Source organism: Microtus oregoni, unplaced genomic scaffold (assembly GCF_018167655.1).
Source record: "Microtus oregoni isolate MIOR12 unplaced genomic scaffold, Mior012 000007F_ref0000211, whole genome shotgun sequence".
In the NCBI taxonomy this organism is placed as follows: domain Eukaryota; kingdom Metazoa; phylum Chordata; class Mammalia; order Rodentia; family Cricetidae; genus Microtus; species Microtus oregoni.
Genome location: NW_024543066.1, coordinates 10,937,041 through 11,078,128, shown reverse-complemented (window position 1 = coordinate 11,078,128; position 141,088 = coordinate 10,937,041). Strand labels below are relative to the sequence as shown.

The 141,088-nt window shown below is 46.8% G+C and overlaps 5 protein-coding genes across 9 annotated transcripts in view; 4 read left to right on the top strand and 1 right to left on the bottom strand.

Annotated features, from left to right (window-relative positions):
- Ppa1 (inorganic pyrophosphatase 1) overlaps positions 1–26,305 on the top strand; it is a 28,874-nt gene extending 2,569 nt beyond the window's left edge. The window contains exons 2-11 of the mRNA XM_041656008.1: positions 1,058–1,116; positions 8,368–8,421; positions 9,076–9,195; positions 12,619–12,705; positions 14,176–14,302; positions 18,437–18,564; positions 18,937–19,022; positions 21,986–22,055; positions 24,407–24,449; positions 25,980–26,305. Of these exons, the coding sequence (XP_041511942.1) occupies positions 1,058–1,116; positions 8,368–8,421; positions 9,076–9,195; positions 12,619–12,705; positions 14,176–14,302; positions 18,437–18,564; positions 18,937–19,022; positions 21,986–22,055; positions 24,407–24,449; positions 25,980–26,011 (806 nt within the window). The 3' untranslated portion in view covers positions 26,012–26,305. The remainder of the gene's footprint in view (positions 1–1,057; positions 1,117–8,367; positions 8,422–9,075; positions 9,196–12,618; positions 12,706–14,175; positions 14,303–18,436; positions 18,565–18,936; positions 19,023–21,985; positions 22,056–24,406; positions 24,450–25,979) is intronic.
- Positions 26,306–29,403: 3,098 nt separating this feature from the next.
- On the top strand, positions 29,404–45,355 carry Sar1a (secretion associated Ras related GTPase 1A). Of its 2 annotated transcripts, none has more exons than XM_041656368.1 (7): positions 29,404–29,530; positions 33,347–33,420; positions 33,529–33,648; positions 34,063–34,128; positions 37,487–37,590; positions 40,456–40,587; positions 43,262–45,355. In XM_041656368.1, the coding sequence occupies exons 2-7, from the start codon at positions 33,363–33,365 to the stop codon at positions 43,376–43,378; spliced, it is 597 nt and encodes a 198-aa protein (XP_041512302.1). In that variant the 5' UTR covers positions 29,404–29,530; positions 33,347–33,362; the 3' UTR covers positions 43,379–45,355. The 2 variants fall into 2 exon arrangements, with proteins under 2 accessions (XP_041512302.1, XP_041512303.1); XM_041656369.1 differs by lacking the exon at positions 29,404–29,530 and adding an exon at positions 30,205–30,262.
- A 2,322-nt stretch (positions 45,356–47,677) lies between these two features.
- On the top strand, positions 47,678–56,607 carry Tysnd1 (trypsin like peroxisomal matrix peptidase 1). The gene is made up of 4 exons (XM_041656619.1): positions 47,678–48,986; positions 50,481–50,611; positions 51,700–51,885; positions 55,832–56,607. The coding sequence occupies exons 1-4, from the start codon at positions 47,818–47,820 to the stop codon at positions 56,047–56,049; spliced, it is 1,704 nt and encodes a 567-aa protein (XP_041512553.1). The 5' UTR covers positions 47,678–47,817; the 3' UTR covers positions 56,050–56,607.
- Positions 56,608–63,900: 7,293 nt separating this feature from the next.
- Positions 63,901–82,951, top strand: Aifm2 (apoptosis inducing factor mitochondria associated 2). 4 transcript variants are annotated; one of them, XM_041655930.1, is made up of 9 exons: positions 63,901–64,057; positions 70,680–70,878; positions 71,219–71,334; positions 72,433–72,552; positions 72,956–73,048; positions 76,568–76,676; positions 78,335–78,487; positions 79,499–79,702; positions 80,710–81,060. In XM_041655930.1, exons 1-9 carry the CDS (start codon positions 63,959–63,961, stop codon positions 80,859–80,861), a joined length of 1,245 nt encoding a protein of 414 aa, XP_041511864.1. In that variant the 5' UTR covers positions 63,901–63,958; the 3' UTR covers positions 80,862–81,060. The 4 variants fall into 4 exon arrangements, with proteins under 4 accessions (XP_041511864.1, XP_041511863.1, XP_041511865.1 ...); XM_041655929.1 differs by lacking the exon at positions 63,901–64,057 and adding an exon at positions 69,421–69,582; XM_041655931.1 differs by lacking the exons at positions 63,901–64,057; positions 80,710–81,060 and adding an exon at positions 82,815–82,951 and having other exon boundaries at positions 79,502–79,702.
- A 132-nt stretch (positions 82,952–83,083) lies between these two features.
- On the bottom strand, positions 83,084–119,338 carry LOC121451104 (core histone macro-H2A.2). Its single transcript, XM_041656613.1, has 9 exons — positions 118,883–119,338; positions 99,896–100,126; positions 96,716–96,822; positions 95,156–95,353; positions 93,871–93,981; positions 92,217–92,316; positions 88,280–88,369; positions 85,909–86,083; positions 83,084–83,897 (listed from the first exon to the last, which is right to left on the bottom strand). Exons 2-9 carry the CDS (start codon positions 100,065–100,067, stop codon positions 83,732–83,734), a joined length of 1,119 nt encoding a protein of 372 aa, XP_041512547.1. The 5' UTR covers positions 100,068–100,126; positions 118,883–119,338; the 3' UTR covers positions 83,084–83,731.
- Positions 119,339–141,088: the final 21,750 nt, after the last annotated feature.

Below are 141,088 nucleotides of genomic sequence, written 5' to 3'. Positions count from 1 at the left end.
GTTATAGGAATTAACACCCACTCTAAGCGGAAAGAACACATAGGGTGAAAACCCGGTCCTGGGGAGGAATTGGAGAATATAAAATATGCACTAGATGTTTGTTTTTAACAGGATCTCTTTTTCTCTCTAGCCCTGGCTGGTATAGAACTGATAAATGTAGACCAAGCTGGCTTCAAACTCCACAGAGCTCCTCCTCTGTCTCCTGAATGCTGTCTTTTTGTTTTGTTTTGTGTTTTGGTATTTTTGAGACAGGGTCTCAGGTAGCTTGGCCTAGGTTGACTACAGTCTTTCTCCGTGGACAAGCATGACCTTGACCTCCTCATCTTCCCAATTTCTGGGCTGGAACGTGGTTTCCTAGTTTTTGTTTTTCCCCTCCAATATGAGGACTGAGCTGCAGGACTTGGCGCATGCTGGGCGATTGTTTTACTGATGAGTTCAGGAATAAAATCTTGGTGCTTTTTGTTTGTTTTTCGAGACAGGGTTTCTCTGTAGCTTTGGAGCCTGTCCTGGAACTAGCTCTTGTAGAGCAGGCTGGTCTTGAACTCACAGAGATCTGTCTGCCTCCCGAGTGCTGGGATTAAAGGCGTATGCCACCACCGCGTGTCAAAATCCTGGTGTTAAGAGGCCCAGCGGTAGTGGCGCACGCCTTTAATCCCAGCACTCGGGAGGCAGAGGCAGGCGGATCTCTGTGAGTTCAAGACCAGCCTGGTCTACAAGAGCTAGTTCTAGGACAGGCTCCAAAACCACAGAGAAACCCTGTCTTGAAAAAGAAAAAAAAAATCCTGGTGTTAAAAAGTGCTTTATAGGGGCTGGAGAGATGGCTCAGCGGTTAAGAGCATTGCCTGCTCTTCCAAAGGTCCTGAGTTCAATTCCCGGCAACCACATGGTGGCTCACAACCATCTGGAATGAGGTCTGGTGCCCTCTTCTGGCCTGCAGGCATACAGGCAGACAGAACACTGTATACATAACAAGTAAATAAATAAATATTAAAAAAAAAAGTGCTTTATAACAGTTTATATTATAGCCGTTCCTAACAGTTTTTTTTTTATTTTTCAGAAAATGAGAAAGGACAGTATATTTCTCCATTTCATGATGTTCCGATTTATGCAGAAAAGGTAAGAATCCATGTCATTTGAATGTGGTCCTTTTTCCTTCCTTCCTTCTTTCCTCCCAACTTTTTTTTTTTTTTAATTTGGTTTTTTGAGACAGGGTTTCTCTGGCTTTGGAGCCTGTCCTGGAACTAGCTCTGTAGACCAGGCTGGTCTCGAACTCACAGAGATCCGCCTGCCTCTGCCTCCCGAGTGCTGGGATTAAAGGCTTGCGCCACCACTGCCCGTCCTTCCAACTTTTTACATATTCTTGGATATCCTAGAACTCACTCTGTAGACTAGGCTGTCAATGAACTCAGAGATCCACCTCCCTCCATCATGGGATTGAACTCCTGTACCACCATGTCTGGCAAACATGGGCTTTTGAATTAGATCCCGAGTTGTACATAATGAGTTTGCTTACATCTCAATAAACACTTGAAATACTTCTGCTGTCTTCCAAAGGTATGTGGAATAAATGAGAAGGCAGTATTAAACCATGCATGTCATTGATTTAAAGAAGCAGCCAGAAACTGATGGAAGAATAGAAGTTAACTGCCTGTTTGTGTGTATGTAAGTGTGTGTGTGTGTGTGTGTGGTCACAGTATGTGTGTTTGGAACTGAAGCTTTCCTACTATATTAAGGGTTTCAGATAAACCAGGTAGCACAGAATCTTGATTGTGGAATGTTTATTAAACAGTAGAAATTCAGTGAGGACAAGAAAACTTAGTATTTGTTTAGTAGGTATTAATTTGCAAATCGCGTTAAGAAAGGTATGTACACAGATCTGAAAAGAAGCGTCTGTTCTTGTACACCAGTCAACTACAGGAATCTGACTTTAGCACAGATTGGTAGGTTTACCACACGTTAGTAAGAATCTTTAACATCCTTCTCTCCAGCCCAGGCTTTTATGTTTATATTACAGCCGGAGAACTTTTTACTGTGCAGGAACTTGACACATGGGAGCTCTGTTTTGCTTTTCCACTTTCCTTTAGAAAGTATGGTTTGCATCAAAGACAAAGCTTTTTGAGTTGTAAAAGTTTCCCTCACTGTTGAACTTAATTAATTTTATTTATTTATTGGGGGGCAGCAGTGTGTGTGTGTGTGTGTGTGTGTGTGTGTGTGTGTGAAGACGACATGCAGGAGTTGATTCTCCTACCATAGGTTCTGGAAATCAAACCCAGGTTGTCAGACTTGGCGACATAGGTGTTTATCTGCAGGGTCTTCTCATGGGCCCTCATTGGCCTTTAGCTCAGTGTTAATACATGATCCATGTAGACTCCATAGCACATGTAGGATAATCTTGTCAGGGTAAAATCTTCACCTCGTGCTCAAAGCACTGCTGTTCTCTTAGATGGGAATAGACCTATAGGGCTGGTGAGATGGGTTGGGGTAAAGAATACTTGCCCTGGAGGAAGATAACCGACTTCTGACCTGTTACATATGTCTTGTGTGCATACACGTACACACAGATAAACATATACACGCAATAACTTTTTTAAAGTTGAAAAGAGTGAACTGGATGTATACATTGAGTTATTATACTTCTACTAGGAAGTGTGCTGACACTGGGACACACTGGCAAGAAATCCAATTTGTAGGTAGCTTCAGAGGATCCTGTCTGACCTAGGCCCCCCTCCCCTTTGGAGGCAGTGGAGCAAACAGGCCAATTATGTGGTGCAGTTACCGCAGGGACCTCTAATTGGATGCCTTCCCCTAGGGGAGCCTCATAGTTGCGTCTACTCAGGTTCTCTGACTTGTTCCTTATGATTTCCTGAAAGTTGATATGAGTTGCTGGATCCTCCTCATCCAACTGTCTTGTTTGGTTAGCGTGGAGTATCTGTGTATGGTCTCGTAGTATGCATGCCATACTGTATCGCAATAATCCCTCGGGCCCTCCTGAGTTACGAAGACTAGGAAACAGGGAGTCTGGGTTGATTGCTGGTGCCGTTCATGGCACATGGGTGTGCTGAGAAGGGAAGTATCTTGTTAAAGAGCTGGTTTTCCACGTTCACAAGTGGCTGGACAGTGTTCTAGCCAACAATCACCGTAGTGTGGCTCCATAGCAGTTTTAAGACACTCCAAAATAGGAAATGGAGATGGCATTTTGGTGTCCTGCAGAACATCACTTCTCAGAGGCGGTGAGGTCTTGTACACCTGTTGTCTGTGGTGTCATTATCTAATCTTTTTCATAAGAGTACAAGACTCCTGTGACAGTGGTCAGACCATAAGGGCCTTCCAGTTTCTTTTCACTGCCCAAGAAGCCGGAAAAGGTTCTTTTGTTTTTTAAGGAAGTTATTTAATTGAAATATAAATAAGGGTGTGGGTGACAGATGTTATTTTAGATTACAACAAAAAAGCGACCTGACCTATTACAGAAGAGTGACAGTGTAATTTTATCTTATTTTTTTAACTTAAAAAATATACAGTCTGTGCGTGTGTGTGTGTAGGAAGGCACAAATGCCGTGTGTGTGTGTGTGTGTGTGTGTGTGTGTGTGTGTGAAGGCACAGATGCCACAGTGCACATGTGACAGTCGGGAAACAACTTGGTGGAGTCAGTTCTCTCCATCTTGTATGGGTTCCAGGGATCCTACTCAGGTTGCTAGCTTGTACAGCAAGTCCCCTTACCTCGTGAGGCATCTCCCTGCCTCTTCCTGACCCACAGAGTCTAATGTAAGTGTCCATGAGTAGTTTTTGTATGTAGTTGTAGGTTGTGAGGGTATATGCCTCTTAATAAGTGATGGTATACTTTTTAGCAACTAAGCTCCTTGACAGAAAATGCCCAAAGACTTAGAGCTTTTATCCCACCTCAGGACTTTGAGGACATGGGGTTTGCTTTGACCTTAGGCAGCAAAGCCAGCGAGATCAGGAAATTCTTGTAAATCAGGTGTCCTGCTGGGTTCTGTCCAAACTCAATGTGCCGGCAGTAAGGGGAAGGCAGGGACTTTACTTGATTTTGTTTGTCTTGTTAATTGTAGAAATGTCCTTTGTGTGGGAGTCTGTTTCAGTTTCAAATTTAAAAGCAGTTGTCACTGAGAATGTCTTCTCAGACAGCATCAGAGATTAATGGAAAGCAAACCCAGAACAATGTAAAAGTCAGCCTGCTGTGAACAGTACGGGACACTGGGTAGACAAAGATCAGTTTGGTTCTGGTTTTGGATTCTATTTCCTCTTCTTACTGAGGGCTGCTCACTAGGGTGTTACACTGTGCTGGGCACACACTCCACACTGAGCTGTAGTCTTAGCCCTCTTCATTTTCGAGACAGGATCTTAGTATGTAGTGTAGCTCATTCTGTGTCCCAGGCAGGGTTTGATCTCACCATCTTTCTGTCTCAGCCTCCTCAGGAGCTGGGATTAGAGACAATTTGATCAGGCCCATTCTGTACAATGAAAGTTGACCTCAAACTACTGATAGCCCTGGCTCAGGTTCCTGAGTTTCCATTTACTCCCACCAGGATTACAGGCTTACATTACCACACCCAACCAAGATCCACACTTTAATGCTCAACTCTCATGACTTGCTACCATAATTTTAGAAGTTTGGTGTTTCTTTGGGCTGTCTTTAAGTGCTCATGTTGAATACTAGTACTGATGGTGGACTTCTGTTTCCCAGGCTCCTGGTGGGCCTGTATAAATATGAAGCTGTCTCTTTTCTTCCACTGCAAAAATAAATAAATAAAGCCAAGCTTTTAATTAGATAAACTGAATGCTTAAATACTTAGTCATTACAAACCAGGCAGATTTGACAGCTGAGAACACAAAATCTTCCTTGATTTGTAAAGAAGAGAAAATAAAAGGTATGGTTAGAGTATCTAAGCAAATTTCAATCATTCTGTAGTAGTTGTGAAGAGCAAACAGGGCCTTGGTCTTAGTTCACATGGCAGATGAAGTTGTTTCTTTACACAGGGGCCTAAGGCCATTTGTGTTTCTGACTACAGGAGTGAGTTTGACCAGCCTATAACCACAGGACAAGGGAGCTCCGTTCCAGCCCCCTCAGCTGGACACTCGGATTTCCGGGCAGTTTGAGTTACTAGATCAGATGTGTTCACCCAGTAAAGCCTGTGCAAGTCTATCAAAGCCTGAGAACCTCAGAAATATGAAACATTTATGGTTCCCACCGTCTTTACAATCGTTTATGAGAGCATATATGTGTAGGCGTGTCCCTGCCGTGGTACAGGTCAGAGGACACTTTTTAGAATCGTTCTCTTCTACCACATGGGTTCCAGGAATTGCACTCAAGTTGCCGTGCTTGCTGGAAAGCACCTTTGTCCCATGAGCCAGCTCACCAACCCTGCGCCAAACATTTTGCTACCAGAAATTTGGTATGCGTATTTTGTTTTTGTTGTGTGTTGTTGTTTTTACTCTAATAGGCTTACTCTCTTGAATCCTAACAGTTTGTTGAGCAGTAGTCTTCTGGTCTGTATAGATCACATTTTCTTTGGTTGATTTTCCTTTTATTCGGCATGGCAGTCACAGAGGAGTCACCTGCTCGAGGTTACAACAGTGTCAGCTTCGGTCATTATTTTTCTCAAGTGGTCTCTCACCTTTCAACAAGATAATTCAGAAATTTATCTACTTTTTTATTTATGTGTATGAGTGTTTGCTTGCATGTATGTCTGTGTTCCGTCTGTGCACCATATGTGCCCATCTAGAGGCCAGAAGATCCCCCAGGACTGGAGTTACCGATGGTTGTGAGCCATCATGTGGGTGGATACTAGGAATCTAACCAAGGTCCTTTGAAAGAGCAGCCCATCTTGACAGTCTTTTATTTACCTTAACTACTTAGAACACGTCCTTCTATAATGTAATCTTAAGAGGCTGAAGATTAAGGGTTAACTTTCTTGTCACTCAATGAGCAATGAGCGAGGGAAACTTTCCAGAGATGGTGAAGCCTGGTACCTTTGTGAGAGCGCCACCATCAGGATGAGTGTGGTGGTGCACTCCTGTAATCCCAGCAGTTGGGAGGCTGAGGTTGAGTTTAAAGCCAGCTGGGACTACATAGCAAAACCCAGTCTGAAATCAAGACCAAGTACGGCTATTGGGCAGGAGCATTTCCTTATAGATATAGTGTGAGCGGGCAGTATTAATTTTAGAGGCAGGGTCTCATGCAGTCCCTGCTGCCCCTGTATTTGTATGTAGCAGAGGACTCTGTCAGCTGCCCCTGCTTCCCAACTGTTGGTTACAGGTGTGCAACACCACCCCTGGGTGATGAACTAAGAGTCCATCCCAGTCCCTTTATTCACACTAGGCAAGCACACTACCAACTTGAACACATAAGTTGCCCTCATTTTGTTTCTGAGACTGGGTCTCATGTAGCCCAGGCTCCTTCCAACCGACGACCAAGGACAACCTTCAACTCCTCATTCCCCTTCCCATCTCCAAAGTTCAGGGATGATAGGCATGTGCCCTCAGGTTTGGCTGATCTGGTGCTGGGGACGGAACCCGGGTTTCCATGCATGTTCAGTAAGTTCTTTAGCAACTGAGCCACATCATAGCTTTTAAAAATTTGTTTAGCTTTTGAGTAGAATTCTTTTCTGACTATTTTTTGAGGATTTTTTCCTTATGATTTTTTTCCTTTATGTTTTTATAGTCTGTAATAGTAGGCAATTTTAGCGTCTGTGTGTATTTGACATTTAATTTCATTAACGTGTTCAATGTCGTTCCCAGCCTCAGGTCAGTGATTCAGCTCTCCCTGGTCATGCTCTGCTTTGTTGCCCTGCAACCCCCATCTCCAGTCACAGGCTCACACCGCTCTGCCAGGCACTGCTTTTTTTTTCTTTTTTTAGGAGTGAATTCTTTCCATGCTATTTTTGTTTTTTGAGATAGGGTCTCATGCAGCTCAGACTAACCTTGAACTTGGTGTGTAGCAGAGACTGGTCTTCTGCACCTACTTCCACGTCCTACCAGGCATTATATGCCATTCCTTAGGGGGTGGGGGAGGACAAAAAGAAGAAAAATTTACAGCCAAGTTTTTTAGGCTCTCATTTAATCTTTCATGCTGCAACAGCGCCACCTTGTGAGCCTTTGGGATATTGCTGCTGGAACGTAAACCCTGGGGTTTTGTTTTTATTTCGTTCTTTTCTATTTTGAAACTCTTGTCTTTTTTTGGGGGGGGGGGGGGTGGAGACAGGGTTTCTTTGTAGCTTTGGAGCCTGTCCTGGAACCAGCTCTTGTAGACCAAGCTGGCCCTGAACTCACAGATATCCTCTTGCCTCTGCCTCCCGAGTGCTGGGATTAAAGGCATGCACTACCACTGCCCCGTGAAACTCTTGTCTTTTTTGTGGTCCAGGATAGGATAGCTTCAAACTCATGATTCTCCTGTCCTGCTGCCCTTGTTCTGGGGTCACGAATGGGTGCCATACCTGTCTGAAAGGTTTTACTTAAAAGCAATTGCAGATGGATCACGGGTACCCTCGTGAAGGCTGAAGACGGAAATACTTCAGTTCACAGTGAACTCACAGGTCAGACAGCTCAGCGCTCAGTTCCAGCTAAAGAGCCTTTGTCAGATCTGTATCTGACTTGATATGTGCATTTCCACGCTGCTGGCATCTAGGGATTTTCGCTTTTGAATGTATCATTAACCGAAATATATTATACCATATGAGCTGTAATTATACTAGACCCCCTACCAGCTAAAATTTCAGAGTGCACTCCAATCGTTAATGTCGTAAGCGGCTAGTTCTGTTTGGAAGGCCTTCAGAAAGCAGCCCAGTTTGGAGAATCACGTCAGTAATCCAGCCGATTGATGTCGACATTGATGCTGAAGCAGGCCCAGGTCTGGGCCGGTTCGGGGTTTGTCTTTTTGTTTTGTTTTGGTTTGGTTTTTGGTTTTTTGAGACAGGGTAGCTTTGGGGCCTGTCCTGGAATTAGTTCTTATAGACCAGGCTGGCCTCAAACTCACAGAGATCCTCCTGCCTCTGCCTCCCGAGTGCTGGGATTAAAGGCGTGCACCACACTGCCCAGCCCAGGTTTGTCTTCCAGAGCTCCTCTCAAGAACTCCCACACCTCCTCTGAGGAATTAGAGAACAGAGACTCCCAAATACTTTCTTATGAAAAATTTCAAGCACAGGAAAGTTGAGAGAATTACTTAGAGTGACGCAGCACCTGCCACCTGATTCTCCTCTCTGGGCTCCTGTGTTTGCTGTCTTCATCTACCGCTCTCTCCTACCTTTTGTCGATGCCTTTAACTTCAGTTGTCAGATGGAAGAAAGAGTGGAGACACTGAAATAACTGAAATAACGGCAGGGTCTGCTTTTCTCACCGCCTCTGTCTTTCCAGGATGTTTTCCACATGGTGGTTGAGGTCCCACGCTGGTCAAATGCTAAAATGGAGGTAAGAGATCATCAGGCGTGGTGTATTAGCTAAGTATGGATGTGTATGAGTGTGTGCCATGTTGTATGTTGAGGTCCCTGTGGAGGCCAGACAAGGGTGTAGGATCTGCTGTAACCCAAGGTACAGTCAGTTGTGAGCTGCCCAGCATAGGTGTTGGAACTGAACTGGATTCTTCAAGAACAGCAAGCTGTCTTAGTGCTGAGCTGTCTACCCAGCCCCCGTCTTTATTTGTTTTTGATAATTTAAACACTTGTATATGTGTGTAGAGGCTTCTATGCTGGCACACCTGTGGAGGACAGAGAACAACGTGTAGGTGTGGTCCTGGGGATCGAATCCAGGTAGTCAGGCTTGGTGGCGCGTCTTTCCCTGCTGAGCCGTCCTCCAGCACAGTGCTTTTTCTCTTTAATCCTGGAATTGATCCCAGCCCATATTACTTCTTTCTTTCTGGAATCAGTAAATATTCTTTTTCTCTTCTTGAGTGTTGTGATACGCAAGTATATTTTCTGTAATAGTTACTGTGGAGCCATTAGTTCGGTTACCAATGGGTTAGGGATGAAACAAGTAATTAAGGTGGAATTCAGGGACATAGATAAGTCATTGTTTCCTCTGATCCTATTCAAGTAGTGTCTCACAACCATCTGACCTTTGTTTCAGATTGCTACAAAGGATCCCTTAAATCCAATTAAGCAAGACGTGAAGAAAGGAAAGCTCCGCTATGTTACTAACCTGTTCCCTTACAAAGGCTACATCTGGAACTACGGGGCCATCCCTCAGGTATGTCTCCAAGGTTCACTAAAGGTGTACTTATTTAGCTTAGTAAAAATTAACTTGCTTTTTTGTTTTGTTTTGTTTTGTTCTTTTGTTTTTGAAGGCAGGGTTTCGTTATGTAGTGGTAGCCGTGGCTGTCCTGGAACTCTCTCTGTCGACCAAGCTGACTTTAAACTCTGCCTCTGCCTCATGAGTGCTGGGATTAAAGGTGTACTCCACCACCATCTGATCACAATTAACTTACTTTTGTTCAAAAGTTTAAATGCAGAAAATGTTTGCTATCATAGAGCAGAAAAGCATTGGGTAGAATTATTTTAAAAATTTTAATGCTCCATTGAACAACTTATTTCCAAGGTTAGCTAAAAGGAATATGTTTCTGTTTAAATTCTGACTTTCTGAACTGTTTCTTTCTCTGTGGACTGTAGACTACAATCTTTATAAATCTAGTAGCATGTGTGGTGAGTCAAGAGAGGATGGGTTAGCAGTTAAAGCCTTGCTTTCTAGCCAGGCGTGGTGGCACACACCTGGGATCCTAGTGGGATAGCCATCAGTTCGAGGAGACCATGGTCTAGATAGCCAGTTCTAGAATAGCCACAGCTCCATGGTGAGACCTTGTCTCTGCAAACACAGCTAGAGCCAGTGAGATGACCTGGCAGTTGACACCTACCACAAGTGTGGCAGCCTGAGTCTGATCCCATGTCCCATGGTGGAAGGAGAGAACTGATTGCTACACTTGTCCTCCGACCTTCACGTGTTAGCCACGGCACATATCCCCACACAGAATCACACACACAAAATACATAGAGTTTAAACTGGAATTACACAGCAACAGCCTGGATTTCTAGTCAGATACCACATGCATGCAATCTCAGCATTCCAGAGGCTGAAGCAAGACCAAGAGTGTGAAGCCCAGCCTGAGGGCTGGAGAGGTGGCTCAGAGGTTAAGAGCACTGGCTGCTCTTCCAGAGGTCCTGAGTTCAATTTCCAGCAACTACGTGTTGGCTTAGAACCATCTGTAATGAGATCTGGTGCCCTCTTCTGTTGTGCAGATGAACAGGAAGATAGAACACTCAAATAAGTCTCTCTCTTTTTTTTTTAAACCCGCCTGAACTTTAGCAACTTTCTTGTCACACACACACTATTGGGTCCACGGGGGTCACACAAAGATGGGGACAGACCACCAAGTCTAATAAACCATAAGCAAACTTTATTCCAGGAAGGAAAAAAAAAAACCCACCACAGGGCACAAAAAGCTTATAGCTGAGACCACAGTCAGAAATGAGTTTGTAAGGCTGTGGCAAAGGCCGGTTTCTGAACCCACCTTCTTATAGTAAGGGGCACCAAGCATTAGCTCTGAACAAAGGAGTTTTTAAAATCTCGAGGTAAAACTCAGATACAGATTGCCTTTCCTAACAATCTTCATTATGCATAACCCAGAGGTCGCGTATATACCCACCTCCTAAAACTTAACTCAGCTTCTGTCCGTCCTTAATCACGGATGGCTGGGGTGTCTTAGGCTAATTCTCAGTTTGTGAGAGGTGCTTTTGCCTTGCAAACAGAGCTATGGTCTGTAAAGCGGAATAACCCACTGTTAACAGTTAATCTTTAAGCTGCCGAGAAAACTGCTGACAGCCTGCTCTCATTCTCCTAGGCTTAAACTTGATATTTCTTTATTTCTACATTCCTATTTCTTCAACACAAAACTACACCAGATTTTGGTGCCAGACACACTAGTCTCCCGTAGTCCCTCAGAGTCATAAATCAGATATAACCTGTACAGCTATTTCAGAGGACAGAGCCTTAGTATCTGCCCATGTGCGTTCTTACTGCCGTGTAAGCTTCTGACTTCTCTTGAGATCAGATTCTTGGTGGCAAAATAATGATGAGCTCCTGTGTTCTTAAACAGGCAGCCTTGTTTGTCAATCTATCCCCAGCACATAGTAGGTTCTTTCTTAGTGTTTGGATAAAGAGTCATTAGACTTCTATCCCTGGCCAGGTGGTGGTGGCTGTGCACACTGTCAATCCCAGCACTTGGAGACAGGCAGACAGGTCTCCAGGTTCAAAAACAGCTAGGGCTACACAGAAATGCTGTCTCTCTTTTTTTTAAAAAAAAAAAAAAAGGCTGTATCTGTTATTAGAGTAAGGGCATACGTTTGATCCTGTGACAGTTAGCACATGTTCAATTAGTTTTTTTCTGTGAGTAATGGTTTATTCATCATTAGGTAGAATTATTAAGTGGAAACCTTGTGAAACTCCATAAGTTATTCAGATATAGGTCAAACTCATCTAGTTTGTTGGGTAATCACAAAGTCATTTGTCTGCCCCAATTACAGCACTTTATTCTCCAGGTCAATTGCTTTGGTGTTTAGCTTTGAAGTGTGGCCCCTGTGGGGAAGCAGTGCAGAAGAGCTTCTTCCAGGGGCTGGCTTTTTTGCCTTCCCGTGCTGGAAGCAGCCTTCCTTTATCTCCGTTCCCTTTGTTCTTTTTCCTGCAGCTTAATGGGGAAGCCAATCCAAGTCATGAATGTGTTCTGCTTAGGAATAAAAGACGCTAACTAAACAGCTGCATTTCCACCTCACACCTGGCAGCGCACATCCGCTCTTTGTGAGATGCTCTGCTGTGCCTCTGGCCCGCAATTTAGCAAAGAAAGAGAGCCAGTAATTTAAGCTTTTTAGCCTTTGGCTCCCAGCCAGCAGCTTTCAACATCAGAGTGTATCGTTTCCATCTGAGGTCTGCTGCCTCCTCATCTGTGTTGGAGAAATTTATTATGAAGAGAATCCAGCTGATAGCAGATAGAGTAAATGCCTAGAACAGTTAATCAACATGTTTTTTTTTTTTTTTTTATTTTCAGTGCTTGGGCTCAAATCCGAGGCCCTGCGCATGCTAGGCAAGTGCTTTCCCACGGAATTACATGTCCCAGCCCGTAATGTTTTTGACACAGGGTATTGCTAGGGAAGAACTCTGTGGCCTAGAAAGTGGGATCCTCCTGCCTCAACTCCAGATGCTGGCATTGCAGGCATGCACCATCATACCTTGACGTGTTTGCACTTATGTAGGATCATCTTCTGGGTTTGGTTTTGGGGCTTTGGGGTTTTTGAGATGGTATCTCACTATGTAGCCTTGCCTAGCCTGGAACTCGGGGATCCACCTGCCTGCCTCTGTCTCCTGGGATCAAAGGCATCTCTTGACACACCCAGCTTCATTCTCTGTTTTGAAGCTTAGATCTGGTTTAGCATTGCATGCATAATAGCTCCAGTATTTAATTAAAATTCTTCTGTATAGTTAAAGTTCTTGAATGGAAATTGTAAAAGTTTTAAAAACAGCTGAAGTTTATATTTTGCATCAAGACTCCTGTTGCTGGTTAGTGTCAAGCCTCCTTGGTCAGCGCGGGTATCTGAATAGTATGCTTTTATCCTCACTTTGTTTCAGACATGGGAAGACCCAGGACACAGTGACAAACACACTGGCTGTTGTGGTGACAATGACCCAATTGATGTTTGTGAAATTGGAAGCAAGGTAATGAAATCAAATTTTTTTCTGTGATATTAAAGTGAAATTAATAAATCATACCAAAGTTTATACTTTGAAAATTATTGTGAGTAAAATATGAAATATGAGCATTAGTGAAATAGTCAGGTTTCCTGGAGTATTTGGGATGATCAGTGACTGAGTCCAGCCAAATAGCCCTTGATGCTAGAGGTACTGGTGGAAGGCTTCTGTCTGATGGGCTGCTATTCTAAAATTCAAGATCACAAGCTCAGCAAAGTAGTTAACAACCCAAACCAATATGTTACGTTTTTAATTTCTATCTGTGTTTAATTGTTGTCCTGGGGATTAAGTTCAGAGCCTCAGCAAGTGAGACGTATGGCTGACTTAATTCAGTGGCTCCTATGAAAGACAAAACGTATTAAAGGGTGTGTCTAAAGCAAATCATAGAGGCCTTATTTAGCACAAAGAGGCTGTAAGAAGCACCCCTGAGTTGAGTTTCCATAACCTACGTGGCAGCTCACACCTGTATGTAATGTAACTTCAGTTCTAGTGGAGCTGACAACCTCTTCTGGCCTTTGCAGCACAAGGCACACACGTAGTACATATACATACCTGTAGTCAAAATACACCATAAAAATAAATATATCTTAATTTATTTTTCTTTTTAAAGTATACAGAGCAGAGTGTAGTGGTGCACGCCTTTAATCTCAGCACTCGGGAGGCAGAAGCAGGTAGACCTCTTGAGTTTGAGGCCAGCCTGGGCTATAGAGTGAGTTCCCAGACAGCCAGGACTATGTAGAGAGAAGGTGTCTCAAACAAACAAAAAGAACACCAGTCCTGTATATACTGTTTTCAACCTAAGTAGGACTATTTATGTGGCTGGCTTTAAACTCCCAAGAGCTGGGCATAATGACACAGATGGTGACCTAGCACCCAGAAGGCTGAAGCAGGCTGATTGCAAGTTTGAAGCCAGCCTGGGATAGCAAATTCTAAGCTATCCTGAATACACAGGGAAGCTGTGTCTCACAGACAGTGCTGGTGAGATGACTTGGTGGGTAAAGGTGCTTGCTATGGAAACCTGCTGCCCTGAGTTTGAGCCCCACAGCCCATGTGAAAACGGAAGGAAAGAATCGATTCTAACACAGTTGTCCTCTGACCTCCACGTGTGCAATGCAGTGGCTCATGGATAACCCCCTGCCTCCATCACACAGAAATAATAGTTTTCTGAGACAGGATCTCACTGTGTAGTCCTGGCTAGCTGGCCTTGAATGAAAAAAAAAAAAATCTATCTACTTCTGCCTACTAAATGCTAGGATTAAAGGTGTGTGTCATCATGGTTGGCAATAAAAGTACTTAAAAAAAAAAAGACAAAAAAGAAAACAGATCAAGGAAGTGCAGAAAAAATTGACATCTTTCCTATTTATTATTATCACCAAAATAAAAGCTCCAGTTTCCCCCCTGTAGTGTGGTTTTGTTCTGACTCTGGTTATCTCGCAGGTGTGTACAAGAGGGGAGATAATCAAGGTGAAAGTTCTGGGCATACTGGCTATGATTGATGAAGGCGAAACCGACTGGAAAGTCATCGCCATTAACGTGGACGATCCGGATGCGGCTAATTACAACGGTAGGGAAATCTGAAGAGTGTAGGGGGGGGGGGGGGACCCTTCTAATCCTTTGTTGTTCTTGTCGTCTTTCTGTGTGGCCTTTTTTGTCCTTGAACTTGCTACACAGACCAACTGTAGAGGTCTATTGCCTCTGCCTCCCACCTGCTGGGTGAAGGTGTTCTGGAATTAAATTACCATTCCTGGCACATTTAACCTGTGATAATGGAATTGTAAGGTCACGCCTTCAAGCTGTTAGGCAGGAGGAGTGACACATTCAACCATTGACGTTTTCCGACTACAGAACGGTTGGAGTTTAGCACTCCATCATAGTGGTTTTTATTTTTTATTTTTTTCAGTGTTTGAGATACTATAAAACTTGCTATTTTGAAGCATGTAGTTTTGGGGGGCGTAGGAGGCGCTTGTGCATGTGGAAGCCATAGATCAACCTCGGGTGTCATTCTTTAGGGGCTCTCCTTGTCTTTTGAGACAGGCTCTCTCTTGTCTCAGATACAGAGCTCTCCAGTTAGGCTAGGCCGGCTGACAAGTTCCAGTGGTCTGCCCAGCTCTCTTTGCTGGACCATCTTCCCTAAGAGCTGGGAATAGAACTCAATCTTCATGTCTGTTTGTGAAACTATCTACAGAGCCTCTCAGCCTCTCTTGTTTTGTTTTTGGAGAGTCTAAACCAGGTTGGCTTTAAACTCTCTACCTGCCTTTGAGAGTCTTTTGTCTGCCTGTGTCTGTTATTCAAATGTAGATAACTCTAGGTGTGCTGCTGCTCCTGTGGTTAGAATTTGGGGGGCAGAGCCAGGAGGATCAGTAGGAGTTCAGGGTCCTTTGTAACTGTAGAGAATGATCAAGTTGAGGTCAGAGTGGGCTACACAAGTGGAACCGGATGTCGTTACACACACACACACACACACGCACACACACGCACACACATGCGCGCGCGCGCACCTCCTACAAAGGGTTGTTATATGTATTCCTAGCCAGGCCAGCAAAAGATTGTCTCAAGTTCACCCAGGTGCTGGGATTGTAGGTATGTATTGGGACCCACACATCTGGTCAGTCAAGGGGTTTGGAAGGCCCTCTCAATAGAGATATCATCCCCGGGCATCCAAATCTGGGGTTCTTGCAACATTTACAGAGAGAAAGAAATCAAGGCTCCCTGGAGAAATGGTTGATTCCAATCTGGACGGACCAGTAGAACCAGTCATGACATGCTTTTAAAACACAGTAAATGATGCAGCCATCAAAGAGGCACGCTGAAATTTTGGATTGTAACCCAGAACAGATAACTAACCCATGAGACCACATAAATTAGTGAACAAATAAGCAACTGAGGAAGATAAATCTCTAATGCAAAATTCCAAGTAGTTTATATAGCTATGTTCCTTGAGGGGCGGAGCCTAATTCCTCTCTCATTGTAGGTTGTGAGAGCTAAGTGTACTGTGTGGGGGAATCGCTTTCCATCAGAGAAATACCTCCTCAGCCAGTGATTAAGGCCATCAGCAGGGGAAGGCTTCGTGAGCCTGGGCCCTGGAAATGATGTGCTTTTTATTTTAGTATGCCTATGATCTCATGGACGCTGGGACATGCAGTGATAAACGGGTTAGCTGTCTGCTAGAGGGGCCGTGTTTGAACTTGGTACGGTAGTATATTCAGGCCATTTGTTAGCCTTCTGTGTGCTGCTCTGATTGTGATGGGCAGGGTCTGTGTTCACATGCTCTGGCCACAGTTTGTAGAGCTGAGCCACTCACTGTTTCAGCTTTGATTTGCTCGGACTTTGGTTCCCAGCAATAGAGCTATAGACTCCTGAAAATTCCCTGGGACGTCAGTGCCATAGTGTAAGCTGTGTGCTGTTTTCACTGTATGTCACCCTAAGGCAGTGTCTGTCTCTCTGCTTATCCCCATGCATCCCCTCCTCCTGCTGTTCCTGAGTGCTGTCATTGGTAACAACTCTATAAAGTAATAAAGTAATGTGGGGCTAGAGAGATGGCTCAGTAGTTGAGAGCAGTTGTTGCTCTTGCAGAGGACCTAGGTTCGGTTCCCAGCACAAACACCGTGGCTCACAATCTGTTCTAGGGAATCTGTTGTCACAGGCACCAAGCATGCATGTGTGGTGCTCATACATGCTAGCACAATAGTCACATAAAATAAAATGAATGTAGCCGGGCAGTGGTGGCGCACGCCTTTAATCCCAGCACTTGGGAGGCAGAGGCAGGCGGATCTCTGTGAGTTCGAGACCAGCCTGGTCTACAAGAGCTAGTTCCAGGACAGGCTCCAAAACCACAGAGAAACCCTGTCTCGAAAAACCAAAAAAATAAAAAATAAAAAAATAAAAAAAATAAAATGAATGTATCTAATTAAAATTTAAGTAATACGTTTTCCTGAGTTTTGAGAGATATTCTACAGAGCATGGCTCTTTGAGCCCTACGTTCTGAATGCTGAGATAACAGGTGTGCTCCTCTCCGTCCAGTCCATGCCGTCTAAGGGTGGAACCCAGGGCTTCGTGTAAGTAGGCAAGGCTACATCCTCCTCCTATGAGGGTCATTTCCCAGTTCACAAGCTTTCCATACTTTTCTTTGTTTTTTGAGACAGGGTCTGACTATGGAGCTCTGGCTGGTCTGGAACTTGATATGTAGACCAGTTTGATCTTGAACTCACAGAGATCCACCTCTCTCTGCCTCCTTGCCGGGATTAAAAGCATGGGGCACCATGCTTGGCTAGGTGTTCTTTAGGTAGATCAAAATTGGAAAAACTGGATTAACACTTTCCTTCTTACTTTATTTGTTTTCTTTTCTTTCCTTCTTTTCTTTTCTTTTCTTTTCTTTTCTTCCCAAGACAGAGTTTCTCTGTAGCTTTGGGGCTTGTACTGGAACTCGCTCTGTAGATCAGGCTGGCCTCACACTCACAAAGATCCACCTGTGTGCACCACTGCTGCCCGGTTGCTGTCTTTTTTTCTTGTAACCCAGGAAGGCTTTGAACTTTAGATTCTCCTGCCTCCAGCCTCAGGATATGATTACAGGTGAACACCATTGTGCCCAGCTTTAAAGACATATTGTTTTGTATTGCTTCGTTTTCTTTGTGTTGGGGGCTAGTCTCACTGTGTAGTCTGGGCTAGCTTTGAATTCTACATCTGACCACTTCAGCATCCTTGAATGTTGGAATTACAGCTGCATGCCACCATGCCCATCTTGACTTCTTAGTGCTTCTCTTGCTTGCGTGGAGCAGAAATTTTGTGACTTAAAATGCCTATACTATCAAGCAGTCCACTTGAATTCAAAATGTCATTCATAAAAAAAAAAATGTCATTCATTGGTTAGGCAATTAACTCAATGGTGGAATGCTCACCTAGCTTATACAAAGGCCTAGGTTTGAGCCCAGCACCACAAAATAAGTCGGTTAGTTGTTTATTGTTTTTCAAGGCAGAATCTCTGTGTATCCCTGGCTATCCTGGAATTTTCTCTGTAGACGAGGCTGGCTTTGAACTAGTAATCCACCTGCCTCTGACTCCTGAGTAACTCCTGCCTGGCTTCTTTATCTATTTTGATTTTTCAAGATGGGGTAATTAATTAGAATGTAGTAATCCATAATTATCAGTCTTTTGGTGTGTAATTAGCATGTGAGCCTCTGACATACAGCCTCAGCTTGCCTTTTTTAGTATTTCATACCTCCTTATAGGCATTAGGCTGCCTGCCAAACTGGTTTGATTATATCACCCTATTCATTTCTCTTGGCTCTACTAGCAGTTAGCCATGCTTGATCCTCTCTCTCTCTCTTTTTTTTTTTTTTTTTTTTTTTTTTTTTTTGGTTTTTTGAGACAGGGTTTCTCTGTGGTTTTGGAGCCTATCCTGGAACTAGCTCTTGTAGACCAGGCTGGTCTCGAACTCACAGAGATCCGCCTGCCTCTGCCTCCCGAGTGCTGGGATTAAAGGCATGCGCCACCACCGCCCGGCTTGATCCTCTCTCTTCAGCTCTCAGTGTCAGAGCTATTCACAGACACTGGATGATTTTCTTTTCTCAGCTCTGATATTATCTTGGCCTTTTTCATGTCCCTCCCATGTCTCTCTCAATGTAAGCACTTGATATTTTTTTTGTCGGATGCCTAAATAATTTCTTATGCATCATGCAATATGTTTATTTTCTCTCCTTAGATATTTCTGATGTCGAAAGGCTGAAACCTGGCTACTTAGAAGCCACCGTTGACTGGTTTAGAAGGTATAAAGTTCCTGATGGAAAACCAGAAAATGAATTTGCGTTCAATGCAGAATTTAAAGACAAGGTAATGTATTTTTCAAAACTATAGTTTTAGATCATTTATATTGAGACTTATAATTAAAAGTATGTTCCCATCTGAAGATCCATGAAAGAGGGGGACCAGGAATATACTTTTGTAGTAGATGCTTGCCTAGTATACATAAGACCCTGGACTCGATCCCTAGTACCACTTCCCCAAAAATCAATCATATAAGACAATAAAGATGCAAGATAGTCTTGGCCTTTTATTTAAGTGGCTCTCTTACTTTTTTAACAAAACTTTCTTTTGTTAAGTCACTTCCTGACTGAAGAGATAATATCAAATTTTGAGAAAATGTAAGTGATGGGAAAAGACCTCCGTTTTACCATCCCAATTAATGCCTGTTTTCATTTACAGAATTTTGCAGTTGACATTATTAAAAGTACTCATGATTATTGGAAAGCATTAGTGACTAAGAAAATAGACGGGAAAGGAATCAGTTGGTAAGTGTTAATTCTTTTTCTATGTCTTTAACACACAGTAGTCCAGTTTATATTAAATGTTTTAGAGATTGTAATGTTTCCAGTGGTCAGGATCTAGATAGGTGTTTACAGAATCTTTGCCTCTTATTCAAAGAACTAAAATAATGACAGAGTAAGTCTGTTCAAAGTGGAGCTATGATACCGATTAGAAAGGGATACACTGTTTGATAGATTAGGTCGTACGTTTACTTTCCCTATTGGACATGTCCCTTCTCATAATCATATGCATGCCTAATTGTGCATGGTCTTAAGATGCTAAATAGGTTATTATACCTTCCTACCCATGTACTCAAAAGCAGTTTGTCAGTGGCTGTGGCTTCATTTTCTAGGAAGTAGGATTGGCTTCATTCCAGTCAGCTCTCTGGGGACCTGTAATCTGAGGACTCCCTGAGCTCTTTGGGGATCGATAGTTATTGACTTGTGCTAACTGCCACCAAGAAAACAGTCTTTACTATGCCAGTATCCACCATGCTCCTTGAGTTTACTCCCACTAGTAATAATAGTTAATGTTAATTGAGCAATTAATACTTGCCAAGCATAAAACAGAAAGAGGAAGTTGAATTTAACTGAAGTCACTCCATAATAAGTGTTGGTGCCTTGTCTTAAATACCTTAAATCCTAATACCAAAGGGGGAAAAAAACAAAATAAACAAACAAAACAAAATATAGCCCTTAAGGTAGTTCGTCAGGTAAAGGTGTTGGGGTCTAGCCTCAGTGGGGTTTACATGTTCCCGGGTAGGGATATGTGGATTAGAAATGCCAGGCAGACAGAATAGAGATGAGAAAGAAAAAGACAGACTCAGAATAAAACCGCGAGGGCAACCCAGTGGATACTGAATTCACGGCGGTGATTTTTCATACGCTTATACACCTCAATCCAAGAAGGGGGTGGGGCAAAAGACTGCTTTAACACGACACAAAGAACAAGCAGGGCAATTACACCTTCTTAATACCTGAAACATCAAGCAACTAATTCTGTTGTTTAGGCGAGGATATGCAGTGACCACTCCTTAGGCCAAGCATCCTGTAGGCAGCCACTCCCTAGGTCAAACCTCTTGTCTTGCCTTGAAGGAGCAGGAATAGACCTCAACTCTCTGACCTTTGTTCAAGGTAGAGCAGATCCACCTCTGTGTGCCTTTTTAATACCAAAAACACCAAGTGACCACACCCTAGGTCAAGCTATCTTTGTTAGTAGCCACACCTGAAGTCAGACCTCTTGTTTATAGCCTTGGAGGAGCTAGAACAGGCCTGAGCTCTCTGACCCCCAAGTCAAGGTGAAACGACCCCCACTTGTGTGGGCTCCTACTTAAAGGCACTTTCTGCCAAATCTGACTCTCATAATTTGTCCCCTAACGTGGTGCGTTATTTACACATATACACATACACAAAATAAATAAATGTTTGGATTTCTTTGTTTTTGTTAGTCAAGACAGTTTCTCTGTGTAGCCCTGGATGTTCTGGAACTGGCTCTGTAGATAGACCAGTCTGGCCTCAAACTCAGAGATCTTGCCTGAGATTCTGCCTCTTCCTCCTGAGCACTGGGATTAAAGGCATGCGCTACTACTGCCCCACTGTTACACAATATAAATCCTAATTTAAAAATTAGCCCTAAGCCTGAGATGTAGCTCAGTTGGTGCTTGCCTGGCATGGGCACAAAGCATTGGAAGCCATCCCAGTGTTGCATAAACCAGGTATGCTAGCTCATGCTTGTACTTCCAAAAATCAGAAGTATCTCAAGTCCAAGGTCATCCTTAGCCAATTTGAGACCTACTTGTGCTACCAGAGTCCCCTGTCTCAAAGTAAATAATAAAATACAAGTTTAGAAGGGTTGGGAGTTAGCACTAGTTGAATGCTTTCCTAATACATGCAAGATCCCAGCTGCATAAAAATGAGTAAAAAAAAATAAAAATTATAATTTTCCCTGAAAGCACCTGTTTGTAGGCTCTGTCGTCTCTGTGTGTGCAGAATATTCTAAGTGATTAGGACTCTAGCATGCATAATTTGTTTCATGCTTTTTAATTTTAAAACTACATCTTAAGCCATTACAGTGTATAAGATTCCTTAATTGTCTAATCTATTTAGTGGATAAGCCTTTGTTTTTTTTGTTTTGTTTTGTTTATTTTTCAGCTGTAGAATCCCAAAGAATGTTTAGTTTTTCGAGCTCTGCCTGCTTCTGCTTCCTGAGTGCTGGGAGTTAAGGCGTGTACTTTTTCTATCAGGAGTATCTGTACTTTACATGTTTCACCATCACTGATGGGAGCAGGGTGTTTTGTTAGATTCATATTTTTTTTTTTAAAGAAACAGAATTGGGGGGGCTGGAGAGATGGCTCAGTGGTTAAGAGCATTGCCTGCTCTTCCAAAGGTCATGAGTTCAATTCCCAGCAACCACATGGTGGCTCACAACCATCTGTAATGAGGTCTGCTGCCCTCTTCTGGTCTGCAGACATACACACAGACAGATTATTATATACTGTATACATAATAAATAGATGAATATTAAAAAAAGAAAGAAACAGAATTGGGGAAGAAATGTTTCAGATTTTAATTTGCATTTCTCAGCTATTTAGTGAGTGCTACAGCAGATTTGATCTCCGATGATTAAGTCTAAATTATTAAGAGATTTGAACTACATCAGCCACAAGAACACATGGACCTTGACCAGATAAATAATTAGGATGTTTAGGATAAGCAAGAACGCTTTCAATGAAACCGAATTTAAATGCTATCTGGTCTAGGCATGATGATACTGCCTTTAATCCCAGTATTCTCTGAGTTCCAGGCTAGCCAGGCTACATTATGAGACCTTGTGCTCCCCCCCTCCTCACAAAGCCATCTGGTGTATTATTATCAACTTAGTTTTTTTGAATGGATGAGGAGACTGTGTTGTTCTTTTATCTTCTTACTATGTTCACTTTACTCACTAGCATGAACACCACCGTGTTGGAGAGCCCCTTCAAGTGTGATCCTGATGCTGCCAAAGCCATTGTGGATGCTGTACGTAATCCTTTGCTTTTGAAAGATGACTCAGCGGCTGAGCGGTAGGGTGCTCCAAGGGAAGAAGTACTTGTTGCAACTAGTATTTGAGTGTCATTTGTGTGCATGTGACTGACATCTTGAGGTCAGAACTGTGAACACAGACAAAGAATAGACATTTGAGAGGGGAAAGCTGAAGAATGGTCATGGTCAACCCTAAGTGGTGCAGATACAAAGTAGGTGACGTGTAAAATCCAGAGTGATTGTGAAAGACACCCCCCTCCCCCAGTAACTCAAGAGAGACCGTCCTTGCTGCAATCACACAAGGTTTATTGACAGGAGCCAGTGCACAGGAGAGGAGTTCAACCCCGAGTAGCTGGGAGAAGGGGTATTTAAGGGAAGAAACCACAACCCAGTAATCCAAAGGGTGTAGGGAGGGCATCATTGGAAAATTCCGAAAATACCAATGATCATTGAAAATTCTGAAAATACCAGTGATAATCACAAGGGGGTAACTCCCTGTTTCTCAAGATTACAATCTAACTTTATCTTCAGCTAGTTCCTGAAACAGTCACTGAACCAGCTAATCCTAGATTTCTGGCTCTTCCTGCTAGAGGGGTCTGGATTTATCCAGGTCTTTCAATCGCTGAATGTACTGGGTACTGTCCAAGCCCATCACCTGTCAAACCGTCTTCCACAAGAGACCAAATGGGAAGTTAGTTAACTTGCTTGTAGCCAAGACCATGAGAGTAAGCACACTTCAGGAGTCATTGCAAGAGCAATGTATACTACAAAACCTCACAAGAAGTACAGTCCAGGACAGCAGCACCGGCTTTTATGGGATTTGTTTGTTTGTTTGTTTTGTTGTTTGAGATAGTCTCCCTGTGTAGTCCTAACTACATAGAGCTCTGCCTACCTCTGCTTACTGAGTGCTGGGATTGGCAGTGATGGCACGTGCTTTAATCCCAACACTCAAAAGGCAGAGGCAGGCAGATCTCAGTGAGTTCGAAGCCAGCCTGGTTTACAGAGTGAGTTTCAGCACAGTCAGGCTTGTTTCACAGAAAAATCCTGTATCAAAAATACAACAACAACAAAACCAACAATAAAATAATCTGATTTGGATTCAGCAAACAATTGAACTAGATCATTTGAAAATTATTTTCATTTATGGGGCTGGACAAGATAGCTCAGTAGTTTAGACCAATTGCTGCTTTTGCAGAGTCCCAGGTTCTGTTTCCAGCACCCCATAGTGCCTTACAAGCACCTGTAACTCCAGCTCCACGGGATCCAACCTGGGCCCTTGCGCACACATGGTGCATAAATGTACATAGGCGAAACATTTCTAGACACAAAGGAAAAATAAATCTTTTTTTTTTTTTTAAAGAAAAAATTCACGGGTGGTGGTGGCGCACGCCTTTAATCCCAGCACTCGGGAGGCAGAGGCATGTGGATCTCTGTGAGTTCGAGACCAGCCTGGTTTACAGAGCTAGTTCGAGGACAAGCTCCAAAGCCACAGAGAAACCCTGTCTCAAAAAAACCAAAAAAGAAAAAAGAAAAAATTCATTTATGCTATCAGGCAGCAAGCAAAAACAAATGAGGTCTGACTGACTTCCCATGGCCTCATCAATGGGTCATTACAAAGGAAAATAAATGACTTGGTGATGAACGCAGGGCATTTAGATTCATCTTCGTTTACACAGGAATCCTGACAGTGAGATGAACAGGAAAAACAAAACTGGGTGGGGTGGCTCAGGAACATTCTTTTGTGTGTGTTATTAAGAGACCTGGATGTGGGGTCTGGAGAAATGGTTAATTAGTTAAGAGCACTGCTTGGTCTTGCAGGGTTCAATTCCCAGCATCCTTGTGGTGGTTTAGAACCATCCATAATTCTGGTTCAGGGATCTGGCTCATGCTCTCATTTTCCACGGCCACCAGGAGTGCACGTGCTGCACATACATATTAAGGCAAAATACCCTATACATAAAATTAAGTAGCTCTTTTTTAAAAATTGAAAGAGACTTGTATATAATATATAATATATGATCTCTTAGCCCAGTGGTTCTCAACCTTCCTAATACTGTGACCCTCATGCTTTGGTGACCCCCCAACCATAAAATTATTCTATTGCTACTTCATAACTAATTTTTCTATGGTTATGAATCATAATGCAAATATCTGACATGTGACCTCAGAGGGGTGACAACCCACGGGTTAAGAACCCTGTCTTAGCAGATCACACTGTTGTTCCCGTAAATTAGTTTTAGAGACTACAAATTGGTAGTCTCCTGTCTATTTTTCAATTTTACCAGTATACTTTTAACTTTCCCTCTAGGGGTTAGACTACGTTTTAATATTTTAATGTTTTATTTTAGTTGCCACCACCATGTGAATCTGGCTGCTCACTTCCAACAGATGGTAAGACCTGAGTCCACTACAGTTATTAGTTATGTGTTTGTATGAAGTTATATAGTACTTATGTATTTTTTTACTTGGAAAATAGTTACAGTTATGGGTATAAGTTTTACTGTATGTTTATAATATGGAAAGCTTAAATCAAGTTAGCAAAATATCACCTTACATACTTATTTGTGGGCAAACATTTAAAAATTACAGTTGTAGCTGCTTTGAAATATATAATGGGACCCAGGAGAGGATGGATAGATAGATAGATAGATAGATAGATAGATAGATAGATAGATAGAAAAGTATGTATATACTATATAGATAGATAGAGTGTGCTAACATGCTAGAAGATCTGTGTTTATTCCCCATCAGCAGGAAGAAGATATTAATAGGCAGTACATTATTAGTAGTATAGTCCCCATTCCCTTAAATAAAGCTGATTGCTGTGACTGGCGTGGGCTGTTTGATTAGCTCCTGTCTCCCCGTCCCATCAAGCCTCCTGCCGTCGGCCTCCAGCAACCCTTCCCCACTCTGCAGTTCAGTCAAGCTGTTTGTCTTTTTGCGCCTGTCTTTCCTTCACTAAGGAAGCTACGCTAAAGCTCTGCAGTGTGTGTGCGGTGGGTGGGATGCTGCGTGCCACCATTCTCTTTCTTCCCTCTTCTTGATTTGTGTATCCTTGTATCCTCCCTGTGGCCACTGTGGGAGGGCTCAGCGTGGGCTATATCCTACGTTCTATGCAAACATGCCTGCTTCACTTGGAGAAGAGCTCTAAACCCTCTTTCAATCTTGGAAATCTCTGTGATAGGTGAGGTACTGCATACCTGTAATCCCAGCCCGCTGGAAGCTGAGGCAGAATGTTCACAGGCTGAAGGCCAGCTTGGGTTTCGCAGAAGGACCCTGCCTTGAAAAAAAAAAAAGGAAAGGAAAGGAAAAGGAATCTAAATTTCTTCTTTTTTTTTTTAAGTCTGCTGCTTTAAAAAAAAAAAAATTAAGCTGCCCTGGTGGTGTATACCCTAGTGCCTAAGTGTTTGGGGATAACTTGGACTCTATATTGAGTTTCAGATTAATCGAGACTATAGGAGACCTAATCTCAAACAGGGAGAGAAAGAAGGAGGGGAAAAGAATGAATGAGGAGCTGGGCAGTGGTGGTGCACACCTTTAATCGGGGCACTGGGGTAGGGGAGGGGGCAGAGACAGGTGGATTTTCATGAGTTCAAGGCTAGCCTGGTGTACCGAGTTCCAGGACAGGCTGCAAAGCTACAGATAAACTCTGTCTTGAAAAAAGCAAACAAAACAAACAAAAAAAAAGAATTAGTGAGGAGACCCCGGTATAAGCCTGTGCTAAGCACTAGCTTTTTGACTGTAGCTTTGCATGCATGTTCTAGAGGTCATGGATAGGAGCAGCCATGCAAAGGCCTGTAGTATTCCTTGATAGGCCAGCATTCTTCTGTTGAGCCACATCCTCAGCCTACTCTTTGTTATATGTTGATAATTTGTGTTCTTAGCAGAGACTAATTTGCATTTCTTTTTTTCTGGCTACAGTGGATAAATGGTTCCATCACCAGAAAAACTGATGATGAGATGCCCTGGAATCCAAGCTGATCCTGCTGCATCCTCTTCGCCTGGAAGCATTAGATGCAAAAGTGTAGTAACGTTTCAAGGCTTTAAATTTCTGTAACTTGCCTAGTGAAGCAGATTCAGATTCTGCTGTGGCCAGTCCAATATGTTCAGAAGGTTAGCCATCCAGACACTTCACATCTCAACCAAGACAGCTTTTACACGTTAACTCTCAAAGCCGTTGGCATGGAAGTACCACATATTGGATGTATATGTTTACTGTGTTAGGAAATAAAGTTATTTTGCTGAAACTTGGCTTAGGATATTTCTTATTCCAGCGTCAACATTACCAAGCTGGTGCGGGTACTGCAAAGTGTTAGTTTCCTAGCAGTAGTTCTAGAATTCCCTTTTACTAGATAAAAACTGCACAGTGGTGTGCACTTTTTTTTTTTTTTTTGATTTTTCGGGATAGGGTTTCTCCGTAGCTTTTGGTTCCTGTCCTGGAACTAGCTCTTGTAGACCAGGCTGGCCTCGAACTCACAGAGATCCGCCTGCCTCTGCCTCCCGAGTGCTGGGATTAAAGGCATGCGCCACCACCGCCCGGCCATAGTGGCGCGCACTTTTAACCCTCAAAGTGCATATCATGAGTTCAAGGCCAGCCTGGACTACTTTGCAAGTTCTGGGCCAACTCGAGCAACATTGTAAGTGCTTATTTAGAAAAATAAGCTGTTTGTTTTGGGGCATGTGAGAATGGAATCTCTTGTGCATATAGACGTTCTGTTCTATGCCTAGTTCCTGGGATCGCATTCCAAAGAAAACCCTATAAATTACTGTTGTGTTAGCAGAAAGCCAAACCTTTAACAAAAGTTAAAGTAAACATGGCATTTACCTCTTTAATCAATAAACTGAGCCCTTCAGTCATTTGCATTGCACTGAGGTTACCAGCCAGAACAATTTTTGATGAGTTCATGGCCTTTGGAGCTAGGAAGATCTGAGCTTGAATCCAGGCCGATCTTATCAGTTCTGTACACAGGCAAGGTACAAACCACTAAACCTGTTTTCCTCATCTATAAGTCGGGTTATGACTTACAGTAAGCGTTCATATTTATTCAATCCAAACTTTATTATCTTGTGTATGTGCAGGTGTTATTGGCAGCTAGAGGCTTAGTGTCTTTAGAGGCCAGAAGAGGAGGTCAGATCCGCTGGAATTGGAGTTACTGAGAGTTGTGAGCTGCCATATGCGTCCTGGGAATGGAACCTAGGTCCTCTGGAAGAGCAGCCAGTATGAGCCATCTCTCCAGCCCCCAAAGGATTTATTTTTAACTGTGTATTTGTGTGTGTGTGTGTGTGTGTGTGTGTGTGCAGGGCAGGGCAGAAGAGGCCATTATTAGATCCCCTGGGGCAGTTGTGAGCCACTCGATCTGAAACCAAACTGAGGTCCTCCAAAAGAGCAAAACCATCTCTCCAACCCCAAAACTGACTTTTTGTTGTTTTTTTTTTAAACTTTTAATTGTGTGTATCTGTGTGCAGTTATATTGGCATGAATGCAGTCCTGGGAAGTTACAGGATGTTGTGGGCTACCTGGTGTGGGTGCTTGAAATCGAACTCAGTCCTTAGTGAGAGCAGTAAGCCTTCTTAATCACTTAGCCATCCCTCCAGTCCCAGTGTTGCTTAATCTTTAAACCTTGCTATTAAAGCTTAAACAGTGTAACTTTGAACAATGTAACTTAGCAAACCACAAAATTACAGGAGCACACACGAAACACCTGAGCGCCACCCTCCTGAACAGCCTATGCCCATGTCTTGGGTTCTGTGCTCTTTTTCTAAACCAATACCCCCCACCTGTCTTCTCAAACGGTAAAGAAGTAGTTTTTCACCTATGGGTTGCAACCCTTTGGGGTCAAACGACCCTGTAGGGATAAGTCCCGCCCCTTAGGGGGCGTGTTCGCCTCGGGCTAATGTTTGCCTTTAAATTTGGCGGAAGTGTGCTCCCAGCCACCACTACTGCTTTCCTGGTCTCCGCAGGAACGGTGGTTCTGTAAGTCTATTTCCCCATTAAAAGCTGTATATATTTTTACATTCTGTCTGCATCCATTTACGCCGTTACATTTTGGCGCCCAATGTTTGGATCACATGAAATGGGAAGCCCCACTCTAAATCTGGGCTACACTTTCTAGAGGCTGCCCACATAAAAGGACTTGGAAGAAAGAAGCTTTGGATTTTTCCTGTTTACCCCCACTCTCACTGGCAAATTCATCTGTTGGTGCTGAGGCATTTCTTCATTGATACTAGAACCTACATCGCTGAGATTCCAACTTAGCCTGAAGGCTTTTGGCTCTCTAGCAGTTCCTAGATCCCCAGCAGCAGATTGGGACTGCTCAGGCATTCAGTCCGGTGGACTGAACAATTCCTCAATTCCTGGCCTTTCCCTTGGGAGACAGCCATTGTTGGACTGCTCAGATCACTGTCTGTAAGCCACTTTAGTCCATCCTCTTTTGATTATTTATGTATTTGGGGGCTGGAGAGATGGCTGAGCCTGGGTTCAATTCCCTATGGGGATCTAACACCCTCCTCTGGTCTCTGCAGGCACCAGGCATGCAAGTGATACCTTCTTGCAAACAAAACCCATACATATAAATAATTTTTAAAAGTTATATTTGTATATTCATTCTTTCAGCTCTGTTCCTTTATTATTACTATTGAGACAGGGTATCACCATGTACCTCTGGCTGGCCTGGAACTCAGAAATCTTTAAGTCTCAGCCTCACAAGGGCTGGGATTAAAGGTGTACAGCACAATGCCCGGACAGCTCTTTGAGAGCCCTGGCTAATCCAGACAGCAAACCAGCGCCTTTACCTGATGAACCATTTTGTGAGCCCTACTTAAATATTTTGTTCATTGTGACTATCAGTACATAGTTCATAGAACAGTAACGAGGGTTAAATTAGATGAAGCAACCCAGGTACTCAGTGTACTGCCTGGAACTTCTCAATAAACTCTTCCTGCTTTTTTAAGTTAAAAAAAAAAAATAAACCTTTCCTAAGGCAGGGAAAACAACTTAAAACAACGTCTTGGTGGCATCCACCAAGGCTAAGGTCACCAAGGTCAATTCTACTGTCCTACAGTCTACCTATAAAAAGCAGCAGCCATCACTTCGGACGTCCGGGTGCGTCTGGAAACGCGCTGGGATTGGAAGCTCCCGGGCTGGAGGAGCTGCTGCACTTGGGCACAGAAGCCCTGGCCGCCTGACAGGCATTGCCACGTCTCGTGCTACTTCAGGGAGAGGGCGGGGCCACAGCCGGCGCGTACGTCACTTCTTGGGCCCGCCCCTCCGCGGCCTGAGTGGCTGGTAGGGCGGTACCCACCGGCCAAACGCCGTGACGCGGGAGGGGGCGAGGCCAGTGCGTGCCACGGAAGTCCCGTGGGAGGGGCGTGACGCACATCCGGCGCGTAGCTGGCGGTCCCGGGTACTGCTGTTCTGTGTGCTCTGAGGGAGGGTCGCGCCGCCAGCCACCGCGGGAGGAGCTCCTCGGGCCGTGAGTAGGGGTCCCAGCAGAAGAGGCGGCAGTGGGGCACGGGGCTCTGGGCGGGCGGCAGCGAAGAGCGGGGCGGGGGCCGCGGTGGAGGGGCTGGGTGGGGGGGAAGTGACACGCAGGCGGTTCCGCGGGCCGGCTCTGGGCGGGGACGGGCCGCAGCTGCGGGGTGGCGTGGCGGCGTTCGGGTTTTTGGAACGGGTTCGTGGCCTCGGTGGCGGAGGAGCCTCGGTCCTCGGTGAGGCTAGCTGGAGCCCTGGGAGCTCAGCCTTGGGTTCTGCAGACCCTAGGGCCATGAGCCCCACTTTCAGCCTCTGGGCATCCGACGCCCTGTCTGGAATCCAGTGTTCACTCCTTCCACCAACACCCTCGCCTTTTTTCCTATGCATGGGAAAATTCCCTCTTGGGCGTGTATCGTAGATGAACGATACCATCATTTTTGCCCAGGCGAAGATGGTAACAAAGACCCTTTCTCAGTATTCTCCTGTTCTGGTGTTTTCCCAGTATTTGGCTCCATCTGCTCAGGTTGAGACGGAGGTTTAGGAGAAATTGGCAGAAAGCTAGCTGATCTTTGACATTTACCTCGCCGCAACGTAGAGTTCCTTAGGTTATAACCAGCTGCCTTCTACCCCAGGTTCATCTGGAGGGAATACGTACAAGTAAAGAGTACGTCTTTATTGGCCAGTGGTCATTTGGGGACTTCGCTTTTGTTTGTTTCCACCAGTCTTGATAATTGTAAGTTTTTACTTTAGGTTCAGGAATAGTGTTGTTGGTTTTAATGTTTTCTTAGTATTCCATAGATGATAGAGTAGATGAAGAATAGAAAAAGAGAATGTTCTTTAGGAAAAATACCATCGTGTAGGTAGGTGGTAAGTTAGGGAAATAAGTTTCCTTTTCGGAAGGTTTGTGACTGGAATTTTACGTTAGCAGGAAAGGCTTCAGTTTTAGGTGAGAGTTTTAAGTCCTTGGAGTTGACACTTTCAGCCACACAGCCTCAAAAAGGCAAGTAGCCTAAGAGTGTCCACATCCTCGTCTAGTTAAATGAGGCCAGAGATCCCTGCTTGAGAGAGTTGGGGAAAGGATGAAGTGAGAGATAGGGCAGGGACTGTAAATTCTAAGGTTGCTGAAACATGAATTGGTTCAGATCCTGAGATCTCAAGGACAGAGCAGTCAGCAAGGCTGTTTACTCAACCTCAGACAGCAGGGCAACCCAACTCCTGGGATCTGGTAGGAGTCGCTACTTTTTAGCATCACTGACGAGTTCATTTTGATACTTTTTCTATATCGTTTTAGTGGAAAGAATTTATGGGGCTTTTAAAACAAAGACTGCAAAGGAAAATAAGTTAGAAAATCAAAATAATTCAGTTACCACTTTAAAAAAAATTCCTTAAGTGATGCATAAATTAAGCAGATGTAGAATACTTGCTTTCCTTTTTTTTTTTTTTTTTAAGTAGTTTGACTGTGTAGCCCAGGCTGGCCTGGAACTTACTATATATAGGCAAAGCTGCTACAAACTCAAGCTCATTTTCCTGCCTCAGCCTCCTAAGTGCTGTGACTAAAGTTTACACCGCCCTACCCGTCTTGGGAATACTTCTAAAAAAGTAGTAAAAAATTTAGAAGTACCTATACTATTGGCAGCAAACTAGTACACTGAATTTAGAAGTGCTGGATTGTGAGGCGTGACCACAGTGGGAGTGATAGCCTGTTAAAGATGAACTGTGTTTCTCCAAAAATAAAGTGAGAAAAACAAGGGAGGATGTTTCATTTGGGAAACTGTAGAAGAAAGGTGTATTGTTTTATTTACCTGCAGTAAGTTTAAACTTAAGTATATACTGTTACTGGACTAAGTTTAAAGATAAAGCAATCTCTCTGTTTCTCTCTCTCTCTCTCTCTCTCTCTCTGTGTGTGTGTGTGTGTGTGTGTGTGTGTGTTCGGTTGGTTGGTTGTCAATGCCAAGAATCAAACACAGGGCTATGTATGTTAGCTAAGTATGCTTTCCTAGCACTGGGCTACATCTCAGCCTCCCCTCCCTTAAAATTTTCATTTATTTTTGGAGATGGGATCTCTCATGATTCAAGCTGTCTTAGAGTCACTATATAGCTGAGGCTGTCTTTGAACTCCTAATACTCTGCTTCTGCCTTCTAAGTGCTTGGATTACAGGCACAGGCCACAATGCCCTGGCTCCAGGGTTTTTTCTTTCCTTTCCCTTTCCTTTTTTTTTGGGGGGGGGTTTGGGGGGCAGGAGAAGGCGAGAAGGCAGGGTTTTGATGTATAGCTTAAGCTGGCTGGCCTTGAGTTTGTGATCTTCTTGAGCCTCTTGAATGGTGAGATCACAGGTGTGTATACCCTTCCTGGCTATTTCTCAACATATTAAATGTGTTCTGTGTGTGTTTCACAGTTTTCTATCTGTACCTCTGACTAAACATTGTTCTTGTTTTCTGAAACCTGAATGGAATAAGCATGAAGTAGGTTCTAAGGTCAGGCCATAGGCTTAACCCCAATAACTAGATAGTTTGCTTTTCATCTGCATATTGGAAGAATATAGGTAAGGCTTCACATAGTAGCTATTCAGAATGCTGAAGCCCTGGTGTTTTGAAGCCAGCCTGGGGCAATTCAGCAAGATCTTATCACTAAAAAGATAAAAGAACATATACATGTATACCACTGTATAGACACACATATTTTGTGGGTAACCAATCCTCCAATTACTGTTCATGACAGTTTTGTCTGATTGCAATTGGCGGCATCTTGTATAAAGTTTGTCCTGAAAAAGAGTGGTTTTTCTTTTCCGCACTAAACTGAGGCAGTGATGTAAACGTTCAGGAAATGGATCTCTGAGAATCTTTACCATTTCTCAGTATTTCTAAATCCTCTTAACTACACTTAGAGTTTATATTTATATGCCTGTCAGTAGCCTTGAGTTGTATATTTTTCTAAGTCTACAGGAAATAGAAAAAGTAGTGTTGATGCCTGTATTAATTGACATGACTTGTGCCAGCAGTCCAGTGCTATGTAGTTGAGACACTGTTTCAAAAGAACAAATAAGATATTTACTTGCTTTGGAGCCTCTTGCTGTATTACAAATGAGTATGGGTAGGGCTGGTCAAAGATTTTCCTGCCTCTGTTTCCCAAGTGCTGGGATTAAAGCCCAGCTTGGTTTGATTATTAAAAAATTCCAAAGAATGTTGCCAACTAGTAGGCACCAGTGGTTATCTAAGTGAATGGGCAGCTGCCTGGAGTGAATACGTCTCACAGTAAAGGAGGCCGTGCATGGACTCCTAGTTCTCTGAGTATCTGAATTTGCAGATAAGAAAATTCTAGAGGCTTCCCTTCATAGTGTAAAATCTGTTTCAAGGGGGAAGGAGATTAGTTGGTCTTTGCAAGATTGATATTTTTGTTTGTTTTTCAAGACAAGGTTTCTCTGTGTAGCCCTAGCTGTCTTATAAACTCACTTTGTAGACCAGGCTGGCCTCAAACTCAGAAATCTGCCTGTCTCTGTCTCCCAAGTTCTGGAATTAAAGGCATGCTCCACCACTACCTGGCACAAGATTGATTTTTATTTTATATATTTGAGGGTTTTGCTTGCTTGCATGCATGCTTACCATGGAGGCTAGGAGAGAGTATTAGATCCCCTGGAACATGAACAGTCATGTGAGTGCTGCAAGTCAAATCTGGGTCCTTTAGAAGAGCAGCAAGCATTCTTAACTGCTGAGCCATGTCTCCAGCTTTCCTAGTCTAGAAAACTTGGGTCTATGAACATGTACCATGGCCAGAGAATAAGGCACATAGAAAGTTATTTTATTTTTATGTTTTACACAGGTTATAAACATCAATAATGTCTTTCATCTTTGAATGGATCTACAATGGCTTCAGCAGTGTGCTCCAGTTCTTAGGTAAAGCCATTTTCATGAACTAAATTACAGGTTGCAATTACGTTGCCTCAATTTATACCTAAGGGACCTTTGGTGGGAAGAACATTAAGGCGTTCTTTTCTCTCGTAGGACTCTACAAGAAATCTGGAAAACTTGTATTCTTGGGTTTGGACAATGCAGGCAAAACCACTCTTCTTCATATGCTGAAAGATGACAGACTAGGCCAGCACGTACCAACACTGCATCCCAGTAAGTTTCAGAATACCAGGTGAGACCTTTTGATGGTCAGTGTCATGTGTGGAGGCTGAGTCTCCAATTCATGTAATTCTGTTACAACTGAGGTGAGGCCCCTGAAACCAGAATTCTTTGAAGTTACTCTTGATACACTCAGGTCAGTTACACTGCGTCTCTGGAACTTTGTCACTGACTTTGCTGACCAGTTCCGTAATGAGATGCAGCTTCCATATCTGATCTTAAGCAGAAAACTTTTGAAGAAAAGAAAAACAGAACTTTTAGCTTAAGACTATTTCCATTCCTGTGCCCTTTTAACAACTTGAAAATGTAATTACATTTGCATTAGTACTGGTTTTTAGTACTAGCACTTGGACTTTTGGTTGGAAGTTTATTTCTTTTGCCTTCTTGTTTTGTTTTTGGTACTTTTAGCCTCAGAAGAGCTGACAATTGCTGGAATGACTTTTACCACTTTTGATCTTGGTGGACATGAACAAGGTAAGAGACTGAGGATATTTTCTGAGACACAGTGGCACAGAAATGTACCACTTAACCTTTTTAAAATTAAAAATTGTGTGTGCACATGCATAATGTATGGGGTGTGCATGCCATGGTTCTGGTGTGGAGGTTGGGAGACAACTTTGTGGACTTGGTTCTTTCTTCCACCTTGTTGGGGACTCAAGCTCGGGTCCCCATCCTAGTGAGGCAAGGACTTCTATCCTTTGAACTGTCTCACCAGCCCTCATTTTACCTTGTAAATTATTTGTATTTAGGATTAGAGTTTTACTACTTCAGTGAGGTTGTTTCGTCTACTTTTCTGTTAGAGACAGGTTTCATGTATGTAGCCCAGGCCCCCCATGAGTTCCCTGGTGCTCTGTTTTCACCTCCCAGGTGCTAGGATTGCAGGCATGCACCACCATGCCTGAGTTTTTCTAATTTTAATTGTGTTTAAAAAGGTGTAAATATACAGGGAATTTTGTTTGTTTATAGATTTTGTCCAGATTTGCTAGTCTCTTTTAGTACATAGTGCTATTTATTTTATGAATCATTTGAGAAAGTTTTGTCTACTCAATGACATGTTGAGTAGTCTTGTTTAGTGGTGTTGTTTTTAAGATAGGATCTCAATATATAGTTTTGTCTGGCCTGGAACTTTGTATAGACCAGGCTGGCCATAAAATATCATATTTATGTTTAGTTACCAAGTCTGTTTTGTATACTTTATTCAGTAGGATGTGAATATGTAAGAGATTTTATTACTTAACAATTAATTTTAAATTTCTCAAAAATTTCCAGAAGAACGCTGGGTATTTGTGACCCCTTTCAACTGGTATTTTGTGTGCTCTGCTCATTTGGGACAGTTGAGACATTTTCTAATACCTTTTTGCTCAGCTCTAAGTCCTTTTTGCCTTATTTGGCCTATGTCTCTGTCTCTTAGATTCCCATAAAGTGTGTTCTATGGATATTTGTTTATTTGCTTTTAATTTACACCTATAAAATTTTCAAAATTATTTTATTTTTCTGGGTGCTTTGCCTGCGTATATGTTTATGTGCTGTCCGTATGTGCTATGTATGCCTGGTGCCCACAGAACCTAGTAGAGGGTATTGGATCCCCCAGAACTAGAGTTAGAGACATTCGTAATCTATTGGGTGGGTGCTGAGAATAGAACCCAAGTCCTTTGGAAGAGGAGCCAGTGTTCTTAATTGCTGAACCATTTCTCCAGCCTTGTCAATTTTTTAAAAAGTAAGTTTACTTTTATTTATAAAAGTTTTTTGTGTGGGCGTATGTGTGCATGTGAGTGTAGGTACTGGCAGAGGCCAGAGGCATTGAATCCTCCTGAAGCTGGAGTTAAGGACTGTGGTGCTGGGAACTGAACTTGGGTCCAACAGTACACACCCTTAACCACTGAGTCATGTCTAGCCCCTGCTGACTTGTTTTCTGCTGTGCTGGGGATCAGACTCAGGGCCTGGTACATGTTAAGTAAGTGGTTTACCATTGAGCCACACTCCCAGTCTCCCTTCTGTGTATTTTAGAGATCTACAGAATGGGTATTTTTGTCTGATGGACCCTCAGTTTGTATTTGGCAAAACTCTAGGAGCAGGGGTGAGCTGTTTAAGACTTGAGAATATTCTGAGAAGACTGGGAAAAGAAACTAATTGCAATCCTGTGAGGGAGCATTTGAGAAGCAGAGACTCACTGGTCTCAATGCTTGAGGCCAGCCTGGTCTATAGAGTGAGAGTCCCACTGCAACGAGGGCTACACAGAGAAACCGTGTCAACAGGAGAGGCGGGGTGGGAGAGAGAGAAATTTTTTTTTAATTAAGAATTTTTTGTTTGTTTTTTTTCCCAGACAGGGTTTCACTATAGTTTTATGTCCTGTCAAGGTGTGTGCCACCACCTCCCGGCTTAAATTAAGAATTTCTTAATATAATCTTTTCTTATTTTACATAGCTATCCCGTTCCCACCCCACCCCTACCTGCTCCCCATCTTAAGTACCGAACCTTGTCTCCAAGTCCTGAACTGATTTTGTTTGTTTTTAACTTTTTTTAAATATTTAGTGTGTGTGTGTGTGTTTGTTTGTTTTCACGCTTCAGCACACCTATGGCGTTTAGAGAGCGACTTGTGGGAACAAGTCTTTCCTTCCACTGTGTGGGCTCTAGAATTAGACTCAGGTGATGACCTGCCGAGCCGTCTTGCTGGCTTCTGGCCCTGAACTCTTCTCGATCTTCCTACCTCAAGCTCCCAGCTGCTAGCACACACAGGTGTATGTGTGACTGCCATTTGAGAGGAGTTACTACAGTATTGTGCGTCTTGATGATTTTTATTTGTGTGACTTCTTAAATTTTAATTTATAAAAGTCACACAGGCTTGTGATAAACTGTCATGTGTGACAAGGAGTGAGAGTGAGACTGCAGTCTTTGTCCCACCCCACTTTAGAGGCAGCCAGGCGACCATGCGGATCTGCCTCCTTTGTGATCCATGTGAGCACTGGAAATATAATACAGTCTGGGTGTGGTGGCACATGTCTGCAATCCCAGCACCCCAGCACTAGGGACATGAGTGTCAGCTTGGACCATGTGGGAAGGTCCTGTCTCAAAAAGCAAATCCCTTAAGTTGTGAGAATGTAGCTCACCAATCCTCACCCCCAATGCCCTGAAATTATAGTACGTTAAAGCACTACTTTGAAACATTCACCATGTCTTGTCACAAAAAGTAATCACATAAATAAATTATTTATTGCTGGCATGTTGGCACAGATCTGTAATTTCAGTAATGGGGATCTGATGGAGAGTTCAAGGCCAGCCCAATCTGCACAATGTTGTGGGAACATATCTCAGGACAATGATAAACAGAAAGCATTGCTTAATTATTGGAAACTGAGTACCTGGCCTGAAAGTTTCAGGTACATACCAGGTCCACCTTTCAAGTCTGTGAGCACACATACAAATTAGCTATTAGGAATTACCATGGAACCAAAATTATATGAACAATTAAATCATATTATCATGTTTTAATTTGGAGGTTGCAAACAAAGGTAGCTCCAGGGCCCAAACTGGTGAGTTTATTATTTCCTCATTTACAGCATTGGGACTGGTGGAGATTTGGGCAAACTTTAACGAAGGGGACAGCCACTAAGTTACAGATGGGTATGGAGTTGCTAGGTTTACCCTTTGTCAAGGAAGGCAGAACCTCCTAGATTTCAAAACTCAGGATTTGCTCATAGGCCATCAGTATGTATCCTCTGTTTTAACTACCATTGGCGGCCAGGATGTGGTAAGCTCGGCAAATCTCATTCTATAGACCATTAGGTTATTCACTTGTCAACTGTTTTGTTGATCTACAAATTTTGTCTTTTAGCTCGTCGGGTTTGGAAAAATTATCTGCCAGCGATTAATGGGATAGTTTTTCTGGTGGACTGTGCGGATCATTCTCGCCTCATGGAATCCAAAATTGAGCTTACTGTAGGTTTTATTTTATATATAGCTTTTCCTTTCTTGCCCTTTGTGTTAAGAACTGCAATTCTGTAGTGCCAGTACTTAATGTGGTCAGAGTGCTAGAAGAACGGATTTTAAAATCTGAGACATGGGATTTGCCTTTTTTAAGATGTATTTATTTTATGTCTGTGAGTGTTTGTCTGAATCTGTATATGAGTGCTATGTGTTTGCCTGGTGCCTGCAGAGGCCAGAGAAGGGCACTAGATATGGAGCTAACCAATAATAAACAATTATGAGCCATCGTGTGGGTGCTGGGATGGTTCTGGAAGAGCAGCCAGTGCTCTCAACAAACTGCTGGTCCATTTCTCTAACAGAGTGAGATTTAGTTTTTCAATGTCCTGAGGAACCTCAGCTTGAACTTGAATAAATAGTGTTTTATAGGTCATATGATAAGGCTGCCTGATGGCTCAGGCTGCTCACAACACTCCTCATTTCTGCCTGTTGTCCCAGCCTAGTTAGTAGTGTTCCCTTGTTATGGTTGCTCTTTATGTAGTCTTGGTATAGTGAAACTCTCAAAGAGTTTTTATACTTTTAAAAAAAAGATTCATTTATGTATTATGTCTTTGGGTGTCTTGTCTGCTTGTACATCTGTGCTCCAGAAGAGGGTATCAGATCCATAGGACTTCAGTTATAGATGATTGTGAGCCTCCATGTGAGTGCTGGGAGTTGAACTTCGGATCTGGAAGAACAGCCAGTGCTCTTAACCAGTATGCCATCTATCCAGCCCTGAGTTTTTATATTTTTAAATCTACTTCAGAGTCATGTGATGGACTTTGGTGGTCCACTAGCACGCTCAAGTTTTTTACTCACTTTGGGTTTTCTTCTTTGTCAGACTTTCTGTAATGTTCCTTGTAATGCCTATTCCTTTACCTGTATCTTGTTGTTTTTATTTCTAAAATTGTTTTGTATGCGTATTTGCATGCATGTATGTATGTGTACCACATGCATGTATGTATGTGTACCACATGCATGCCTGGTGCTTATAGAGGCCAGAAGAAAATGTCATATCTCATGGAACTGGAGTTATAGAAGATTGTGAGCTGGGTACTGAGAACCAAATCCAAGTCCTACAAAAGCAGTGCTCTTAATCACATAGCTGTCTCTACAGTGCCGTCTCTCCATCTCTTTCCTTTTTTTTTCTTCTTTGGTTTTTTTTTTGAGACAGGGTTTCTCTGTGTAGCAGTCCAGGCTGTCCTGGAACTCACTCTGTAGCTCAACCTGCCCTCAAACTCACAGACCCACCTGCCTCTGCCTCCCAAGTGCTGTGGTTAAAGGCGGGCACCACCCCTGCCTGGCCTTTTGTCTGTCTGTCTCTCTCTCTCTCTCTCTCTCTCTATCATCTATCAATCAATCCCATGCTCGCTGGTGTTATGTCTGTGTAAAGGTGTCAGAAACTCTGGAACTGGAGTTACAGACAGGTGTGCACTGCCATTTGAATTGAACCTAGATCCTCTGGAAGAGCTGAGAGTGTTCTTACCCACTGAACCATCTCTCCAGCCCCTACTTTATTGTCTCTTTCTCTCTCTCTTTTATTTTATACTCTTGATTTAATTTTTGATTTATTAATTTGGTTGTCTTTTTTTGAGACAGTCTTGCTGTGTAGACCAGCCTGGTCTCTTCTGTAGCGTCCCAAATGCTGAGATTGTTAGAGTGCTCCACATGTCCAGCTAGTGTTAGCTCTTGCACTTGTTCTTCTGCTTGGTCCTCAATAGGCTAGTCCTAATGCTTCTTCCGTCATCATCTGCATGGTGGTGCCCTCACCCACACCTGCTGAGCTCCAGCCTCACAATGCTGCCTACTAGATGGCCCTTCCTGAAGTGAAGCTAGTGATTGTTCTTCTCCAGCATCCTGGACATGCTCTGGGAACCTGTAAATTGTTGTAGATTCTCCCACCACCCTGCACGCAGTGGCATGCCAGAGGGAACTTGTCACTCATCCCCTTGCTTGTTTCCTTTAATGGTTTTAATCGCTTTCAGGGTAAAAGCACACATGTTCTCCCAACTCTGCTTTCCTGTAGTGAGAATCAGGTCTTGAAATCCATGCCCACATTGTCTCCTCTTTTGTCTGATATATTGTTTCAGACCCTTCCTTCAATTCTTCCCAGAATCCTTCTTGTTCAATCCAATAATTGCTGCTGTCTTACAGATCCTCTCCTAGGTGAGCATTGCAAACAGACAGTGTTTATCAGTTTACTGTCCTGAAGGTGTAGATCTGCTGACTTCAGGTTCACATTCTTTAGGATCTAGTGCGATTTAACATTCGGGTTGTCAGTTGCCATCTGTTGCTGCACATCTGTGTAAATGTCTTAATTCAGTTAAGCGGTGCTCAGTGTGGCTTCCTGAATTCTCACACTGTTGCATAGCTATTGTTTGTGCCCTTCATTCTTTCCACCTACCAAGTTCTGCCCTTCTGTGGAACCTGGTTTCACCTGGTCTGCAAGAGCTAGTTCCAGGACAGGCTCCAAAGCCACAGAGAAACCCTGTCTCGAAAAACCAAAAAAAAAAAAAAAAAAAAAAAAAAAAAATCAATTCCACATCTTGGCTAAGATTTTGTTCAAGCATGAATTGTTACGCTAGTGTTGACTTTCTGTCCTCGTTCATTGTAACACTCAGTATGTTCTGGTTTTGCCTTGGGTTTGTTAACAAACATGAACCCAGGGCATCTCACTTGTGATCCTCTTGGCACCTAATGCCAACATGAGCCGTTTGTCAGATGCAAAGAGGACCACATGATGCCTCATCAAACAGTAGAGGTTGGCTTTTATTACGAGATGAGCCTTCATTTTCTAAGTTGCTCACTCGGGTTTGTTTGCTGTTTTAATTCTGTTTTTAGGCTTTAATGACTGATGAAACAATATCCAATGTGCCAATTCTTATCTTGGGAAACAAAATTGACAGGACAGATGCTATCAGTGAAGAAAAACTCCGTGAAATATTTGGGCTCTATGGACAGACCACAGGAAAGGTAAGAAAAAGTCTTAAAGGAGGTGTGAAGAGGATACTCATGGCACTTAAACATGGGTGCTTTTCCTTTTTTGTTTTTTTTGAGACAGGGTCTCTTCAGTGTGAATGTTTTATCAGGACATATTCTTTAGCCATCATCCTCCCTCTTCCCTCTCCTTTTTCCTTTCCTCCTTCCCAGTGATAGAAAAAGGGCCTTGAACCCAGGGCCTTGTACATGCTAAGTACTATACCACTGAGCTATACTCCTATCTCCTTTACCTGTTTTCTAGTGCCTAATAATTGAAGAAATTGTAGAAATGGCAGTTTTCTTTTAATATTTTATGCGTATGGGCATTTTGCCTTCATATATGCCTGTGCACCATAAATATGCAGTGCTCACAGATATCAGAAGAAGGTGTTGGATACCCTGGGACTGGTGTAAGAGATGGTTGTTAGCCACTATTAGGTGCTAATTATCAGGGCCTGCTCTAACAAAACCAGCTGGATAGGGGCATGAGGAGCAAGCTCCAACAGCTAACTAATGTTTGTTTATTTTGGGGTTTAAAAATATTAATTTTTTTGCCGGGCGGTGGTGGCGCACGCCTTTAATCCCAGCACTCGGGAGGCGGAGGCAGGCGGATCTCTGTGAGTTCGAGGCCAGCCTGGTCTACAAGAGCTAGTTCCAGGACAGGAACCAAAAGCTACGGAGAAACCCTGTCTCGAAAAATCCAAAAAAAAATAATAATAAATAAATAAAATAAAATAAAATAAAAATATTAATTTTTTTTCAAAACTTTTTTTTAAAGAATTTATTTATTAAGTATACAGTGTTCTGGCATGTATGGCTGCAGGCCAGAAGAGGGCACCAGATCTCATTACAGATGGTTGTGAGCCACCATGTGGTTGCTGGGAATTGAACTCAGAACCTCCGGAAGAGTAGTCAGTGTTCTTAACCTCTGAGCCATCTTTCCAGACTAAAAATATTAATTATTATTACTATTTTGAAACAAAGTCTATGTAGGCCAGGCTAGCCTTGAACTCTTAGAGATCTGCCTGTCTCTGCCTCCCCAGTGCTGGGAATAAAAGTGTGTCAGGACACTTGACTTCAGTCTTTTAAAGAATTCTTTGGGGCTGAGGAGATGGCTCAGCAATTAAGAGTACGTCCTACTTATACAGAGAACCCAAGTTTATTTCTCGGTACCCATGTTGGGCAATGCACAACCACTTATAACTCTAGCTCCAGGGAATCTGACATCAGTTAATGGCCTCCATGGGCACTGTATTCACCTGCACGTTGCCACAGACACACATATATATGCATAATTAAAAAATAAAAATATTTAAAAAGTATTAGTTATTTAGGTTTTCCAGGTATTAAGATCAAAGCACTCATTATCCTCGGTGCTTCTTGCTGATAGATGTGAAACTATTATCCTATTTTGCCAGTGAGGAAATAGTAGTTTGTTCAGGTTCGTATAGCAAATGGATAATAAAACCAGAAATAGAACTGGAATGTCCTACATTAGTGTGCCCTATAGTGTGAAGAGAGGTTCTGGTCTAGAAAAGCAGACTGTGATGAGAGAGAAAATATAGAAATATAAACCCGGCTCTTTCTGTATGTGTCATTACTTGTTTATGTATGGAGAGACCTGGGTCAACTTTGGCTGCCATTTTCTTTTCCTTTTTTTTTAACTGCCATTTATTTTATTATTTTTATGAGCTATAAATTTTTCTCAACTCCCCCTTTTCTCCCCTCTCCCCTTGTCCCCTCTCCTATGGTCCCCGGCTGTCATTTTCAATGAAAGAATTTTTATCTATTAGGTTAGGTTGCCTAGCCAACAAGCTTCAGGAATCAACCTGGTTCTGTACTCTCTCAGCACGGGGATCACAGATGTGTCCCACCATGCCTAGCTATGTGGGTGCTGGGGATCAGCATCAGGCACGTTGTCCACTGAGCTATTTTCCCCTGTTCTCTGTCTTCTGCTTTTAAATTTTAACTGTTGTCTATGAACTTTTTTTTTTTTTACATTATTCCCATTTATTTATTTTTTTGAGGCAGAGTCTCTCTGTGTAGCCTTGGATAACCTGGGACTGTAGACTGGATTCTGACTCACAGAGATCCACCTACCACTGCCTCCAGATGGCTGGGATTAAAGATGTGCACCACCATGCCTGGCTTAGCTCCATATCCATCATTTTGACTCATTATCTGTTTATTTCTAGAAATGCTTCCAGGCCAGGTGTGGTGATGCACATTGAGGGTAGCCCTGGGCTACACTGAAAACCTGCCTATATTGCATATGTTTATTAGTGTGTGTGTGAGTGCTTCCTCCTCCTTTCTGTATGAGTGCTACATACACAGCAGTGTCTCCCATGCAGCCCGACAGTGTCTGTTCCTGAATGCTTATGTTAACGAATGTGCTAAAATGTTCAAGCTCGTTTTGTCTGTCAGAGGACATGCTGGGTCCATGGGTTCCGGAAGTTCTCTTTACAGTTCCTTGTCATAACTACCCAGATGAATGTTGGGTATTCAGAGCATGTTTTCAGGATGTAGAAGCTGTTAATTTTTATTCTGAAACTGGAGGCCGCAGAAGTAATCTGTATGGCCAGATACATTTTGTAGTTACTGTCTATGTTTACTTGTGCTTTTGCATGTAGAGGTCCTAACAGGGCTTTCTGGGCTTTTCCTCCCTTAGGGAAATGTGTCTCTGAAAGAGCTGAACGCCCGCCCCATGGAAGTATTCATGTGCAGTGTGCTCAAGAGGCAAGGCTACGGCGAGGGCTTCCGCTGGCTCTCCCAGTATATTGACTGATGTTTGGACAGTGAAAATAAAGAGTTTTTCTTCTGGACTGATCCTATTCACAGCTTCCTCATGGACTTTCCTAATACAACAAGGAAAGCTCTCCAACCATGTCTGGCGTTGAGAAGCCATGCATCTCTGTCTACGCTCATCGCCCAGTGGTGACATGTGCTCTTCTCCACTCGTGGGAAGTAACACTGTCTGCCTGCTGATGCAGGTCAGTGTGCAGGGACTTGGGCTGGCAGGATTTGCCAGGGAAAGCTGGGTGCCATCATGGGACACCTGGAAAGAAAAACACGTCTCACCACTGGTTGATTTCAAAAGAAAGTGATTCTATTTTTTAAAGAAAGTGTTGTTAATGTAATTGGTATCCCTTCTCTAACTTTTTGAGTTCACAATTTACTTGGTCCAGATTTTCTATTCTTTTTTTTTTAAATTAGTAAATGAAATTTAGGTACTTCATAAAATTATGAACAGATAGCGCGCTGGAGGCCAGAGCTCCACTGTGTAACTGCCTTGTTGGAGGTGGCACCTGAGAGCACAAGTGCCAGGAGAGACCGGTGCCTTGGCCTTGCCGGGGCGGTCTCCACTGTGGTCTGGGGAGGCCCTCGTGTGGAGTGGGAAAGTGTCATTGTTACATTGTCAGCTTTACTTGCAGTTTGCGGTCAGCAGGCTTTGCTTTTATACTGTTGTGGAATTTCATCTCTGTGTAGCACCTTGCTTTTTTCACTGTAGATATAAAAAGTGACTTTTGCCTCATGGAAGAGTTAACGTCTCTCATGTAGACCCCATGCTAAGAGTGTCTCAGAAGCGTTTGAGTAATTCTAGGGGGATGTTCGTGTTCTGAACAGGAGGGGACACAGGTCACAGTCAACAGCTTAAGGCTCTGAATTCTGTTGGTAGAGGACCTCTCCGTCTGCTCTGGTAGCAACAAGTGCACCAAGGATATATTCAGTGGGCTCCTGTTTTCCACTCCAGTAGGAAGCAGAGAAAACATGAAATGGCCTTCCTGTTTGGCTCTGGGGCACCCCCTGGAGCAGTGAGCACTGGCGGGAAAGCAGCAGCCCTCTGAGGATTATGAACATGATTTTTACAGCATTTTGTTGTCTTGGGTTTTCATGATGTTAACTTTATATTCTCCCCTTGTAGTAGATGAAAGGCGAGGAGATGGTCTGCAGAAGGGAGGGTGTCTTGCTTCTTGCTTCCCTTACTGCAAGGTGAGAGGTAGGTTCTTAGGTGAAAATTACGATTCTGCTGCATTGTGACAGGCTTGTGTCCTCAAGAGGATAGGGAAGATGTGTAGCACACTCCTGGAGAGTGAGTTCTCGCGTGTTAGTTTTGAGCACTGAGCTTGTGGGACAGTGTTCTCTCATGCTGCCAGGTTCCCAATGTAGAGGCTTGGTGAGGTATCTTGTCTGTAAAGTACATGCATTGTTCACCCACGAATAGGTGGAATGAGAACTGTCGGTGTGGAAAGGGTTGTTAAACCTTAATGAAGGAATCTAGCTGATGGCGAGTGAACTAGGGTAGGTACCTGGTGTGCTTTTCACTACCTTTGGCTAAAGGCTGCCCATAGGGTCTCTCTGTCCAGGCACATGGCAGTGATTGCCTCAGTGTTGGTTTTCTTATTTGTCTTCCTCATTTGTCCCTAATCGCCCTATAGCAAGCTAGAAGACTGGACTCTGCCCAGGGTGGCTCTTTGTGAAAGTGGTTTATTCTGGCCACTGGAGAAAGAGATTACTGAAAAGTGGCACCAGTCTGTTTCCTGCCCCACAGAAACCATCTTAAGTAAGGTGGCCAGAAGAAGCTGCTGCAGTGAGCGCAACTCCACCCGAGGGTCAGGGCCCCTTGTCCAGGGCCTCTGATGAACTGAGACTCCATTCTGTATATCAGAGTGTACATGTGTCCTATTTCAGCAAAAGTAAAGCTGTCATTTACAAAGGAAGGTCAGTCTGTATCCTAAGCATTTTAATAAAAAGCTAAAATGAACTTGCTTCTTTTTTTCATTGATTTGTTCAGAGTGAACATGCAGTTTTCCCTGTGTTGGGAGGAAAAACAAAAGTTCTTTCTTACATATAGGGAAAAAGAAAAAGGTTGGGCACTGATAGTAGCAAATGTAGTACTGTTTGAGCACCTGGGGTTGGCCATCTCTGCTTGAACATACAGCTCTTATTCCACAGCACTGGAGTGAATCATCACCTGTGATTCTGCCTTTACAGTTGCTTATAAAGTTCCAAGACAGGCTCCAAAGCTACAGAGAAACCCTATCTCAAAAAAGAAAAAGAAAAGAAAGCACCACAGGACAGAAAACAAAATACAAAAAAAATTAATAATAAAACCACAACAGGATTTTTTTTGTTTGTTTTGCTTTGTTTTTCAAGACAGAGTGTCTCTGTATAATAGTCCTGGCTGTCCTAGAACTCATTCTGTAGACCAGGCTGACCTCAAACTCAGAGCTCCACCTGCTTCTGCCTCCAGAGTGCTGGGATTAAAAGGTGTGCGCCACTACCACCTGGCCACAGCAGGTTCTTTAAGGCAAAGGATGGAGCTGGATGTGTCCTGTGGTCACCATTGCAGTGGAAAGAGACTATGGTTCTGTGGGCAAAGGGTATGTTTGCTGGGGCAGAGAGCCTAGTACTGAGGTCAGCCACAAACTGCTGGCTGACTGATTGCTGTACTATGTATGGTCTGCCTTAAACAGAAAAAGCGTCATAAGGAACAGGGTGTCGGAGGGTTGAGGGGCATCCAGGGGAAATTGTTGGGTTCTAGAGAGAAGGTCTTAACTGCCAGGAAGTTGGGGAAAGTAGATCTGTGGTCACCCGTGTCAGCAAACCAGGACTGCTTACCCTGGGGTGACTGTTTTAATTGCAGTCTGCCCTGCTCAGCTATATTAGCTAGGTTGTGTCCCCAGCAGCATTGGAAGCATCAGGTATGCTCACTGGGGCAGCAACAGCACTGTCAACTTTATTCAGAGAAGTTACACAACAAAGCAACAAGTGGCTGTATTTTCATTAATGCTCACGGTTAAATGCTGGAAGTCTTACTAAACACGAACACATACTTTACTGACCCAAGCATCCTTCTCGAGCTGTGGCACTGCTCTAGGAGCTCGTGAAGTCTCTCCAAACATACCTGTTCTCACCTGTCCTCGGACATGATTTGGAAAGTGGTGACCTTTTTTATTTTATTTACATGTATGTGTTAGCCTGCCTGAGTCTATGTACATCATGAGTGCAGCAGGAGACAGAGCAGGCACCAGAATTGCACATCGGATACCCCGGAACTGTAATGAGAAGCAATTGTAAGCTGCCATGTGGGTACTGGGAACCAAACTAGGGTCCACAGTAAGCACAGTAATGGATGGCTCTTAACTGCTGAGCCCTCTCTCCAGTCTTGATTTTCACACTTGTGAATAGTGGAGGAGCACAATTTTGTGGTGCCATGTATGAAATTATAATCATGAGGCTGTTAGGGTTATGTGCTGAGTATTTGGAGGTGAATACTGCATAGCCCACAAAACCTGAACCATTTTCATTCTGAACTTTACAAGACAAAGTATCCCCCTGGTCTAATGTAAATCCTGAGTGGTGGTTAGAAACGTCACGTGAAATGTGCTCGCTAGCCGGACGGTGGTGGCGCACGCCTTTAATCCCAGCACTCGGGAGGCAGAGGCAGGCGGATCTCTGGGAGTTCGAGACCAGCCTGGTCTACAAGATCTAGTTCCAGGACAGGCTCCAAAACCACAGAGAAACCCTGTCTCGAAAAACAAAAAAAAACAAAACAAAAAAAAAAAAAAAAAAAAAAAGAAATGTGCTCGCTAGTTAGTATAATGTATGGTTAGATAATTTAACCTATTTGTGGTAGCGTACAGCTTTAATCCCAGGACCATAAAAGGCTGAGGCAGAAGGATCGCCAAGGTTCGATGCCAGTATGGGCTAAATAGTTGGACCCTGTCTCAAAAACAATACTAGATTGGTGGTGTGGGAATTTTGATAGCTGTCCTAGGAGCAATTTTGTGAGTCGTGTGCCCCCTGGTGGATTGTTATAGGATTTACTTTAAAATTCAAAGTAGTCAATCCACCAAGGGTTCCCTTGGTCTCTATTGTTCCAGCTTCAGGGACAGCTGTGCAGAGGCTGTGGGGATCACTAATATGCCGTTCAAGTATGAAATTCGACCAGGGAGTGACGCCCTCGTCGGTTTCCCTATGATGCTGTATGTCTGCACCCAGGACGTTCCTAAGAACCCCTTTCCCAAGGGCCCCAGGTTGGTTGGATATACCAGAGGGCGGGGAAAGGATAAGCATCAGTAGCCAATCGGTACTCGGCGTCATGCCCAGCCAATAGGAGCGGTCGGTTGGGGCTTAGCCAATCGGGTCGACGAGGAGACCTGAGTCAGTGCTTGCGCCGGTCGCTCTGAGGTGACAGCCGTTGTGCGACGTCTTGGGGAAGACATGGGGCGGCAGTGGGGACCCTCCATGAAGGTGGCGGAGCAGGCGGGCTGCGTGGTGAGCGCCTCGCGGGCCGGGCAGTCCGACATAGGCTCGTGGAGTTGCAGCGGGGTGATCCTGAGCCGCAATCCAGGCCTTGTGCTGTGTCACGGGGGCATCTTCACCCCCTTCTTGAGGACGGGCAGCGCGGCGCTGACCCAGACGGGTGCCACTTTTCTACCCGGTGACAGTTGCAGCGATGACCTGCGCCTGCACGTGCAGTGGAGATCCACGGCTGCCAGCCCCGCCGGTCGCGCAGAGCAGGAGCTCCCGGGGCTGTGTACGCCTCAGTGTGCAAGCGTGGGCCTCGAAGCCGGTGCCACCGGCCGGGCCCGGGCAAAGCCTCTCCAGCCCCCGCGGCCCGCGCAGCTACTACTGCTGATCAGCTGCCCTGCTTTCCGCTCCCACTTCGCACGACTCTTCGGGGCCGAAGCGGCCGAACAATGGCACTTCGTGAGCTCGGCGCCCGACGATGCGGTGTCGGAGGAAGAGGAGGAGGACCAGCTGCGCGCGCTCGGCTGGTTCGCGCTGCTGCGGGTGCGATCGGGTGCGGCGGCGGAGGAGAGGCGGGGGCCGGCCGTGGCCGTGACGCCGCTGGGGACCGTGGCCAAGGGCGCCCCGCTGCTGGCTTGCGGCTCTCCGTTCGGCGCCTTCTGCCCGGACATCTTTCTGAACACGCTGAGCCGCGGCGTGCTCAGCAACGCTGTGGGACCGCTACTGCTCACCGATGCGCGCTGCCTGCCGGGCACGGAAGGCGGCGGAGTGTTCGCGGCTCGGCCCGCGGGCGCGCTGGTGGCGCTAGTGGCCGCGCCGCTCTGCTGGAAGGCCCGCGAGTGGGTGGGCCTCACGTTGCTTTGCGCCGCCGCCCCGCTGCTCCAGGTCGCTCGCTCCGCGCTGGCTCGCCTGGATCCGGGCTCCGCCTCCCTGGCGCCGCTGCTGCCACCCGAGGTGGGCTCCCCGTGGGGCCCGCCCCTGAGAGACTTCGGACCCCCGTGGGCAGCTGCGGCCGTGCTGGTGGAGTGTGGTACTGTGTGGGGTTCTGGAGTGGCCGTGGCGCCTCGCCTGGTGGTGACTTGCCGGCACGTGGCTCCCCGGGAAGCAACCAGGGTCCTGGTGCGCTCGACCATCCCCAAGTAAGACCCAGGGCTGCCTCCCCTCACCAGGTACCAGTGTGGAGGCCATGTGGAACAATCTTAGTCCTGTAGAGACTGTTAGAGACCTCGGTTCATTTTGACACTGTGAGGATCTCCAGATCCGGGTCTCCTAGTGGGCCCCCATGGAACTTGAGCAATCTGCTAGGCACAAGCTGGGTGTCTTTGAGCCCCTCAACTAGCCTGAAACAGGGCAGCTCCTCTGTCTCTTAGCTTTGCAGTCCAGGCCCCATTAAAGCCCTTTGACCAGGGAACACATACCATAAAGACTTAAACCCCATAAGACTACAGTGTAAGTGGTAAATGAAGGTCCTGAGGTGATGAGATGGCCCTATGCGGTGAGGTCTCCCTTAGAGTCACCAGGGCTGCCCTGCCACCTGAAGATGAGGGTTATCCTAATGAAAACGGGCTTAGGCCTGAGTGACCCCAGAGCGCAGCTATGCGGGGACTTCTCACTGTCGCCTTACTCCCTCTGTAGAGAGAAGCACCTTTACCCCCATTTCTCGCTCTGGCAGTGAGCCAGTGGCCTTGACCTCCTGGCATGCTTTTCTATGATCCTAGTTCCTCTGTAGCCCCAGGTGCAGAACTGAGGACTGAGTAGCACCTTGGCTTTAAGCCTGGCCCTTGCCTAACAGCCCAGGCCTTTCTGAACACTTGAGGTTAGCCCTGTGTGCTTTGCCAGAGTCCCCACAGGCGGCAAACCGAACAGCCATGATTTCATAGTGAAAACGGAGGATGGCTAGTACTGTGTCCCCCTTGACTGCTGATCTTAAGGAACTTGCTAGGCTTTTCTGAAAGCAGCAGGGTAGGTTGAACTAAGGTACCCTGGTGTCTGGTCTACACACTGAGTTGCTGAGTTCCAGGACAGCTAGGGCTACGCAGAGAGACCTTGCCTCAACAAACAAACAAACAAAAGACAGTCCCCGCCCCCATTCCTGCCCATCAATGAGTACAGAATCCTGGTAGGTTTGCCCTGGCTTCTTTCTTATTTGCTCTGTGACCTTTTGGAAGGTTGCTCATCCTCTCTGAGCCTCAGTTGTACCATTTAAAGGGAATAATGCCAGTGCCTTGTTTGTAGGTTTAAGACAACAACAGCCACAAGCGTCAACAAGGCCTGGTCACAGCACTCCCTAGGTATCCGGTGCTTGTTATGGCAAGGCATAAGCAGTGTATAGAAGCGCACTACAGTTTGTAAAGCACATCTGCTTAGGGTTTCAGGGCTGGCATCAATGTTCATTATGCTCTGATTTCAATTCATAACTTTTTTTTAAAAAATAAGACAGAATCCCGTTATGTAACTCTGGCTAGCCTGGAACTCACAGAGATCCACCTGCCTCTGCCTCCCAAGTACTAGGGTTAAAGGTGTGTGCCACTGAAACTAGCCCATCCCTTGACTTTTATTGTCTCTCATATTGCTCTCTCCCCAGTGCTAAGGCATCAGAAGGCTAGCTTGTCACTTGTTTCCTGTGTCCCCAGGAATGTGGAAATCTGGGGACGAGTGGTGTTTGCCACTCAGGAGACCTCTCCATATGACATAGCAGTGGTGAGCCTGGAAGAGGACCTGGACGGTGTCCCCACGCCTGTCCCCACTGAGCACTTCCATGAAGGTAAAGGCAGAGTCCAATGTGGTGGGGGACCCGGCCGGACTCCAGGGGGTCAGTGTTGACACTAACCATGCCAGACCCGGCAGCCAGCTAGCTCCTTTTCCCGTTCCTGCTAAGCAAAGGAGTTGGGAGCTTCAGTGGAGTTTTGGGGGTCTTACTGTAGACTTCCTGTGTATCAAGACACCCCAAGTGCTGAACTGAATGGATACCCTATTGAGTGTCTGCAGTAGTGTGGGATGGGGTTCTGGGCCTTGGGAGCCTCAGTGGCATGATTTAGGTGAAAGTCTGACCCTACTACATAAGTATAGATGTATGTCGTCCTTCCTTTATTTTATATATTTTGAGACAGGGTCTTAGGTAACCCAACTGTCCATACACATACCATATGGTCAAGGATAACCATGAACTTCTGATCCTCCTGCCTTTTCCCCCTAAGTTCTATTACAAGTGTATGATGTCACACCTTGTTTACGGGGTCCTGGGAGCCAACCCAGGGTTTGTGCATGCTAGGCAAGCATTCCACCAGCTGACTTGCATCTCCAGTCCCAATTATTCCATTTCACATGGTGACAAAAGAGGTAGGTCCTCTGGGCTAGCAGCTCTGTCGCTGGTGCCCTTAGATCCTCAACTGCACCCTGTCTCAGTTTGCACCTTAATCAAATGTGTCTGCCGCTCCTGGCATGGTGAGGCCTGGGCGTGACATGCCTGTGAGGCACAAGCCTGTGGTGGAAGAAGATGGAGTTACCTTATGGCTGCTGTTACCATGTCTTCACTAACAGATTTGGTCCCAGAGAGAAATAAATGTTAAGTACACATATGAGCTAGGTGACAACAGCCTCCAAAGTGACTACCCCGTTTGGTGAGGGAGTTAGGACTGGAGGTCTGCCTGATGCCCCAGAGTAGTGGGTGGACCCATGCAACTGGGAACACAAAGAATTCCACATCTCCCTGCAGGGTTCATGAGGAAGGTGCCCAGGAATGTGGGAGGGGGTAAACAGGCGCTCAAAGGGGAGAGGACTAGACCTTTGGAAAGGGTGGGGAAGTGTCATAGAATGGAGGTTCCCCAGCTTCTCTCCTTCCCTGTCTGGCAGGTGAGCCTGTCAGTGTGGTGGGCTTTGGTGTCTTTGGCCAGGCCTGTGGGCCCTCGGTGACCTCGGGCATCCTGTCGGCCGTGGTACATGTGGATGACACCCCAGTGATGCTACAGACCACGTGTGCCGTGCATGGTGGCTCCAGTGGAGGACCCCTCTTCTCCACGCGCTCAGGGGACCTCTTGGGTAACTAGTTCCTTTCACTCCCAATATCCTTGTTGCCAGAGCCTTGATCCTGCCAGTGATACCCTGCATCCATCTTGGGAGTCCCTTCTGGGATGATGGTGCGCCTTGTTTCCAGAGTTAGCTCATGTTTTCAGCTAATCTGCTGCTGAACTGGGAGCGGGGCAGAGCTAGCTAGGGGGGCAGAGCTGTGGTCCTCTCCTGGTCCTGGCCACTGCTGTGACCTTAGGTAAGTCACTAAATTCCATTTAGTCTATGAAATTTAGGAGCTGGGTTAGTCATGGGGGAGGAGGGTGTCACAAACTCAAAAGTCTGCAGAGCTGGGCTTGTGAAATAGTGAATGAGATCATGAAGACCACAGGATAGAGGGCCAGGCAGGGATAAATGGACAGATACTACTTAACAGATTGACTTCAAAGCCAATTGATGACCCAGGATGTCTCAAGAAGAGAGGAACCCTTTTACCGTGTGTGTGGTTGTCCAGACCTTGTTTTGCTTTGAGACAGGGTCTCCTGTTGCCTGAGATGGCCTCGAAAGTAATGTACAGCCAAGGATGGCCTTGAACTCCTAATTCTCTTTCTTCTACCTCCTAAATACTGGGATTGCAGGTGTACACCAGTTTTTAAGCTTTGGTGATGAAGTTGGGATTTTTTTAAGTCAGAGTTGGTCGAGCATTTGATGTGTAGCACCAAACACACCAATGAAGGAGCAAAACTGTTGTAGACTGGGTTTTTTTGGTTTTTTTTTGGTTTTTGGTTTTTCGAGACAGGGTTTCTCTGTAGCTTTAGAGGTTATCCTGGAACTAGCTCTTGTAGACCAGGCTGGCCTCGAACTCACAGAGATTCACCTACCTCTGCCTCCCTCCCGAGTGCTGGGATTAAAGGCGTGGGCCACCACCGCAGGACTAGACTGTTATTCTAAAGTGTGTTACTTTGTTTATACTCTGGAACATTTGTTTCAGGATGCAAAGATGTGTTTGATTAGATAAGATTCACCTGTGGTCAGGAGGTTGCGCCAGCAATTAGCTTACTGGAAGTGGTAGGGAGGAGCTGGGTGGAAAAGGGTTTTTAAGGAGGGCCAAAGAGAAGCACAGGGTTTGTGGAGGGACTTGAGGTGAGCTCCTTGCTGTTCAGCTTCTCCAAGGAGCAGGATTCCACCTCAGCCTTTGAGTCCTGAGTTCTTTAGAGGGACAGAGATTTTTGTTAAGTTCCCTTCCTAGCTTTGCAAGAGTCGGTGCCTGAGAGAGCAGAATTCCCATAGGCTGCGGCTCTCATGGTCTAACCCCTGCCAATTGCAGCAGAGTCTCAGTTGGCCAATTCAGACAGCCATGGGTTAAAAGGCAGTCACAGTTTAAAACGAGGACAACACAAAAGCACCAAACTGGAGTCTGTTTTGGTAGCACAGCAAACAGCCCCCGCGTGGTGCCTCCCTGGCTGTCCTGCATATGCTAGTCACTGCTGCTTTTTACCTAGCTCCTGTCTCCTCCAGTGACAAACCTTACTCTTGGCAATCTGTATGCATGCTCTTATTTGAAGTTCTAGCATACGATTAGAATTTAAATCTACCTCCTCGTGAGCCACGACTCCAGCAGGTGTCTCAACACTTGTGTGCAAGTTCTTTTTTCTTCTTCAAGAGCAGTCTCACTCTTAGCTCAAGCTGGCCCTCACTCGCTGTGTAGCCTAGGTAGATCTCGAACTCAGAGCCGTCCTTCTGACCTAGCCCTTTGAATGCTGGAGTTGCAGCCATGAGCCATCACAGCCAACCTTATTTTTTTTTTCAGCTGAATCTTTTTTTTTTTTTAATTTAAGCTGGGTTGTGGTGGTACATGCCTTTAATCTCAGCACTTGGGAGGCAGAGTAGATGGATCTCTGAGTTTGAGGCCAGCCTGGTCTACAGAGTGAGTTCTATGACAACCAGGGCTACACAGAGAAATCTTGTCGAAAGAAAGAAAGAAAGAAAGAGGAAAGGAAAGGAAAGAAAGTAAAAAGTGAGGATTATTTTATGTGTGTGAATGAATGCCTTGCTTGCATGTATGTGTGTGCACCATGTGCATGCTGGTGGAGGTCAGAAGAGAGTATAAAATCCTTGAACTAGAGTTAGTGTCCCCCATGTGGGTGCTGGGCATCAAACCCAGGTCCTCTGCAAGAACAAGTGCTCTTAACATCTCTCCATCCCTTTTACAGTGATTTTAAAGTTATTTATTACTGTTGTGTGTGTGTGTGTATGTATGTGTATGTATGTATCAGATGCAGGTGTGCTGTGGCACAAGCATGGAGGTCCAGGTAGTTCTCCGGAGTAGAATTTCTCCTTCCATCAACGGCTCCAGGTGTCAGACTCAGGTCACCAGGCTTGCAGGGCTGGCACCTTGACCCGCTGAGCCAGCTCAGCTCCCTGATTTTTGCGTTATAGTGCCTGGCTGATAATGGGCATGGTGGTATACTCCCAGCACCAGAGGCATGAGGACTAGAAACCAGTGTCCAGTGAAGCCTAGATGTGGTGGTGCATAGCCTTAATCTCAGCATTCAGAAGGCAGAGGTAGAAGGACCTTCGTGAGTTCAAGGCCAGCTTGGTTGTAACTTTTTTCTTTTGATGACAGACGATACTAATGTAGAGGAGGGCAGCGGCGTGAAGGTACACAGTGCGTCTGTATTTAGATAGTAATACACAGGAGCACCAATATTGAGTTGAGCCTTTTGTAATGATAAAGTGATTTCTTTTAAATGTTTTTTTTTTAGATTTGTCTATTATTTTGTGTGTATGAATATTTTTCCTGCATGTGTATCTGTGCACCATGAACATGCCTGGTGCTCACGAAGGTCAGAAGAGGCTTTCAGGTCCCTTGGTACTGGAGCTACATTGGTTGTGAACTGCCATTGAGGATGCTGGAACTCAAACCTGGGTCCTCTACAAGAGGAACAAATGCTTTTACCCACTGAGCAGTCTCTTTAACCCTTAAAATGCTCTTTAAAAAAAAAACCAAAAAGCTCCTGAGGCTTCTTGCTCGGAGTTTGTGGGGCTGTGGTACACACCACGATCAAAAACAACATGGGAGGGGGGGCCTGCCTTGCTTACACCCACTACACATCACATTACTTCCGTCACGGAAGGCAGTCAGGACAAGAGCTCCAACGGGGCAGGATCCTGGAGGCAGGAGCTGATGCAGAGACCATGGAGAAGTGCTGCTTCCAGGCTCGCTCTCCATGGCTTGCTCAGCTTGTTCTCTTAGAGCCCCTCATATCACGGGCCAGGGGTGCCCCACCCACAGTGAGCTGGCCTTCCCGCCGGGCGGTGGTGGTGGCGGCGGCGGTGGCGCATGCCTTTAATCCCAGCACTCGCCTTTAATCCCAGCACTCGGGAGGCAGAGGCAGGCGGATCTCTGTGAGTTCGAGGCCAGCCTGGTCTACAGAGCTAGTTCCAGGACAGGCTCCAAAAACCACAGAGAAACCCTGTCTCGAAAAAAACCAAAAAAGAAAAGAAAAGAAAAGCCGCCACAGGCCCATGTGTTAGGGGCATTTCCTTAACTGAGGTTCGCTTTTCCAAAATGACCTAGTTTGTGTCAAGTTGACATAAAGCTAGCCAGCAGAGCAGGCCAGAGCAGTGTGAGTCTGGCTCACTTGTTGCCTTTGGTTCATTTACTCGTTGTTTTCAGGGCCTCTGCACAGGCTGTGGGAACACACACTGAATCCTGCCCTTTGGGGCGGGAGAGAAAGCTGACCAAAGGCGTGAGTTAGGCTGTTTTATATGGATGGTGTGAGAGAGAGAGCGTGACCAGTGGTGGGTGAGGTATGAGGAGCGGAAGCCATGGCAGGAAGCTCAGCACCTGTCACGGGGCAGGGAGGGGGATCCAAACACCCAGAGGGTCCCCAAGACTTCCTCAGGGAGAAGGTCCTCCCTGTACCATGGACACCCCATCCGCTGCTTCATGTCCCCATTGCTCTCACCCCCACAGGCATCGTTGCCAGCAACACTCGGGACAACAACACGGGTGCCACCTACCCACACCTGAACTTCAGCATTCCTGTAACAGTGCTCCAGCCAGCCCTGAAGCAGTACAGCCAAACTGGTGACCTGGGTGCTCTCCAAGAGCTGGACCATGCCACTGAACCAGTCAGGGTGGTGTGGCGGCTGCAGCGGCCCCTGCCTGAAGCCCTGCGGAGCAAGCTCTGAGACCGTCCCTCTTCTGGGACAAGGTAGACCACTTTATGGCTGTGAGAAGTGGATGGATGTGGCCACTGTGACATCTCAGTCACCTGCCAGGGCACACCCCAAGCCATTCCTCATCTGTACCCACTGACTGCCCGGGAGCAAAGTGCTGTGCAACTCGGTGGCTTTCTGATCGACTTGGGGGTGCTTTCTTGAGCCCGTCTCTTCTGTTTCCCAGAACGAGGCTCGGCATTGTCATTGTGCCTTCTGGGGATTGTAGTCCATAGGGCAGATGCTGCAGATAGGGCAGTCCAACCTCATTCCACCCCCTATCCCTGTTTGGCATCTGACAACCCCTGTACCCAGCAGGTAGAGGCCTCTGCTTGGAAGTCCAGAGTCCCAGTGGCCAATAACAGAAGTGCCTTCCCATTGCCACACCAGTACGTAGGCAAATCCCCGAAAGCCACCTAGGCCTTTACTCTGACACAGTGCCTTCGTTTTCTAGTCCAGAGCCTGTGATTCGGGGTCTTGTAGGTGGTATGTGTGAAGGGGGCTGAAGAATAAACACTTTGAATGGTCTTATTTCTGTATACCAGCTGCTTTTCCTTAAAAGAATAGTGGAGAGGGCTGGAGAGATGACTGAGTGGTTAAGAGCATTGCCTGCTCTTCCAAAGGTCCTGAGTTCAATTCCCAGCAACCACATGGTGGCTCACAACCGTCTGTAATGGGGTCTGGTGCCCTCTTCTGGCCTGCAGTCATACACACAGACAGAATATTGTATACATAATGAATAAATAAATATTTAAAAAAAAAAGAATAGTGGGGAACAGGCCAGCACCTGACAAAGAAACACGCTCCTGTGCTGTGCTTCCCAGCAGGTTCCACTGCTCTGTGCTTAGTCTGCTGGCCTGGCCCCAAACCACATTCATCCATGCCCCCCGGGGTGTGGAAAGTGCTGGTCTGGCAGCAGGTGTATGCAGAACGCCCTCAGTGTGCAGAAGTTCACCATGAGCCCCAGGTGTGGATGGAGTGGGAGGGCTGAGGGTGTGGCCTGGCGGTGGATCACTTCCTTGGTGTGTCGGACCTCGGGTTTGGATCCCATCCCCTACAACACACACACACACACACAAAAGTGACTGGGGGCTGCAAACGTGGCGCAGTTGGCAGAAAACTTGCCTAAAATTCAGAACTTGGCAGGCAGAGGCAGAAGGTCTTCGTTTGAGGCCAGCCTAGTTTACATAGCTAGCTCCAGACTAGACCAGTTAGGGCTATACAGTGAGACCCTGTCTCTGTTGAAAACAGACACAAGCGTGTGCACATGCACATACACATACACAAAATGATCTTAAAATAGGATATTTTCCGCATTCTGTTCACCAATCCTTCCTGCTGCTTCAGTCACCCAGAAGTTCACAGAGAGAGTCCTTTGTCAAGTGGTGAACTCTGACAGATGATTGTGAGTCACCTTGTAGGTGATGGGAATTGAACCTAGGTCCTCTGGAAGAATGGTCAGTGCTTTTAACTGCTGAACCAATTCTCCAGCCCATATATATATATATATATATATATATATATATATATATATATTTGAGACAGGGTTTCTCTGTGTAACCCTGGCTGTCCTGGAACTTGCTGTGTAGATCAGACTGGGCTCAAACTTAGAAATCCTCCTGCCTCTGCCTCTCAAGTGCTGGAATTAAAGTCATGGGTCACCATCACCTGGCCATATCTTAATTATAACAACAACAAAAATTGTCTCTAGTAGGATGTGGTGGTGAATATCTTTAGTCCCAACACTTGGAAGGCAGAAGCAGGTGGATCTTATGAGTTCAAGGCTAGCTTGGTGTACCTATTGAGTTCCAGAATAGCCAGAGCTATGTAGAAAGACCCCATCTCAAAAAAAAAATAAATGTCTCTTGTATCCCAGGCTGGCCTTGAACTCACTATGTAGCCAATACCTTGCACTTCTGATCATGCTGTTTCTACCTCCTGAGTGCTGGCTTTACAAGCCTGCACCATCTCTTATGCCTGACTGATCCCATATTCACTCAGCAGTTTCCCTAGACTTCCCTGTGAGATAGGGTTAAGGCAGCCATGGCCCAAAGGCTCTCTGCACCATACCTAGGCAATGGTTTCTCTTTGGAGGCCCTGGAGGCTTGAAGAAGAAGATAAAGACTCCTACATCTCTGACTATGATCTGTGCCCCATGTATAGAGAACTGGAAGGTTCAACCTGAGCTTGTGGACAGATAAGATGAAGGCATTTTTAGGAGGACACTAAGTTCTCCTTCAGCTGGAGGTGATTCCACGCACCATTGTCTCCTAGATAAGATTGGTCACATGTCCCCACATCAAGAGCAGTGGACATGAAAGTTCTTTTTTTAATTAAAAATTATGTAAATGTGTGTTTTGCCAGTGTGCATGTCTGTACACCACATCATGTGCCCAGTGCTCTCAGAGGCCAGAAGAGGGCATCAGATCCCCGTGAAACTGGAATTACAGAGTGTTGTGAGCTGTCAAGTTGGTGCTGGGATTTGAACTTGGATTCTCAGGAAGAGTAGCGGCCATTGCTCTTAACCACTTATGGAGACCCAAAAATGTGAGCCTATTCCACCTTGTCTGAAAGTCAGAGAGTTTGAGCTTATTTTTGCTCTCTCCAAATTGTTAACAACAGATGTGGCTACACACGAGCTTCTGGCCTAGGGTGTGGTTAATTAGTATTTTGAGTGTTGAAGTAGATCTGCTCCACCGGGACCAAAGGTCAGAGAACTCAAGTCTATTCCTTGTGTCATGCTAACAAAGTCTGTTTCCCACTCCCCTTTTGGAGTGAAAGCCTGTGGAAGAATAAATGAAGCAAATTCAGTATTTACTGAATGTCCCTCCCGATGCTGTTCTATTTCTGTCTCTTATTTCTCCTATATCTCTGTTCCTTTTGCCTAATAATTCTAATCCTCACGCTCCTACCCTGGAATATAAGAGTTTTGTCGAAACTGGTTTTCAACACCACTGAACTATCTCTCCTGAAATTCTGTTTTCACACACACACACACACACACACACACACACACACGCGGTAGTCTTCACAGAGTAGTCTTGGGCAAGCTAGTAAAAAATATCTTTAATCTGTTATATCACAAACATCTGGGTGCCAGGCACAGTGTTGAAATGCTTCATAGAAATTATTTTTTCTCGTCCTCCCGCCCCCACTCTCTCTCTTGATACAGAGTCTCGCTATGTAGCTCTGAGTGTCTTGGAACTCACTTATGTAGACCAAGCTGGCCTTGAACTGACAAGAGATCCACCTCCCTCTGGGAGTGCTGGGATGAAAGATGTAAGCCAAGAAAGATCTCTCTAGACTCCTAAGGCAATATAGGCCATTGAAGTTGCCCTTGGTGGCCTCCCAGAACTTGAAGGTGTGTGATCCTGTTGCTGAAGATGGTACACACTTTGGACACAGGGCTTGGAGGAATCAGCAGGAACTGACCTCGAAGCCTCTCTGAGGACCAGCTCTCATAGTCCTGGAAGGTGCCAGGCAAGATGTCAGAGGAGGAAAGTAACCAGTCGTCCTACAGATCCCAGCATCAACCGGCAAAGCAAGATGTCCCCAGTGGTGTAACAGTGGCACTGTTATCAGCAGGGTAAACACCAGCTTTCTGATTAAACTAAAGGTCTACTCAATGGGGGGGAACTCTCTTCTGCTACAGTCAAACAACTGTGGCATGGACTCTGGAGAACCCACTACCACCATTTTCCTAAACCAGTATCATTTCTTATCAAGAGCTGCAGAGTACCAGCCGCAGCACTCCCTCGGGGCCCAGAAAAAGACTTCTACTACAAGCAAAAGCTGGCTCGTGAATGGGATCTGAGGGGTAGAACTCAGGCACATTTTTCCTGCATGTTTATTTCTTGGGGGAAGACGAAAGAAGGGAGAAAAAGAAACATAAGGGCATAAGGCATGTAAGGGTAAAAAGGGGTGATCTCCACAAACTTTCCAGTTTATATAGGCATGCAGACAAGTTAACAATCCCGTAGGCGGTGACAATAGGATCAGGCATGCATTTTTACAGAGTCACAGGAAACCGGTGCACCTGGCAAGAAGGCACCTTACTTCTCAGAGCGGGTGTGGCTGCGAATTTCCCCTGAGGCTGGGAACACAGTGTTGGTAACTATACTAACCTGTGGGCTTGATTTGCATTAGCATCTGGCTGGTTGAGTTAAAGGAGTCTCTTCCAGGGGACTTTGCTTTTGACTCCAGCAGGGTGCCCAGGTGAGGGTTTTTCTCTCTAAAGCTAGTTTTAGTGACCTAGACCTTTTTTCTGTATAAACAGTTTATTTCCTGGGCTATGATCCTATGTTAGTTGAAATCAAGGTAAAGGGTAATATAGAAATTAGTAGCCTGTTAAGTCAGAGCAGAAGACCAGTAGATCACACCTTCGTGAGACTGCTGTTAGAGCAGACATGTTACCTCCCTTATGAGGCTCCTTTCTTATCAGAGAGTACTGTTAATAAAGAAAGTGTGTGGGGGACTATTTTTTAAAATTGTTTTTATAGAGCTATACATTTTTCTCCGTTCACCTCTTCCTCTCCCCTCCCCTTCTATCTCTGTGGGGGACTATTTTTATATAGATTTTGGCTATGAGAACTCACGCCATACCTTCATGGTATCGGGGGAGGTATCCGGTCGCCCTACAGGAAAAGTTAGGTTTATACACTGCTGGGATACTATGGAAGGGAGAAATGCAATGATTTCCCAAGATTTCTACAGAATTTACAAGACTTATCCAAAGAACAGGTGTACCCATAGCTCTGCAAAAACGGGTTCCCCAGGTGGAATGTCCATATACACTTTCCGTGGAAAGTCCAGTAAATCTGTCAACTGTCCACTTACTGTATAATACTTGTGTATAGTAATAAGAGCGGTGGGGCTGCGTCCCCAGCACCCCGGCTGCCTGGCTAGCTTATGCCCGAAATAACAACACAAACTGTATTTATTTAATCACTGCTTGGCCCATTTCTATCTAGCCTCTTCTAGGCTAATTCTCACATATTAATTTAGCCCATTTCTAATCATCTGTGTAGCGCCCCTAGGTGCGCTTACCGGGAAGATTCTAGCCTATGTCCATCCTGGGTCGGAGCTTCATTGCGTGCGTCTGCCTGGGAGCTGGGAGCATGGCGTCTCTCTCTGAGGCATCTGCTCCCGAGAGGAGAGCTGTGGAGTCTGAGCTCACTTCCTCTTCCTCCCAGTGTTCTGTTCTGTTTACTCCTCCCACCTATCTTCTAACCAATGAGGGCCAAGCAGTTCTTTTTATTTAACCAATGACCTTCCTCCATCACTTGTGGGCTCACCACAATTTCTGTCTTCTTCTAAATACTTATCCTTATATCCACAGAGAAATATAGCTTTCACCATCAAAATATAGTTTCCCATCAAAGAAACCTTTCCCCCGCAGCAATCTGGAAGCAATCTGGAGGCTATTAGGCTATTACAGGAAGCCACAACCGTCAAAAGGCAAAGAAAAACTCACCATGGAGTTCTGGCACCAGCTGGACACACCTGCAGCACAACCTCCGCACCTAAGGCTCAGGGAACATGAAGAAGGAAGGGGATGATTGTGAGAGCCAGAGGACCGAGATGCTTGCTGTGAGAGCGTGTCTTCGAGACACGATGCCACCGTGAAACAAAGGCCGTGTAATGCCCATAGTGGTCAACATGGCAGTGTGGACGTGGGGTATCTCACAAGGCCCCATCTCTACAGTAAGAGCGAAGAGTCCAAGAATAAGAATATAGAAATATAGATTCCAGAAATAAGATTGTAGAAATAAAGAAATACAAAGTTGTAAGCCTAGGAGGAGAGCAGGTTGTCAGTGGCCTTCTCAGCAGCTTAAGGATTAGCTATTAACTGTGGGTTACTTTGTTTTACAACCCATAGCTCTGACTACAAGGCTGAAGCAGCCCTCTGCAAACTGAGGGTTGTTCTGCAAATTGAGGGTCAGGTTTTAGATACTCGTCCCCCCCCCCCACCTCCCACTGCCGCTATTCCTGACCAGCAACTGATGTGAACTGAGTTAACTTTACCCTTGCCTGCTATACAGAAGTGGCAGTATCAGGGGAAGGCAGAGCTTCGGTAAACACCATCAGCAAGTACCAGAGACAATGCACTAAAGACAAACACTAGTTTAACTGCAAAACCCTGTTGATGCGTTAAAAAGAGGAGTTTGGAAACAGCCCATTGCCACAACCTTACAAATCCATCTCTGGCTGTGGTCTCAGCTAGCTGATAAGCTTTTTGTATCCCGTGGAGATTTATTTATTTTTATTTTTTTTCCTGGAATAAAGTTTGCTTCTGGTTTAATAGACTTTGGTGGTCTGTCCCCATCTTTGCACAACCCCCTTGGAGCCAACAGCTTTTACTTTGGAGCCTGTAGAGAGAGAGCTGATCGATGGCTGCAGAGAGAGACAGAGAGAATACGAATCAGGCTCCTTTAGGGAAAGGCCCCCTGCTAATGTTATATTTTCCCAGATGGTTACATGTTCATAAGCGCAACATTAAATGGATTTAATGTTCGGTTTCCTCAGCGCTTGCAATGCCAGTAATTATAGAAGAGACCGGGAATTTGAGAGGGGCTTGGGGGACGTAAGAGGAGAGGGAGGGGAATGATGGAAATACAGTGCTCATGTGAAATTCTCATCAAAATAAGTGTTCAAAGGGAAAAAGGAAATAGTATCTCCTCTCTCTCTTTCTCTCTCTCTTTCTCTCTCTCTCTCTCTCTCTCTCTCACACACACACACACACACACACACACACACACACACACACACACGTCTAGAGACAGGTCTCACTCTGTAGCCCAGGGTATGGTGAACTTGTGATCCTCCTGTCTCAGCCTCCTCAGTGGCTGCGGGCACAGGCATGTACTACTACTGCGAGTACAGGCATGAGCTAAGACAGCCAGCTCAGACGTGTAAGTGACCTCACAGACAGTTGCCTACTGTTCCCAGGGCAGGGGACCATATCTACATCGAGACAGATGGCCAATCTTTTATTTTTCCCTGGAGACTGTCACTTAGAACACACTGACTTTCATATCTCTGTCACCCTTCTGCCACTTTGCACGCATGTTCACTCCCCTCCTCTCCCTTGCTGACTTTAGTATGGGACAGAGGTCTAACACCTTTTTCAGCCTTCAAGTTTTCTCACTGGTGGTGCACACCTTTAATCCCAGCACTTGGGAGACAGGCAGGTGGATCTCTGTGAGTTCGAGGCCAGCCTGGTCTACAAGAGCTAGTTCCAGGACAGGCACCAAAGCTACAGAGAAACCCTGTCTCGAAAAACAAATAAACAAAAAAAGTTATTCTCAACACAATAGGTGACAAGAGATGTTTTTGGTGGTGGCAGTGGTTTAATGGTTTCATTTTCAGATGGGATCTTAGGAAGCCCAAACTGGTCTCAAACTGTCTGTAGTAGCCAATGACGACCCTGAATTTCTAATTCTGTCTCCATCACCCAAGTTCTTCGATTACAGTCACCACCACGCTCTGCATTTGTAATGCTGGGTAAGGAACCTAGGGCATTCAGGATAGGCAGTCTACCCTACTGAGCGGTGTCCCTAGTTTTGGGCTTAGTCCGGTATTTCCCCAGGCCATCACCTGACCAAAAGATAGACTTGTTCCACTCTTCTTGTTAAAGCCCCCAATGCAGTAACCAGGGCTGGGCACACAAGAGGCACTCAGCCCCCCTGCACATACGTGAAGGAGGCACAGCTAGAGCACACACACACGTGGGGGTGGGGGAGGGTATAAGACCTACAGGTGTCTCCCAGAAACCCAGGCATAACTGGGGCGCGGGGCGCTGGCAGGCAGAAAGGCTAAGACTGCTGCAGCGAACAAAGTCTCTAAATTGGAGGCGGTCAAGGTCAGTGTCAGGGCAGTAGGGATGGGCGGAACTCGGGGCGGCGCCGCAGGCCTAGGACAGCGATGGGCACGCCCTGGCCAGGGCCTCCGCGGCCGCCGGAAGACACGCGGACAACGGCAGGTGAGGTCGCCTGGGCCCTTATTCCCGGGTGCAGCGGGGTAACGGTGGAGGAATGACAGGGACCACGACTTTGCGAGGAGGTGCCGTTGCCTAGGATACCCAGCACCGACCCGTAGGACCGGATTCCCCGCCCCTAAATCCCCCGCTAAGTCTTTCCGGGAACTTAGGGCCCTGTGGGGAGCAGGACGCTCAGGGGCGGCGAGGGAGGCTGGCAGGCTGGCAGGCGGGCAGGCGGGCAGGCTTTGTCCCTATCCCGGGAGGGTTCTCAGACTGAAGGACTGCTGTGTCTGATCGCAGCGAGGAGACCCTTAGGGATCTCAGGGAAAGTGAGTGGGGTTGCCCAAGTGATCATCAGTTCGGGTGTATTGGAGGCCTGCTTCACCCTGCCCCCTCCCGCCCCCCGCGAAGTCGGGGTTCTGCCAAAACAGGATCAGCTATGGCTGGATCCACCCTCTCTCCTAGATCTCTTTGACCCAGGAATTTAAGGGGAGGGGCGGGAGGGCTCAGCTGTCTTAGGAGGCTCCTGCGAGAGAACAGGTGCAGACTGTTTGGGAAAGGACTTCCAGGTCTCCCCACTCAGCACCTATCCTCCAAGGCTGCCATCAGCTTCTAGCATGAGCCATTGTCTGCTGCTCACACATCCCAATGCTCAGCCACACCTAAAGGAGTACCCCAAGGGGGCTGCACATCAGGATCGACCCAGGTTGCCTCCTAGTCACCAGGAAACTGACCCCCAGTCAGTGTTAGGCCGTTCCAGGACCATTCACTCATAAGCAATAGAACTGGGCCTATCAAGTACTGTACTGTCAGTGAACTTTGCCTGGTGATAGATGAAGGTGCACAGCGGATGGGATGTGCAAGTCACGTGGGTGGGGTTTGAGTACAGGAGTGTCTGTGATACCGAAGCGACTTCCCTCCTCTCTTCGTCCTTTAGCACTGGGTGTTTTTCAAGGGTACATTTGGGAGTGCCTTCCCCAGAGTGCCCACTCTCAGCCTGGTCCCTGGTGTCCAAAGAGGGGAGCCATCACCTCTCTTCCCCAGTGGAAGAGAGACATCATAGCCCATTGAGTCACACTTCAGTAGCCTTCTGCCTCTCTTGGCCACTGTGGAGACAAGGCTATCCTTTGTGTCAGTGTTGAAATTGTCCCTGTATAAGCCAGGATGATTCAAATGACTGTGTGGTGTATTTGTGATTTTTTTTTAAGACAGGGATGGCCTGGCCTCTCGTTGGCCTGGGTGTACACAGCTCCTGTTCTGTGTTGTCTGAGGTTTGACCTCTCGACAGCTATGGCAGAAATGTGTTCCAGTAGTAGACTTCTGAAGGACTCTGACCCTGGGATCAGGCTGCATGGCAGAGAATACGGCTGATAGGCAGGTTCAAGTGTGAACCACATCATTGCACGTGTGTGTATGTTTTGGGAGATGAGGCAATGGTCCAATTACTTAGGAAATGCTGTACCATTGTTTTTTAAGGGGTGGGGGATGGGTAGGGGGACAGGGTCTCATGTAGCTCTTGGCAGCCTCAAACTTACTATGTATCCAAGGCCAGCCTTGAACTTCTGAACCTCCTGCTTCTCCCTGCTTCTCCCTTGTAAAAGTGAGCTTCACCTGGTTTCTGTGATGCTAGGAATCAAACCCAGGACTTCGTGCACACTAGGCAAATGATCCACCAAAAGAACTATGCTCCAGCACTTGAGACTTATTTTAAGCCAGGGGTTCTCAACCTGTGGAGAGGAGGGGAGGAGTTTCAAACAACCCTTTCACAGGGGTCACCTAAGATCATTGGAGAACACAGATACTTATATTATGATTCATAACAGTAGCAACATTACAGTTACGAAGTAAAAACGAAAATAATTTTATGGCTGGGGGTCACCACAGCCTGAGGAACTGTGTTAAAGGGTTGCAGCATTAGGAAGGTTGAGAACCACTGCTTTAAGCTAGTATTTCTGAACCCAGTATTTTTAGTTGAGATTCTCTGTGCTTCCTTGCTAGGAATGTCTGAGAAAGTTAAACCTAGAGTTCCCCATGACTCAGCAGTTCTTCCATAGTCATAGGCTAAACTTCCAAACATGGCTGTGTAAAACCTGGAGCACAGATGTCCATCCATGGCTGCGCTGTTCACAACAGCCAGGAAGTGAAGGCTAAGATGTTGAATCACCCATGAGAATGTGGTGCAGTCATATGATAATGTTATTTGGCCATGTGAAGGAGAAACAGACACCATACAAGCCAGGGAAAGGAACCAGATACAAGAGGTTATGTGTTGTACGGTCTGTTTGCACTAAACGTCTAGGGTAGGCAGTCCGTGGAGACAGGTATGTTAGTTGCCAAAGGATTCTCTAAGACAGGGGTCTCTGGTACACATTCTAGACTGACCTCGAACTCTATCCGTCCACCTCTGTGCCCCCTGAGTGCTGGATTTACATCTGATGGTATCACACCGTAATGAAACTTTTCTGGATTGATAGTTGTGGTGGTTGTTCAATCTGGAAAGTGAAATAAAATCTGCCAATTTTCACTTTAGATGGTAACTCTTATATGCAAATTATATTTGATTAAAAATCATATAATCATAGACCTATCCCACTATTTCCTTTTTGAGATAGAGTCTTACTCTATAGCCCTAAAATTCACTATTTGGTTAAGGCTGGCCTTGAACTTATGTTGATCTGGGATCATAGGTGTGATATACCATCACAGCTAGCTTCCTTGTACAGCTTGTGCGCGCGTATGCATGTGTACGAAGTTTACATCGGGCACCCTTTCTTGATAAGCACCCACCTATTTTCTTTTTTTTTGTGGCAGGGTCTCACTTTGTAGCCCTACCTAGCCTAGAATTCTCTATGTAGACCAGACTGGCCTTGAACTTACAGAGATCTGCCTACCTCTACCTATGCCTCCAGAGTGCTGGGATTTAAGACCCGAGCCATTTCTGGTCCCTCTTTTTTTTTTTTTTTTTTTTCCTTTGAGACAATGTCTCTCCAAATCAGAAGCTCATTGATTTGCCTAGGCCTGCTGGCCAGTCACCTTCAGGGATCTGTTTGTCTCTGCTTATGGGGTGCCGGAGTTGCAGGTCTGAACCACCAGCTCTTTTTTTTTTTTTTTTTTTTTTTTTTTTTTTTTTTTAAATATTTATTTATTATGTATACAATATTCTGTCTGTGTGTATGTCTGCAGGCCAGAAGAGGGCACCAGACCTCATTACAGATGGTTGTGAGCCACCATGTGGTTGCTGGGAATTGAACTCAGGACCTTTGGAAGAGCAGGCAGTGCTCTTAACCACTGAGCCATCTCTCCAGCCCGAACCACCAGCTCTTAAGTGAGTCTTTGGCATACACACTCAGAAGCCACGCTTGCCTGGCAGACACTTTACACTTTCCTGAGACATCTCCAATCTCCACAGCCCTGTCTCGCTGTTGAAGGTTAATTATTTTTGCCCAAACAACACACGCTTTAGCAATGTGTAGCATGTTTAGAATGTTTAGCAATTTAAGCAACCGAAAGCTAAGAAAGTAGAAACCTCTTCTTAGCCTAGTGTTATGGCTCAGGGAACTATGTCATGGTTCAGGGAACAACGGGGTCAGATCTGATAAAGGTGGAGCATCCTCCAGTGGCTAAGCTTTTGTTTTCCAAAATAGGATGAAAACCCCACACATATGAAACGCAAAGTGACAGGGAACGCCAAGCTTGCAACAATCACAAAAGTGTGCATGCATACACCAAAGTGCTGTGTCTTATTGCTCGCAAAGTGGGTGAAGATCTACAGGTGATGATCCTGTTGCCTGACTTGCCCATGGACAAGCCTTTCATGGAAAAATTCTATTCACTCTTGTTGTTGTTGATTTGTTGTTGTTGTTTTGTTTTTCAAGTTAGCGTTTCTCTGTAGCTTTGGAGCCTATCCTGAAACTACCTCTTGTAGAACTCACAGAGATCTGCCTGCTTCTGCCTCCCAAGTACTGGAATTAAAGGCGTTCGCCGCCACCACCCAGCTTCACTCTTTAAAAACCAATAGGTTAAGCCGGGCAGTGGTGGCGCACGCCTTTAATCCCAGCACTCGGGAGGCAGAGGCAGGCGGATCTCTGTGAGTTCGAGGCCAGCCTGGTCTAAAAGAGCTAGTTCCAGGACAGGAACCAAAAGCTACGGAGAAACCCTGTCTCGAAAAATCAATCAATCAATCAATCAATCAATAAATAAAAACCAATAGGCTATATGGGTGTGTGGGAGCCTCTTCTAGAGTCTCCCACCAATGGAGGTTTCTGTGGGCTGGTCTGGCTACCATATTGAGCACATTCATATCATAACGATCATTCATTCCAGGCATGTATTTGGAGCAATCGCAGGGTCTGTAGCTGGAAGTGGAGGACTGCAGCCTGGGCCTTTGGTTTTAGGTGGCTGGCCAAGTAGGTTATGGCCCAGTGAAGAGGAACCTTGCTCTACCCCCACCCCCTACCCACTCCGGGGAGGGGCAGGCAAGAATGGACAGAGAAGAGCCAAGGACAATTAGTGTGTCCAAGTATTGGGAAAGGAGCTGGAATGTTCAAGAGAGTTGCTGGCCTTCAGTCCCCCAAGTGAGGGTGGCAGAGGTCAGTGGAGGAGAGAGAAGGAAGATTCCAGAGAGAGCAGCAGGAAGTGAGAAACGGCCTCTTTTTTTCTTGCCGTTCTTGATCCTCAAGGCCAGAGCAGCAATTTGGCTTTACTGGGGGCTGACTTGGTTGAGCGTAGCCAAAGTCTGCCTTTTGCGGAAGCAGCTAGGTGATCATGGAGGAGCTGAGGCATCTTGGACTTTTGGCCAGCTCAGTAAGGCCCTGGCACTCACCCCTCTGGGGGATGGCATTCTCAGGAGAGGCAAGGGCAGCTTTGTTGGCTCATCTGGCATGATGGGATCTTAGTGACATCTGTGCTGGCCTGTCACCTGCTCTCCCCACATTTCTGCTACATGTGCCTTGAACTCTTACTCACTGACTCAGCCCACACAGAAGGGGGCAAGTGGAACATAGCCTGCTGGGGTCCACCTTATGACCTTCCCTGTTTCTAGCCCCTGCTAATCCACTGGTGTCCATTCCTGCCTCCGACTGGGTATCTGTGTCTTCCTGGGGCTTGGTTCCCTGGGATATCCATCTTCTATTCAGTTGGCATAGTTATCCTGCTGAATACTCAGAATTAGCTGGGGGCATCCCTCTGAGGAGTTAGAGGAGGAGAGGGAGTATTGCCTCCTGGGCCTCTCTGGCTGCTTTTATGTAGCTTTTCTGTCTTTAGTGTCTCCCTAGACGTCCCTTCTTCTGACCTGGCCTGGGCAGAAGGAGTAAGATGTCCTTTGATCTGAGACAGTACCACCCAGCAACCCTTCTCCTGCTGTCTAGATCTTGGCTGGAGAGACTTGGCCCTCACATGGATGGGTGGTTCTCTTCACACTGGCAAGCCTCAAGATCACATGTTCGTCTCTGCGGTTCATTTGGGCTGGAGGCATAGGGTCAGACTCCAGGATCCTGCCAGTGATCCTGATAGCCTCCTGCAGGTGCCAGGTGAGTCCTGGTACCTTCCAGCTGCTTCTGTCTGGACTCAGCAGTTCTGTGTCTAGTGACCTAGATGGGCTCTTTCCGCCTTAGATACCTCAACAACCAGCTCTGGGCCAAAGGTTGTAGAATGTTAGCTCCTGAGGCTCAACCAAGGTTTGCTCTCAGTGTGCTGGGAACTGGGTAGCCTGCCCCAGTCCAAGCAGTGGGCCTCAAGCTTAGGCTATGCCCACTGCAGGCACGCTCCTCAGATGATCGATCTCTTGCTTCTCCTCTCAGCCTCGTCAGGGCCTTGCTCTCCCTTCCTAGCACAGGGTCTTCCAGATAGCTGGTGCTTTCCCTCCCCCACCCCCACCCCCTTCCTCACTGCGGACAGTCATTGAGATTTTTCCCCCCAGGCAGGTCTCTTCCGGTCACCACCACTGTGTCTTGGGTCATACCTCCTAGATGTCCCCAGGGTGAGGGGTGTTGCTGCTTTGGAGTGACCTATCCCATGGTAGGCTGACTCCTCCCCTGTGATCTCAGTCTGTTCCTGGTGTTGCTACAGACTGCTGCAGACTGGAGAGCTTATACGGAGCAGAAATTTGTTGGCTCATGGCTCTGAAGGCTGAAAAGTTCAAAGTCAAGGAGCCAACCTCTGCTGCACCCTCCCATGGGGAAGACAAGAAAGAGCAAGTACTTGAAACCTCAGTGCCCCACTTTTTTTTTTTTTTTGGTTTTTCGAGACAGGGTTTCTCTGTAGCTTTGGTGCCTGTCCCGGAACTAGCTTTTGTGGACCAGGCTGGCCTCGAACTCCCAGAGATCCGCCTGCCTCTGCCTCCCGAGTGCTGGGATTAAAGGCGTGTGCCACCACCGCCTGGCAGGGCCCCACTTCTTAAAGTTAAATTTTTATGTACTTGTGTGTGTGGTGTGTGTGCGCACGCGCACGTATGTGTCTTTGCTTGACTAGCCAGATTGGTTAGCTCTGGGTTCAACTGAGAGACCCTGTCTCAGAGAATAAGGAGGAGAGCAGAGTGATCGAGGAAGACTCCTGATGTCAGCCCGTCTCTTGCCATGGACACCCTGTTCTCTCATTCCCCTGAATCTGATGTAGTCTCTTCTCCCAGCCCAACAGCACCCAGTTCGAGATGGGGTCCCAGGTCTCGGTGGATACGGGAGCTGTGCACGTAGTCATCGTGGGCGGGGGCTTTGGAGGCATAGCGGCCGCCAGCCAGCTGCAGGCACAGAACATCCCCTTCATGCTGGTGGACATGAAGGACTCCTTCCACCACAATGTGGCAGCCCTCCGGGCCTCAGTGGAGAGCGGTGAGTTGCTCTTTTGAGAGCTCAGTCTTGTCACTGTTATGGGGTACGTCGGAGCTGGGGGCATTTTCTCCATTTGGGGCAAGTTGCTCCAGGCCTTAGATTCATTCTTAAACTCAAACCTCTGGTCTTAAGCATCTTCCATAAAGAAGTGCCAGTTCTTTACAGAACTTCTTTATCAGAGCTTAGGGTCTTCTGAGGACCAGACGGGAACTTCAGGGCAGAGTGGACATCTGGGTATACCCACTGGCCTGGCTGTGGCCAAGAGCACCCCTGTGGGTATGTGACTTGGGAACGTTTCAACCCCATTTGACCCTGTGACGTCTTCTGTGTCCGTTCCCAGGCTTTGCCAAAAAGACATTCATTTCTTACTCAGTGACCTTCAGGGACAACTTCCGACAGGGCAAAGTGATTGGCATAGACCTGAAGAACCATACCGTGTTGCTACAGGGCGGTGAGGTGAGTGTGTGGGTGCCCGGTGGGAGTAGCCCCCCTCAAGGCCAAGAGGAACCATCTGTGGGCTCCAGGTCCCACTTTCCACTTCACAGGACATTCTTGGTGACAAAGGCTCGGTCACAGCAGACGCAAGCAGAGGGTGGCTGGGGTTGCCCGAGCCTTTTCTACATGCTGGGCACTGTCCTGAGCCTTTACATAAGTGTCATTCTCCCCCTTTTGGCATGATAGATGGAGGAGTCTAAAATATCCAAGAGAGGAATCGGGGATGTGGCTCAGTTGGTAGAATTCCTGCCTAGTGTGCATGAAGCCCTGGGTTTGCTCCTCAGCACTGAGCGCTGTAGGCGTAAATAAGGAAGTCCACGAGAACCTGGGGAAAAGAATAACACATGTTTACTTGGGGAACACTCACACAATAAAAGTAGAGAGTCTCCCCTGTCCTCTGCTCTGTGGGCCCTGAGAGCTGCAAACGGAACTCCGACCACAAGCCAAGAGAGCGAGAGAGCCCACTCCTAGCTCTTAAAAGCGATCATGTACTCAGACAAAAGACCACACCTCTAAGTCCGGTACCCCCAAAGGCTGAATGAATTCCCACTCCAGAGCACGGTGGTACGTGCCACATAATCCCAGTTACATTGGAGCTGGAAGCAGGAGGTTAGAAGTTCAAGGTCATCCACGGCTACAGAACTGGGCTACACGAGACCCAGTCTCAAAAACAAAAGTCCAGAAGATTCCAAACCATCTCCACAATGGAGGTGTGACTCTTGCTTACTGCTCCCCCCTTCCCCAGGCAGTCTCCTGCTCCTGGCCCCTATGCTGGTTAGCTCTACACCCCATGCTCTCCTGCGTCCTTAGGAGATCTTTGCTCCTGTACCTTATATGCTTTCCATTAATAGGGTGTTTTCTCTTCCTCCTTGGGCCCTTGGCTGTCCAGAGCTCTGAACATGAGGAGAGGTGGAACAGGGTGTTGCCTCATAATCCCAACCCAAGAAGCCTCTTTTCTGCAACGCTCCATGATCCCTGGTGTCCAGCTGTTGGAGGCAGAGGCCCAGCCCTTCCGGCCCGACTTACTTAACTCATGCATCTTTTTCTTATCCTCTCTAGGCCTTGCCCTTCTCCCATCTCATCCTGGCCACAGGCAGCACTGGACCCTTCCCTGGCAAGTTTAATGAGGTGTCCTGCCAGGAAGCAGCCATCCAGGCCTACGAGAACATGGTGAAGCAGGTGCACCACACTGACGGATGTGGGGCAGTGTGGGCAGGCCGGAGCGCTGTGGCTCTGGAGCAGGGGGACTATCTGGGAGGACCTCATGGCTGCCAAAACAGCCTGCGAGCAGCGGAGAGCTGTTAGAGAGACATTTTCCTGGAGGAGGCCTCAGACCTGCTCGTCCCTCTTGTCGCCTCTTTATATACACACACGCTGCCCCTTCCACCTGCTTTGTGGTACAATGCTCCGTGCTCCCACTTCCCCCAGGGATCTGTGAAGGGAGGAGGAGACCCATCTGGAGCCCAAATAGGGACGGAGCTCTGCCCTTCTTTAGCCAGGGCCTCCCTCCCCCTCCATAGGCTGAGCCACCATGCAGGCATGTGGGCATGCTTCATGGTCCCTTCTTCTTCTTCTTCTTCAGATCCAGCTCTCAGAGTTCATCGTGGTGGTGGGAGGTGGCTCTGCAGGAGTGGAGATGGCAGCAGAGATAAAAACGGAATACCCCAAGAAGGAGGTGAGGTGGCCTTCTTGGCTATCTTTTTTTTTTTGAAAATTTATAAGAACATTAAATAAATATTTATTTATATGTACATATATAATGTATTTATATAAATTTATATTTATATATAAGCATATATATAAATTTATATACAATGTATGTATATATATACACATATATAATATCTTTGTGTGTGTACATGCACAAGTGCCACGGTGTGAGTCGGAGGATATCCTGTGGATATCTCTCCTTCCACCCTGTCTCCCCTGGGATTTGAACCCATATCATCATGCCTGGGGACAAGCACCTTTACCTTTACCCATCTCCCACTCCAGCAACACCAGGACTTTGCTCAGGTCCTGGGAGGCTGGAGCCCCACATGCATGAACAGAGTGTTTTCCATCTTGTACTAAAGCAATTCCACAAGCAGTCACTCTACATAGCGAGAAGAGCCTCCTGCTTCGGCTCCTGGCTGTACAGATCTCTGAACGTGGGGAGAGGAGGGCCAGCGAGTTGTCTCATAAACCCAAACCGCCCATGTCTCTCCTTCCAAGTGAGAGCCTTTGGGATGAGGCCTGGATGTTCTCTTTTTGCTGTGAAGTTTCTTGGTATGTTTGATTGGCAGCCCTTGCCCTGGACAGCCACATGGTGGTCATGTAGGTCAGCCTTAGCTCAAGTGAGTGAGCTTCTTCGAGCCACAAAGAGCCTGTGAACAGCACTCCTCTCCCTGGGGAGAGATGGTCGGCTTCCACAAGGAAAATCAATCTGGCATAATTTAATTATATGCTTACTCTCTGACAAATGGCTGGAAATTATGGTGACTGATGGATGTAGTTAAAGCATTCATTTTGATTCATGCGTGTTGCATAGAAAGCCCACCCTCCCTCGCTTGTTCTCAGTGCTTCTGTGATGAGCAGAGTGGGTCTCTTCCAATACCGACTGATCTTACTAGCACTAGTAGGGTGTCCCGTGAAACAGTTCAACTCCAGAGCTGCCTGGAATTGGCACATACACCATAGGCCAAGGGCTCTCTGCCCCATCCGGCTGCTCCCACCTCCGATGACAGTGGAGTTGTAGGTCCCTGGTTAAATAACACTTCTGACCCAGCTATAAGTGGAAAGTTCTTTCCATTGGGTTTTATAGCAGCTAGAGTGTCATATAGACCCCAGAGATACAGCTTGCTTACCACTGCTAGCTTACCACAAAAGAGGTTTTAAAGGACACAGATGGGGCTGGAGAGATGACTTGATGGTTAAGAGTTCATACTGCTCTTGCAGGGGGCCCAGGTTTGGTTCTTAGCACCCACATGTGGGGCTCACCCCACCTGTATTTCCAGCTCCAGGGGATCTAGTGCCCTCTCCTGGACTCGATAGGCACTGCACTCATGTGTGCATATCCACATACAGACGTGTAACTAAAACTAATAAAATAAGCCTTTAAAGGACATATATGAACAGCCAGATAAAGAGATCCCAAACACAGGGGCCTCTTTCTCCCTGGAGTTGGGGCATGCCACCTTCATTCATGAGGAGGCTCTCCAAGTCCTGCAGAGGGATTTGAAGGCTTCTCCATTGGAATGATGAACTGCGGAACTCCACCTCCAGCTCCCTGGGCTTCCTGGGAGATTGGGGCAGGGACTGGAAGCTCCTACTGTGATTTGATTCTGGTGGCATTGTCCCATCAGATTGAATGATGCTCCTGTCAAGCAAGAAATTCCAAGGCATCCAGTAGTTTGTCACTCAGAGAATTACAAGGGTCACAGAAGCTCTGGGTTAGGAATTAGGGCCAAATATCAGAACAAATGGTTCTTCCAGCACTACAAGGCTTCAGAGCTCTGTGTCAGCAACCAGGAACAGACCAGAATTCTTGTCATGTCACGGGGATAAAGACGGTCTGAAGTAGTATGTTTCAACTGACTCAGGGTAGGATCTATGTTGTATTAGTAGGCATGTAGGAGCACGTGTGTGATTGGCGTGTGCTGAGTTCCCTCCTTTACCACGTTTTTTATTAGGGCCGAGCATAGCAGCACCCTTTAATCCCAGCACCTGGGAGGCACAGGCAAGAGGATCTCTGTGAGTTCTAGGCCAGCCTGGTCTATATAGCGAGTCCCAGGACAGCCAGGACCATGCAGAACAGTGGTTCTCAACCTTCCTGATTCTGTGACACTTTAATACAGATCCTCATGTTGTGGTTACCCCCAACCATAAAATGATTTTCATTGCTACGTCATACCTGTGATTTTGATACTCTTCTGAACCGTAATGTTGGTATCTGATATCTCTGATGGTCTTAGGTGACCCCTGTGAAAGGGTTGTTTAACCCCCCTCAAAGGGGTTGTGACCACAGGTTGAGAATCACTGAAGTAGAGAGACCCTGTCTCAAAAAACAAAATTAAAAATTTTTATTTACTTTAGTGTGTGTGTGCGTGTGCACGTGTGTGTGTACATGCCACATTCTGCTCTCTATGAGGAGATCATAGAACAACTATAGGCGCTGTTTTTCTCCTTCTACCCTGTGGATCCTGGGTTCACACTCAGGTTGTCAGGCTTGGTGGCAATCACCTTACCTGGTGAGCCATTTTGCCAGCCCTCCCTCCGTTAATGTGTTTTCTCGTCCATCATTGTACAGTTCCTGAGTGGGACAATTGAATTCTGGTGAGTCTCAGGAGATGTCTGGTCCAGGTGTCAGAGATGGGATTTCAACCCAGTCAAGCCTTCCCCTCTTCTCCGCTTTCCCCTTCCTTCTGTCTTTTCCTCCTCTCCCTTTTCCTTCTAAGACTTCATATGTGCTAAGCAAACATTCTACCCGTACGCTATGTCTCCAGCCCTCTTTTTATGTTTTATCTTATTTTATTTTGGAGACAGGGTTTCTCTCTGTAGCCCTGGCTATCCTAGAACTTAACTCTGCAGACCAGGCTGGCCTCGAACTCAAAGATCTGCACGCTTTTGCCTCCTGAGTGCTGCGATTAAAGGTGTAGACCACCACTGCGTGGTCTCTTTTTACTTTTGGAGACAGGATCTGACTCAGTAACCAGTTGGTCTGGAATTCAGCCTGGCCTGAAACCTGAGATCCTCCAACCTCAGCCTCCACAGTGGCTGAGATTACAGGCCTGTGCCATCAGGCCGGAGAGACAGCCTGATTTCCAAGTCTGACCTGGACGGTGGTCACAATCTGAGTGCATGTCTTCTTGCTGAGACAGCAAGCGGATATGCCAATGAGGCTCATTTTACAACTAGAGCAGTGTTGCTATCAGCCTGGTGTGGGGTCGGAATGCCAGCAGCTTATATACTGATTATACAATTGCACATCCTGAAAACATTGTCCGTTTGCCTTAGGTGAGGTGTGGATTTGGGCAGTAGCACATGGGTGGTCCTCTGGTTCAGGGGCACTGAGTCCTGAGAGGTAGGCTGAAGCCCTGGCTGCTGTGTAGAGTTTGTCTCCCATGCTCATTTCCTCAGTATTACATGAGAAGTAGGAGGGGAGACTCAGAGCTCCCCTCTCAACACCTGTGTTGTTTGTTTGTGTTTGTTCCAGGTCACTCTCATCCACTCCAAAGTACAGTTGGCCGACCAGGAGCTCCTGCCCAGTGTGCGGCAGGAAGTAAAAGAGATCCTCCTCCGGAAGGGCGTGCAGCTGCTGTTGAGTACGTGTGACAAGCCCCTCCTGTCCAGCCCCCACCTGCTGATACACTGCCCGTGGCCCAGTTGTGGCCGCTGGTTGGGGCTGTAGCTGTGGTTCATCCGCTCAGGCTCCCCTCCTTCCCATTGTATCCAGAGAACATCAGGAAGTCTCAGACGTGGGAGCCTGCCTGAGCTGTATGCAGCGGGAAGTCAAAGTCACAGGGCTAGAGGGATCCGGCTGTAGTTAGGCACAATGACAGATAGGGGGTGCTATTCACTGGCTGATTTAAGTGCCTCTAAAGGATCTGCCCCATGTTTTCATTTTTCCTGTCTCTGTGGAAGATGGAACTGGCATGCAATTTGAGGCATCGAGGGTCTCTGTGTGGCCCTGGCTGTCCTGGAACTCACTCCGCCTCTGCCTCCTGGATCTCACTCCGCCTCTGCCTCCTAACATTCCACCTGCTTCTGTAGCCTGAGTGCTGGGACTAAAGGCATCCATCCCCACTTCCCTGATTTTGGGTGTGGCATTTTTTTTTTTTTTTTTTTTTTGTCTAGAGCAGGAAGAGAGAGAAGCTCCTGGTATTTGGAGTGGGATGGCACCTGCGTGTCCCCTCTGTGTTCTGTGCAGAAGGGTATGAGGCAGTTGCTGTGGAAGCCCCACTCAGCTGTCACAGCCTCCTTTGGTGACTGGTCCCCGAGGACTGGAAGCACTTTCCTTCCAAACAGATCCCCTCACTTTCTCTGCCTTTTGCCACGTACCCATCCATCCATCCATCCATCCATCACCCATCCACCCATCCATCTTCCCACCCATCTACCCACCCATCCATCCATCCACCCATCCATCCATCCATCCACCCACCCACCTGTCTACCCACCTATCCATCCATTCATCACCAATTCACCCATTCATCTATCCATCCATCCATCCATATACACATACATACATCTATCCACTCATCCATCCATCCCTTAAAATAATTTTGCCTGTGTACATGTCTATGTACCATGTATGTGCCCAGTGCCTTTGGAGGCCAGAAGAGGATATTATTAGATCCCCTTGAACTGTAGTTACAGATGGTTTTTAGCCTCTATTTAGATGCTAGGAATCAAATCTGGGTCTCCTGGAGGAAAAAGTCCTCTCTCCAGCCCCTTCTTTTTTATTTTTATTTTTTCTTAACTTATGAGAGAGAGAATCTCATGTAGACCAGGTCGGCCTTAAACTGTGTCAGCAAGGAGGACTGAATTTGTAATCCTCCCGCCTCCTTTTCCAGAGCCCTGGCATACACACTATACATAGTTTTTCGGGGCTGGGTGTAGAACACAGGACTTTCTGCACATCTTGCAAGTACCCTACCAACTGGACGCTTTCTCTGCTTTCTGGTCTGTGCTATACTAGGGGCCTTCCGCTTAGACGGGACAAACAAGCTGCCCTTCAGAACAGGAAGGGACCCTCTGTTGAGTAGCGTTTCCTAGAACTTGGGAAGCTTGATTTCACTTCCCTTCAGCAGCTTCCAGGAACTTTCCTCCAGATGGATCCTGTGGGGTCGGCTGTCCACATTCTGCTGTGTGGGGGTGGGGCGGGAGTGTGGACCGAAGGGGAGAGTCACGAGGGGAGTGATCACTTTCCCCGTGGTCTGCCTTGGTGTGTGCCAGCTCCCTGTCTCGCACCCCTCCACAGGCGAGCGGGTGAGCAACCTGGAGGAACTGCCTCTCAGTGAGTTCCGGGACTACATCAAGGTGCAGACGGACAAGGGCACCGAGGTGGCCACCAACCTGGTGATCCTGTGCAACGGGATCAAGATCAACAGCTCTGCTTACCACAGTGCCTTTGGTGAGTGCGTGGCCCAGGCGTAGCTGCCCCAGAGCCGCCTCCTTTCTCTCTAGCATCCGGAGACATATCACAGCCCTTCCCACCTGAACCAGCACCCTATCTCATCCTATCCCATAGATCTTGAACTTTAAGTTTAGGCGAGAGGCCCTGCCTGCTCAGCTTGGAGGCCAGAATCTTCTGAGGTTAAGGGCTTCCACCTAGTGGACCGAGATGGAAGCAGGCTTCAGAGTGGGGAGAATGGCTTCCCTTCCTGATGCTTCCCATAAGGAAGCTGAGGAAGTCTCAGGTCAGGCTCTCCCCCTCCATAGATAGATATGATGCTCTCTCCAACCCCAGACCTAAGCACCTGGTACTTCAGTTCCAGACCTCCTTTCGGGGAGGGTGGGACCGTAACATGGCCCCATCTCTTAAAGCTCACTATCCAGATGCCAGAGGGACAGACGGTGGACCCATGTGGGTTTAAGCATCCACAGAGAGTGAGACTCAGTGGCCAAGCCCCATGGTCGCGCTGCATCCCCAGGCACCTGTCACCAATGGCTGAGCACCCTTTTCCTGACCAGTCTCTGCCGGATCCAGCAGGAAGTTAGTTTTCAGTCTAGAAGGAAGGTGGCCCACAGGGGTAATGGAGAGAGCACCCAGTTTACTATCTCAGTATTCCAAGGTATTTTAGAAGATACGTTGTTTTGAGTCCCTTAAAGGAAGCTTATTGTTTAGGAAAGGGCTAAATCTATTTTAAACATATTTCGACGTATGTTCCAAGGGCAGTCCAACACCTGAGAGCCAGGGGACTTGCAAAGAGCTCTCTTTTGTGTGAGAAGGCTTTCCGGTGCTCTGCCTCAGGCTTGACCTGGCAGGAAGGGGCTTGGACGGGAACTTCAGGCAGGATGAGCAGCCGGTGGGCATGTCACTTCCTAGCACACAGCTCTGAAGTGACTGGACCCACACCCGGGACTCGTCCCACTGTTCTGGAGGCGACTTAACATGGCTGCTCAGGGGTGTCTTCTTGCCCAGCAGAGAATAGACTGGCCAGCAACGGTGCTCTCAAGGTGAACGAGTTCCTCCAGGTGGAAGGGTACAGCAACATCTATGCCATCGGCGACTGTGCTGATATCAAGGAGCCCAAGATGGCCTATCACGCTGGTCTGCATGCCAACATTGCCGTGGCCAACATCGTCAACTCCATGAAGCAGAGGCCCCTCAAAGCCTACAAGCCAGGTACGGAAAGCTTGGGCATTTGGCAGTTGTTAAGTTTGGGGTCAGATATGTGGAAGGCTTTGGGGGCTGTAAGATGAATGACTGCTAGACTGCAGGCCCTGTCAAAAAGTCTCTTTAAAAAGCAAATGTGTTATTGGGCTGTAGCTCAGTGGTAGAATTCTTGCCTGGCATGAACTGAGGCCCTGGGTTTCATCTTCAGCATTGTTAACAGAGGTGAAGAGATGGCTCAGATGCGCTATCAAGGACCCTCATTTTTTTTTGTTTGTTTGATTGTTTTCAAGACAGGGTTTCTCTGTGTAGCTTTGGAGCCTGTCCTGGCACTTGCTTTGTAGACCAGGCTGGCCTCAAACTCACAGAGATCTGCCTGCTTCTGCCTTCTGAGTGCTGGGATCATAGGTGTGTGCCACTACCACCCGGTTCTAGAACACATGTTTTAAAAACAAAAAGCCAAAAAAAAAACAAACAAACAAACAAAGAAACAAACTAAAAAGAAACCCTGGGCATCATGGTCAGTAAAAGATCCAGTCTTAAAAAATAAAAATAAAGCCGGGCGATGGTGGCACACGCCTTTAATCCCAGCACTCGGGAGGCAGAGGCAGGCGGATCTCTGTGAGTTCGAGACCAGCCTGGTCTACAGAGCTAGTTCCAGGACAGGCTCCAAAGCCACAGAGAAACCCTGTCTCGAAAAACCAAAAAAAATATATATATATATATATATATATATATATATATATATATGTGTGTGTGTGTGTGTGTGTGTGTATGTATAAATAAATAAATAAATAAATAAAAATAAAAAAAGTGACTGTTACCTGAGGAATGACAGCCCGGGTTGTCATCCTCTGGTCTCAACATGTTTCCACACACATAGGCGCACATAGGTGCACCCACATACCCAGACATCTGACTTGCTTTCTTAAACACGCACTGTTGCTCGTGGACTCTGAAAGCTTCATTCGTGGCTGCATCTCTCAGGTGTTCCCTTGCTTTGTGTGTTTGCCCCCCAGGTGCACTGACATTCCTCCTGTCCTTGGGCAGAAATGACGGCGTGGGCCAGATCAGTGGCTACTATGTAGGCCGCCTCATGGTGCGACTGGCCAAGAGCAGGGACCTCTTCATCTCCACGAGCTGGAAAACCATGCGTCAGTCACCACCATGACAGGGAGGCTGCGTGGGAGTTGAGGTACCACTCGGAGGGGTGACAGACTGACCGACCAAGGACATCCTCCTGACAGGTGCCAAGAGCAAAAGCTCTTTGGATCACGGTGTCAGTTGTGTGCTGGCTGGAAATACAACTTGTATAAAGCCCGAAATGAGAGACGGAGAGTAAAGGGGGAGACATTAAAAAAAAAAAAAAAGCCCTAGAAGATTCTTTCTGAATTTGGAAGGTCTGCTTGCAGCTGGACTAGCTAAAAGGTCTTGGGGAGGCAGAGGCGGCTTTCTGTGCTATAGGCTTCTGTCTGTGTGTCCATGTGTGCACACGGATGCATAGGGCTTTGGGCTTAGTGTGCAGAGCTCCTGTAGGGCAGACCTGGGCTCCTCTAGCTAGTGTCCTGTCTGTAGTATAGTAAGCAGAGCCCACGGCGTGAGACCAACTAAAGAAAGAGTGTTGGCATGGGGAGATGGCCTGTACCTTGAGTCCCTCCTCACTTGGGGTGGAGAAGCTCATAGGTCCCACAGGAAGTAGGTTAAGTAGGGGCCTCATTAATAGGGGCCTCATTTTATTCTCCCAAACTTAGTATCTGCACTCTGCTCTCTCTTTCTTCTCCCCCTTCTCTCCCTTTCTTCCTCCCCCCCCCTCCCCCCGCAACACTCTCTCCCCCTCTCTCTCCCTCTCCCTCTCTCTTCAGTGTCTACCTTATTCAGATTGGCCTTGAACTCCTGAGCTCAGGTGATGCTCCTGAAACCCTCTTTAATCTTCATGAACTTTATCTCCTTATTTATCTGAATGTAAGCCACAGGTACATTTACAGAGAGACAAAGTTCCCCTCTAGCTAGTCCATCTGTTGCTGAAATCTCTTCCTGGGGTGGGGGTGGAGGCATATAAGCAACATCTATCCACTTCTCCTAAGGAAGGTCCCAATGACAAACCGAGGCATGATTCTGTCACACTTTACTCTGGGGAACCAGTGAGTTTATTGGGGTTCCTTATATAGTATCTGAAGGGTGTGAGTGCTTCTCCCCACAACAAGCCAAGCCTGGAAAACTTTAACCAGCAGGGATGAGGGCTCCATAGCTATGGGGCAGCATAAGTGGACCACCTTTCTCCTAGCCTTTCCTGGCCTATATGCTCAATCCACTCCTTGGGTCCACGTGCAATTAAGGCAGCATTGCATACAACAGGTGGTAGGGGATTCACAGGCAAGGGTCTCCTGCCTCCCACCGTTCCACGAGGGGATAAAAACCATCAATAAGGCCAGCTGGGACAGTCCTTTTAAAGGGGGAGCAGCTGAATCCCCCCCCCCCCCCCCCGTTGATGGTGGTTGCTTGGCTCTGAGAACAGCCACTCCAACACCATGCTAGCAAGGTGAGGTTTATAAGGCTGGAGGTGCTAAGACAGAAGCCTGGCTTGCCACTGCTGTAGGAATCCCAGGACGGTGATCCATGACTCATGACTCAGGGAGAGTACTGGATGCTTGATCTTCAGAGACCGGAGGGACAACTGTGGACGATTCCTAGTGATTTCCAGGTTACCCTCACAGGCTGCTGCTGGTGGGGCTGGGAGATAGGGAGCGGGGGTGGGGAGCTATGCTGCTGATTTCCCCGCCAGCTCTTGTCACTCGGGTCCTCACTGGCCATCATGTCTACTACAGAAGGCTAAGGTACACGAATGACTTCTCTATCCAAGTGAGCTCGCCCAGCAGGGAAGAGCTGCTGGTGCATGGCCTAAATTGAGTGCCTATACCAGAAGAGACCGGGAAGCCACTCCAGTAGATTTAGGCTTGGCTCTCTCCGCTCTGACTCTTCCTGTTTGCTTTTGGCCTTGGCCTCTGCTTACGGGTGGCAGAGTCCTTGCCCAGCCTCCCTGGCACTACCAGTCCATTTGGGCTGTTGCTAAGGTCTGTTCTGTTCAGTTGCACAGGGTGGGGCTGAGACTTAAGTCTCTCCCCAGGGAATCATGACCCACGGGCAGTTTTGTCCCCAGCTCTGCTGTTGGGGATGCTAGCCAGCAGGCTCACCCTCTCTGAAGGCAGGACCGAACACCCACAGAAAGCCCGTCATGATGCAGGCTGACCATGAGCCTTAGAGAGCATAGTGGGACGCTAGGGTGACAGGCCCTGTGCAGTTTCTTTACAACACTCTTGAAGAATCTTCCCGGGAAGACAGTCAAGAAGAGGAAATATGGCAATAAATGGATATGTTATAAGAAAGACACTGGATCTTTTATTTTTTTTCCTTTCATTTTTCTTTTTTCTTTAAAAAACAAAACCGAACAAACAAAAATCCCAAGGCAAAACCCTTTTAGGTGTAGTTACAAATATTTTATGGGTCGGGGAGGGGACCCTATTACAGAAGAGAAAAGCACCCTAGGACGTCTTTCCCGTCTTCTCTCCACTGAGGGAGACAGCCAATACACCCAAGTGGCTGTCATGCCCTCCTGACTTGGAAAAAGGAGGAACCAAACACTTAAGAACTTTGAAAAGACTTGTGTGTGTGTGTGTGTGTGTGTGTGTGTGTGAGAGAGAGAGAGAGAGAGAGAGAGAGAGAGAGAGAGAGAGAAAGTCAATGCTATAAATCTAAACAAGGTCTATTTTTGTTTGTTTTTTTAAAAAAAGTTCTAAAACAACAGGAAGAAAACACATGGAAAAAAAACCCTTGGTGGAGACCTGGTTAATTTCGGAAGAGGCCTTTTGTAAAGAGTATATAAAATGCGCTGGGCCCCTTCCCCAGGCAGTCAGGCCCTGTTCCGCTGCCTCTGCTCCCCTCTCAGCCGCCCTCCGCTCCCCTGCCACGTCACCCGTCCTCAATCCTTTTAAAAAATAAAACCCCCGCTCTGGAGACGTGACCCTGACTCTCCCCACCGGAGAGCTACTTGGTGTCCAGTTTGGCCATCTCCTGTACGTAGATGCCGATGCTCTCGCTGTCAAACAGCAGAAAGTACACATTCTTCAGTGAGGATGCACTCGAGTCGTCAAAGTGGGCTGAGATGGCCTTGAGGGTCACCTGGGCGGCCGTCTGTTTGGGAAAGCAGTTTCTATGACCAAACGAAAGAAGAGCCCGTGTCATTTCGGTTCTTGTACCCACTGCTGTAATTCTTTCTTAGCTTGGGGAGAGGGATGTTGGTTTCTTTTTGTTCTTGTTTTGACAGGGTCTCACTAGGTATCCCTGGCTAGCCTGGAACTCACTGTGCAGACCAGGCTGCCCATGAACTCGGAGATCTGCCTGTTTCTGCCTTCCAGAGTGCACGAATTAAAAGGATGTACCACCACACCCTAATAACAGTTTCTTCTCATTCCGGCCCTGGACCCTTGTTTGTATGGTGTGGAACTCACCAAGCACAGGGCCAGTTCACAAGTCACTGGCACAAGTCCAGGGGAGGACACGGGTTGGTGGAGATGTCCCTGCTACATACTAACCACGTATGAAAGAATGCTACATACTTTCAGTCAAGGTCACAGAGCTGGTACGTAAAGGATGTCCCAAATTTGAATCTGTGTCAGCCGGCTCAAGGATAAACTCTATTGATTTCACATTTATAAGACCATGTCTTCAAAAAGCAAACTTTTTTTCCTCCTTCAAACCAGATTATCCGACAAGGGTCTTTCATAATTGCTGGGGCTCAGTTGGTCAATGTTTGTGCCTAACATGCTGGGTTAGGTCCCCCAGTACTACATAAAGCAGACAGGTGTCTGAAACAAACATGGGGCATGATGCAGGGATGGCTTAGTGGGGAAAGGGCTTGCCACACAAGCATGTGACCTGAGTTTCTCAGAGCAAATACACCGAGGCTGGGCATGGTGATAATGTCTGTAACCCCAAAGACAGGTAGATCCCTGAGACTGGCTGGCCAGTCAGCCTAACCTGATGTGAGAGGCAGAGGCAGGCAGATCTCTGTGAGTTCAAGGCCAGCCTGATCTACACAGTGAGTTCCAGGGCAGTCAAGGTTACATAATGAGACTCCCCCCACCCCCTTTTTTCTTTTTGGTTTTGGTTTTTCAAGACAGGGTTTCTCTGTGTGGTCCTGGCTGTCCTAGAACTTACTCTGTATAGACTAGGCTGACTTCAAACTCAGAGATCTGGAATTAAAGGCATGGGCCACTGACCTCCAGGCCAGACCCTATCTCAAACAAAGAAGCAAAAAAAAAAAAAAATTCCTCAAACCAAAACAACAGCAACAAAACTCAAGGTGGTGGGGTGTGGTAATACAGTCAGCACTCAGGAGACAGGTAGGCAGATCTCTCTGAGTTTAAGACTAGCCTAATTTACATTGTGAGTTCCAGCCTAGCCAAGAGACAATAGTAAGGCCCTTTCTCAAAACAAAAACAAGATGGGTATCTTAGTCATCTGAGAGGAGAAACCTCAGTTGATGAATTTCCCAGATCAGATTGGCCTGTGGCCATGTCTGGAAGGGACTGTCTTGATTGATGATTGATATGGAAGGGCCCAGCCCACTGTGGGCAACACCGTTCCTTTGGCAGATGATCTTGGGTTGTATGAAGAGCTATCTAAGTAGAAGCCAGGGAGTGAGCCAGCAAGCAGCATTTGCTCAAGGTTTCTTTATCAAACTCTTGCCTTTAGTTCCTGCCTGACTTCGACATGGACTGTGACCGGGAAGTGTAAGGCAAATAAACGCTTTGTGTCCCTAAGTTACTTCAGGATAGAATGTGTTATCACAGCAACAAGAGTGTTAGTTACCTGAGGAATGACACTGGTTTCCACACGCACGTACACATATGACACACATGTGTACCCACACGCATACATAAAACTAAAATGCTACCTGCCTTCACCCATGGTGTCTTTCAGTTCTGGGCATTGATATCCACAAGGCAGGAGTGCTGGCCCTAGGCTATGGAGATTTGCCATCCCACGCCAGGGACTTGTCTCTGTTTGAAAGGTAGAAAATTGGGCTTCTTTCTCTGTTGTCTACCGAACCTGCTGGCTGTGTCTTCTAGAATGGGCTGACGGAATGTGGCCATGTTGGCGAGTAGCCGGTTTGTTGGAACAGAAAGGCTGGGGACGTCAACTAAGAAACCGTGTCCTACCTGCCACTGGGGAAAGGCGGGAAGGCGACGGACTTGAGCTTCTTGTCCTCGGCGGCAGACAGGCAGTTTTTGATGGTCTCTTCCAGCTGCTCTTCACATTTGTCGGAGCCCCACTGGGGGATGTGACAGTGGATGACAAATTTGGCTGCGAGTCCACTGGATTGGCTGACGGCAGCTGGGACACAGGAAAGGGAAAGGCAGGAGGTTATTTCCCGAGTCCCACCTTAAAGCTGGGTGACGATCCTGGGCCTCACAGGTAATCCTGTGAGATCCTGGAGGACGAGGAAGTGAAAGTGCGGGTGGCTGGACCCCTCCCTGCCACCGTGAGGAGAGTGTGGCAGGATGCAGAGCTCTGGTCAGACACCTTAGTCTGGGTGTTGATGAGACAAGTTTATCATAGCTGGTGACCTGTCCCCAGGCCCCGAGTCAGGAACCACCTCAGTGGATCCTAGCAACAGGAACATATCAGAATCACATCTGGGGCTGTGGGAGGTCGAGTAAGGGCCATTCTAAATGTCGAATCCCAGGGTTCCCTGACATGGCCGAGGGTACTTTGTAACTGCAGTTAAGAATACTGGAGATGGACTGCCAAGGTTGCCATACTGGTTACTTTTGTTGACTTGCCATGACACCAGGGTTAAAGGTGTGTGCCACAGTGCCTGGCTTTTTTTTTTTTTTTTTTAAGTTTTTCAAGACTGTGTTTCTCTGTGTAGCCCGGGCTGTCTTGGAACTCACTCTGTAGACCAGGCTGTCCTACAACTCAGAGATTTGCCTGCCTCTGCCACCCAAGTGCTGGGATTAAAAGTATGCACCACCACCACCTGACAAGGTTTAATTAAAAAATGTTTTTATAGGGATGGGTATTTGCCTGCATGCATGTCTGTGTATTGTATGTATACAGTGCCCAATTAGACCAGAAAAGGGCAAATCCCCGGGCCTGGAGTTAAATATGGCTGTGAGCCACCATGTGGGTGCTGGGAACTAAACCCAGGTGTTCTGGAAGAGCAGCCAGTGCATTTAACTGCTGAGTCATCTCTCTAGGCCCTCCTTCCTTTCTTTCTCTTTAAAATATTATTTTATTTTATGTGTAAGGATGTTTTGCCTACATCTATGTCTGCACTGCCTTTAGAGACCAGAAGATGGCATCAGATCCCCTGGATCTGAAGTTATAGACAGTTGTGAGTTACCATGTGGGTGCTGGGAATTGAACAATTCCTCTGCAAGAGCAATCAGTGCTCTTAACCACCAAGCCATCTCTCTAGCTCCTTCCTTCCTTCCCTCCCTCCCTCCCTCCATCCCTCCCTCCCTCCTTCCCTCCCACCCTTAGAGTTTCTATTGCTGTGAAGAGACAGACACCATGACCACAGCAACTCTTATAAAGAAAACATTTAATTAGCTGGCTTACAGTTTCAGAGATTCAGTCCATTATTATCATGGTGGGACATGACAGCATGCAGGCAGAAATGGTGCTGAAGCTGAGGGTGGAGAAGGAGCTACATCTTGATCTAGCAGGCAACAGGAAGTGGTCTGAGACACTTGAGCATATATGAGATATCAAAGCCCATGTCCACAGTGACACACTTCCTTCAGCAAGGTCATACCTTCTCCAACCAAGTCACGTATCCTAATAGCTACTCCCCATGATTTTATGTGTGTGTGGGGTGTTGTAAACTACCACATCCTTTCCCTCTCTCTTTAAAAAGAATTTTTATTCCCCTAAACATGGCCCCCGTTATTGACAGGCCTGGTGAGAACCATGGCTACTGAGGAGTTTGAGGAAAGTCCCTGTGGCCATCAATCATCAGAAGTGACTTTTCTGTCCCCATGCTTGGTTGTGTCCTTCACTCCCAGTTCCTTTGACCATCTTTTCTGAGCCTCTGCCATGCATCTGGGCAGCCTGGTAAGAGATGCACCGTGTGACCCTGGGCTCCTGGCTTGGCTATAAATCTCTTCTTTCAGGGCTACACTGACATCTACAGCACAGTGCATGTGGAGAGGCTCAGCATGGACTGGTCTGGCTTGGAGAACATGCATGGGGCACATGGGCCCCCAGCAGGGTCTGGCAGGGGTAGCTGTGTAAAGGCCTGGACTGTAATTAGGTCCTTTTACCAATTCTAAGAGGTAAAGATTTTCCACTCGTTTTAGTATCTTTGAAAAGGTTCACACACAACCATCTGTAATGAGATCTGGTGCCCTCTTCTGGCCTGCAGGGATACATGCAGGCAGAACACTATACAGTGCCTGGCTTTTTAACGTGGGTTTTAGGGATGACATTTTCTGTTGTATGCAGTGACCATGTATGGGTGTGGGAGGCTGGAGACTGTAAGGAAGGGGTTGAGTCAGGCTGAGACGTAGCCAGTCTAACACTTACCTTCTGCCACTTCCAAAGGGCCTTGGGATTTGCGAAGCTCCTTTACTGTTTCCAAGAACTCTTTACCCCCTGCCTTTTCCAAGGCTTTACCTACAAAGAACAATGGGGGCTGTGGTGAACGACTTTTCAACAGAGTCATATTGCTGGGCTTGTTAGTATGTTAGGAAAGTCTTAACCAAAGGTGCCATGTCCCATTTGTTACCCTGGTTTGCCAGTGGTCACTGGAGGCACCGCACAGAGGTCAGACTAAAGGATGACAATCCTTGTTAAAGGACACACACACACACACACACACACACACACACACACGTCTCTTTTTTCTTGTGTTGCCCAGCATGGAATCTAAGACACTCCCCCCACAACAACCTGGGTAAATAATCTGCCACTGAACCACGTCCCAGCAAGGCAGAACACCCCAATCCGGAAAATCCCAAATCCAAACCTTTCACATGCCAACCCAACACGGCTCATGCTAGATTCACAGAATAAACGGGCCATGGTGGCTCACATCTGTGTAAGAATTACACCAATTCTCAACCACTGCCGAGTGTGTAAAGTTGAAGGGGCATCATGAGAGCTGAGTCCTCATGAAAGGAAATCTAAGGAAACACTGGTGTATCACTGGCCATGGACTCTCGTCCAGTTGTCTTTTAGTGCTGGGCACTGAACCCAGCAAACACTCTGCGATAGGGTCATGCCCCTATACAGCAATTCTCAATCTTCCTAACGTTGCGACCCTTTAATATGGTTCCTCATGTCATGGTGACTCCCAACCATAACATTATTTTCATGACTATTATTTCATAACTGTCATTTTGCTACTGTTATTAATCCTCAGGCGACCCCTGTGAAAGGGTCATTCTACCCCCAAAAGGGTCTCTACCCACAGGTTGAGAACTGCCCAAGACCCTCTTTCTCGAGCCTGAATATCTTGAAGTCTCCAGATCTACCATTGATTCAAACAGATAAACAGGCAGAAACGTGTTTAGTGATACTGCAGACAACAGAATCCAGACTAGGAGAAAACTGGTCTTGCTTCTCAGCAAATAAACTGCAAAAAGGTATGGGAGTAGGAGAGGCCATGGGTTAAGAGACTTGCTCTCCCCTTTCATTTAGTGTGTGTGTGTGTGTGTGTGTGTGTGTGTGTGTGTGTATAGGTCAAAGGACAACTTGGGTGAGTTAGTTCTCTTCTTCTACCATGTGGCTCCCAGGGACCAAATTCGGGTCATTAGGCTTGGTAGTGAATGTCTTTACATTTTAATTTTTGTGCTGCAGACTGACTCTAGGGTTTCGTGCAAATTAAGCACAGGTTCTACCACCGAGCTACACTTGAATCCCCTAGCACAAGATTAAAAAGAAAAATAAACAAATCAGGGCCTGGGCTGGACAGGATAACTGGCTTGCATGCTGGTGGTACAGGGTGGGCATGTGACGGCGTGTCTCCTAGTGATGAAGCAACAATAAAGATCTGTCTGTTACAGAGTGGGCGTGAGCCGGTCTTTTATCTAGCCCTGTGCCATCTGGTCTTCAGACTGTATCCTCACTTACGGATGAGGAAACTGAGGTTCAGGGAGGTTAGGAAACACACCCGAAGTCACACAGCTAGAACAATCTGTAAGTGCCTGGAGAGAGACCAAGGTGACTCAGAGGTCGTTCTCTCGCCTGTCTGCCTGTCTCTCATCCCATCTCACCTCCTCTGACGGCCATGAGGTCAGCCATAGGGTGTACCAGTGGGGTCCAAACTTGACTTTTTGCTTCCGCAACAGTGCACTTCACCCCACCCTACTTCAAAACAGAGAAGCATCTCTTTTGATGTTTTGGACATAAAGATGCAGAATTATGAGGATGTCTGAAACAGGATCTTGCTTTGTGTGCACAGAAAGGACATCAAGCCAAACAGAGCTGAAGATTCGGCCACTAGGGAGAACCCTTCCACAGTGGGGGAGACATTCCCAAAATCAGAGCTTGAGATTCGGCCACTAGGGGGAGCTCTTCCACACTGGGGAGAGCCTTCTTAAGAGGGACGGCAACGTGAGGGTCTGTGGCATGCACACAGGGGAAGAAACAGGACTGTTTTTTTTGGGTTTTTTTTTTTGTTTTTTTGTTTTTTTTGTTTTTTTCGAGACAGGGTTTCTCTGTGGCTTTGGAGCCTGTCCTGGAACTAGCTCTGTAGACCAGGCTGGGCTCGAACTCACAGAGATCCGCCTGCCTCTGCCTCCCGAGTGCTGGGATTAAAGGCGTGCGCCACCATCGCCCGGCTCAGGACTGTTTTTGTAGTTCTGTTATCGCCCAGTGCCACCCCACCGACTTTCAAGCATAGCAAGTGGCCTCTGGTGCCAGAGACACAGTGAGCCCAGCAGTCTGGGGCTACCACCTCGGGCTGAGCTGCTAGCAATGGCTTCGAACCACTTACCCCAGGGCCAGGCCTGGATCCCAGGGTCGAGGCCTTTTTTCCCCACCCCGTTTAGCCTTTCAATGGAGTGTTTAAAACAGTTTTGTATTTGAAAATGGGCAACGTGGCAACAAATGAACCGGAGAGTGGCCACGATGTGTGCTGCTGTTTCTCATGCCTTTGACAGTTTGTCAGCCCCCCTTCTCAGCCCCTTAACCTCACTGCTTACAGCTTCCTCCTCAACTCATGGGGTTGGCACAATAAATGCGGCCTTATGATTGCTTAGTCCCCTCCCCCCCCTCCTTTGAGACAGGGTTTCTCTGTAGCTTTGGAGCCTGTCCTGGAACTCACTTTGTAAACCAGGCTGGCCTTGAATTCACAGAGATCCACCTGCCTCTGCTTTGCCCTTTATCTTTTTTGGAGGGAGATCATAACCCTTCTGTCTGCTTTCTGAGGGCAGAAATTACAGCGGTGTACCCGCTAGTTCCCATGTCTCTGTCTCTTTCCTCTTCACCAACAGCATTCTCGACATGTGAACTTAAAACGCATGTCAAGTTCAATCCAAAGCTTGTGCAACCATGTTTTGAGCAGCAGAGCTCAGGATGGCCCCGCGTGAAAATGACCTAGGTGCTGTCATCAGTGCAGAATGGAACCCACGCTGTGGCACACTCATACAGTGAAATACCACACAGCCAAGAAAATAAACAAACACAGTCAGTAGCTTGGGTGGATTTTGCAGACGCTAAGTTGCGCTCAGGGAGCCAGGCACGAAGAGCATGTAGGGCCATTTAAACAAAACCCAAACCAAACCAAGCACTTTTGCGCTGTTAGAAGACCGCTTTCCTCTAGAGGAAATCAGGATTAGGAGTGGGACCGGAAGGGTCCACTCACCAATGTGCTGGCTGCATAGGGGTCTTCACCCTCGCTTTGAGACAAGGTCTCACGTAGCTTAGGCTAGCCTCAAACTCCCTATGGGGTCAAGGACAATCTTGAATTTCTGCTGCATCTGCCTCCACCTTCTTTTTTTTTTTTTGGTTTTTCGAGACAGGGTTTCTCTGTGGCTTTGGAGCCTGTCCTGGAACTAGCTCTGTAGACCAGGCTGGTCTCGAACTCACAAAGATCTGCCTGCCTCTGCCTCCCCAGTGCTGGGATTAAAGGCGTGCGCCACCATCGCCCGGCTTGCCTCCGCCTTCTGAATGCCGCTACTACACATGTGATACAGAACACTCGGTTCATGGTGTGCTAAGGACTGAGCCCAGAACTCTGTGCACGCTAATAGGCAAGGACTCAAACCTGCTGAGCTCGGTCACTTAGAGAAAATGTCGTCAAGTTGTACACAAACTGTCTGTCTCCATATAGCACCCTAAGAAAAACTTGACAAAATTTGTGTAGATTCCAAGCAAAGCCTGCTTCTCTCTGGTGAGACCATTTTATCCCACAGAGAGAGAGACATTTCCACATGGGATCTCAGACAGAGGATGACACAGTCCATGAGAACTGGACAGTGGGCTATGCCATGACCCCTCTCCAAACCCCGGACCTTACCTATCTCTTCCTTGAGGTCGATTTCGGCTGTGGTTGGGTGGACAATGCCCTCCACCCTCATAGAGCCAATATGGCTGATGTCACTTTGGGTCAGGGATAGCTGCAATAGGAAGAGAAGACAGATCAACTCCCACTGAAAATCATTTTAATTTATTTTCCTCAACTATTCAGGCTGAGGGTCAGCACAGGGGCTCAAATTCCCAGGTACTTGTTTGTTTTTGAGACAGGGCCTTAGGTAGCTGAGGCTGGTCTTGAGTTCAAGTTGATTCTTGCCCCCACCTCCTACTGCTGGGATTGAAGGCCTGAGCTGCCATGCCAGGCATCCGGGTGTTTGCTTTTGGGCAGATTCCTTTGAGTTCGGGAGCTCTTGAGACTAGCAGAGTGAAAATAGCCAGACTCCACTGTCAGGAACAGAAATGGGCTCCCCCTTCCTCTCTCCTTCCCTCATCACTTTTGTGTCTTTTGTTCCTAACCCCATGGCCTTGGTCTCCATGGACACATCCTCCCAGAGGCTGTGTGTGGGAAGCAGCCTGAGGCCCATTTTCTTCTCACCCCTGAGAGAGTACAGAACATTTGGGGAGGTCATGTGGGATGGGGCAGGTAGACTCTGGGTTCCCACCCTGTCCTCATCTGTGACAATGCCTCCTCCCCAGTCCTTTTGTGCTATGGATGCACTCAAGGCCTTGTGTATGGCAGGTGAGTGCTCTATCCCAAGCTACACCCTCAGCCCGAGTACCACATCCTTGGGACTGTCTTGTGTGGTTCTGGCAGAGCAGGAGGAAGAGTGTTTCTCACTGCTTTCCTCGCCTGAGTGGGAACTTTCTGATTCTCTAAATACGGTTGGGGGAAAGTTCAGGGCTCTGGAGGGGACATACATCCCACCTCCTTGCATCTCAGTTTTCTTTGCATCAGAAACGAATAAGGAACCTGCTACGTCTCTGCTCCCCAGAGACCTTGTGATCCCCGACTGTCTGGATGGAGATACACTTGTTCGGCTGGCTGAGAACAGGCAGCAACCAGAGAGCCGGCGCGCAGACTCACTGGCTACTTCCCTGTGTGTCTTGTTCCAGCCCCGGCTGACTCGGGAGATAAACTGTCTGCTCAGTGAATTTGTCGCACATAGAGATGAATTATTTTCATGTCTGGCAGGTCGCTGAGATGTTGCTGGAATCCATCCTGTTATGTTTTTATTTTATTTTATTTTTTTCTGCAGCTCAGGAAGGCAGGCAGACTGAATTATTGACAAATAACTCATTCCTAGCACCCAGCATATTCAAGAAACATGTATTGCTATTCTCTCCCCCTGTCAAATGATATTTAATCATGGAAGCTGGGCCTCTTCGATCCTGGCTGGGAGTTAGCAATGGATTTTTCCTCATTGGGTACAGACATAATTGGGGCTTGGGGATTTCCCAGCAGAACCAGGAATGCCATCCTATCGACCAGATTCTCTAGGATGACTTTAGTTGACCTTGTGTTGACCAGCACAAGTTCTTGGCACCAAAGGTCTAGTTTGCTCTAGAAAAACCTACGTCACTTGGATTTCCCTTTAAAAATGGATAATTCAAGAGCAGGGTAGAAGGGAGGAAGGACGAAGGAGGCATGGCGGCCCATGAACAGTGGGATATACAGAAAGGCTCACTGCAGCTATTACCTTCTGCCCCAGAACGAGGCTCTTGGAAGACAGGATAGTGAAACCATCCCCCGGCCCATCTTCTGAAGTGGAATTTGATGTTCCTTCCTTATCGCTGTCCTTTGGTTTGGACTGTGGGTAAAAACCAGAGGGAAAGATGAGAAACAGTCTGGAGAGGCCTCTCGGCGACTACAGGATGGTATTTTCATGGCGGCCATCCACTTGGGTGTGGAGGGAAGTGGTCAGGAGGTAAATTCTGGATGATTTGTTTTGCAGTGACTGTGGGTATCATGTGTTCTCTGCTACTGAGCTATACTCCTGGTCCCTCTCTGCCCCCTCCCCATCTCCCATCTCCTACCTTCCCTGTGGTACCACTGGGAGGTGATAGGGCAGAGTGGAAGTAAGTCAGGTCGTCTATTGGGTGCCCTGGAAACAGATGCTGGGGCCCTGGTTTCTCCTCTTACAACTTCCTGGCTATCGTGCAATGAGCAGTTCTGTTCCTCCATACACCATTGCCAAGATGTTCTGTCTGGATCTAGGTCCAGGGTATCAGGGCCAAGTGAATATGAACTTGATGCCTGTGACACCACAAGTCAGAGCGAACCTTTCTTCCCCAGAAGTTGAATAGCTCAGCTATTTTGTCATAGCAATAACAACTGACTGATGCAGGCAGGAAGAGGGATCCGAGGAATTGGGCGGTGGTGGTGCACACCTTTAATCCCACGGGACTCTGCATGTCTATGAGGGATATTTTAATTGTCATTAATACTGCCCACTGTGGGCAGCACCACTCCCTAGCAGGGATCCTGGAGTGCATCAAATAGAAAAAGGGAGCGGAGTATTCATTTATGGTTTCTGTTGCCTGTCTGTGAATGTGGACTAGCGGCTTCAAACTCCTGCATAGCCCTGGATGTCCTGGAACTCCCTCTGACCAGGCTGTCTTAGAACTCAGAGATCCACCTGCCTCTGCCTCTCCAGTGCTGGGATTAAAGGTGTGTGCCATTGTGTCCAGCTCCAAACTCCTGCCACCTTGACTCATCCCACCCCTTAATGGATTATATCTTGAACTATCAGCCAGAATAAACTTCTCCATAAAGTTGCTTTGGTGGGGGTATTTTATCTCAGCAGTGGGAAAGGGAACTAAGACAGACACTAATCTTGCACGGGAAGGATGGGTTCCCAGGATGTCACCACTGCTCAAAGACCCCACCTCCTAATCTCTTCCCTTAGGGGTTAGATTTCCATGGAGAAGCAGCGTACCTACGGTAGTGGTAATACCTGGCAGCTGAATTACTCTGTGACTCACCTTCTTGGACGTCCGTGGCTTGGCGGCCTTGGATTTCTTACCCCCCTTCTTGCCCGATGCGGCCTTCCTTCCTCTTTTCTCTGGGGGTGGGGAGAGGATTGTTTCTGACTTTCCTTTGGTCCCTCGTTTTTTAGCCAGCAGTTCAGGGTGAATCCTCGGCAGGACACCCCCACTGGCGATGGTCACTCCTTTCAACAGCTGAGAGAGAGGTGCAAAGGACTGGTCAGGTCTGTGCTGGCTAACGGGGGTCTCAGCACTGGCCAGACAAGACTTGAGACTGGCTTCTGCTTAGCTAATAAAGCCAATTACCACGCAGCTACGGCTTTCTCGTCCTGCACGTACAAAGCGTTTCTCAGTAGGTCTCAGGTGGTCTGCGGTGTTTCACAGAAAGCAAACAAGGCAAAATGAAAGGTTCAGAGAAGCTGAAACTGGGACGATGCCCAGGTCTCTGGAATCTCAGATGGCAACCCTTGTGGAAGATTAGTTATAGATAGGTTACATCTGTTTATGCCGGGAATGTTTGTTTAACGGTGCAAAGACGTATTGTGTTCTTCATGCTTTATTTGTTTAGCTCTGTGAAGCTGTGTTCCTTTGCCTGTCTAAAAACGCCAGAGTGGTCTAATAAAGAGCTGAATGGCCAATAGCCAGGCAGCAGAAGGATAGGTAGGGCTGACAGGTAGAGAGGATAAATAGAAGGAGAAAAAGAGAGAGGATCAAGAAAAGGAGAAGGAGAGGAGGCTATCAGGGGCCAGCTACCCAGCTATACAGCAAGTCACAGAATAAGATCTGGAATAATCAACCAATGATTATATGTTCCGCATATTTTAAACCAGAGGGTGGTGTGAACCCACAGCTGATCTCTGAACCACTACTCACCCATATGTGACCAGAGCACCGGCACTTTGAGAGTCTAGAAATGTCTACAGCAAACGGGCAGTTGCTACAGCACTACTGATTCGAACAAAAGGGCTTGTGGATTTTCGGGAGCATGACTTTTTTTCCTCATTTTTCTAGCGATCGATTTTTACTACATTTTTTTGGGGGGGGGAGGGAATGATCCATGTATGATGGATTGGTAACTCTGAAATTCTTTAGTTTGAGAAGAATGAACTCAGAATATAAATAAAAATTCTCGTGCTATTTACCCACCTGCTTGCCTACTGTTGAGGAGGAAGGCATTCACTTGACGGTGAAGGCAATCAGTTCTAATACATAAATAAGGAGTCTCCTGCTCAGATCCCAATGAAAATCCACAGGGATGGAGTCAAGAAATGGCCAGGTATAGTACGTGTATCAACAACTTGTATTTAATGATGAGACAAGGTCTTGAAAGCACGGCAGAGTCTGTTTGAGAGTGGATTTCATCTTGACTATGAATGCACAGCCATCAAGAGTTGTTCTTCTTTACCTCGTTCTGGTGTGTGTGTGTGTGTGTGTACGCACGAGTGTACAGGTGAGGCTAGGAACTATCACAGGAATGATTGAAGGCTGACTGGATCCACCCAGGAACGTACCTGGCAACACATGCCCCACCCAGCTGAGCCGAGGGAGCAGCCCTACCTGGTTGAGCTCCTCATCGTTGGCGACGGCCAGCAGGATGTGTCTGGGGGCTATCCTGGCCTTCTTGTTGTCCCTCGCAGCATTGCCAGCCAACTCTAGGATTTCCGCTGAAATTACAAGGGGAACTTAATTTTTTTTTTTTTTTGAGAGAGGGTGTCTCTGTGTAGTCTTGGCCATTCTAGAACTAGCTCTTGTAGACTATGCTGGCCTCGAACTCACAGAGATCCGCCTGCCTCTGCCTCCTGGGTGCTGGGATTAAAGGTGTGTGCCATCATGCCTGACTTTCTGTCTCATTTTGCAACTTTTCTTTCTTTGTCACCTTTATCATTATAGTATCACTGTTACTGTAATGATTTGTTTTATTTTTAATTAGAGTTTTATTAGACTTTCTCTTCAGTTGTGGAGAGATGATTTGTTTGCTTTAAAATGTGTTTCTGAGGGGCTGGCAAGATGGCTCAGAAGTTAGGAGCCCTGGCTGCTTTTCCAGAGGACCTGCCTTCAGTTCCTAGAATCCCTGTCAGGTAGGGTGGCTCACAATCTCCTATAACTCCAGGATCTAGCACCCTCTTCTGGCCTCCCTGTGGGATACACTCATATATGCGATATAGTCACAGATGCATACATGAATAAAAACAGAAAACCCAATAGTTTTTTTTTTTAAAGTATGAATAAGTTTTGTGTGCCTGTTTACAAATCCCAGCCCTTGGGTGACTATGCAGAAGGAGCCCAAATTCCAGGTCAGCCTGGGTAACACAGTGAGACTCCAGAGAAAACGAAAAATGAAAGAGTGAATTGTAATGAGAAAGTTATTTACTAGAAATCTGGGGCCAGTGGGCCATCACATCTCACTGACAAGGGAAGGGCGCATGCGTTTGCTCAAATGTTCTGTGTGGAGGTGTGCAGACGAGCCTCTGTGGTTTGAAGGGTTCTGCTAGCATAACGTCATAAATATTCAGGCCTGCAATGAACAGGGGATTCCTCACGTGCCTTCACAATCAACCTAATGTCAAACAGAGTAGCCCACAAAGTTGCCAGCATCCAAAACAATCGACGGCAACAGTGGAAACTTGGTGCAAGTACGCCATATCTGCCAGGCAGAGGTGATTAACAAAACCATTAGAATAAAGCAAATGCCAGAGTTAAATATTTATATGGCATTTCCAGAATGGGAAGCACTAACGAGCTGCACATTCTTCTCATGCCTTTCCCAGAATATTCAGCAGTGGCTAGCAAGTTTACTCACAGTTCACTGACACAGTGACCGTAGTGAGTGTGTGTGTGTGCGCGCACGCATGCATGCACGTGTGTGGAGGCCAGAGGCTGACATCAGGATCATCCTCTATTTTATTTTTATTTTTTATTTATTTTTTATTACTTTTTTTTTTTTTTTGGTTTTTCGAGACAGGGTTTCTCTGTGGCTTTGGAGCCTGTCCTGGAACTAGCTCTTGTAGACCAGGCTGGTCTCGAACTCACAGAGATCTGCCTGCCTCTGCCTCCCAAGTGCTGGGATTAAAGGCGTGCGCCACCACCGCCCGGCTCTATTTTATTTTATTTTATTTTATTTTATTTTATTTATTTCTGTTACACCATATGCTTTGAGAGTATCTCACTAAAATGAGAGCTTGCTCTTTTGGCTAGACTGACTGGCCAGTGAGCCTTGGGGTTCTGCCTGCCTCTCTTCCTCCCAGTGGGGTGACAAGCCATGCATGGATTTTGCACAGGTATTGGGATACTAACTCAGATCCTACGCTTGCAAAGTGTGAGCCATTTATCTCTTCAGCCCCATTATGTCATTTGCTGAATTAAAGATTGGGGCAGTGTAGTGTAAGAAGTATGAACACACCCATTGGGCAGAGGGGAGAGATATTTTGAAATTAATGCCGTATTAGATTATCTGGTATGAGGCTTCAGGTGACACTCGGCTTTCTTTTTTAAAAAAAAAAATTTATATTTTATTTTTTAAATTTATTTATTATGTATTATGTATACGTATATACCTGCAGGCCAGAAGAGGGCACCAGACCCCATTACAGATGGCTGTGAGCCACCATGTGGTTGCTGGGAATTGAACTCAGGACCTCTGGAAAAACAGCTCTTAACCGCTGAGCCATATCTCCAGTCCCATATATATTTCTTAAAAAGCAACCGTGCCATTGTTCAATTTTGTTTAGGTTTAATACGAGGACAACGTAAATGTCAAGTGGGATTAAGTAAGAAGTGCATCAATCATGTCACCTGCCAGATGGAGCGGCACACACCTGTGACGCCAGCACTGAGGAATCTGAGGCAGGAGAATTGAATGGAATGTGAAGCCAGCTTGGTGAGTTAGTGAAGTACAGGCCAGCCTGGGCAAGAGAGACCCTGGTTCAAAACCGAAGCCTCTCTTCTTAGGGCTGGGGACATGGCTCAATAGGTCCAGCACTCACTACACAAACATGGTGATCTGAGATTGTGTTCTTGTGTGTGTGTGCAGGGTCAAAGGTCAGTCTCAAATGTCATTCCTCAGGGGATAGCCACCTCATTCTGGGGACAGGTTCTCTCACTGGGACCTGGAGCTTACTGACTGGCAAGGCTGGCTAGCCAGCAAGCCCCAAGGATACACCTGTTTATACCTCTCCAGTGCCAGGATTTCAAGTGTGTGGCACTGTGCCAGTTTTTACATAAGTTCTGGGAACAAACTCAGGTACTCATGAAAGTATGGCAAGCAGTTACCAACAGAGCCATCTCCCGGGCTCTTCTACTTTAAATATACCAAACCAACCAACCAAAAACCAACCAACCAAACAAGCAACCCTTGCCCTCCAGGATCTAACGAGCAAACTGTTGCAAAGTGAAGAGCCTCCTCTCCCTCCTTTTCCCAGAATCCTCTCTGCACTTTTCTTTGGGAGCTTAGATAGTCACCTATAGCATTTGCTAATGTAAGCCACACTTTGCTTGGCAGGTATAGAAGAGCAGCTTAAATGTGGGCTCTCTGTCCTATATGGACCAACTTTCTAAAGCCCTGTCTCCTTCCCCAAAGCCTTCAGAAGTTGACCTCGGCCAAGCAGACCAGAAAAAGTCCCATCATCACCCTCAGTATCTTTGAGCCAGGCATTGGGTGATCCACAGCATCCTACCCAAACGTGAAGGTCCCCACAGGGTGGGGACCTGAGTGTGAGGCCCCCTACAGGCTGGAATTACCTGCTAAGTACTCAATGACGGCGGCCATGTAGACAGGAGCACCAACGCTGATCCGGTACTTGAATGTCCCTTTTTTCAGGTAACGCATCAACCGACCTACTGGAAAGATGACACCGGCCCTGGCTGACCGGGACAGCTTGGACATTTTCTTCTTCCCACTCCGGCCTGACATCTTGCCTCAGTTTCCCTCTCAGCTTGCTGACACAGTGGCTTCCTGGCACTTACACAATCCTAGAAAGGAAAAAAGGCAGGGATTGAGGGTGGCTGGGAACATTGGGGGCATATTAGTGGGACCTTAGGACACATTGTGACATATCACCCTGGCTTCCAGCAGAACAAGCTGAAGGCATGAATTGGACAGGGCCTCTGAAGGGCATCTGCAGTCCCCACACAAGCATCCCTCCCCACAGGGCAGCCCTGAGCTGCAGAGGCCAAACGAAGCTGTCGTTAGAGGCACAAGTCATGCTCCTTTGCCCAGTCGTGCAGGGCTGTGGGCAAGATGTCATTTCCTTGTCCCCAGAACCTGTGGAGGTTGCTCAGAATAAAAAAGGGATTTTGCAGGCACGATTAAATTCTTCTTATTAAATACAGATGCTCAAATATTCAAGATTGGCTGTGAATTCCTCATTCTATTGCCTCCACCTCCTAAATGTGGAGATGACAGGAGGTTAGTGGGGAAGGAGAACGGGTTTAAGAAATGGGAGGGGGGATGACCGACAGCAATGGAGCAAATATGATCACAACCCATCCTATACATGTGTAAGATTGTCAAAAACATTTTAAAGGGGGGGGGGAAAGGAAAAAAAAAACATTTTAAAGACTTATGGAGTTAGGCCTTTGTTTTGTAGAACAGGTCTTACCATGAAGTCTAGGCTGACCTAGAACTCACTAAGTAGCTGGCCTTGAGGTAATCCTCCTGCCTTAGCTTTCCAAATGCTAGGATTATAGGTGTGATCCACTACACCTACACAATGTATCAGTGGTTAATAGCACTTGGCTGCTCTCTCTCCTAGGACCTAGGTTCAATTTCCAGCTGTTAGGGTAGCAAACAGCTGTATGTAATTCCAATTCCAGAGGATCCAACATCCTCTTCTAGCCTCTGTGGGTACTGTGTATGCACATGATATCATGATACACAGACATACATGTGAGTAATACACTCCATAGATATCACAGGCTGGCCTGGGGTTTTCTATAGAGTCCAAGCTAACCTCAAACTCACGATCTTCCTGCTTCTGCCTCCCCATGGCTTGGATGATAGGCACGTGCCGTAACGCTCAACTCAAGCATCGTTCTTAGCACACATCACCCCTGAAGTGAATGAAGTGGGTTGGGGGTGATATATTACGTTAATTCACCTGCATTATCTTTAAATGTTTATGTGTCGGTACTGATTTTCTGTTTTCTGTGTCATTTTGCCACCAAAAGATGTCGCTATTCCTCAGTGGAATGCAAGCATTAATGGCCCTAGGCTCTTGTCTCTGAAGGTAGGCCACAGGGATAGGACGATGTCACGTGTTGAAAATGTCCATGACTTCTGTGTTCGTGCTGTCTGAAGCTGCTGCCCTCACACCGGTCTTGTGAATGCCCTCTGTCCCCGGGAAGCCAGAACTGCAGACGGGAAGTCCCAACATCAAACGAGTTGAGGAGGAGGGGTCAGGAGCCGGGAAATGCAGGGAGCACCCGCTATCACTAGCACTGTCCTAGGAGCTGAGGGACTCTCAGCAATGTCAAATGTTCCTGTCATCTCACTGAGCAACTGTTAAGTCAGAGGGTGGTGCTCAAACGCACGTGTGCCTCGCAGTGGAGAGGAAAGAGCCCCGAGGGGGAGCAGGAGGCTTTGTGTATCCCTGGGCCATCAGCTCCAGCAGCTGGGGCTTCTTTGTCCAGCAGGGAAGGTGTCTCGCGAGCTTTAGGGTCTTTCTTTCACACCTTCCAAGTTTTCTAAAATACACCTTCAAATTGTTTTTGCTCAAGAAGCTTAACCTCTAGATGAGGTCAGTTCTAAAGGGTTCGGAGAGGTTGATGGTGGAGGTGCATACATGAACTGCCAGCTCACTGGAGAGAAAGCAGGAGGATTAGGAATTTAAGCCCAGCTTCATTCATGTGTGTGCGTGCGTGCGTGCGTGCCTGTGTGTATGTATATATGTATAGATGTATACATACACACACATATAAATATTATGGAATTCAAAGTTGGTCTGGGCTCCATGAGACCCTGTCTCAATAAAATAAAATAAAATAAAATAAAATAAAATAAAATAAAATAAAAACAAAAAAACAGCCCTCCACACAACAAACACACAAACCACTAAACAGAACTAAACCCCTCCAATCAGTTCAGGGTCAGTTCAGGTTTACAAAGATGCACAGTGAGCCCACTAAGCCAATTACACGCTTTTTAGTCACTGTTACAGGAACCCCTCCCCCGCCCTGCCCCCAAGAGTTAGTAAATGTGGTTGCCAAGGAAACCACCTGAAAGGCCCACCACAGGGTAAACACATCCTGTGGATATGTTGTATGCCAAACAGACAGGAACACCCCCTCCCTCACACACAAAACACACCATACACACACACACACACACACACACACACATTTCTAACACAAACCAGGACAGTTAGGCTTGCGAAATAACGCTACCCCGGGACTCCCCAGGATGAATTAAGACAAGTCAGACCCTGCCCGAAAATTACCTAAAATTAGAAATTAGGACGGTAATAGCAGCGAGTGACTTTAGGGGTGCTTAAAATACTCACGAAGACAAATTAGCTGGGTAAGGAAAATCAAGGTGAGATGGCCCAGGGACACTGGCTGTGGGTTTCTAAAGGCTCTAAATGCAAGACTTCCTTCTGCAGCTTCAGGCTTCCTGTTCCTGACAGCCTGGCCCAGAACTGGGGAAGCAGGGCCAGGTGAGGTCTATCTGGGAAATGACCACTTCATGGGTGGTGGCATCACACGCCTTTAATCCCAGTACTTAGGGAGATAGAGGAAGGTGGATCTCTGTGAGTTCGAGGCCAGCCTGGTCTTCAAGCAGCCAGGTGCTCATCTGCAGGGTCCCTGGAATTTTCTAGGGCTAAGACACCCTGTCCATTGCTAGAACCCATGGGTGAAGTGAGGAGGGCTGCTGGGAGCTGAAAGGGTCCCAAGTCCACCAGGAAAGGAAGCCTCTCACCTCCCTACCACTGGAGAGCCTCGAAACCCTGGGACCACCTAGGTGTATCTGTGCTCTGTTCTACTCTACAGAGAAATCACCCTAGATTCCTCCTTCCCCAGGTTTCTTTACTCCACTCTGTCTTGGAAGAGGGAGGAGTTAAAAGTTTGAATGAGTTTTGTATCCACAGCTTATGAACTTGAGTCTGGGGTGGGTCTACTGTATACAGCAGCTATTCTCACCCTGTAGGTTGTGACTGCCCCCCAAAAGACCACTGGAAAAACACAGATATTCACAGTATGACTCCTAGCAGTAGCGACGTTACAGTTATGACATAGCAATGAAAATAATGTTATGGTTGGGGAATCAACACAAGACAAAGACTACATTAAAGGATCGCAGCTTTAGGAGGGTTGAGAATCTCTGGTCTAGGAAGAAAGACTCCCTCAGTGGGAGGGTCCAAGCCCATCTGAGTACTAGTTAATGTTTACCCTTGTTTACCGCCTGCTCTGCTCGCAGTTTGGCTCCCATCAGGCAGAGCTCATGGATGACAATCTATGCTGTTTATTTACAAGCTTGAGAGGAAAACACTGGCTGGCTGGAGCTCACTGTGCGATGATATGGACCTCCCAGGGTCCCCCCGGGGGTCCCATATCCCAGGCTGCACATGGCATCCCTTAACGGACTTCAAGAAAGCCCGACCTGCAGTTCATCTAGTTGGTCCGCAGCTGAAGGACCCGAGGCGTATGATCTCATTACAATGGGCCGTTGACCAGGCTAGCTCTAAGTGTACCCATAAGGAACCAGGAAATACCTCCTCAGACACTTGAAGATCATCACTGGGGCATGCTGGGAAGGGGAGCTGGGAGTCTGCTGTTCTAGAGTCTGGTCTGGGGCCCAGAAGGGCAATTAGATTTTGTAGACAATTAAGGACAGATAATAAATTGCAGCCCTCCCCCAAATACAGGCGATAGACTCTCGCTGGCGTGGTCCACTAACTGCCATATTTCAGGGACTTTACGGCGAACCTTTGTTTTGAGACATTTTTTGTGATGTCTAGAACTGGCATTTGTGGTACAATCTGTGTCATCAGGGCATCAATGAGACACGGTCTTACAGGTTGTTATTGAGCAGGAAACCATACAGATATTGTGGAATTTCCATGTCCCTGTCTGTAAAGGAACCATAGTAAAGGTAGTAACTACGCCAAGAACTCTATCTGGGGCCCTCAGTGAGCTTCCCCCTCCTTCACTGCAGCATTCTGGGAAAGCAGGGGAGTGTTTGATCTCTGTTGGGCCCAATCACTACCAGCTCATGATGGCTGGGTTTTCAGACTCTCTCTCTCCTCTCGCTCTTTCTCTGTCTCTTCCCTTCTCTTTTTTTTTTTTTTTTTTTTTTTTTGGTTTTTCGAGACAGGGTTTCTCTGTGGCTTTGGAGCCTGTCCTGGAACTAGCTCTTGTAGACCAGGCTGGTCTCGAACTCACAGAGATCCGCCTGCCTCTGCCTCCCGAGTGCTGGGATTAAAGGCGTGCGCCACCACAGCCCGGCTTCTTCCCTTCTCTTTTGTGTGTAAGGATGTGCAACTGTGTGTAACTGTGTACAAGTGTGTGTTATGTGCATGTGGAGAGCAAAGGTCAACACTGGTCATCTTCCTTCATTACTCTCCACCGCATTTTTTGAGACAAGGTCTCTCACTGAACCTGGAGCTCACTGATAAAGTCAGACTAGCTGGTGGATGAGCCCCAGGGGTCTGCCTGTCTCCACTTCCCCAGTGCTGGGATTATCAGTATATACCACTATGCCTGGCTTTTCAAGTGCTAGAGTCGTAACTCAGGTCCTTATGCTTGGGCAGCAAGGATACTACTGATAGAGTCCTCAATGTCTTCCTTCTGATGACACTTGATTGTGGCCAAGTGGGGTTTTTGATGGTTGCTGTAAACCAGAGGTTCTCAACCTGTGGGTCTTGACCCCCACAGGGCTTGCATATTAGATTTCCCACAACATATCAGACATTTACATTATGAATGATAATAGTAGCAAAATTACAGTTATGAAGTAGCAATGAAATAATTTTATGATTGGGGAATCACCACAACGTGAGGAACTGTATTAAAGGGTCACAACATTAGGATGGTTAGGAACCACTGCTGTAATAAAACTGCCAGATGAAAGTCAACACATAAAGCAAACGAGGCTGACCGTGTCCAGTCCCATTCCACCTCTTGAGCACTTGTGCAGCACCCAACAGCTGCACGTGTCTCATCAGTCACTCACTGTGGCTAGGGCACACAGGCTGAGTCAACCACTCAATAAATAGATCCATCAGGCATTTCTCCTGCAATAGTGGCCTCACTGGGACCTCTGGAAGTAATGGAAGTCTTGGATTTCTGTGTCTGTCTCATTGCCTACCAGCTTAAACACGTATAGACATGCCTTGTCTGTTTTTTTGTTTGTTTGTTTGTTTTTTGACTTGACAGAGGTATGACAGCTAGACAGATGCACTTGGTAGGAATCGTACCTTCAACTTGGCATTTTAATCTTACAGGCAAGCGATGATGCAGTTGGATGTCTGCTTGTGTTGCTGGACTGTAGCGTACTACGGCTCCCAGCTTGCCCTGTGGTCACAGGGGAGGAGGAAGCAGCACTGTTCTGATTCCATGCTGCTGAAATGGCGTTCTGGAGAGTGTAGGTGAATTCAAGGGCTATCTTCAGCTTATTATAGAGCTACTGGAACATAAGCCATCTGTAAGATGACAAACACCTACTTGGGCTATCTTCAACTTACTGTAGGGCCATAGGGGCATATCCCATCTGTAAGATGACGAACACCTGTAGTTATGTCTTGTTCAGTGTGCTAAGGCTAGAAGCCAGGGTTTCGGATGTGCTAAGTGAGCACCAGCCCACTGAACAGCACCCCAGCTCCACGGCTTTGTTATATGTGGGTTTCTGTTTTAAAGACACCTTATTTAATACACAAACTATGGCATTAATGTTGCCCTCACTGTCTGCAGTACTGTAACTTGGACCTCAATAAACCTTGTGTAGTCAGTGTGGAAAATCCTCAAAAAAAAAAAAAAAAAAAAACCTCACCAAGGAGCAACAAACAAGAATCATTCCAGAAAACAACAGCCAATGAAAGTGAAGGCTGTGGATCTGAGTTCCAATGGATACATCTCTAACTACAGTTCCTGCACCTGGCAGGTGGTGGTGCACACCTTTAATCCCAGCACTCCCAGTCAGAGGCAGGCGGATCTCTGTGAGTTCAAGACCAGCCTGGTCTACACCTCGAATTCCAGGCTACACACAAATAAACCCTGTCTCAAAAACCAAAACCAACCAACCAACCAACCAAACGATTCCTGCATCTAAGGCTAAGGGATTATTGTGGAGGAGGGGGTGGAAGGAGTGTGGGAATCAGAGGATCAGGGAGTGTGTCTCCTATAAACATTATGCATATGAAGTCTCATCTGCATGACTAACTAACGTGACCTAAACAAGGACAACACCAACAGACATCCCAAAACAGAAGGGGAAAGCTCATGAGGCCTCAACCCTACATAAAAAAACCACAGGCAAGCCGGGCGGTGGTGGCGCACGCCTTTAATCCCAGCACTTGGGAGGCAGAGGCAGGCGGATCTTTGTGAGTTCGAGACCAGCCTGGTCTACAAGAGCTAGTTCCAGGACAGGCTCCAAAACCACAGAGAAACCCTGTCTCAAAAAACCAAAAAAAACCCCCCAAAACCCACAGGCAACTCGGGGATGGTTAGAGCAGAAGAAATGGGGCTCCCCAGGGAAGAGTCCAACAATTGGTTATACAATACTAAACGGTCGGCCCTGAAAACATACACATAAGAGACATTATATAGACTGAGCCTTTATGCATTTAGGAATATGCACGCAAACACATACATATATCCACAATAGTTAAAGAAAATGAGGCAATGAATTTGGAAGAGAACAAGGTGAGGAGTAATTGGAAGGGTTGGGAGGGAGGAAAGGGAAGGGTGGAAATGACATAATTATATTATAATCGCATAAAATAAAAAAACTAAGCAGGGTAGAGTTGGCACACACCTTTAGTCCCAGCACTCGGAAGGCAGAGACAATGGCTCTCTGTGAGTTCGTGGCTAGTCTGATCTACAGAACAAGTTTCAGTACAGCCAGGGCTATGCAGTGAAGCCATGTCTCGAAAAAACAATCAATCAACCAACCAACCAACAAACAAATAAAAATAATCTCACTCTTTTCACATGAAGTCACCATCCACTCAGAAGACAGCTGAGCTCAGCTTCTTCACCAACACATTCATTTCTAAAAGCTGATTTGCCCATGAGATCTGCGAAATTCTTAAACGACAATGACACTTCCAAGCTGGGTTCACCAGCCAGAAATACTGTTATGCCAGCATTAGGAGGTGGAGGCAGGAGGATCAGGAATTCATCATCATTGTAGGCCCCATAGTGAGTTCTGGGCCAGCCTGGGCTACCTAACAGTGTGCCTCTAAAAAAACTGGGTGCCTGAGAGATGGCTCAGCGGCTGGAAGTGCGTGCCACAAAGCTTGACAACCTAGGTTTAACCTCTGTCATTTCCAGCACACAAATAGGCATGTGATAAACAGAAGAGGAGGAGGAGGAGGAGGAAGAAAAGTTACACTTCTTCCAAAAGGCATTTATCATTTCTTCTCTGTTACTTTTTCAAACGAAATTTTTCTATGTGTATGGGTGTTTTGTCTACGTGTGTGTGTGTGTGTGTGTGTGTGTGTGCGCGCGCGCACCATGCATATGCAGTACCAAGAAAGGCCAGAAGAGGGTGTCAGATCCCCTGGGACTGGTGTTACAGACAACATTAGTAAGCAGCCATGTGGGTGCTGGAAACTGAATCCAGGTCCCTTGGAAGAGCAGTCAGTCCTCTTAACCATTGAGCCATCGACAGGGTTTTAGTGTGTGTGTATGTGTGTGTGTGTGTGTACAGACTCAGACAACTGGCAATACTAGGCAACTGCTCCACCAATGAACTCTACCCTGCTTAATTTTTTTATTTTATGCGATTATAATATAATTATGTCATTTCCACCCTTCCCTTTCCTCCCTCCCAACCCTTCCAATTACTCCTCACCTTGTTCTCTTCCAAATTCATGGCCTCATTTTCTTTAACTATTGTGGATATATGTATGTGTTTGCGTGCATATTCCTAAATGCATAAAGGCTCAGTCTATATAATGTCTCTTATGTGTATGTTTTCAGGGCCAACCATTTAGTATTGGATAACCAATTGTTGGACCACCAATGAACTCCATCCTCAGTATCCTCAGCTGAGGGCTTTGGAGAAGACTGGCGGCAGGAGAGGGAAAGGGTGGAGGCTGGATACAGTCACTGCAACCATCATGTCCCAGGTGACTCTGTTCATGTGTCTACATCATCTTGCCAAAGGACCTAGAATCCTGATACTGTTAAAATTCTCTTTTGAAATTCTTTGCTTCAGAACTATACAAGTCAAACATTCACCTCTGTTATCTGGAAGCAAGAAATAACACGTTGTACTGTCTTTCAATGATGAAAACAAATTCTTAAAAACCTTTTAAACACTGTTTTTTGAGACACTTTCAAACACGAAACTCCCAGCATTGTCCCCGACGGATCAGTAGACGGTGTTACAATTCCTTTAGTACCTGTGGCATTTCCCTCCTCTGTGGTATTGTGCTCCAGAATATTGTAGATTGTAAATATTTATGAAAAAAATGAAGCAGACGCCACCATGCAGTAGCTTTTTTTTCTGTCAGTTCAAAAATGTCCTCTGGGAGAATCAAATGAGATAAAATAGGACATAAAGGAATTCAATATAAATATACTAACTCTATGCAGAACTGCATTTCAGAGGGGATGAAACAGGAAGCAGAGCCTCTTGACAGCTCCCACCTAATAGAATTCTAACATAGTTTGGTGTCTTATCCTGAGTATTGTATTAAGACAATAACAGTTTGTTAGCATTACTATGTAGCTGTAAAACCCATTTTCAGGGATACTAGCTACATCACTAGCTCTATTACACGTCCATTTAGGAGCTCTGAGGGCAAGCCATTACTGCACAAGTAATACTTTCCACGCCATTCTCTTCCAGGACCATCTTTGAGTGACTGAGAACAGTCAATAATTTCATTGTCACATACATTAAAGTACAGCACCAATTTATCATGTAAAAAGCAACACTAAATGCGGCTTTATCAAAATGACAGGAGGATCAAATTAACCGAATTAACCAACCATAAACATAAAAAGCCAGCATTAATCCAATTGATTTTAATTATACTATCGGAAGACAAATCGCTCCCTTCTTAAAAAAATGCATTTCCATTCGTGCTATCGAGGGGGAGGCTCGTGTGCGCTCTGTAACTCAGAGGCAGAGAACTAGGGCCACCTGGGTCATTCCAGAGAACATCGGGAGAGATGAAGCCTCCTGTGGGTGAATTTGTGTGTGTGTGTGGGGGGCACGTGTGTGTGCATGCATGCATGCAAGTGTGTGGGTGTGTGTGCACAAATGCATGTGGAAGCCCGAAGTTAACTTCAGGAGATGTCCATCTTGTTTTTTGAGACCCGCATGGTCTCCTGGCCCAGGACTCATTTATTTGATGACGGTGGTTGGCCAACAAGCCCCAGGGATCCACTGTCTCCACCTCCCCAGGACACGGATAACAACCATGCACCACCAAGCCACTGTCTTTTGTTTTAAAGATATATGTATGTGTGAATGTATTTCGAGACAGGATTTCTCTGTGCAATAGTCCTGGCTATCCTGGAACTTGCTTTGTAAACCAGACTGGCCTCAAACTCACTGCAATCCACCTGCCTCTGCCTCCCAAGTGCTGGGATTAAAGGCGTGAGTCACCACCGCCCAGCAGAGGTATTTATTTTTATTTTATGTGTATGGGTATTTGGTCTGCGTGCAGTGGCCATGGAGGCCAGATCACAGGCAGTTGTGAGCTGCCTTGCAGAGGCTGAGAATCAAGCCCGGGTCCTCTGGAAGAGCAACAAGTGCTCTTAACCTCTGAGCCATCTCTCTAGTACAGATTCTGGCTTTTTTTTGGGGGGGGGGGCGGGGTTCTGGGGATTAAGCTCAGGTCCTTGTGCCTGCATGGTAAATACTTCACTCACTCTCTGAGCCATCTCCCTAGTTGCACATGGTGACTTTCAACACGTTTATCTTGTCTTTGTTGAACCCAAGCTATGGTTGTTTTTTTTTTTTTAAACAAGAGAAAAGCAGAAATTGTGGCTGTGTTTATTTCTTCCCAGCTCTCCATATGCTGTTTTAATATAAATACATTTGGCCCTTAATGGTATTAGTTGGATGAAAGATGGCTAGTAATTTTATTTCGTTTGAATCTGAGCTAAAAATGCACCTCAGATGAAAGTCACCCAGAAGAGGAGCGAGTTTGCCTTTTGGATCTGTTTATTTATTAGTGTGTGTTCTATGGGGGTATATGCCCTAGGAAGCCAAGAGGGAAGCTCTACGGGGGGCTGTTTTCTCCTTCCACTTTCACATGGGTTCCTGAGGCTCAGGTCATGAAGCTTCCAAAGGGTAAGCACCTTTATTCATGGAGACACCTCCCTAGCCTTGAATCTATTTATTGATGGGAAACAAAAACCAACCAACCAACCAACCAAACAAACAAACAAACAAGCAAACAGAAAAACTTCAGTGTGTTTAGCCTAGCCACTGCTTGCCTTCTTGCTTGAGATGGACAAATGGGATTTGTCTGGGTTAACTGTCATTTCCTCAAAATCTGATCAATTCCAACTAGTAATGGAGTTTCCTACAAGCAGCACCCTTTGGGCTTCTCTAGGAAGGGGACTGGTGTCGTCTGATTCAAGATCGGCCAGCTGCTCAGGGCTTGGGGTGAGGGTCGCAGGTTGCTGGTGCTACCTGATCCACCAAGGCAGACACAGACACCTGACATCTGCGCTCATGCCAACAGTCTAACTGAACACAGGCAGCAGCTGTGGAGATCCCTCACCCACTCCTTTCCACCCACACCTCCCTACTCTCTTTCCCTTCCCTTAGAAGTGGCTGGGGCTGTCCTTCCTTCCTTCTTTCCTTCCTTCCTTCTTTTCTTCCTTTCCTCCCTTCTTTTCCAATACAGGATTTATTTATTTATTATGTATACAGTGCTTTGCTGGCATGCATGCTTTCAGACCAGAAGAGGGCGCCAGATCTCACTACAGACAGTTGTGAGTCACCATGTGGTTGCTGAGAATTGAACTCAGGACCTCTGGAAGAACAGCCAGTGCTCTTAACCTCTGAGCCATCTCTCCAGCACTGGGGCTTTTCTTTCTGTTGCAGCATTTTGGGCTGTTGGCAGGTGGCAGATTACAGTGTGTGCCCCTGTCCACCCCCCCAGTCCCCAAATGCTGGCACCAGTGAAACTCCCATGGGTTTTGCCACATCATTCCCTCTGCTGCCCACAGAGACCCAATGGTGGTAGAGCTGTGGACCAAATCAATAGATTCTTTAAAATTTTTCTTTGGCTTGAGCGAAAGCTTACAGGAACTCTCATAAGAGAACAAGATGGGAGGGGGCTGTCCTAGCTGGAAGGGGAGCGAGGTGCTTGAGAACTCTGTAGAGTTCTAACAGAGAACGTTGCACCTGCTGATCGCTGAGGCTTTCCCCAGAAAAGATGTTCCACAGACACTGGACCCAGGAGCCTACATGAGCATCACCTGATACAACCAGTGACACCAGGAAAAGCTGGCCGCACCCAGGGAGCTTTCTTTCAAAGTCACTGTTTCTTGTTTATAGCCACAGAAAAGAAAAACCGGCCTGAAAAGTCGACTTCACTGAGCACCAGCATGGTTTGGTCCCCACCCACCAGGACAATGATACACCTTGTTAATCAGACAACAGCTGGGCTGGCGAGATGGCTCAGTGGTTAAGAGCACTGACTGCTCTTCCAGAGGACCCGGGTTCAATTCCCAGCATCCACATGGCAGCTCACAGCTGTCTGTGACTCCAGTTCCAGAGAATCTGACATTGTTGTACCAATGTGCATGAAATAAAGTTAAATAAAGTTAAAAAAATCAGACAACAGCTAAAGGACACATTCTGTTTAAGGCGATGGCTCAGTCTGCAAGCATGAGGACCAGAGTTTGTATTCCCAGAGCCCATGTAAAAAGTCAGATGCGATGTGGCATGGGGAGGTAGAGATGGGATGCTCCCTGGGGCTCACTGGCCACCCAGCCTAGCATTTTCTTAAGAGAATCAGTTGGTGTGCTGGGCATGGTTACACATCTTTAACCTCAACAGCAGGGAAAGCAGACATAATCGGAGCTCTCTGAGTTCAAGAACAGCCTGGTCTACAAAGTGTGTGCCAGGTTAGGCAGGACTACATAGAGAGATACTGTCTCAGAAAACAAAAACAAAACAAGAGTCATGGGATTGGGGCTGGTCAAGGCACTTGGTGCCAATCCTGATGACCTGAGTTCCATCTCTGGAGCCTACATGGTGTGGAAGGAGAGAATCAACTCCTGCAAGTTGGCCTCTATGGCCTCTATTTACACACACACACACACACACACACACACACCACAAATAAACCTTTGGCCTGACATATACACTCACACAAACACACCTGCAAACATGTAGTTATACAGACACCACATGTGCGCACACACACACATACAAAGAATCCAGCTGATGGTACGCAGAGGAATATATGAATGGATTATCTCTTGATTGAAATTCCGTGAGAATACTCAATTTGTAACTTTCCGGTGCTGATGGGGAAGGCGCTGAATTATCCTCTGACCTAAACATTTATGGCATCTATTGCAGAAGCTATTGGCCTTGACCTCTCTGTGGGCCACACCACTATTTAATTTTATGCTTTATTGAGCAGCAAGGGTTGGGGAAATTATAAGTTACAATATTCTGTACATAAACCACTTATAGTACTGCCCTGCATGCATAGGCCTGGGGCACAGAAGATTCGGATTTGAACTTACTAGGTTTTTGCCTAATTCTTATGGAAACAACCATATTTTAGGCATCTGAGCTACGCCCCTAGAATCATGTCTTATATCCAGAAACAACCCTCAAATTTTGAGGCAGATTGAGTATTATAATTTTAGGTTAAAAGAATATGGCTAAGGCTGGCAAGATGGCTAGGCAGGTAAGGGTACTTGTTGCCAAGTCTGCCAAACTGAGTGTGATCCCCGGGACACGCATGGGGGAGGAGGGAAATGTCCCCTGCATACCAGTCCTCTTCAGCCTCTTCAGTCCTCTGCAACCATGTCCTCTGCATACATGTGGTCCATGTATGCAGTAGCATGTGCACACCCACACACATAAATACCCACAAGAAATAAATGCCAACATTAAAGACCAGCTTAGTGACTCTGTGACATCGGGAAATTAGCAGAAGTGGCATCCCCAGGCTGGTGTCTGTGTGCGCGTCTAGCACCTATTCGTGTCACAGCATGGGAATTTTGACTTGAATTACTTACTCCACCCAAGGCCCAAATTGGCAATGCCAGTCAAATAAATCAGGCAAAGTATGACGGATGCCGAGATGGATAAACGAACAGCGAGGGCTTCAGAGACACCACCAGATTCATCTCACTTAATACTCCGTGACACGACAGTTGAGAGCCAAGTGCTCAGTGGCTCCCTCGGATTCTCTTTATCTTTCATTTGTCACAGCATGGGAGGAGTTTCCCGGCAGGGATGCAAATAAGTTTTATAAATAAAAATTTTCATACTTGAAAAAAGTCTGCATAAATCAGCACGGAATCACTGAACTACAAGCACTTTTTTTTTCCTTTTTCTTTTTTAATACACAGATAGAGCGTGCTGGCAGGTTTCCTGGGCTGGAGTCCTTTGGCACATCCTCAGCCTTTGCTTTCTTTTCTGAAGGGCTGGGATCGTAACATCAACGATCTGTGGCGCCATGGTCAGAACTAAGTAAGTTCATTCATATCAAGTGCTCAGAATAGAGCTAGACTGGCAGTGCATACGCCATCAAACACGAACTTTTAAATTCCTGCTTTTTAATTATCACACTATATGTTTGCGTGTACATGTGCATGCGTGTGTGTATTCATGCATGTACCACGACGTGCATGTGGAGACCAAAGGATAATCTGCAAGACCCGGAACTCCCCTTCCACCACGGGATCAGTCAGGCCATCAGATTTGGCAGCAAGCTCCTTGGCCACCGAGTCTACTCATTGGCCCTCAACATGAACTCTTTGATTTGTTTCCTCAAAAGAAGCAAAAATTACAAAAAAATTTAAATTACATTTATTCATCCATGAGTGTGTATGTGTGGTGTTGTTGTTGTTGTGTGTGCTGCAGTCTTTGTATGGCAGTCAGACGACAGTTTTCGGGAGTTAGGAAAAGTCCTGCCACAGCTACACCCTCCAGTTCGTGGGTTCCTTTCTGTTTCACTCGGTTGTAGCCCTGACAACTCCTTGTGGCGTGCTAGAGACATAGGTGACAGTAAGTATCCCTTAAGTGAGTGAGTACGTCAAAAGAAACCACTGAAATGTGTGGCTACCAAAGCATTTTTTAAAACCATCAAGATGGCTAGGTGGGGAAGGGTGATTGCCGCAAAGTCTAAAGACCTGAGTTCTAGCCCCGGGACCCCTAAGAAGGAGGACGCTCAGGACGCTTGAAAGTTGTCTTCTGCCTGCCCTCCCCACCCCGCCATGCACACACTAAAACATAGTATGAATATTTTTTAATTCCTTTACAAAGGCATTTTCAGGTTTCCTCTGCATTTTGTGAAATGAAATACCTTTTCCAATACCCATCTTCCTGTCCAATTTAATCCCCAAGAGAAACCCCCTGCCTTCTAGCTGTTTCTGAAAACAGTAGCTTCCAGGGCTGCTAGAGGACTCCAGGTTGGGGTGGGGCTCAGCTGGCAGAGGGCTTTCCTAGCATTATGGACCTCTGGATTTGGGTCTCGGTACTGCATGAACTAGGTGTGCCGCTGTACGCGTGTGACCCAGAGTCTGGGTGGTACAGGCAGGAGGATCTGGGGTTCAAGACCATTCTTGGCTCTATAGAGAGTTCAAGACCAGTCTGGGCTACATGACACCCTGTCATGAAACCAAGCAAACACCCCCTACTTCTTTCTCCTATTTCTCCCCTCCTCCTAAATTTCTCATGAACCTGTTTGGAGAATCATTCTGATGAAAAGCATTGTGGTTTTTTTTTTTTTTTTTTTTTTTTTGTCATCCTTCAATGGGAAGCTGGATAGGCCTGGACTCAGCCTTGCTGAGATAGCACATAAAATCTTGTTGGAGATGGAGAAGCTGAGGGAGCACTTCTTACCTGGTCACTCAACCACTTCCATTCAATCCCACCACCTTCTTAGGAAGCCTAGTCCTGTTCCTCCCTTCCAGCCTGAAAAACTGTAGCATTTTGTGGCTTTTTATACATATTATCTTATATTATTTCCAAATGACTAGTTGCATCTCCTTCCTGTCCAAGCAATCCACAAACTGCTTGGACAATGTGTACAATGTCAAAGGTCATACCAGCCTCCAGAGCTGTGACCCAAAGCTCTTCATGGTCCTTCAAATATCCTCTTCACACTTTCGACCCATTTAGATGGCATTTTAATTTACAGAAGTCTATAGTTTCATTTTGCAGCCCACAATTTGCCCTTTTCTTTCATTATTAATAGTGTCTTGGTGATTTTTCTCTGTATATATACACTGGCTCTATTCTTTCTAACTGCTGTGTAGTATTCTAGAATGTGCATGTGTGAGGGACCATGTAGCGTCCTCACTGCTGGCTGTTAAGGTGTCTTCTAAGTGTTGAAACTACCTCAACTCTGCCATGAGTGTTTGCACACACAGAGCACACATGTCTGCTTCAGGGAAATATACACGAAGACATGGAGTACTATGGAAATGGCTTAGAGGTAAAGGTGCTTGCTGTCAAGCCTGATAATTTGAGTTTGATCCCCAGGGCCCACATCATGGAAGATGAGAACCAACTTGGGTAAGTTGCCCTCTGATCTCCACACACATGCCACACACACACACACTATAACAATATCAGAAGAAGAAATGAACTGCTACTTTGTAGCATGTGAGTATTACATATTTAATAACGCCAAGCTCAAGGTTAGGGAGATGGCTCCATGGGGAAAAGCTCTTGAAACAAAAACATGAGGACCCGAGTTCAAATCCCTGAGCCTGCATCAAAGCCTGACCAGTGGAAAGAGTATTTGCAATCCCAGTCATTCTTCAGAGAAATGGGAGGCAGAGCCAGAACTACCAGAAGCCCGAGAGTTAGCTTACCTGGCCTCCATGGTGGGTAAAAAAGCAGAGAGCCTGTCTCAACAGGGTGGAAGGCAAGGGCTGGCACTTGGCACTGTCCTCTGACCTCTACATGGGTACCGTGGCAATGCGTGCCCATACACACACACACACACACACACACTAATTTTTTTAAAATAGTGCCACATTGTCTCTATAGACACTCACACCTCTAGGCAGTAGAAGGTACCCAAGTTCCAAAGAGCATAAACGATAACACTTTTCCCCTCGCACTGCCTGCATTTTTATTTTTAGTATCTCCTAGACCTGCAGTAGGACGCTCACTGAGAGTGGGACCCTGACTTCCTTAAATCCGTGTTGCTCTCCCTGCTAGGACCTGTTTAAGAGTTTCAATTCAGTGAATGCGGACTGGTCCATCCCTGGTGATCCCCGTCTTTTGCTCATCTCCACAACACACACTTTTCAAAAGCACTCACCAAGAAGATAACTTTGAGGTTATTTCTTATGAATACTAATAAATTCTTAAGAGAATTCAATCTTTGCCCGGGCCTTTCTGTAGGAATTGATATCTTCCATTTAAAGCTGTCTGCCACAGAATTCACCCCCTGCTTTCCTGGCAGGAGGTAGAGAAAACAGGGCTTGGCTGTCTCGGCTATAGTCAGCAGGGGGTCCCAGCTACCCCGGCACAGAAGACCAAAGGCGCCAAACAAGCCGGGGCAGCAAGGCAGAAGATGGGGTACGGTTGGGATCTTTAGGACCTTCTGGATCCACAGAGATTAAGGTCTCTTTATGGAGCTCTGAAATAGCAGAGACTGTCAATCTGATCTGAAGATTAAGGGATGAGTGGAGCCAGGTGAGGCACACCCAGTGTCAGGGTGGGACAAACTGGAGGAGAGGAAGACGGTATTTTAGGAGGGAATCTGGAAGCAGGAAAGAGATTTTGCTGATGTGAATTATTCTATTAAGATACAATTTCCCACAGAGGGATTCCAATATTTCAGTTCCTTCGTTTCAACCTTTCTGAACCCAAAGGCACAGTCGGCTGATTCTGGAGCTCCAAGCATTTAGTTATGAGAGTTCCCTGTGGTGTAGGGGACAACTTTCAGTCCAGCCAACAGAGCGGACTGGTTGGGGATTATGCACGGTTTAATTTGTTTTGAAACGATATAAGCGAAGACATTTTGCTCTGAATAACATTTCCTTTCCCCCTTACCTACTGAACCGTTTTAAAGTAGCAGCGACTGCACAACCAGTGAGGGTACAACTGTATTCAACATAAACACGTGATCAAGGGCGCTGCTCACCACTCTGGATCGATCACCCTAGGGCTCCTAGGGTGTGTGGCCTCTTGCTGTGAATTCCCCTGAAGCTAGGACTGCCAGCTCACCTGGAGAATGCTTTCCAGTCTGGGCTGGTTCCCATTGCGTCCCCCAACAGGCAGCAATCCACACATTGGTTTTTCAGCTTCTTTCCACTAGCCCCTTTAACTCTCTCCTCACCCAAGAGAACTACGGCCCAAAGGCTGCAGCAATGGCCAGGCATAAATCAGACCCATCGGTGGCCCATTTCACTCCTAGGCACAATGAGCAAAGCTCAGCTCCTGGAGAAGGAGGCGCAATTGGCGTTTGGGGGCGTTGGATGCCCCTTTGGTCATTGTTGAGAGGAACAAAGAGGGCAGGAGCTGAGGGCGCCCCCATGAGGAAAGGCGTGGAAAGACATTCTGGGGAGCGATCAGGAGGCTGGCGGGGTTGGGATGCGGTGCACCTGGATGGTGCTCTGGCAACCGGGGAGGCAGGGCGGACTCCAAGCCGCGGCAGCGGGTGCAACCTTTTCTTGACTTGACATTGATTTCCCTCTTCTTGATATAACATTATTATTGTTATTTTCCCGCCAAATTAAGCAGCTGGGACCGGCAGGGCGAGCTGCACAGGGGCCGCCATTTGCCGGTGGAAGCACCGAGCGCCCCGGAAAGGGAACCCAAGGGGAGTGCTCTGCCCCGCGTCCTCCTCCGCCGCGGCGCCCGCAGCATCCCGGCTCCTCGCCCGCACCGCCCCAGCGCCTCCGCGTCCTCTTCCATTGTCAGCCAGCGCCCAGCCCGGCACCCCGGAGGCCCTGGTCGCGCGCCCTCGGCCCTGGCGAGCCTGCGTCCCCCGCCCGGTCCCCTCGGCGCCCGGGCGCCTCCCTCCTCCCTCCCCTGCGCCCTAAGCTCCGCAGCCTCGAAGTCCTGAGCTCCCGGCACCGCTAGCCGGGCCGCTGGACCCCGCATCTCCGCATCCTCTCTGCCTGGCCCAGGGTGCCTCGGCCCCTCGCCAGCTGCGGGCAACGCGCGGCGTCTTCAGCAAACCCCCCTTTTATCTCCCGAGGAAGCAAGTTGAACAAATCGATTTATTAATTTCTGTGGCAGAGGTGGGTCGGTGACCGGGGTGCGCCCGCAGGGCTACAGGGAGAGGCGCCGCGGCTCCCTTCGGCCCCTGCACTGCCCGGGCAGAGGGTTTTGTTTCCAGACTCCCGGCGCCCCCCGAAACAATGATGCCACGGGCATGGCGGGCTCACCTGGTGCTGCGCCGCGGGCTCCGGGCGCCCGGTGGCCTAGTGCGCGCCAATCCCCGGCCGCAGGTTCGGCCCGCGTGCCGCCGGTGTCGGGCAGGACTCTGCCTTTCTTGGGGTTGTATCTGTGCGTGTCAATGGCGGCAAGCGGCAGTTCTCCGGGCCGCGGATAGTAGCGGGGGGAGGAGGAGGAGGGAGAAGGGATTGCTCCTTCTCCACATAACCACCTCTAGGAGGAGTCGCTCAGCCTCATCCCCCGCCAGCCCAGGCTCCGCGACGGGTCCGGGGGCTTTCGTGGGGCTTGATGAGCTATTGTCCTTCTGCAGTGGTCACGATGGAACCGCCGGGCCTGCGCCTCGCGGAGCTGTTGGCTGCGAGGACCCCGCTTCCCTAGAGCCCTGCACGGAGGCCTTGTGGTCACCAGTCACAGGCTCCGTTTAGCTCGACCCACCTTTGCTGGGAGAAAGAGGTGTGGGCGTTCATCTGCCGGTTATGGGATGAGAAGGTGAACGCCAAAAAAGCCCACCTTGGATACAGCTCGACCTGAAAATATTACCGAACCCATTACTGTGTCTCTGACGGCGGCCACAGGACCCGAGAATTTATACTCCTGTCTGTCTGCTGCTGTGTAGTGTTTGGAGGCACAGATGTTTGCTTCTTAGCGGATGAAGACCCGGCATCATTTTTTTAAAATTGGGTTGCTTTAATTCGCCCTCTCCCAACGGGTATTGAGGTTAGCACAAAGATAGTGTCTGAAGGTGCAGTTTTTATTAGTTTCCAGAAAATGCATTATGATGGCAGAGTGGTGGACAATATCAGGTGACACTGGGCATGTGTAGTGCTTGGTCCCTGGTGGAAACCGTGGCTCTCTTTTATACTGTGAAGCTTCTCAAGGGCATATGGCTACAGGGTCAGTCACCATAAGCTTTAACTTGAATGGACCATTCGGGTTTTCCCCTGGATGAATCAGAGAAGCCTGAGAGGCAGGCAGCCTTTTGATATCTGCAAAAATAGGTGAAGCGAAATCTTCAGCATTGACCAAATAAATGGACGTTTCCCCAAACCTGAGACCTTTTTTGTGTGTGTATGTTGCTATAAACTATTTATATTTATGTGTGCAGTGGGGGACTTTGGGGTAACCGGTGCCTGTGATTGCCTGGATGGGAAAGGCTAAACCACCCTACCACCCTTGCTCGGTGCCATTTCACCAAGCCGGCAGCTGGCATTTTATAGACAGAGCTTTCCATTGAGGTTTTTAAGCTTGAGTGTTTGCTGAGAACCAGCCATCTTTCCGCTCTCTGCCACACGATGCCCGTTTCGCTATGCTGTAAATAAGTCTCCATTTTAATCTCCTGTGGCCAGGGCCCCATAGTTGAGCGGCAGGACAGTTTTAATTCTCATACCTAAACCCCTTATGCTTTCTGTGTATGACCGTCCTTCCCATCTTTTGTTTTGAAAATCCTTGTCAGGCCAGAAATCCAAGCAGGTCACAGTCCTCTTTCCAGAGGTGTGCATTTAAAAGATTTCATATGGTCTCAGGTGTCTCCTACTGGCACCTTTGCATATTCCTTGAGGGAGTGTCCATCTTTCTTATTAAAAAGCCTTTAGGCCATTATTCAAGGCAGTGGCAGCACCTTGTAGGAGAATTTGACAGTCACTTTGGCCCCCAGTCAGCCAGGCTCACAGAAATGTAATTGAATTATTACAGATTACTCTGGCACATAATAGTCACGTAATTTCTACTAAAAATGGTACATGTGGCTAGGTATGGTGGCACACACCTTTATTGCCAGCACTTGAAAGGCAGAGGCAAGCAGACCTCTGAGAGTTCGAGGCCAGTCTAGGCTGTATCACCATATAGGGAGACCCTGTCTCAAAAAAAATTATTTTAGTGTGACTTTTATTTTGTTCAATTTTTTTCTCCTTTCTTCTTGCTACCCTCCTTCCCTCTTATAGTCGAGACGAAGACTATGTAGCCCTGGCTGACTTGGAAATTGATATGTAGACCAAGCTGGTTTTAAACCCACGGAGATCTGCCTTCCTTTGCCTCCTGGGTGCTCTCATTAAAGTTCATGCCTCCATGCCTGATTTCCTCTTCTTTTCCTTCCTTTCTTTTGACAGAGTTGTAGTGCTAACTCTAATTAGTCTTAATAATAAAAACCCAGAGCCAGATATGGGGTAAATGCTGGAAGATCAGAGAGACAAAGACACAAGCCACAGACAACCCTTACCCTGCTAAGTCTTCAACCAAAAGAGGGCTAAGCTCCTGTCTCCTCCCACCTTATATTCCTCTCTCTGCCCAGACATATCACTTCCTATCTGTCTGTACAGGACTCGAGGCCTCTGTGGTTAACCAGTGGCTAACTCCACCCTCTGATTTTCGGGCAAGCTTTATTAGAACACAAAGTATCACCACACATAGTCTCAAGTTGCTCAGGCTGGCTTTGTACTTGCCATGTAGCCAAGGAAGACCTTGTCCTCTTGATCCTTCTGCCCCCAAATTCAGGAGTTATAGGCTGGATTTATACAAGCTCTCTGTGACTTGTTTCATCTAGTTTGGTTATGTGCTATCTGGAGCATCTGCGAAGTGTGCTGCTCAAGAGCCTCCCATTTCATTCTGGCAGTGTCTTCAAATACAGACGCTCCTCCCATTTAAACTGCAAAAGCTGAATAAGACATAAGGGCAGTGCACTTAACCTGCTGAGCACAGTGTGCTACGGCGTAGTGGTACTCTTTCCTGCCCTGCTCACCTGAAAGCAATTGCTCCTCATCCCTCCCAGCATCCCAAGAGATGCTCAGTGCCCATCACTAGTACAGAAGTGGAAATCCAAAAACTCCGGGAATGGTTCCTACTGCATGCTATTTACTCTTGAGCAATAGTAAAGCTGAGAAGCTGTTAAGCTGGGGACCAGCTCTAAATGACGCAGTCACTCCTATACAAGGGGGCCATCAACTCCACAATACTCTGCTTTGCAGCAGAATCAAAACTTCATGCACCGAAACTTGGGTAGATGCAATGGTTCAGCCAAGGCCACCCAGCAAACCATAGGCAAAGCTTCTAGAGCATTTGGGGATAACCAGCCAATAGCGTCTCTACCAGCTCCAAACTTTGCAGGAAATATAGCAGACAGACCTACAACTTCCATTGGCCAGATGGAGTTCAATGGCTCATATTTTATCATGGGCTTTTAACACAAAACCAGAAACCCACCCCTGAGATGGAGGCATATACACTGTTTATAGTGGTTTCCTGCCAATGGAAACATTCTTTCCAAAGGCAGAGGTGGGGGCGTAGCTGGGGAGGGGGCTCATCTAACTTAGCAGGTAAACAAACCCTGATGTGTCTGGGAAAGTTGAAACTTACAAGATTTAGCAAGCCCCCCCACCCCCAAGGTTATAGAAACAGTGAACAACTTGGAGGGAGGAGGCACTGGCTAGCTGGGTTGCAGAGCTATTTCTCTGACTTGGGTTGCCTGCAAGTTAGGCAGAGTTGCACTTTGGTGAGCCTTCATTAATGATGGGCGGGCTTTTGGGTGAGCAAAAGGCAGCTGCTTTTGAGTCCGAGGAGCAAAGGAAGTTTTTTTCACGCAGGCATTTGATTGAAAGCCTCTTGGATCCCTCCCAGCCTATATCCTCCAGGAGTAGGCGGTTAGCCTAATGATAGGAGGTAGGTTGATGTCAGTTTTCCCTTGGAACATTTTTCTAACCCTTGACCTGTGTGTGTATAATGTGTTGAATCCATGTATTGATTCTGAGTTGATGCCATCAGTGACTGGGATGTATAAGGTAAAAAGGCCAAGGGGAAACACCCTTCCTCTGGCTTGACCCTGAGCACCAAGACTTGGTGTTGGCTAGTCAGTGTGGGTGGCTTTCTCTGCTAAGGGGAGACTCCTTTTGTAGACTCTGCCCCTAGAGACCTCCAGCTGCCAGGCTCTACCCCCAGACTACTCAGATGGCCCGGCTTGACCCCTCCAGGTAAGGCCTGACCCCAGAGTTCTCTACAGGTTCTAATGGTCTTTCTCAGCAACCAATAAATCCAGGGGAAAGCGGCCAGGCCAGCCCTATGGAAAAAAAACCCTATTAATCTCTGAGCCTGCCCCAAGATCAAGCCACATAATCCTCCAATCCCAGGCTACTTTGGGAAGCTTCGTCCATCCCCTCCCCCCCAAAAACCCTATATAAACCCTGTCTTCTGCTCATTTCTCCGCTGTGTCCTCCCAGAGCATAGGCAGCCACCCTCCTAGGTTTTTTCCTCCCAATAAATCTCTTGTGTGAGGCTTATTGTGCAGTCTGACTTTGTGATATTCCTTGACTCCCAGCTGCCCTGATACTTTCCCTCTCCAAGTTCTGACACTTACACTTGGAAATCCAGGCCCTGTCAGTGTTAACAGCCTAAGAATGTTTCAGAGGTAACCACCAAACAGTACGTTCAACCTAGCTGTACTTTTCCACGAGTTCACTGGGCATGCTGCAAAGACCCTGTAAAAACTCAGCCCTCTGTCCTCTCTCTTCTGGGTCAGAGCAGCTGCCATTCTCTTCTTCTCCCCAATAAATCTCTTGTGTGAGGTTTGTTGCCTGGTGTGTCTTTGTGGTATTGCTTGGCTCCCAGTTGCCAAGCTATCCCTATGCCAGAAAACCCCTTGTATTGGCGTTGTGACTGGTATGGGCTTTCCCAGTGCTGTGCTCCCTCTTGGTATCATTTCCCTGTCCCTCATTTCCAGTTCAACTGCAACAGACTCACTTCCCGGCTCACTGATCACTTGGGATCCCACCCACCAGTGGTAATCCGATAAGTTTCCTCTTCCATCAGTTGTCAATGCTTCCCTGGGTCTGAGAGATTGATGGGTGAGTGTCCAGCACCGCTCTCACCCCTCTTGGAGGCAGAGGTACCCTCAACCACAGTTTATAACTATGGCTGGCCTTCTTCACCAACCCCATTAACCCCCTCCCTCAGAGTTGCAATCCCGTAGCTTCCTTAGATCTGACTGGGCTATTGGGACCTTTTGCTCTCCCCTCCCTTTTCTGCCTCCTCCTCAGAGCTCCCTGTAATTCCACAGCTTTTCTGTGTCCTTGTAGCACTTATGATACTATGTGACCCTGCTCCTCAGCCCTTAACAGGAGACAAGACCTTGTTCCTGAGCTGGGCTTTTCAACGCCTTCTGGCAAGCCTTGAACCCTGGTACCAGATGCTGAGTCTCCGCAGGTGGTTAGCGCTGATCCCTGTTGACCCACTGAACAGCTTGGTCTTTGTTTGGTCCTCCCTGAGTCTTAGGGATGCCCTTTGCAGCAAGCTGCTTCTATCTCTCTCCTCCTTCTCATTCATGGGAACAGAGCTGTCTGTAACCTCTCATCCTCCCTTGGGGTGCCTCTTAGAAAACCTCCAGCCTCTACCTGGTACCCGACCTGAAGGGCCCCAAACCAATTTACTTTTGCAATTGAACTTGACCTCAATATCCCTTAGCTAACCAGTCCAAATGGCCACCCGATGGCACCCTAGATTACAGTATCATTCACAACCTTTACAGCCACTGCAAGCGATCAGGGAAATGGCAAGATATCCCCTATGTCTAAGCTTTTTCTTCCCTCTGCTCTCCCTCCCCACCCAACTCCTTGCCATGAAGCCCAGGTCAGATGATTCCTCCGCTACTTTTGATCTAGCTAACCAGCCCAGCCCCCCCCCCCCCCCCCATATTGGCCTCAACCCACAGCTCTGTCTCTTCCTCTGTCTCCTTCAGTTTTCCTTTTAACCCTCCCTAGCAACAGGCTGCCTGAATCAACTCTCCCTGGCACCCACTTACAGCCCACCTGCACTCCCTCTACCTCTCCCTACCTGGCCTAATCCAGCCACGGTTCTCCCTTTCCCAGAAGTCGCTGGGGTGGACAGCTTGGTCAGGGTACAAGTCCCCTTCTCACTAAGCAAATGCCCTCAAATAGAAAAGAGAGTGGGGTCTTATAGAGCTAATTCCTCTGCCTTCATTAAAGAATTCCAACGTATTACCCAGTCTTACAGCCTCAGCTTTTATGACAGTCACGTGATTCTCACCAACGACCTTCTCTCCCAGAAATGCAGGTGAGTCTGGAAACAGACTCGTAAGTACAATGCACAGATAAAATTCACCAAACTAATGCTGTCTACCCTGTTAGGATTGAGCTGGTCCCTCGCCAGGACCCTGAATGGAACTACAATATGGGGGCATTCTAGCTACGGATGAGTTTATAACTGGTTTCCATAAGGCTGCCATTAAAGTAGTAAATTATAAAGAACTCCAAGAGGTTATCCAGGGCAAACATGAAAACCAATCTCAGTTCCTAAACCATCTTACAAGACCCTCTTAAAAGGTACCAATCTGGATCCCAAAAACCAGGATGGAAAACAACGCCTATCACCTACTTCTTCTTCCAGAGTTTCCCTGACATTAGGGCCAAACTTAGGTGCCTAGAAAGGGGACCCCTGACTCCACAGACAGAAGTTTTAGTGCTAGCCTTAGGGTATACCCATTCCTTCTTAGTGGTACCAACCTGTTCCATCCCCTTGCTTGGTAAATGGGAGCCTGTGTTTCCTTCACTCTCCCCATCCGCTCAACCTCAGACTCACGAGCCATTTCCTTCCTCCTTCTCCCCCAAGTAACACAGTTTTACATAAGTTTTCCCTTGCTAGGCTTTCCAGGTACATCACTGAGTATGGGACACCCCCAAACCCCTCTATAACCAAACATTATCCCTCTCTCATGGTCTAACTGCAAAACCCTTTCCCGCCTATCCAAGGGGAAAAAAGCAAGATGTTGCCCACCTGCCTGGCTCTGGTTGTTTGGAAAGTTTTCTGTGTCTGTTTTGGGTGGGTCTGTGTTTTCTGATGTGTCTGTACGTCTTGTGGAAAACATGGGAGCAGAGACAGAAATGGATCAGGTTCAGTGAATCCATGAATGAAGGCGGTATTTTGGTTTCTGACTGGTCTCCTTTGAGCTGGTGTGCTTTCTGTGTTTTGTGTTTATTGGTTTTGTGTTTGTTTTCTCTGCTGCTGCCAGCCACCACCCACCACTGCTGTTGCAATTTCTTCAAGGCCAGGGCTTGGAATTTGAACCGCTAAAGCTTAAGTAATCTCTGAAGGTCTAAAGAAAGTGTCTGAGGATGTGGAAGCTGGTGTTTTAAGGTGTGTGTACGCAAGCTGTAAAGGTACAAGGACGTGATCTAAGGGAGTAAGAAATGTCTCGGATTTCTTTCCCCTCTATTTCGAAGGCCCAGAGCTTTACTACTGACCAGTGGAATTCTGCTGAGCTGGCAAAGCTCTGGCTAGTATTATCAGTCCCAAGCTCAAGATTTTAAATGTCTTTTGGTTGTTGTCTAAGTATAGACTTAACTGTGCTTCTCATCATGCTAAAAACATCCCTGCCCAATATATATATATATGTGTCCAGCTCTCTGGACAGAGGAAAAATGTTCATGCGAAACTCAGAGCTTTCCCTATGACCTGAAGGTGTGACACCAGTTCGCTGCTTTTCTACAATGTAGATTTCAGTACAGACGGATAATGCTAATATAGCTAATACTTTTATCAATTCTTTTTTTTTCTGTTTTTTTGAGACAGCGTTTCTCTGTGTAATAGCTCTGGCTGTCCTGAAAATCATTCTGTAGACGGAGCTTCAAACTTGCAGAGATCCACCTGCCTCTGCTTCCTAAGTGCTGGGATTAAGAGCATGCACCACCACCTCCCGGCTCTTTTATCAATTCTTGTAAATAAAAAACTCACATAAGCTTTGTGGAGTTGAGGGATTCATAAGACTTGGAGCCGTCTCTCACAGGTCAAACATCTTCAGATAAGTCTGTGCAGATACTCTAGTCTGGGTCTGTTCCAGTAGGTTTCTTCTTAACTGACAGACACCAGGAATCAGCTGCGGACTATAAACTGCTCCAAATGGCTATGAGCCCTGGACTTGCTGACAGCTGACGTGCCTCGATCCAGCCACTGTCATTGCTCCCTGTCTTCTGCTGGGTCAGCTAAGCAGATGCTTCTGATGAATGCCCCATTGTCCGAATCCCCTCCTGGCCTTTGACGAACATTCCAGCCTTCCTGGACCCTGACAGTGAGGCCCTAATTTCAGTAGAAAGTAGTTACAGAAGGTAACATGTTGCTCCTTATCCCCTATAAAAAGGCTGGAGCGTTAGGTCAAAAGGAAAACTCCCCGGCACAGGGACGAAATGGCTAGGGTGCTGTTGTCATAGCAGGAAAGGTCCCTGTTCAAACCAAATGGACCCACATCTCTCAACAGGTGCACTCATTAGCGGAAATGGGTCTACAGTGCGATAGGGCACTCGACCTGCTTTATGCAGGACAAGGAGGGCTTTGTGTGGTTTTGAGAAAAATTCTGGTTTCCATGCAAACCACTTGAGGACCATTAGAGAAAATTGGCTAGGATTGGATCTACTAACAAGGGAGAAGGGCAGCCTTTGCCTCTTCCTCAGGGAGGAATGGTGGCTTCTATGTCAACCAGTTGGGTATAGGAAAAGGCAAGACCTGCCAGCTCCAGACAGATCTCTAAAGACGTAAGGACCAGCTTAATACCCTGGCTGGGGATCGCTGCTAGTCCAATGTGGAGCTGGACACTGCCCTTCTTCACCTCTTCTTCTCCTTGTCCTACGAATTCCTTTCTTAGAAACTTCTCATCTAGATTTCTTCAGTAAATTTGAAAGATTTCTAACCAGACTTTTAAAATCAGTTGTTATTATGGGATTATCAGCCCCTACCTATGAAATCAGAGGCCTATGACCCCTCCCCTCCATTACACCCTGACAGTGAAGACCAAGCTTCCCCAAGGACTTTGACACCCTTTACAGGAGGATGTCTTCTATTGATAATGCCGCGCTCTTTCCTAACCTCTGAGGGAGGCTTGAGAAAAAGACCTCAAAGCCCACCCCCACAGTGACATACTCCTTCCAACAAGGCCACACCTCCGAATACTGTCAATTGCCTTTGGGGGTCATTTTCTTCCAAACCACCACACCCAGCATACACGAAGCCCTGGGTTTGGTCTCCAGTGAATTAGTTGGGTATGGTGGCCCACACCCCTAAACACAGCATTTAGGAGGTCGAGGAAGGACGACCAGAAGTTCAAAGTTGTCCCTGGCTCCAAAGCAAGTTTAAGGTCGGCAAGGAAACAAACAGAAAATTTCGTTCAGGAGGGACGTGGGAGCAGAGGAAACTTGGCCGGCTAATGGTCACATGTCTAAGGAAGCTGAAGTATATAGGGTTTCAGAACAGCGGACGACTGTGGGGTAGGAGACACTGACCAGCTGAGTTGTAGAGAGATTTCTCTGACCCGTGGAGCCCCTGGCAAGTTGTGCAGAGAGCTCCAGGGTTGCTGTTACAGGTGTCAGGGTGGTCGTTTTGGTGATGTTAGCTGCTTTGGAGTGGCCCTGTGTGTAATCCATCGCCCATACTCTTGTTAGTGACCCCAGCAAAAGCTCATGGTTCACCAAGTTGGACGTAAGAACAATCCTAACTTTGGTTTGTGGTGGGTTCCCTTCCTGGGGTAAGCGCGGTTGTGTTTTCGTCACCCCCAGACAGACAGGCATACAGATGGATGGAAACCGCGAAGGACGTGGACCGTCCCGCATGCTATGTTAATTCCATCGGCACACTCACTAACATAACTCTTACGAGCAGTCTGGGGGTCTGAGGTTATGAATGAACCGCCTCGCTCAGCAATCACTTAAAGAATAAACACAGCTTTTGAAAATCTCTAGCAGCTGGGGAAGCGCGGGCAATCAATCAGTCTTGTTAATCTTTCTTGTTAAAGCTGGAAACACGCAAAGCCTCTCAGGTCGCTACATTTTTGAATGGTGGACATGATTCATGTTAAACTTTTGTTTTCCTGTTCAAGATATAAATCATTCATGGAGGGGGACAATATCAAAAACAAATAGAAGAGCACAGGCGATCATTGTGCTGGTGAACACTTTTCTTCCATCTGTGACTAGAATTCATGTCTTGGTCTCCTAACAAGAGGAACATTTTACCAGTCCTGATTCTGAAAAACATTAATTAAAAACCTGTCCTTTCTCAACAGCCCCAGTGGATGCAGCCCCTCCATCTAGGCTCAGAGAACGGGGTGGGGTGGTGGTGGTGGGGAGCAGTAAGGTTGTAAGAGCCAGAGGACCAGGATTCCTCAGCTAGATAGTGTCTCCTAGATAGAACAGAGAAGCTGCACCCATGGAATTTCAACCGTACACATAACGACCAGACTAGCTGGCATGCCAACATAGATGGGGAAAATTTACGAGGCTCTTCTCCTAGATGAGGAACTACACACAATGGCTGTGGTTTTCGCCAGGGACAAGGACCCTGTTTGGTTATCCAACCTCAAATAGTCAGCCCTAAACACATTGTACATAAGGACAACACTCCAGGGACTCAATGTTTTAATATATACATATTTACTTATACACACACACACACACATACATATACATGCATATATAATGAAAGAAGAGGACATGAATTTGAGAGGGAGTGGAGGGACACAGAAGGAGTTGGAGAGGGGAGAGGGAGGGTGGAAATGATGTAAATACAGTACTTATCCATCAAGTTCTCAAAACATTAAATTAAAAAAAAAAACAACTAAGTATTGGGGGCTGGAGAAATGGCTCAGTGGTTAAAAGCGTTTGTTGCTCTTGCAGAGAACTCAGTGGTGCCTCGCAACCGTTTGTAACTTCTCCAGTTCTAGGAGATCCAACGCCCTCTTCTGGTCTCCGCGGGCACTGCATGCATGTGGTGCACAGACGAACGAACATAAACAAATCTTTCAAAAAAGTACTGTATTGGGCTGAAGAGATGGCTCAGGGGTTAAGGGCTCTGGCTGCTCTTCCAGAAGACCTGGGTTTGATTCCCAGCAACCACATGGCAGCTCACAACTAAAACACCCATACAAATAAAATAAAATAGTAATTTAAAAAAAGTACATATGAAAATGTCAAAGGGAAACCCTTTTTTCTTTGTATGGTAATTTAAAATAAAAAGGAAATCTAAGAGCAAGATATTTAGAGTTAGTAAGTGTCTAGATGCACAGATATAAATATGTATTATGCATATTTGCGCATGAATGCGTAAATATTTGAAGTGTGTGTTACATGTGTGCAGCTCCAACGTGCATGACAGAGACAGCATTAGGCTCGGAGTCAAGGCTGGTCTGGGTTTTGAGCGAATCTACCAGCCACTTAGCATTTAAGTGATGAACTGTGTTATGAAGCAAGATGAAATATTCCAGGTCTCTTAGATCCACCATCAGTCCCAATTATGCAAAGTTGTGGTTAGGAAAACCGAGGCACATGGTAGCATGAAGTTTAACGGAAACAGAACTAGGGCTCGGGGAGCGTGCCAGCTGATAGCTTGCTCTTGCTCTGCTCCGTGCTGCTGCCTGGGAGATCACCCTGCTACCTCTAGGCAGGGCTCGTGATGGCAAGAGGCAGCAGGCATCTAGAGGACTTGGACTTCAGCATCTGTCTTGGCAGATCGGGGTACTGTGAGCCATCACACACAGGAGGGCCTTTTCCAGTTCAGGCCCGTTCTACAGAACGGGGGCATTGATTTTTTTTTTCCTCCCAAACTACAAATGCTGAATGCCGTGGTAAAAATATAATTTATTTATACAAATGGTGTGTTTTCACAAAGGCCATCTGTCAGTTGACTCTCTGATCTACAACAAATCTGTTTGTTCCCCCAGAAGAAATAACATGTCTGTTGAAAAGGATTTGAGACCGACAGGCTCCTCGACGCACAGCCTTGCTAAAATAGTAACTATTGATGATCTATTTACTTCTACTGGAGGGCTGTGAGTGGGAACTATTATATCTGAAGTATGGAAATTAATTTTTCATCCAAGCCAGGAAATGGAGCCCAGTTGCATCTATTAAGATGACTGCAAGGGAGCTGTGCCCCCTCCTAGAAAAAAAATCTGCTCAGTGAACAGCTAAGTCCACACATTACAGCTTGCTGCCTGACGTCCGGAGAGGATCGCAAGGTTGACCTGAAGTCCTTAGTTACTTTCTGGAGATGAGGACACTTTAAATTTTATTGCTATTTTTGAAACACGGGTACACATAACACAACATAAATGAGGAGGTCAGAGGACAATGACACATTTTTGGAATTGGTTTTCTTCTGCTGTTGTGGACAAGATGTCAGACTCAGGCCATCAGCCTTGCTCGGCAAGGACTTTTACCACTGAGTTTTTTTACCTTTTACCCTGCTGGCTGCAGCTACTCATAAATGATTCTGGCCGTTGGATGTCAAGACGCCTCTGATGGCTCTCACTGGAAACTAAATTTTACCATTAAAATGAAAGAGAAGGGGGACTGGAGAGGCGGCTCAGTGTGGTTCAGAGCACTGCTGCTCTTCCAGAGGACCCGGGTTCAAGTCCCAGAATCCACATGGCAGCTCACAACTGTCTGTAACTTCAGTTCCAGGGGATCCGGCATCCTCACACAGACATACATGCAGGCAAACCACCAACACACAAAATAAAAATAAATACATTATTTTTAAATGAAAGAGAAGGACATGGGGTGTTTACAGAGGAAATCTACTCCCTCCAGATAGAGAGCCCATGAAAGACTGAAGTACGGATATCACTAAAGTTCAACTTGGTGACCTAATGAGTTTTATTGAGTTTGCTTACAAGAATATGGGTGAGGGCCTGGCGGTGGTGGCACACGCCTTTAATCCCAGCACTTGGGAGGCAGAGGCAGGTGGATCTCTGTGAGTTCGAGGCCAGCCTGGTCTAGAAGAGCTAGTTCCAGGACAGGGACCAAAAAGCTACAGAGAAACCCTGCCTCGAAAAATAAAAAGAAAAAAAAAGAATATGGGTAAGGGTGAGGGGTTAGTCACAGAAAAGACATGACTTAAAGACAGCTACATCAACAAAGACCACCCCAGTAATGGTGCTAACTCACAAAATCTGGGAACCTGGAGAGCATTGCACAGCCTGCAGGCAGCTCAATGGGTTGAAGGGTCTCCCTTCCAAGTGACTCAGTTGGTCTAAACCTCTTCATGTAGCTCCACTGATTTCTGCTTGATCCAGGCAGGTGGTCTGGTCTCACAGTCTTTACAGCTTAGGTTGTCTGAGAACAGCTCTCCTCTGTCTTTATTGTTGACTCTTGGTTGGGGTGGGGGTGGGGGGCGGTGCATGACCTAGTGAGGCTGGTTGGTTTCAGGAACTTCCTGGAGCTATTTTGAGTTGTTTGTCTTCTGCCTTAGGGAGCTTCCCTGCAGGATGGAATGAAGCTCTTACCAGAGCTGAAACACACAAGACAGTATCGTCAACTGTTGTCACCTTGCTGTACATGAGCACAATATATAATATTGTGAGCAAATGCATACTCTTTGATTAATAGGTGTGTGGCACCTGGGACCACTGTGTGAGGTGGGTAGTTCTTGAGATAACCTTTTTGCTTTTTCTTTCATTGTGGCAGAATACTGCTTTGAAAAGCAGGTTAGGGGAAGAAAGGGTTTATCTGGCTTACACTTCCAGGCCATAGTCTGTCACTGATGGAAGTCAGGGCAGGAACCTAAGCAGACACTTGAAGCAGAACCATGGAGGAAGCCCGCTTGCTGGCTCACACTTACACATATGCTTCCTTAGCTCTTTTTTTCAGCTCACCCTGCTTAGGGGTGATGTCAACTAACAACAGGATAAGCTGTCCCTCCCCCCCCCCCCCCCCCCCCCCCCCGCACATGCCCACAGGCGGGTAAATCCTCAGGTAAGACCTTCCCCTGGGATGACTGTAGCCTGTGTCACGTTGACCGTTCAAGCTTACAGGACATCTTCCCTATGCTCTCGGCCCTCTCCTGTCCCCTCTGTTTCATTGCCTTTTTTGGTGGACTTCCCTCCTTAGATGGGACACTGGTGTAGCTCTTGGGTGCCTCTCAAAGGCTCTTTTGTTAAAGGTTTAGCTCCCAACTTGGAGCTTTCAGGAAATGGTAGAAATTCCCTCGACAGAGAGAACTAATGACAGACCAAAGTAAGAACACCACCAAAGTCTATGCTGACCAATGAGTTTGCTGTCTTACAGACACATGGGCGAGTGATTACTTAAAGGCCCACGGCAGCTACCACACCAAAAACCTGCCCCAGTCAGTGTGACCGTTCGTGAAAGCTGGAGCCCCGGAGCTCTCAGCAGGATTTGCAGGCAGGTGGACAAGTGGGAACGACTCTTCAGTAGGCCTTGCTGCTCATGTGATCTTGTGAATCTGGTAGACTTCAGGGATTCCATTGAGACTAACGAGTTGTTGACTTCCTCAACTTTTTAAAATAAGGGTCTCACTCTAGAGCTCTGGATGTCCTGGAATTCTCTCTGTAGACAAGGGAGGCCTCACAGAGATCCACCTGCCTCTGTCTCCAATGTTGGGATTAAGGGTGTGTGGCCACCTCCACTTACTTCCCGAATCTTAATGAAGTTCCCTTTAGAATGTCTTGCCTCCTAAAGAGCTTCCTTTCAGGGTGGAATGTTTTCAGGTCAAGGGGCATGGTCATATAACACGGAGCATGATGTCACTGAGGGGTATGCTGTCATACCAAGGGGACCTTGGTTTCTTTTGCTTCTGGGCCGCGCCGTGAGTTGTTTGGCTTCAGCGCCTACTCCCTGTGGTCTGTGCTGCTCTGCCACAGGCCTAAAAGCAGTAGCCACCTGATCATGGACTGCAGCCTCTAAAATGGTCAGCCAGAACCTTTTTCTCTTTATAATTTATCTCTTGTGTTTTGTTATAGTCATGAAATCCGACTCACCCAGTAGGACATACTTTCCAGGAGCGGCTTTGGGAAAGCTTACCTGTCTAGAAAATATGATTTGCTTGTAATGTTTCATCTGTGGCCATTTCATTTGTCCTTGGAGAGTTATATCCTTAAACAGTTTTACTCTTGTTTTAGTGCAGTCTTGGCAGAGAGTGGAGATAAACTCAGAGAGCAGAGTTACATCTTGTTTACCCACTTTTCAATGCCTTTTTTTTTTGAGACATGGTTACCATGTAGCCCAGGCTAGCCCCAAGGATGACCTTGAACGTATGATCCTCCCAAGTTCTGGGAGTACAGAGGCCCTATCATGTCCACCTTATGTAATGCTGGGAATCACATCCAGGGCTGTGATGCACACTTTGTTAGCTCTCTGCCAACTGACTCAACTCCAGTCTTTTTCCTTCATTAGTCGAATTCTTCAAATTAAGCCAGACAGCTCAACTGCACTTCCCAGGCTCCCTTGCAGCTGTGTATGATGGCACCACTGTGCTCTGGCTCATTCTGCACACATTATTTTTGTAACTTTTAAATCAAGCTCTTAAAGGCAAGTGGCACATCTTCTTGCTCCCTGTCATCTGGCCGTGAGTGAGTCGTATGGGAGATGGTGTGGTTTAGGAAGGCTGAGCAATAGAGGAGAAGGAATGTGAGTCCCCAGCATTGTAGAGACCTTGGTCTTTTAATACCCCTTATTTTGAGGGGAAGAATGACACATCAACCTTATTTAAGGATCTCTCTCTCTTTTTGTCATTGTTGGTTTTTCAAGACATGGTTTCTCTGTGTAACAGTCCTGGCTGTCCTGGAACTCACTTTGTAGACCAGGCTGGCCTTGAACTCACTGAGATCTGCCAACCTTTGCCTCACAAATGCTTGGGTTAAAGGTGTGCGCAATCACTTCCCAGCTTAAGGGACTCTTAATATCACCTGCATTCTGCATTATTAAATACCACGTGCCCCATGGCTCATAGTTGGTATGTCATGTTTTCTTTAGAATAGTTTGAATTTATTCTTTGCTTATATGTTTACAATGTATTTTGATCATACCCTCCAACTTTCCCCTCCCACACACCCCACCTCGCAAATGGTTTCCTCCCACTTTCAAGTCTTTTTTTGTAATCCACTGAGTCCAGTTATTGCTGCCTGATGGAATCTTGACTGATCTTGTTGGCTTGACCTTGTCCCAGTCTCGTGTAGGTGACCACAGCTGCAGTGAGATCGAGAGTACAGCAGCAGCAGCCCTGTCATGTCTGGAAGACAGCATTTCATAGCACAGCACTCCTTCCTATCTGCTGACTCTAGCATCCTTCCTGCGTCCTCATCTGCTGACTCTAGCATCCTTCCTGCGTCCTCATCTGCTGACTCTAGCATCCTTCCTGCATTCTCATCTGCTGACTCTAACATCCTTCCTGCGTCCTCATCTGCTGACTCTAGCATCCTTCCTGCGTCCTCATCTGCTGACTCTAGCATCCTTCCTGCGTCCTCATCTGCTGACTCTAACATCCTTCCTGCGTCCTCATCTGCTGACTCTAGCATCCTTCCTGCGTCCTCATCTGCTGACTCTAACATCCTTCCTGCATCCTCATCTGCTGACTCTAACCTCCTACATTCTCATCTGCTGACTCTAACATCCTTCCTGCGTCCTCATCTGCTGACTCTAGCATCCTTCCTGCATCCTCATCTGCTGACTCTAACATGCTGCGTCCTCATCTGCTGACTCTAACATCCTTCCTGCATCCTCATCTGCTGACTCTAACATCCTTCCTGTGTCCTCATCTGCTGACTCTAACATCCTTCCTGTGTCCTCATCTGCTGACTCTAACATCCTTCCTGCATCCTCATCTGCTGACTCTAACCTCCTACATTCTCATCTGCTGACTCTAACATCCTGCGTCCTCATCTGCTGACTCTAACATCCTGCGTCCTCATCTGCTGACTCTAGCATCCTTCCTGCATCCTCATCTGCTGACTCTAACATCCTACATCCTCATCTGCTGACTCTAACATCCTGCGTCCTCATCTGCTGACTCTAACATCCTACATCCTCATCTGCTGACTCTAACATCCTGCGTCCTCATCTGCTGACTCTAACATCCTTCCTGCATCCTCATCTGCTGACTCTAACATCCTTCCTGCGTCCTCATCTGCTGACTCTAACATCCTTCCTGCATCCTCATCTGCTGACTCTAACCTCCTACATTCTCATCTGCTGACTCTAACATCCTTCCTGCGTCCTCATCTGCTGACTCTAGCATCCTTCCTGCGTCCTCATCTGCTGACTCTAACATCCTTCCTGCATCCTCATCTGCTGACTCTAACCTCCTACATTCTCATCTGCTGACTCTAACATCCTTCCTGCGTCCTCATCTGCTGACTCTAGCATCCTTCCTGCATCCTCATCTGCTGACTCTAACATCCTTCCTGTGTCCTCATCTGCTGACTCTAACATCCTTCCTGCATCCTCATCTGCTGACTCTAACCTCCTACATTCTCATCTGCTGACTCTAACATCCTGCGTCCTCATCTGCTGACTCTAACATCCTGCGTCCTCATCTGCTGACTCTAGCATCCTTCCTGCATCCTCATCTGCTGACTCTAACATCCTACATCCTCATCTGCTGACTCTAACATACTGCGTCCTCATCTGCTGACTCTAACATCCTTCCTGCATCCTCATCTGCTGACTCTAACATCCTACATTCTCATCTGCTGACTCTAACATCCTTCCTGCGTCCTCATCTGCTGACTCTAGCATCCTTCCTGCGTCCTCATCTGCTGACTCTAACATCCTTCCTGCATCCTCATCTGCTGACTCTAACCTCCTACATTCTCATCTGCTGACTCTAACATCCTTCCTGCGTCCTCATCTGCTGACTCTAGCATCCTTCCTGCATCCTCATCTGCTGACTCTAACATCCTTCCTGTGTCCTCATCTGCTGACTCTAACATCCTTCCTGCATCCTCATCTGCTGACTCTAACCTCCTACATTCTCATCTGCTGACTCTAACATCCTTCCTGCGTCCTCATCTGCTGACTCTAGCATCCTTCCTGCGTCCTCATCTGCTGACTCTAACATCCTTCCTGCATCCTCATCTGCTGACTCTAACCTCCTACATTCTCATCTGCTGACTCTAACATCCTTCCTGCGTCCTCATCTGCTGACTCTAGCATCCTTCCTACATCCTCATCTGCTGACTCTAACATCCTTCCTGTGTCCTCATCTGCTGACTCTAACATCCTTCCTGCATCCTCATCTGCTGACTCTAACCTCCTACATTCTCATCTGCTGACTCTAACATCCTTCCTGCATCCTCATCTGCTGACTCTAACATCCTACATTCTCATCTGCTGACTCTAACATCCTTCCTGCGTCCTCATCTGCTGACTCTAGCATCCTTCCTGCGTCCTCATCTGCTGACTCTAACATCCTTCCTGCATCCTCATCTGCTGACTCTAACCTCCTACATTCTCATCTGCTGACTCTAACATCCTTCCTGCGTCCTCATCTGCTGACTCTAGCATCCTTCCTGCATCCTCATCTGCTGACTCTAACATCCTTCCTGTGTCCTCATCTGCTGACTCTAACATCCTTCCTGCATCCTCATCTGCTGACTCTAACCTCCTACATTCTCATCTGCTGACTCTAACATCCTGCGTCCTCATCTGCTGACTCTAACATCCTGCGTCCTCATCTGCTGACTCTAGCATCCTTCCTGCATCCTCATCTGCTGACTCTAACATCCTACATCCTCATCTGCTGACTCTAACATCCTGCGTCCTCATCTGCTGACTCTAACATCCTTCCTGCATCCTCATCTGCTGACTCTAACATCCTACATCCTCATCTGCTGACTCTAACATGCTGCGTCCTCATCTGCTGACTCTAACATCCTTCCTGCATCCTCATCTGCTGACTCTAACATCCTTCCTGTGTCCTCATCTGCTGACTCTAACATCCTTCCTGTGTCCTCATCTGCTGACTCTAACATCCTTCCTGCATCCTCATCTGCTGACTCTAACCTCCTACATTCTCATCTGCTGACTCTAACATCCTGCGTCCTCATCTGCTGACTCTAACATCCTGCGTCCTCATCTGCTGACTCTAGCATCCTTCCTGCATCCTCATCTGCTGACTCTAACATCCTACATCCTCATCTGCTGACTCTAACATCCTGCGTCCTCATCTGCTGACTCTAACATCCTACATCCTCATCTGCTGACTCTAACATCCTGCGTCCTCATCTGCTGACTCTAACATCCTTCCTGCATCCTCATCTGCTGACTCTAACATCCTTCCTGCGTCCTCATCTGCTGACTCTAACATCCTTCCTGCATCCTCATCTGCTGACTCTAACCTCCTACATTCTCATCTGCTGACTCTAACATCCTTCCTGCGTCCTCATCTGCTGACTCTAGCATCCTTCCTGCGTCCTCATCTGCTGACTCTAACATCCTTCCTGCATCCTCATCTGCTGACTCTAACCTCCTACATTCTCATCTGCTGACTCTAACATCCTTCCTGCGTCCTCATCTGCTGACTCTAGCATCCTTCCTGCATCCTCATCTGCTGACTCTAACATCCTTCCTGTGTCCTCATCTGCTGACTCTAACATCCTTCCTGCATCCTCATCTGCTGACTCTAACCTCCTACATTCTCATCTGCTGACTCTAACATCCTGCGTCCTCATCTGCTGACTCTAACATCCTGCGTCCTCATCTGCTGACTCTAGCATCCTTCCTGCATCCTCATCTGCTGACTCTAACATCCTACATCCTCATCTGCTGACTCTAACATACTGCGTCCTCATCTGCTGACTCTAACATCCTTCCTGCATCCTCATCTGCTGACTCTAACATCCTACATTCTCATCTGCTGACTCTAACATCCTTCCTGCGTCCTCATCTGCTGACTCTAGCATCCTTCCTGCGTCCTCATCTGCTGACTCTAACATCCTTCCTGCATCCTCATCTGCTGACTCTAACCTCCTACATTCTCATCTGCTGACTCTAACATCCTTCCTGCGTCCTCATCTGCTGACTCTAGCATCCTTCCTGCATCCTCATCTGCTGACTCTAACATCCTTCCTGTGTCCTCATCTGCTGACTCTAACATCCTTCCTGCATCCTCATCTGCTGACTCTAACATCCTACATTCTCATCTGCTGACTCTAACATCCTTCCTGCGTCCTCATCTGCTGACTCTAGCATCCTTCCTGCGTCCTCATCTGCTGACTCTAACATCCTTCCTGCATCCTCATCTGCTGACTCTAACCTCCTACATTCTCATCTGCTGACTCTAACATCCTTCCTGCGTCCTCATCTGCTGACTCTAGCATCCTTCCTGCATCCTCATCTGCTGACTCTAACATCCTTCCTGTGTCCTCATCTGCTGACTCTAACATCCTTCCTGCATCCTCATCTGCTGACTCTAACCTCCTACATTCTCATCTGCTGACTCTAACATCCTGCGTCCTCATCTGCTGACTCTAACATCCTGCGTCCTCATCTGCTGACTCTAGCATCCTTCCTGCATCCTCATCTGCTGACTCTAACATCCTACATCCTCATCTGCTGACTCTAACATCCTGCGTCCTCATCTGCTGACTCTAACATCCTTCCTGCATCCTCATCTGCTGACTCTAACATCCTACATCCTCATCTGCTGACTCTAACATCCTTCCTGCGTCCTCATCTGCTGACTCTAACATCCTACATCCTCATCTGCTGGCTCTGACATCTTTCCTGCATCCTCTTTGGCCATGTTCCTTGAGCCTTGAAGTCCCTTTTAGAGTTGAACATTCAACCAACAGTCATTAATTCTCAGCACTTTGAGTGTATGCATCTCTGCATTCATAGCTGCCCGCTACAGAAAGGGACTTCCATGGCCAAGGTGAAGAACAGTACTCACCTATGTGTCTAAACATAAATATTTAGATGTGGTTTGATCACGTGTTCATTTAGCAAGACAACAGTTTCAGGTTCCCTCTAGGGCCTGTGTTGGTTTGCCATAGGGCTCATTAACGATAACTGGTAGAGGGGAGAACGTGTTTCTCAGGTGGTTGGATGAATGAAGAAGTGTTAACACTCCTCCAATTTATTCTATCCTCATCTCTTCATTCAAGGGAAGAAGGAAGTGTATGGAGAGTACAGACTCAGATTTGGTCCCAGCTCCTGCGCCTGTGACCTTGGACAAGCAACAGAGCCTCTGTGAGGCTGTTTCTTCATCTCAGAGCGAAAACGGTGGCTGAAGAGGGGGCAGGCCACCAAGTTCTGCTTTTGTGATTATGCCTCCAAATGTTTGCCCTATGAATCTGAAATGAATCTTTATTATGAATGTTACTTAATATGAAAACATGCAGTGTAGTAGTCACGGAAATAGCTGCTATTTATTAGGCATTTCCCACATGTCAGCAGCTGCAGAGCACTTTAATAAGGTGCTGATGTTGACAATAAACCCTTGCGGCATCTGTGCCATAAACACCGCTGTGTCTGTTTCTTCCTGAACTGTGCGCAGCACATCTCCTTCCTTCCTTCTTTCCTTCATTTTCTTTTCTTTCTTTCCTTTTGAGACAGGGTATCACTGTTTTAGATGCAGGTAGGGAATCATTCTATACAAGGAACTTGAGCATCCTTGCATTTTGCTATCTGCTTATGTTTATAGTTATTTCCCCCAGAGATAACTGCACCTACACACATATCTGTATGTATACAGACAAGATATAATGTGTGACTCACGTGACAGCATGGGATAAAATAGATACCAGAGTGGTTGGACATAAGAACTTTTGCAGTTGTATTTTACATGGGAACTCCATGTCCCACTGTGAAGACTATAGCTGGATCTCTCTGTTGTCTGTGATTTTTTTTTCCATAGAAAGATGTTTTTCATGGTCTTACAATGTGTGGCTGAGCCCCTACCATGTTGGTATTAAGAGGTGAGGCACTAGGAAGTGAGTTAATGACTTTATAAAAGAGGCTGGGGTAGTGTCTTCTCTTTCCACCATTTGGGGTGCATCAGGAAGGTCAACCCATTGGCACCCCCATCTTAGACTCCCCAGTCTCCAAAACAGTACATAGTAAATTTTCTGTTTGTGCATTATCTCGTCTCAGGTGTTTGTTATAGCAGCCCCCAAAGACTATGAGAACACTCTTTCAAGAGGGTATTCAGTATAACAGATGTACCCAGGCTCTCAGGGTGTGTTCTCAGTTTTCTCTCCCTCTCTCTCCTTCTTCCTATGTGGCCCTAGTTGACACGGTGTTCACTATATATAACACAGTCTGGCCTCAAACTTACAGCAATCCTCCTGCCTTAGCCTTCTGAGCACTGGCATTCTGTGCGTTTGCCACCATGCTCAGCACACATCGTCAAACTTTTGGCTGCTCGAGTGTGTCACTGGTAAGTCACTTTGTCAGCAGCCTGACCGCAGAGCAGGC

Bases quoted from the DNA above. Each gene is read 5' to 3' on its own strand.
- Sar1a (XM_041656368.1), top strand. From the start codon at position 33,363: ATGTCTTTCATCTTTGAATGGATCTACAATGGCTTCAGCAGTGTGCTC. The intron at 33,649-34,062 runs GTAAGTTTCAGA...TGGTACTTTTAG, and splicing joins CGTACCAACACTGCATCCCA to CCTCAGAAGAGCTGACAATT. The intron at 37,591-40,455 runs GTAGGTTTTATT...TTCTGTTTTTAG, and splicing joins AATCCAAAATTGAGCTTACT to GCTTTAATGACTGATGAAAC.
- Tysnd1 (XM_041656619.1), top strand. From the start codon at position 47,818: ATGGGGCGGCAGTGGGGACCCTCCATGAAGGTGGCGGAGCAGGCGGGC. The intron at 48,987-50,480 runs GTAAGACCCAGG...CTGTGTCCCCAG, and splicing joins GTGCGCTCGACCATCCCCAA to GAATGTGGAAATCTGGGGAC. The intron at 50,612-51,699 runs GTAAAGGCAGAG...CCTGTCTGGCAG, and splicing joins CACTGAGCACTTCCATGAAG to GTGAGCCTGTCAGTGTGGTG.
- Aifm2 (XM_041655930.1), top strand. From the start codon at position 63,959: ATGGGCGGAACTCGGGGCGGCGCCGCAGGCCTAGGACAGCGATGGGCA. The intron at 70,879-71,218 runs GTGAGTTGCTCT...GTCCGTTCCCAG, and splicing joins CCGGGCCTCAGTGGAGAGCG to GCTTTGCCAAAAAGACATTC. The intron at 71,335-72,432 runs GTGAGTGTGTGG...TATCCTCTCTAG, and splicing joins TGTTGCTACAGGGCGGTGAG to GCCTTGCCCTTCTCCCATCT.
- LOC121451104 (XM_041656613.1), bottom strand. From the start codon at position 100,067: ATGTCAGGCCGGAGTGGGAAGAAGAAAATGTCCAAGCTGTCCCGGTCA. The intron at 88,370-92,216 runs GTAAGGTCCGGG...TGTTCTTTGTAG, and splicing joins CGACCTCAAGGAAGAGATAG to GTAAAGCCTTGGAAAAGGCA. The intron at 86,084-88,279 runs GTAAGTGTTAGA...CCTGTGTCCCAG, and splicing joins CCCTTTGGAAGTGGCAGAAG to CTGCCGTCAGCCAATCCAGT.